This window comes from Nycticebus coucang, chromosome 23 (assembly GCF_027406575.1).
Source record: "Nycticebus coucang isolate mNycCou1 chromosome 23, mNycCou1.pri, whole genome shotgun sequence".
Lineage (NCBI taxonomy): Eukaryota > Metazoa > Chordata > Mammalia > Primates > Lorisidae > Nycticebus > Nycticebus coucang.
Genome location: NC_069802.1, coordinates 33,270,180 through 33,414,358, shown reverse-complemented (window position 1 = coordinate 33,414,358; position 144,179 = coordinate 33,270,180). Strand labels below are relative to the sequence as shown.

General features: G+C 44.0%; 1 protein-coding gene and 1 long non-coding RNA gene across 6 annotated transcripts; one reads left to right on the top strand and one right to left on the bottom strand.

The window, feature by feature from the left end:
- The first annotated feature begins 37,900 nt into the window (after positions 1 to 37,900).
- C1QTNF7 (C1q and TNF related 7) lies at positions 37,901 to 136,259 on the top strand. 4 transcript variants are annotated; one of them, XM_053577837.1, is made up of 3 exons: positions 37,901 to 38,351; positions 126,629 to 126,874; positions 133,066 to 136,259. In XM_053577837.1, exons 1-3 carry the CDS (start codon positions 38,339 to 38,341, stop codon positions 133,695 to 133,697), a joined length of 891 nt encoding a protein of 296 aa, XP_053433812.1. In that variant the 5' UTR covers positions 37,901 to 38,338; the 3' UTR covers positions 133,698 to 136,259. The 4 variants fall into 4 exon arrangements, with proteins under 4 accessions (XP_053433812.1, XP_053433814.1, XP_053433813.1 ...); XM_053577839.1 differs by lacking the exon at positions 37,901 to 38,351 and adding an exon at positions 66,497 to 66,908; XM_053577838.1 differs by lacking the exon at positions 37,901 to 38,351 and adding an exon at positions 117,924 to 117,990.
- On the bottom strand, positions 100,847 to 117,885 carry LOC128575989 (uncharacterized). 2 transcript variants are annotated; one of them, XR_008377212.1, is made up of 6 exons: positions 117,714 to 117,885; positions 108,502 to 108,715; positions 108,175 to 108,293; positions 107,602 to 107,828; positions 106,632 to 106,871; positions 100,847 to 105,769 (listed from the first exon to the last, which is right to left on the bottom strand). It is a non-coding gene; the product is annotated as an uncharacterized LOC128575989 (long non-coding RNA). The 2 variants fall into 2 exon arrangements; XR_008377211.1 differs by lacking the exon at positions 108,175 to 108,293 and having other exon boundaries at positions 100,850 to 105,769; positions 117,714 to 117,825.
- Positions 136,260 to 144,179: the final 7,920 nt, after the last annotated feature.

Below are 144,179 nucleotides of genomic sequence, written 5' to 3'. Positions count from 1 at the left end.
GGGAGCATATGAGGCCATGTCACTTGCTTTGGTTGGGGGGCCAGTGCCTCTCCATGGAAAACAGACGCCTCTCGGCCAGATGCAGGGGTGATGCCATTCCCTGCCGGGTGCCCAGAGAATGCAGCATGTGGTTTGATGCCATCCATGAGTGAAGAGGCCGGAACCATGCCCGGGGCTTTACTGCGACTGGAAATATGTTTGAAAGTATATACAAGTTCCTGGCCACTCATTAGTACGGGACCTATGGATAGAACCAAGGAAATGTTCTTATCTATTCACATGACATGGAATGCTGCTTTCCTAGCAGGGCTTATTAAAAGTCAGCTTTTAGAAAGAAAGATGCCTGAAATCTATTCTTCCAGGAGGAATCTGGAGGCTTTGGTTTAGACCCAGGCTGTGCTCCAGTCCCTTCTGTGCATCTGCCCTGATGTGCTCCCCCATCTGAGGGCTGTGGCTTTGGTGATCCAACTATGGCCATGCTGGGGAGGCTGGAGGGGGGCTGGAGGAAAAGAAGAAGGTCTGCATCGTACCAAGGATGGCTCTGTTTGAAAACAAGTCATGAGGAGACTTAGATGAACACATGTAAACAGGAGAAAGCCCCAAACCAAAGCCAGAGCACAGGAGGGTGGAGATGGGGAAGGGCCCTGAAAGCCACTAGGCATTAGCGACTGAGCAGAGCCACGCCAACCAGGCAGTGACAGGTCTGCCAGGCACTGGCAACTGAGGCAGAGCCATGCCAACCAGACTGCGGCAGGTCCAGCATGTTTTCTTTTGAAAAACTGGCTCTTGTCAATTTCCTAATTGTCCCCACTTTTCCTCACCGAGTCATTAAACAGGGAGATGCCCTGTGGCCTTGGACACTAGCTTCTCTCCATCCAAGTGACAGAAGTCATCTCACAGTGGGAACTCCGGCTGCCCGGCCATTCCCTTCTGAATCCCGCTTTCCGAATGGGGTTTTGGGCACGCCAAGTCTCTGTCCCCCTTGTGCTTTCTATTCACACAGCTGGATGCTGCTTTTCTATTAAATTCAAAGAAGGGTTGTACTGTCTTCACCCACCCCCCTCAAAGCGGGAAAGGCTGAAATCTCACACCAGCATTTAGCAGAGAAGGGACGAGCCTTGTAAACAAGATGATCCAATCTTAAACCTCATTTCTGAATGCTGCTTCATCTGGAAAATAAGGATAATCCTCACCCTACAGTGCTGTTACGAAGGCGGTGACGCTTTCTGCATGGTGCCCTGTGTGCACCAGGGACTCATAAAGGGTGTCTGCATGTTCTACTCCTGTTTTACTGGGCCACAGTCTGTTTCCTCAATAGATTCTCTCCCTCTCCCATTCATATTCATTCTCTCTCTCTCTCTCCCCCCCCCCATCTCCCCTATCTCCCTCACACACACACATCTGCTAAATCTCCAGGCCACACTTGGTGGACAAGTTAAGGAAGGACTGTGTGCACATTAGCTATTAGGTCCCTTGAGTGGCTGCCTGGTTTTACACTACAGAGAATGACATTTAGTTGAAAATACAGCAATAACCTTACCGAAGACTGACCAACCTTGTCAGTCTATATATTCATTTGTTTCATCATGGAGGAAAGAATAATGGACTCAGGGTCTACAAACAGGGACATGGTCTTGCTTCCTCCAATGGAGGGTATTACTTTTCTACCAAGAACATGCAATGCACGGCTCAGCCAAGGACATCACCTGAGGCAACTCACTGAAAGATCCTTAGAGGGCAATGGTGCCATGTCCTTATCTGCTGGGAGGAAGAAAGAGAGACTTCACTAATGAACGCTGAGGAGAAAAAATATGTGGCAACAACTCCATGCACCCGCCCGTGTAAGTGACCATGGACCTCTGATCCCTGAGCTTACAGGGGAGCCCTTTCCACTTTTTGAAAGGTAAGCCGTTCTTAGGCTCCATCTGAGACCAGCAAAGGAAACTGACTTCAATGACAACATTTTAAAGATCTGAGGAGTTAAAGATTCGCATCACATTTCTTTGATTCAGCCTTATGGGTCATAAAACTGAAGTTTTGGTCCCCATCTGTGTTATCCCTATAGCTCTCTCTCAAAGGGCTCCAGATATATTGAGGATGGCTTGGTTCCCTCAAGCCCTAACAAGTATTTAATATATTAAGAATCTGAAGATGAGTGAGGCTGAGTAACTTGCCCATGGCTGTAGAGATACTAGATCAAAAATGTGGAATTGAATGAAGGGGCTTTGGCTCCAAAACCTTTGGCCTACCCTCCACGTTACATGGCCACTCCCAAAAAGCAAACATCCCATCCTCAAATTAACTGAAACCACAAATTTTCTTTTCACATCCCAGTTTGGGGAAATAATTTCTCTCTGCTGCCCTCAGTTTTCAAATCAGCAAAATTAAGCGTTTGGGATAAAGATCAAGAAAGTTCTTTCCAGGTCAAAAGTACTGTGATTCTGCGACACTTTTCTTTAATTCACACCAATTCTCCCTCTATATCTTTAATACTTTAAGTCCAAGGGTCTTAAATTCCAGAAGCAGAGGAAACTGTTTCCTAAACTGATTCATTATAAGGAAATGTATAAACCTGTAAATCTATAGATTAATAACATAAAAATAAATAAAAGCAGAGCTAGTCTGGTTTAGCTGTCACTGAGAACGTCCAGGCGAATATTTCCGATACAGCCACCATCTTGTCAGACTCTGAGATGTCTTAGCACAAATCAGGAGCATCCAGAAACCCAACTAGAAAATCCAGAGAGTATCAGAATAACATCAGCTTTGGAAACAGAAGGCCTGAGTTTGAGTCTCAGCCACAATATTTATGTGCTGTGCTCAGTAGGCAAGGCATTTCTGAGCCTTGGGTTGTCATCGATAAATACCAGGAGTCATACTATCCCCATGGTAGCTATGACATAAATTGTTTTGGAAAGTGTAAAACTGTACAAATGTTAATAATTAATATTAATGAAAGTGTTCTTTTACCACTGATAAGACTATAGCTCCCTATGAAATCTAGGTGAAAATTACCAGGGAATGCTATCTTAGAGATGGTATCTCCGTGACTCAGAGAAACTTTGTGGAGACTCAGCAATTCAGATCAAACAGGGTTAAAGGCAGGTGGAGTTGGAGGGATTGAGGCCTGGGGTCAGGCTGGGTTTCCCCTGGGGGCTGAGCTGTCAGCAGGGCAAGACTAGACTTGCCAAGCCCCCAGCTTCTCAACGGTTCCCTCAAGTGCTAATGTTCTCCATACACTTGGGTAACACATGTTTTCAATATCATGCAACTTTGTGCCATGATTTGAAAATTTTGTGTGACAAAGAGCTACATTTACAGTTGGAATATTGAAATATTAGTCAGTTCTCTTCCTTCCCCTGCCTTTACCAGATTGGATGACATTTTCCTAATAAACTTTTCATATGTCTTAGAAAATGTACCTCCTTTATGACACTTAACTTTCCCAAAGAAGATCAATCGCTTTCTCTTTCTCTGTATTTCTGTCGTAACTTTGTATTCTGTTATTTAGAGTTGACTGTCGTCTGAGTAGTTATATTCTATGAAGTCATTGTGAATGCTCACTTAGGGAATTAGCCACTGCTCTTAGGGGAAAGGTAGGGTTATGTTCCTGCAGGCCTCTGGTTACATTTCTATGAACTGATTAGTATATAACCTTGTTATAGCCGTGTTTCTGCTTAAAGATATCTTATCTAATACATTTTCTTGATTCATTGACACTGAGCTCACAGCCAGCAGCACTGTACCTCATGCTTGAATGAAGGTTGTGCAACACACACATTTTCTTCCTAAGACGCATCACAGCTTTTTGTTCTTAGAACACTGGACAGCACTTCAACACTGTTCTCAAGGGTCATTTAAACAGAGAAATTATAAGAGTATGAAAATGCAAAAGAAAAAGTACCTCAAAAAGAACACTCATTTATAGTACAGAGTTGAAATAAGAAGGCAGGTGACAATTTGTTCTACCTCACCTGGGAACAAGCATGTTGGGTTGAGCAACTCAATTTTTTTCACTGTTTCATGCATATCCATGAATAATTTTGAACGTGCGATGAGTATGGATTTTGGAGTTACGAATCCATCTTAGAAGGTAAACGAAGTCAGGAACATGAAATCCACAATGTTGAGGAATGAGCGTACATCTCTGCTGTACAGCTTTTACTAAACTGCATTGTACTGTTGGTTTACCTGTCTGTGTCCCATCGTAAGCCAAACTCCCAGGGCGGAGGTAAGTGCTCTCATTGCTTTTCCATTTTTTTGTACTTAGAACATCTCCTCATCTCTTGCAGACTGATTCTATCCCTAAAGCTATAGTGACCTGGTTCCTGGATCTAGGGGTAACAATCATCTGCAAGGTACGTTTAGAGGTGAAACCTCAAAAGAAAATGGCCTAGCCAAATTTAGTGAGAACATCAGTGTGCCACAATGTGTTTTCCTTATCTATGGCTGATGTTTCACTTCCTCATCCCCTTTTGGGGGATTTTCCAGGTACTTATTAGGAGCTAATGCAGCTGGTGACTTGAAGTGGAAGCCAATACTCATTAACCATTCTAAAAATCCTAGGGCTCTTAAGAATTATGCTAAATCTACTCTGTCTGCACTCTGTAACTGGAACAGTATAGACTGGATGACAGACTATCTGTTTATAGCATGGTTTACTGAATATTTTAAGCCCTCTGTTGAGACCTACTGCTCAGGAAAAAGGAAGATTCTCTTCTAAATAGTACTGACAATGCATCCTCGTCCACCAAGAGTTCTGATGGAGAGGTACAAGAAGATTAATTTTTTTTCATGCCTGATAACACTACATCCGACCTTCAGCCAAAGAGTAATTTCAAATTTCAAGTTTTATTATTTAAGAAATGCATTTTTACGACCCTAGCAACCATACATAGTGATTCTTCTGATGGATCTATGCAAAGGAAATTGAAAACTTTCTGGGAAAGATTCAGCATTTGAGATACCACTAAAACATGTGTGATTTATGTGAGGAACCCAAAATACTAACATTAACAGAATTTTAAAATAAGTTGATTCTGTCCCTCATAGATGACTTTTGGGGGTTCAATGCTTTAATTGCAAATTTATCAGAAAGAGCAGGAAACTGGAATTCGAAGTGGAGCCTGAAGATGTGACTGAATTGCTGCAATCTCATGATAAACCTTGAATCCATAAGGAATTGCTTCTTACGGATGAGCAAAAAATCCTGGTTTCTTGAGAGGCAATCCACTTCTGCTGAAAAGGCTGTGTGCAAAAGACAATGAAGAATTTAAAATATTACATTAACTTAGTTGGTAAAGTAGTAGTAGGGTTTGGGAAGACTGACTCCAGTTTTGAAAGAAGTTCTATTATCATTACATACTATCAAACGATAGAATATTCTATAGAGAAATCTTTCACAAAAGCAGTCAATTGATGCAGCAAATATCATCATCGTCATATATTCAGAAATTGTCAAAGCCACCTCGTCCTTCAGCAACCACCACTCTGATCAGTCAGCAGCCATCAACATTGAGGCAAGATCCTCCAGCAGCAAAAACATTCTGTCTCACTGAAGGTTCAGATGATTATTGGCGTTATTAAGCAATGAAGTATTTTTAACTAAGGTATACACATTTATTTTTAGACATAATGTTATTGCACACTTAAAATATCACATCAAAGTGTAAATATAACTTTTATATGCACTTGGAAACCAAAAATCATAGTCTAACAGGTAGTAGAGCCTCAATTATTTTTTATTAAAGGACAGATGGGAAGAAAAACAAAGAAAGAAATGGAAAAAGGAAGGAAGAAAAGAAAGAAGAAGGAAGGGAGGGAGGGAGGTGTAAGAGCTGTGCACACGAGTGTCTTTATTCTGGAAGGTGAAGAAGAGGTTAGATAGTCAAACATCAAAAAGAAACATCTAGGCACCAATTGCAAAAAAAGAAAAAAAGAAAGAAACATCTAAATTACACTTTCTTCACTATGGTTTTCTCTCCTTAGTAATAGAAATCATCTATCTTTTGGGGGGAAAAATACCCCAAATTAATTGTTTATGAATAACTAGTATATGATCATATGGTATAAAGTGAGTTTTGCAAAACCAATATGGGGTGAGCAAGCATGTTAAAAAATTTTACTTACGGGAGTAAGAAAGAATTTTGAATCGAAGCCAAGTGCTTAAAAAGGCATTAGGTGACCGTGAACAAGGCAGTTTATGTCTTTTACCGTGACACAGCCCTGTTGTTAGGGTCCTGGAGCAGGATGACTGCACTTAGTGACACTCTCTGTCTCCCCAGGCTTTGCCCTACATGTCTGCTTCTCCATCCCTTCCAAGCCCCAGACCATCATCTGTGTGCGAGGACAGCTGACTCACTCTGAAGGATCTTGCTCAAGCGTGCTTGCGTGGTTTTGGAAGCTTGTACCCTTTATTTCATTGTTTAAAAAAACATGGGTCTTAGCACACAAACAAGAGCATAAAGCAGCCAAATTTTACATTTTTGGCTCTGTGACTCGAGCCCAATCATACCTTTGTTTATGCAAAGTTCAAAAAGCCTCCTCACATTACTCTGTTGATTTAACTAAAATCATAAATTATGTTCCTTTTGTTTTAACAACACTGAAATCAGGAAAACACTGTCCAGGGGGCAGAACTGTATTCACTGTTTGGCTAGATGATCTCTAGCAGGCTAAAATTATCTTAATGTTTCAGTGTCTAACTCCTGGGGAAGAAAAAACAAGTCAGAATTATTGTTCATAGCTTTGTAAGAGCCGGTGTGTCAGGCCAGATACCTGTCAGGAAACCGATCTCATGAAGTTCTCAAGATACATCTGGTCATTTGTCAATTGCCTGGGGAAAATACAACACAAATTTTCTATGCAGTTGTTTTTGCCTTAACCAGCTGACAGCCTGTGGCACATGCAGATAGGAGGTGCTCACCTCGGTAAGTGAATTAAAAAAAGAACCCACCAGCTCATCTTCATCTGAACTTCCTGCCTCTGACAGCCTCACACTCTGATTCTCTAACTGTTCCTCATCCTGGTCCTTTACCCCTCACATCTTCTCTTATTTTCAGACTTTTGAACCCCTTCAGATGTAATACTGAAAACCTCTTCTTCACCCCTGACCTTCATTTTTTCTATTCAATGAGGAACATATAGGATTCTTGGTTCCATCAACTTCTGGGCACTCTGGGACAATGTCAGAGCCCACCATCCCTTCCCTGGAAAACCACTTCCTCTCCACACCATGCATCTGGATCTTTCCAAACCTAGAAACCACACAAGAGAAAGAGCCATGGCTCCCAGAAGATTTGCAATAGGTATGACCTCAGAACCCACCTGCGCAGCCCCATCTTCTGCAGTTGAGCAAAATGAGTCCAGCAAGGGGGGGAAGAGAGGGACATTGCCTGAAGCTGGCATCACCCCCTGAGGATGCTCCTGGGTGTCTTGGGGGCTCATGGAAAGGGTCATCATTACATCATGAAATTGGTTCTCTTTTTTGTTTTTGAGACAGAGTCTCACTTTGTCACCTGTACCTAGGGTGACCATGGTACAGTGCCATGGTGTCCTAGGTTACAGCAACCTCAAACTCTTGGGCTTAAGAGATCTTCTTGCCTCAGCCTCCCAAGTAGTTGGGACTATAGGCATCTGCCACAATGCCTGGCTATTTTTAGAAATGGTGTCTCACTCTTGCTTACACTGGTCTCCAACTCATGAGTTCAAGCAATCTGTCCACCTCAGCTTCCTGAGTAGCTGGGATTCCCCACTGCACCCCCACCACACCCAGCCATGAAATTGGTTTTGTTGATACATGGAGCTGCACTTTGCAAAGGGGCACAGTAAGCCTCCTCCTTGATTTGTGTGCCAACATCACTCAGAGAAAGAAGGCCTGCCTCTCGCCCCACCACAGCTGAGGACATGACACCACACTGTACTCAGCACATTTCTCTGCGGCCCCCTCAGTTCTAGGTTGATTTGATTCACACGGTGGCAGAGAGGTTCTGGATGGAGCAGGCCTTCCACGGGCTAAATGACTCTTCCCACTGGCCTTTCTGAAAACCCTGTCAACTGTTTGCCCATTCCTTGTGTAGTAAAGATGATTAAATGAATGTATAAGTTCAAGTCAAAAGTTGTTAGCTATGAGGTTCTTACATGCAATATAAAAAACACAATTCAAATTTTTAGTAATAATAAGAATGGTAGCTCACATACTCAATGTGTCGTGGGCACTCTACAGGAATTGTAGGGCCCCCATCCACCCAAAATTCCTTGCAGATGTCAAGATGGTTGATGCCATACACATACCGAAAGGGTATAAAGCTGATTACTTATATTATGAGGTTTCTGGGGAGAGCAGAGTAAGCTTCCCAGACTGTTCTGAAAATGGTTGGAGACTGCAAGGGAAGGAGACTGGCTTGAAGCTTTCATTGTATGGGGTGGGGCCAATAAGGGGTCAGGAGCTCATGTAGTTTGAATCTCCCACTAGCTCTAAATCGGGGACCACCTTGGCTTTCTTATCAGCTTGCTCGGGTGTAGTGGGGCAAGGGGAAGGGAGAGAGATAAAGCTTACAGGCTGTCAGCAGTCAAATGCTAAAAGTGGTTTCAGACTCCGATACAGTGTGCTGAGTCCTGCATTAAGGACTAGTGTCATCTCATTGGCGTCTCCCCAACCCTGTGAAGCAGCTGACTGAGGAAGCAGATGCCCAGAGAGGGACACAGACTCTCAAGGTCAAACAACTAGTTAACGCAGAAAGACAAAGCCCATGCTTTGATTTTGGCTTTGACCAGACAGCCAGGACCCTCTAATCCAGCCTGACATCCAGGGGGCTGATAAAATCCACAAGGAGGCCCTCTGGTCAGACAATCAATTGTTGTCCTGCTTAGCATACAGACTGAGTGTAGCAATCGTGTTTTTAGTAATGAGCTTGGCAGGGTAAGGTCTAGAGCTTGGAAAGAGAGGTCACTCTGCAAGGTAGAAAGACATCAGATATTGGAATCAGAGAGATCTTGGGTTGAACCCTGCCTCCCTTCCATTTCTGAGGGTTTCAGGAAAGTTATTTCCCCTCTCTGATTCTTCATGTTCTAATAAGGTTTACATTGACAGCACTTTTTAGATTTTAGGAAAATTAATGGCAAGTTCCTAGAACATAAAAGATGTTTATAGAAATAACCTTCGTCATTCTTACTTTTCTGTGCCTAAAATGGGTTACTTTCCATGAGCTTTCTGTGTTGAAGATGCATACAGAGCAATTTCAGAATCTGGGAGCTCCTACCGCCCTTTCCTTCTAGCCTTGGTTGAATGTGAGAGTTGAGAGCAGCCTGGACACTTGTGTTTCTACACAGTCATTTTAATAGTTCCCTTTTCCAAATTAACATCTCCTGGGCAAATGCCAGAGAATTGACAATGGATAGGCATAAAAAGCCATAGATAATCTCTGCAAGAGATTTAAGTGAGCAGTGATTTATGCTCCTGGAAAGGGTACCCTGAAAACTGTCTTTCCTAATTGAATTTAATCCTCATCTTTCCTAATCCAGTAGTGACCTCTACCTGCAAATGATTTCCTCACCTTCTCACGCGACAATTCCTTGGGGCATTTGTAAGGCTGCCCCAATCAGATTTAAAAAGAGAATGGACGCATGATCCAAGAGATGGACACATTAATTTTTATGTAAAACGCAGTATGATAGAAGTTCCAGGGAGAAAGTCGCTGTTGATTCGTGAACAGCTGGAGGGGGAAGCTGGTTTCTCTTCCGTGTCCTCTCTGGCAGCCTCGCTTCCACTTCCTTGCAGCCTTCCTGTGCTGACAACATGCACCGCTTAGCTGAATTTTCTGAGATGAAACTGGAAGATAGCGAGGACCCAGAGAGCCCCTGTGATGGGGAAGAGAGAACTCAGACAGCCTGGGTGAAGCCAGATCTGATACCTGCAAGCCACAGGGACTGGGTGAGTGTTCGCTCCTCTCCCAACCTCCGTGTCCACAGCCATAAAATGGGAATGATGTTGTCCTGTGCTCATGGATCTGTGAGGGTTGAAAGGGGTACTAAGAAGAGGGTGTCCAGCCAACTGCCTGGCATATAACAGATGTTTTCAGATCTCTTTCAATTACAAGTGATAGGAATCTGACTTGTCACAGAGGTCCTCAAACTTTTTAAACAGGGGGCCAGTTCACTGTCCCTCAGACAGTTGGAGGGCCAGACTGTAGTTTAAAAGAAACTATGAACAAATTCCTATGCACACTGCACATATCTTATTTTGAAGTAAAAAAACAAAATGGGAACAAATATAATCACACCTCCTAATGTGGAGTTTGAGGACCCCTGAGTCCTGGGCTAATAAAAGGTCAGGTTGGTTGTGTTTGGATTTCATCATCAAGTGTCAGTCCAAGAATGGGCTCTCTGAATGATTTTAATCTGGGCTTGGCTGATGCAATCAGGGCCCACGGGAGGTGCCCATGGCTGTGTCTTCCCTCCATCCCTCAGCTCCACTTGCCTCTTCTTGGCTTCATTCCCAGATAAATTCTCTTTACGTGGTAATAACAGACAAATCCTTGGACTCACAGCATCCCAGTTTGCTAACGCTGGTGGACAAAGAACTTCTGTTTCCTCAGTGCATGTGTGAATCACAGTGAAGACCATGATTGGCCCTTCTTGGATCATGTGTCCATCGCTGACCCAATCATTGTGGCCAGGGGAAGCTAGTGCTCTGATTGGTCAGTATGAAACAGATCAGCATCTCTGAGCAGAGGGCAGGATACCCAGAACATGAAGTGGGGAAGAATAACTTCCAAAAAGAAAGAACACTAATATCGGAAAGAGGGATGGGTACATAGCAAACAGAACTTCAGGACTTACTTTGTGCAAGATTTCTTCCCTGAAGCAGTGAACGAAGCCGCTAGTTAAGACTGTTACCTTCCAGGCTTCTTACTTCCTAGACTTTAAACTCCTTCTGCAGACTGAGTTGTAGCAGAATGAATGGAACAAGAAACACAAGGTCATGGACTAAACATTATTGCTGTGCAGTATTTGCAGTTTTACAGTTTTCTAAGCAACTAAATACAATTTCTTCAGGGAATTGGATAAATAGCAGAGCAGATTACATTTACACAGAGAAATGATAGTGTTGGAGGTTTTTTCCCTCAATATGTGAAAAGTGGTGACATGTAATAGTCTCGGCCTGCAATCTTATGGAAATTCACGTAACAACTCTCTTCCTCTCATGAGCTGTTTCCTCTCTGACAGGCTGAAGGGGACAAGTAATTGCAGCCCTGCTGTCTTCTTAAGGGTCTGAGTGAGAAGTGTCTTGGAACCAATGCCACCGTCTCAGGATGCTGTCTGCTTAGATCAATTGTGAAGACAGAAATGCAGTCTCTGATGCAAACCTTTACCAAAAAAAGAAAGAAAGAAAGAAACAAGACTCTTTAATCTATTCAGACCACAGGTGAAAACATCATAGCAGCTGGGAGACAAGGGAGTTACCAAATTTATTACAACTTTCAAGATGTTATGTAACCCATCAGGAAAGCAACGTGACTCAGAGCCACAGGACAAGTGGCTGGGTCTTCCCTGGCAAATAATGGCTTGCGATGCTAATGGAAAAATGGATCTGTGGCAATGACAAACGGTGTTCCAGAGAACTTGGTCAGCACCCAGCTTTGTACAGCAGGTCTGGCATGAACTCGGAGATTGCACCACATCCTCTGAGCCCCTGGAGCATTGCTGCCCAGGGGCATGTGTGCATGCTCACGAGAACACATGAACACGTGTGCACACAGGCGTGCACACACACGTTACATCAGGGAGACACCACATCTGTACCTGGGATGCATATGCAGAAGGAGCCCTGAAGACGAGTTGCCCAGAATTAAAGATGACAACTGGGAAAGGGGCATATGTGTGTGGTGTCATCTGCAGTCTTGTCACTGATGACCAGTCACAGGTTTGCTTTCTCTTGGTGTCTGTGTGCCCTGCCAGCTCTTTGCCATGATCCTGACTTCACTGAAATGGAATATGGGACTCAGGAAATGAGTCCAGGCTGTCATCTCTGACTTATGGCTTAGAAGGGATTTTGTATTATGCAGGTTGCCGCTGTAATTGAATAAAAGCAAGAAGTGCTTTTGGAGATGGCATCATTCGGGGCCCCGAATTCCCTTCGGCGAGTGAGTGCTAAACAACAGATCGAGCCAGACATATTTAAAGATCTCAAGATAGTTGAAATACATAAACTAGCATGATAGCAGTGATTCAGTGCCCAGAACAAGGTCTCACGTCCGCGGGTACCTCATGGATGCTCGTTTTGTAAATTAAGGAGCTTTGCTCGTCCTTCTTTTGTATCGCACAGGTCCCAAGATCACAGAATGTTTTCAGGTTTACACTAATGGGTTGTCAGCAACATCCTGCAGGGTGCTGAAAAGGGCCGATGAAATCCTTTCCTCTTGATAGCTGAGGAATCTGAGCTATGAAGAAGTTAAGTGATTTGGAAAGATAACATTCAATAAATCGTGGGCGAGGCCAAGGGAAAACATATCTCAAACTTCCTGCTTCTCCTCCAGAGAGTATTCAAGTTCTCTCACTGTTTCCATCAGCTCGCTGCCTGGAGACGCTCTGGGGTGTAGCAAAGCCAGTGAGAACCTTGACGTTTAAATAGTGATCAGAGAAGACCTGTCCCTTGCCCATTTATTAGGGATGGTCCCCATGATGTTTCTTTGCTCATAAGGCTAAATCCCCACCCCTACCCCATGCCTTCCTCACAAACAGTTGTCCTCCTAATAAGAGATTTTACTAAATCAGCAAATTATAATGGATTCGTTTCCGTCAAATGGCAAAGCTTCTCAGCCCAGCCAGAAATAGCAACCTCTCCTTCCACAGTAAAGGAGGACGAAGCCAAATTGAAACAGGCCAATAGAAAGAGCCATGGGCTCCAGAAGGATGGCAATAGATATGACGCGCACCTGACTGTTCAGCCTCGCCTTCTGCAAGTGAACAAAAGAAGTCTGCCAAGAGTGGAAGATCCAAGTTCACACCATGGCTGGAATCACTCAAGACCCTGAGCGTCTCCAGATTCCCAGAGAGAACACTTCTAGGAGGGGCTGCTCACTACATCATAGAATTAGTTCCCCAGGCCACATGCTGTCTGATGTTAACCAAGTCACTCCCTCTCATCTGTATCGGAGCGGACTCAACATCCAGATTAAGTGAAGAATGACAGTCTGTGACTTTGAAGCAGCCAACACATTTAGCTCTTGAAAATAACACACGTGGAAAGGAAAAAAGACGTCAAGAGGTGAAAAAGTTTTTTTTATTGTTATCACAGCACTAACTTCAGTGAATTTTGAGTCATTTTTTGAATTATGGCTAAGGCAATGGTCAAGAAGTTAGTCTAGGTCTAAATAATTATTCCACCTTGGAAATTGAAGAAACTCCACACACAATAGACACTTTCAAAATCTCTTGGTTCAAATACATAGCAACTGCATGAGTGTGGGCAAATGAATCTCAGAGTCTGCCTTTCTTCATCTGAAACATGATCTTTGAGATGCTCCAGGCTTGGGGTTAAATGAAACAGGGCGGTATGGAGCCTCCCACCTGCCTGGTACCTTGGTACCAGCAAAGGTCACAGGAAAAGCCACTGCCATTTTGTCTTCTTCGAGCAGCTGAATTCTTTTTCCTCTAACTGCTCTGAGGAGGACTGTGCTTCTGAAAACACTTGTCAGTGTGTTTTGTGAGCTTCATTTCCCTTCCCCATAACGAGGTGATGGAGCTGGGCAATCTTCAAGATTCCTGTGGGATGCGGTGTGTTGTGATTCTTCCTCCCAGGCAGGATTTGCCCCACAGTGCAGTCCTGAGCAGTTTCTGTTCCTTCCCTTTCCTCTTCTTGTCTCTCCACACGCGAGGGAGGGCAGTGGTTTTCCACTTCTGTGGCCCTGATGTTGCCTCTTTTATTGGTAGAATAAGAAGGACCCATGCTTTTTCTTCATCACACCTCAGCAGGAACTCAAGCTGAAACTATGGGGAAGGGGCCTTGGACTCCAGCTTCCACATCAGTCAATTTTTTGTCCCAACACGCTCCAGGGGATGAGGAAGCTCTATTGCTAGAAACCAACTGCAGAATGCCACACACCCAATATTACATTTGCTATGACAACCATGCACTATCTACAGACTGTGGGACCATAGACCAGACCTGCAACGTTCTAGCTTTGCACCCTTGACCAAATTACTAACCTCTCTGTGCCTCAGTGCCCTTGTCAGCACAATAGGCATCATAACAGAACTTGCCTGTTACAAATATTAAAAACTAATAGATACAAAGTGCCTCCAATAGCATCTGGCATGTTGTAAACAAGCTCATTGTTATGTTAATGATTCTTCTGTTGTTTTTAAACTGTTCTGTGCCAGGGACTTTTCTGTAGACTTGGCATCAACTTAGAAACTATAGCCCGTTCTTGGGAACTATAGCCCGTGTTCCCAAAGAATTTGCTGCCTTAAAAGAGATAGACCTATGTGTGGCTTGCTTTAGTCTGTGGTCAGTCTCCCATTCAGTTCTAGAGTTCTTATCATGTGCCAAGTATGTCACAGGGTGGTCAAGGATGCACACATCATAGTCCCTGACTATAAGGAGTCAGGGACTTGGGGATCGGGGACAACCACCTGGAGTTAGGCCACCTTGATTACATCTGAAGTGTCAGTTGCTAACCGTATGACTTGAGCAAGTTACTTAGTCTTTGTAGCCTTCCCATTTCCTCCTCTGTAAATGCCATTCACCTTAGAACAATGGCACTCACCATCCTGGGTTGTGATCTTTGGATTAGATCTTACGCATGAAGTCCCAGCACAGGGCACAGCACAAGGTGAGAGGCTTGCAGCCCTATATATCCCAGGGCAGCAAATATCACGAAAACGTAGACCCCAGGTGTCCTAGAAGCATAGGAGGAGCACCCAACTCAGACAGGAAGGAGAAGAGGCATCAAGGATGCTTTCTAGAAGAGGGGACCCGTGGAGTGACTATTAAAGAACAAGCAAGGGCTGACCAGGTACAGCAACAGAGAACTTTCCAAATAGAGAAAAACATGAGAGAAAGTGGAGTGAAGATGGAGTTCTCTGTAGAGTTTCTCAACACAGGTGGGTCCTCAGGATAAAACAGCACTCCTGTCTTGTTCAGGTCAAGGGAAAATGAATCTTGAAGTTTAAAAACTGGATCTTGAGTTAATTTCCCATAAGAGAGCAGTCTAGCTCCAGAGCCAAACCCCCAAATTTGTTTATGACAGTGGAACATAGAGGCGAGGATGGAAGGTTCCTCCCAGGAGTGTCATCATTCCTTGCCACCTGCATTTGATGTGAAATTTGACATGAAATAGAGACCTACCTTGGCAGAGCTAGTCTTGAGTGGTTCAAAGTTGAACTAGACCGTGCCTTCCATGCTGCTTCTTAGAAGAACAAAATCAGCACAGCTGGGACACACAGCATGAGGAGGTCAGCACATCCTCCACTCAAGAAATCGCAGAGTTTCACATTCTGGCAGCCTCTTCCCAAACCCAGGAGAATCATAAGGACAGATTGCAAAGCTGAAAGCAATTACGATTTGCAGACATCCAATGTGGAGGTAAAGTGTATTGTTCAACAATTCTTAGGATACCTTTGAAGAATGAAAGCAAGAGTTTTCTACAGCAAATGACCCTAGGAAACAAAGTCAACTCCCAGACTCCTAATCTCTTGAGCTTTATAGTATAAGTCATGGATGTCTGAAAATATTTTACATTTCCCTGCTTTGGGGAAGGTAGTCAAAAATGCCAACAGGGTTGCTAGCCTGTGTGCTCTGGAGGCTTGCTGGACAAACTCAGGAGAGGAAGATGAAAAGAAAAATAATAAGGAACGTTCTTCCACTGATCCTTTTCTCAGCTTTAAAGGTGCCCCTTTTACATAAAAAAGATGTTGTGACATTGCATCCATCAGAACTTTGTTTAGTTTTTTTGACCACTGATCTGTATATCTCCTCCCTGACTCCCTGGTAAATTCAGACACAGTGACTGAGATCCAGGAAAACTCAAAGATGGCAGCTGCCTCCCTTGGAGGTAGGTCTGTGCAGATGGAAACCATCAGTCCCTGTTGCACATGAATTCATAGACAAAACTTTAGGACCTGTGCAGTGTTCATCTGACAGAATTGAACTAGCTTCTCATGACATGACATGAGACAGAATGTGTCATGACAGAATTTGCTAGCTTCTCATCCACTATCCAATTTGTAAATGTTGAGATTACACTAGATGTGGTTCTGGGCATACTTCTCCACTTTACTTACCTTTTCAAGTAAAATCATCCAGGTCCATGTGTTCAACATGTCTAGGCTTTTCACTTCCATACTAGTCACTGAGGGTTGGGATATGCTGCAATAACAAACAACAGAGGCATATTTCCCCTTCACACCAAGTGTGCTGGGCGTCTGGGTGACTCTTGGGTCAACCATCCTCCATGTAAGGGTTCAGTGTGCCTCCTCGTTGGATGAACCTCTGTGATTGCTGCGGTAGCACAAAGGTGGGTGATTTAATCTCACCAGCCAATTGGCTCATTTGCCTGCAAGTGACATGCATCACTTCTGCTCACATTGGACTGGCCATGTAAAATCGCATGACTGCATCATGCCTGCTTTCCCATCTTCATGCTACTCTCCACTCTCCGGGTCCAATCATGCCTTACTCTGACCATCTCCAGAAAGGGTTGAAAGATGGGTTGACTGTCACTTCAACTTACCCCAGTATCTGTACCTCTCTGTTCTCACTCTCTCCATCCCTTGTTAAACTGACTTTGAGTTTCACCACATGATTTGCTTTGGCCACAGAAAAGTAGAAAATGTGCTCCAGGCAGATACTCACCCACCGATGCTTGCTTGCTCCTGTTGCTCTTTGGAACATTGAAACAACCACATGAACAAGCTGAACAAACCAACCAGAAGATGAGACACCACTGAGGCAGAGATGAGGCACCCCATTTGAGGTTCTTTTATACCAAACTTCTTGTCAACCACTAGACATGTGAATGGAGCTGCCTTACACCATCGGCCTAATCAAGATGCCAGCTCTCCATAGTTATCAGCTAAGCCATCCCTGAGCACAAAACTACATAGAAGAAACTGTAGAACCCTGAGAAATAATACGTATTTGTTGTTTATGGGCAGTTTGCTACACAGCAAAAGCTAACCAATACGTAAGAATCTTTCTGTTGAGAACTTCTTTTCATAGCTCTTTACCTCACCAGCTTCCTTCTTAGCCTTCAGGTTTTGAATGAAATGTCAACATTTTCAGACCCCAATCATAGTGACAGCTTGATTTACATAAAACCATCAATAATTCTACTTGACTTATAGCTTCTTATAGTAGGGCCACCACTTATTTTTATCGTATAATAGATACTATTGCATTGGTCTATGCAACAATATCTACTACACCCCTTGCACTGTTTGTTCACCTCCATTCTCCTTATGTAGTAAAGTCACTGTCATTCCTAGAATTTTGCCTGAAAGCTTTACATTTTTTCATGTCAACAAATTTTCCTAAGATATTCAGTTTGGTTCAATAAATATTACCAAGGCATCTCTCTCTCTTCCATGGAAAACTAAGTACTGAGACTTTACAGATGAGTAAACCATAGTCACCATACTTGCTACAGTGATGGAGCAAATAATAAGGGAATATGTGGAAAGCAGGAATCAGGATGCTTGTGACAGCTGAAGCATGAGGAAGGGCAGGCCTAGCACTGAGATGGGAGAAACTGGAGTAAAGGGAAGGGTGGTGGCAAAGCAGCCCTTTTGAATAAGGCTCTTGGAGGAAGCATCAAGGCTGCAGTTTTAAAGGGAAAGAAATGGACAAAGCAAGGAAACACTCCAGGCTGAAGGAAAGAACATGAGTTAGCCAGAAGCAAAGAGCACAGTGCTAGGAAGACAGCCAGTGGGCAAAGCCCAGTGGGCATTGATGTGGAGTGAGCAGCAGGGTTCAGCTATCTCAGGGAATCTGGATAGGTCTGCAGTCCTCTCCAGCATCCCCTTACTGGCCTTGAAATGGTGAGTCATCCATGCCTTGCCCATCTCCACCCAACCTGTACTAACTTCTGACATGAGGGCCTTCTAGGCTGTCTCTGGGATACCAGTTTCCTGCTTCCTGAACCTGCTTTCTCTTTCTTCTGTGCTCCACTACCTGCCCTACTCCATCTCCCCACCAGCACATCTCCCAATATAGACATGCTGTTCCACTGGTGACATCATTGCCGACTTTCCCTTTCCTCCTCTCTACTCAGATCAGTCCACATCACAAACGGAATGGATTTTAGAGAAGACAGACATTCCAGGCAGAGGCCAACACATGACTGAAGGTGAGAAACACTTAACCTATGGGCAAGAAAAAAGTTGGAGCCAGAGGTGACCCCAACATGGATTATTTGTTGGGCTTGAGTCAAAGGTTGATGTCTGGGGAGTAATAGGTATTTGGTATGTAGTGAGTATGGAAAGGCGGCTGCAGTCAAACATAGGGGACCTGGAATCATAGGCTGAGAAGTTCAGATTGCTAACCTGAAGGCAAGAGGAAGCCTCTAAGGACTTTTTGCCAGATGATTCTTCATTCTCTGGGCCAGAGAGGGGTCATACAGGACAGGAAGAGTGACTGCACTGTAGGGACGAGCACTCACTCTGACTGTGTGCCAACCATCCTATGCCACACGTCCAGTAACATGATAAGCTCTTTACCTGTGTTTCTCATTTCACCTCTTTAATCCTCACAATAGCCATGTGAATTAGAACTTATCACCCCCACTTTTCAGTCAAGTACTGAGTCTCTGACAGATTCGATACCTCGAGGAAGTTCTCATGGCTGATGAATACTAACACTGAAGTCCACACCCATTCTACCACACATGGCTGCAATTGGAGAACGTTATGGTCACTTTAAGAGACACCCCATGGCCCTAATTCAGACAGGCTCTTCCTCTTCCATCCATCCATGCAGAAATCTGTGCTTGGTTAGACCCCCATCTGCAATTTCATATAAAAATGAATTTTATTTCTGCATGCTCTTCTTTTGAATTCCAATCTCTATTTCTGTCATTCCTTTTCAGTTTCAAAGGAACTGCAGAGATCTCCTCTGCCAAGGCATCCTCTCCCGTCTTGCACTTTGGCTATTATGATTTACTGGTTGGGGCCTCCCTGCTCACGGTGAGAGGAGAGGTGTCTTTTTTTCTTGGAAGAGCTCATTAAAACCCACTTGTTGTACCAAATGCATTTATGTTCCTCCCATAAATTTATGCATTTATGTTGTACCAAATGCATTTATAAACCACTTTCTCATTCTGTCTGATGTGGTTTGCCCTTCAGGTGCCCTCCATCCTCCCCTCCACCTCTCTCCTGCCCTCCAGCATGGCTTTCCCACCCCACCTGGATAGCTCTCCAACTGTGCTCTGCTGACCCAGATCCTTCTATATCTTCTATATCTAGAAGGTGATAGTATTAATAGGCAGGGCCTTTGACTAAGTACACCCTCATGAATGGGATCAGTGCCCTTAGACAGAGATTGAAGACAGTGTGTTTGCCCCTTCCCCCACATGAAGACATAGTGCTCCTCCCTTGCACCACAGAAGAGTGCAGCAAAAGAGGCCACTTATGAAACAGAGTGAGATGTCACCAGACACAGAATCTATAAGCACCTTGCTCTTGGACTTCCCAGCCTCCAGAACCACTAGGAATAAAGTTTTATTATTCATATATTACCCAGTTTAAGGCATTTTGTTATAGCAGCCAAAAAAACCTAAGACACCAAATAAGTGAATAATATTAGTAATAACCAATGTTTATTGCATCTCTGCTATATTCTCAGCACTGTACATTTCAGTTTTCTTGGTCTCAGTCTCTTGCTTTATAAAATAATTGATAGATGAGTAGAGAGGAGCAATGGAGAAATGGATAGATGGATGAATGGATGGAAAGATGTTTGAAGGGATGGTTGAATGATCAGACAGGAAAGAATACATCTTAATGTATGGAAGATTTTTCACCAAAATATTGAATTTTATTGAAGTTCTCCTCCTTTGTGTAATTGCAATCATCATCAGCAGACCTTAGAAACTGGAAATGCTCTCTGGAAAGTCTTCCTCCAAGAATTCTGAGAAGTAATGACCTATTGCCTAGAAAATACTTTTAAAATGCAGTGTTAGAAGGAAGTTTTGTGAAGAAATAACTGAATTCTTGGAATCTGTCATGGTTCATACAAATGTCTTTTAGGACTTTTTAAAGTTATTAAGTTCAATTTTTCAGGGAGTTTTTAAGTTTATTCTTTGGCTAACTGTTCTCTCACAATACATCTAATCAAGTAGATTGCAAGGTTAATATTTTATTCATCTTTTCACTTCTACCCAGAGGCATAGAATATGAAGTTCATAGTGTTTCAAGAAATGCCAAGCAAATGAAAAAAATGAACTCAATTATTATCAGGACACATTTTAGTACTGAGACATTTTTAACTTGTCACTCTTTCAGCAAATGATAATTAAATTCCTACTGCCCCCAAGGCCCTGTCCTGGTCACCATAGGTATATGCAAGGAGTATAAAATGCTTTCAAGGCAGACATAACATTGGCCACATGTGGGAATACTAAGAAATTGGTTAATAAAATAGATCTGTTTACTCAACAAATATCTGTTGACCACCACCAACATGCCAGTGAGTTGTGGCTACTTTATGAAGAGCCTTGAACACATGGTAAGGACTTTAGACACATACCAGGGGTCACATGCATTCACGAAAGGGCTTTCACAGGTGCTGAAATAGAAGTTGTAAAATGAGGAATAGTTGCAAAAAGAAAGAGAAGGAGCTGCTATCACATTAAAAAGTAGCTAAGTATTCTCTCCCATAAATGAGTAGCTATGTTAGTCTCTGTTCAGTTCTGTTTTAATTTAAAATCTCAAATTTAGGGGGAGGTGGAGCAAAATGGCGGCCAAATAACAGCTTCCCTGCAACAGGGCACAGTGAGTCTGGGGAGATAAGACTCCAGGCATCTCTGGCTGGTGGGATCTGACTATAATCATCCCTTTGAGGATACAGGGAGTCAGCAAGGGACTTCTGGTCCCCAAGACGAGGACAAAAACAGCGGAAAACTGGCAAGTGGTTGTGTGTGTTTGATCAAACTAATCCCGCTGACAGCCGTAAGTACAAGCAGCAGTGAGACTGCAAACTGGAAAGGCCTTACCTGTGAACTGTTTCGGTGTTTCTGGAATTGGCACTCAGTTGAACTGCCTTGGGAAGAGCTTGATCAGGAGTGAGGAGAACTTTGGGCATTGTCTAGGGCCCCAGACTGAGCTCGCTGAGTCAGACGGAGCTAATAGTGTTCAGATGTGGGCTGCAGGGAGCCATTGTGAGAGAACTGCCCCAGCAAGCTCTGCCCTCAGGGTCGCAGAGCAAGGATTGGGTGGGAGCTAATAACCTAGTGCCTGAGCAGCCTAAAGGTGGGGACTGAGTTGCCTTACAGCCTTAACCCTCAGGGGCAGAGTGAGACCAGTTTTGGCACACTGGAGCCTCGGGCTGTTGCCCTGGGTAGAGTGCCGTGGTGGCACAGCTCATAGCAACCTCAAACTCCAGGGCTTGGCACCGCCCAGCCCTCCATAAGAGCTGCACTGCAACCCCTGACCTGTGACCCGCACCCACCAGGCCTCCGCATGCCCTGACCAGGAACTGCAGGAGCCAGGCAACCCCACGTCCTCCCTCCTGTACTCTCACTGCCTCCACACCTGCCCGCTCGTCTGTCCAGGGACTCTGGCATGCCTTCTGGAGCCCTCCCTGCCTCTACATAGAGCCCTTCCCCTGGCCAGAGACTGCTGGAGCCTTGGTCCCTCTGTGCCAAAGTCACTGGGCACCAGGCACTCCCAGAACAGTGTGCACCACCTCCTGCCCTATTGCAGAATCCAGGTGTGTCACACTCTGGAGCTGCTTCCACAACTAGAACTCCCTGGCTGGGGCAGCCCTAGAGGAACTACACAGGGTCACTCCCTACAAAGATCCAGCAACAATAGAGTGAACCCGCTGTGGTCTAATCTTGGAGAGACACCTCCCCAACTCTGAGGATGGCCAGAGGCAACAGTGAAAAACAATCATGAGGTGAAATCAACAGAAAAACTCTAGCAATATGAATAACCAGAGTAGATCAACTTCCCCAAGGATCAATGGGGCAAACACAGCACAAGATCCCATGCACAAACAAATAGCTGAGATGTCAGAAATCGAATTCAGAATCTGGATAGCAAATAAGATTGAATCAGAATTCCAAGCAATAACCCAAAAGATATCTCAAGAATTCAATGAATTCAAAGACCAAATGACCAAAGATTTTGACACATTGAGACAAGAAGTTGCAGCCCTCAAAGATCTGAGAAATACAGTAGAATCCCTCAGTAACAGAATGGAGCAAGCAGAAGAAAGGATTTCTGACAATGAAGACAAAGCTTTTGACCGCTCCCAAACTCTTAAAGAGGAAGAGAAATGGAGGGCAAAAACAGATCACTCTCTCAGAGAGCTCTGGGATAATTCGAAGAAAATCAATATTCGTCTTATAGGGATCCCCAAAAGCGACGAAGTGGCTTCACAAGGCACAGAGTCTCTTCTTCATGAGATTATGAAGGAAAACTTTCCAGACATGCCAAGAGATTCTGAAATTCAGATAGCAGACAGTTTCAGAACTCCAGCACAACTCAACCCAAATAAGACACCCCCAGACACAGCATAATCAATTTCACTAAAGTTAATATAAAGAAGAAAATTCTGAAAGCAGCCAGATGAAAGAAAACCATCACCTACAAGGGGAATATTAGAATATTAGAATAACTGCAGATCTCTCTGCTGAAACTTTTCAAGCTAGAAGAGAATGGCCATCAACTTTTAATCTCCTAAAACAAACTTTCAACCCAGGATCCTGTACCCAGCTAAACTGAGTTTCATTTATGATGGAGAAATTAAATACTTCAATGACATTCACATGTTGAAGAAATTTGCCATAACTAAAACCGCTCTCCAGTATATTCTCAGACCTATCCCCCATAAAGACCAGTGTAATCCTCCACCACAAAAGTAAACCCACCCAGAAAATTCATGTAATTCATAATTGCTAAGTCATGGAAGAAGCCCAAGTGCCCATTGACCCACGCATGGACTAGCAAATTGTGGTACATGTATACCATGGAATATTATGCAGCCTTAAAGAAATATGGAGACTTTACATCTTTCATGTTTACATGGATGGAGCTGGAACATATCCTTCTTAGCAAAGTATCTCAGAAATGGAAGAAAAAGTATCCAATGTACTCAGCCCTACTATGAAGCTAAATTGTGGCTTTCACATGAAGGCTATAGCCCAACTATGGCACAAGACTATGGGAAAAGGGCCAAGGAAGGGGAAGGGAGGGGGGAGGTTAGGGTGGAGCGAGGGTAATGGGTGGGGCCACATCTACAGTGGTTCTTGGAATGGGTACAGGCGAAACTTACTAAAGGCAGAATACAAATGTCTACATACAATAACTAGGAAAATATCATGAAGGCTACGTTGAACAGTTTGATGGGAATGTTTCAGATTGTATATGAAACCAGCACATTGTACCCCTTGATTGCACTAATGTACACAGCTATGATTTAACAATAAAAAAATAAAATAAATAAAATCTCAAATTTAAGAACTTTCCATAGCATTACTGCATGGTGATGAAGAACATGAGCTTTGATGTCAAACAGATCTGCTTTTTAGTCCTGACTGTAGCTGTTATTAAGAGTGTGGTCCTGGTGGGCAGCACCTGTGGCTCAGTGAGTAGGGCACCAGCCCCATATACCGAGGATGGCAGGTTCAAACCCAGCCTTGGCCAAACTGCAAAAAAAAAGTAGCCAGGGGTTGTGTGGGTGCCTGTAGTCTCAGCTACTCGGGAGGCTGAGGCAAAAGAATCGCCTAAGCCCAGGAATTGGAGGTTGCTGTGAGCTGTGTGATACCACAGCACTCTACCAAGGGCAATAAAGTGAGACTCTGTCTCTACAAAAAAAAAAAAAAAAAAAAGACTGTGGTCTTGGACAAGTAAGAATCTCTCTGGGCCTCAGTGTCCATATCCATGAAATGGGAAAAATGACAGTATGCTTGCATGTTATTAAAATGAGCATTAAATGAGTTAATAAGTGTAAAACACTTAGCCCTAGGCATACCCTGTTTCCCCGAAAATAAGACAGTGTCTTATTTTAAGGTGTGCTCCCAAAGATGCGCTAGGTCTTATTTTCAGGGGACATCTTATCTTTCCAGTAAGTAGGTCTTATTTTCGGAGGATGTCTTATTTTCGGGGAAACAGGGTAGTACATGGTAACCACTCCATAAATACCAGATAGCCAACATATAACAGATATTGGGGTGGAAGGGGCTGGCCAATTATTTGGCACCTAATTTGAGATGGGTATTCTACTACATGAGTAAAGCATCATTTATTCAATGAACACTATTAAGCCAGATACTCTTCTAGGGGTTAAGGCCACTGCAGTGAAGAAAATAGAACATGAGAAGCTCCTCAGGGAGCTTCCATTCCAGTGACGTTGCAGAATTCTCATAATGTACCTTATTTTCTCCACCAGGAAGATAGAAATAGGGGCTAAATTCTACTCACAGAGCTGTAAGGGGAATTTGATGATTAAACACAAAACACTTCAAACCGCACCTGGCACATAGTTGGGGCTGTATAAAGATTTGCTGTAAATACTAATTATTGTTATTATTATTATTATTATTGTAGGAAATATTGTCTACCTCATGTACTTCTGGCATCAGCTACAAAGCTAATAGTAAGGATTATCATCTATCTTTTACAAATAGGTCAAGTAGTTTTATTAAAATCACACACTCAGTAAAGCCAGAGCCAGAATTTAAGCAAAATCTGTGTCCAAAATTGATACTGACTGGCCACAAACATTCCCCAGGTCCTTCCCCACCTGCCCTTGAGAAAAATTTATTTTATATACACTGACTAGTGTAAACAATTATATCATAGGCTTCCTTTCCAAGAGTCATTTAACCTCTTAATAAATGAGGTCTCCTGGTTTTGCAGTGATGAATGAGAGAATTAGCAGTACCTTTGGAATTTTTACCCCCAGGCTGACCTCATTAGGCTTGTTTATAGACCTGGAAGGCCAGGCGATGTTGCATTGTGTTAAATAAGGAAAGTCTTATAGGACGGGCAGCTTGCATTGATTACTGGGTTTGGACCATAGAAGCCTTTACAGTAGTGACTTTTATTAAGTGTTTTAATACAAACCAGTGAGACAGCTTTGGAGTTCTAAAGCATAAGCAGAGATTGGTAGGTTTTTTTCTTTTTTTTTTTTTTGGTATGGAAAGTGTCTTGTGAAAGTCTACAAATTTGGTGTTCCTTCTTCCAGTAATGAATATTCTAGACCTTTCCTCTCAAGGCAATTTGAAATCCCCTTTTAATCTACAGATCAACTCCTAGTTGGAAATTACATTCCCTCTTTGATAAAAGGGACAAATAAGACAAAGATCGATACTGTGTGTGGTGGTATTTCTCAAAAAGCCAAGTTCAAAGTTAAAGCTGAAACGTTCAGGAGGAAAATATGCAAATTATATGAGAGGAAAATGGAAAGATGAAGAAGGAAACATAGATTAATAAAAACTATGCCCATGCAGGAAATCAGCCTAGACATATTTTATTTAAGCCCTTTGACTTTCAGTTTGGGTTGAATTTCAATGGCTTTGAACTTTTTTTATAACATCTAACGACACTTTTTGCAGAAGAAGGAAACTTGGAATTTAGTAAGATCCATTAATTATTTCAGCTCCTGTCTAGATTCTTCTGGTCAATGAGCCTCTCCTCTGCTTAGAATGCACCTGAGACTGAGATGCTTATTAAAACCATAGGCTCCCAGCCACATCTGGATGGCACAGAGTTAGAGACCTAGGTGCAGGTGTGGGTAGGGGAGCAGCTCATATTAGCAACAGGGACAAACATGGTCAAGTCAGAAGCAACTCTGATGCTTCATTCTCCTCAATGGGTGAGAAAACTGAGACTCAGAGAAGGAAAGTAATTTGCCACTGAATTCTGATTTTTTTATTCTGATAAAATACACATAACATAAATTTTATTCTGGGAAAATACACATAACATGAATTTTACTATTTTAACCATTTTTAAGGGTATAGTTCAGCAACATTAAGTATATTCACGCTGCTGCCCAGGACATGTTCATGCACCTCACCATCAAGAGAATTAAATTGTTCTGAAAATTCTTGTCTGGTCTATACACATTAAAAATTCGTAATCCCCCTCTTAACATAAGAATCCTCATTTTTTGAGCACCGATAACCTTAGCTTATCCCACACTTGCCAATCCCCTTCCTCCTTGCCAACTCCCAGGGCCCCCTTCCTTCCCTGTATCCCATGATGATGCCTCCCTCATCCAAGAGCCCCATTCCCTAAGAGTTTCTCCCTAGTCACTTGGTTTGTCCACTCACCCCAGGAGGAAAAATCAAAAAAGAGTTTTCCATTATCCCTGGATGTTGGGGGTTGGGGCAACCTCCTGGTATGTGTTCACAGCACGGCAAGATTTCTGTTGTGAGGCGAAGGGACTCAGGTGAAAGTCTGAGTCTGGAGTGCTGAGTAAACTTGTATAGAGGAACCCTGCGTCTTATTCACAAGCCTCTGTGAATAAATGGAGATAACAATACTCTCCTTGGGAAAGTTAGGTGGACAGCACAAGTGAAACTATTTCTTATGTGAAAAATAGATTGGTAGCTAATCCCTGCACTGCCGCTCTCCTCCTAAACCCAGTGAGCCTTCTGTCCATATCCAGAACTACCAGCCAACCCTAGGTTTCTTTGGTTTCAATGCCATGGACAACCCCCTGGAAGGCAGATGTGGATAATCAGGAATAACAACTTCCGGGGGACGCACCGCATCCTCTCCACTGTGATGCCGGACGCCTTTGTTATTTTGAGAGATGTTCTGCCTTCCTGCCCATCATGCTCCTGAAATTACTTTCAGATTCCCTTCATAGAATAATTATAACTCCATCCCCTAATTTGGCTATTTATGTCAAAGAGAATCATCTCATCATCTAATTACTGAAACCTGCTGAATCTCTGCCACCACCGCACCCAGAGAACTTCTTAGAAATGCAGAATCCCAGGCTCCACTGGACCTGCTGAGTTGGGACCATCATTATTTCAGCTAAGGTTCAGGTAGATTAGCCTGTGTCGCAAATCACTATAAGTCTAGTAACTGAAAACAACACCCACTTACTAGTTCAAGGTTCTGCAGGTCAGAAGTTGGGGGTGGCATAGGGTGAATGGTTGGCCGGATTCCATATTTGGGGTTTTTATAGGCCTAAAATCAGTGTGTTGGTGGGACTGGTTCTTTTCCAAAGACCCTGAGGGAGAATCTGCTTCAAGTTCATTGAGGTCAGGCCCCTCCAAATCTCATGTCAATGCCTGTTGGAGGTGGGGCCTGCTGGGAGGCAATGCAGGTGTATGTGGAGGTGGAAACATGGACTCTAGGCCATTGGCAGCTATCACTGGGGATATCTGGCACTAGCTCTGAGTTTCTGCTTTTGAAAAACTTCAGTTGAGGTAAAAGAACTTGATGATCCTTCTGTTCAAGGATGCCGCTCTAGAGACAGTAGTGAGGCATAAGAGGTAGCTCGTGGGATGAGGGGGCAAGAGACATGGAAACGATCACTTCAAAACCACCCCAGTCCTCATGGCCCCAGGATCTGCTGTCAGTCTCCACACCTGGTGGAGCTGGATCTAATGAATGAGCAAAACCCAGGAATGCTGGTGGCATCAGAGTGGGCCGAGAGGTGGCCTGGAGGACCTACAGTTGACAACTTCCTTCAGAGTCCCTCCCCATTCCTGGAGGGCAACTGGGTTCAGTAATATCATGGCCCTGCTAAAAACCCTATGCCACATCCCTCAATGTCCACCATCAGCCACTGTCTCTTTTGGCATTTTAACAGCACTAAAGAAAACTCATGGGGACCAAGTTCTGAAGCCTGGTGAGTCATATCATCAAGTTAAATGATAACCTTTGCATACTTTGCTTTATCTGGAAGTCTTCTAAAGTCTATTTTTAAAGAGTCCGAGCAGCAGGCCACCAGATGCCAGTCTCCACTTTTTGAGTTGTGTTTGTGGCTTATGAGTTGGGATAACTTAATGACCAATCCTCACTTAAATTGGTGCTTAATTACTCCTAGGCTGGACTTGTATCTTCATATGGCAATGAAATACAGGATCATGGGTGCTTACTGAAAAGAGGCTTAAAAATGAACCAGGAAAATTGTCCCAAGGGTAAGGTAACTAGAGCCAACAAAAGTTTTAGAATTTTGAGTTTAGAACCTTGTGCCTATGTAAGTAAGGAAAGTAAAATAAATATATATAAAACAAGACCAGCTTACCGGTAACAATTAAAAATGACTACTAAATCACAGTACATTTCAAGACATTCTAACATTTGTCTGACATCTGTGATATGAAGAAATAAGAACCCCCCAAGGCACATTTGAAGATCAGTAAATAGTCATGATTTTGCCAAATATGGTTGCACTCACTTCTCTGAAGAGGGCACAGAAGCTGAAGGGAAGTCCGACAGAATTCTCAAGACAGTTGCAGATTATTATCTTCAGGATTTTTTTCTTTCTAAATCAGTTTTATGTAGGTGTAATTCACATATAATGAAATTAAATCATTTTATATATACAGTTCAATGAGTTGTGACCACTGTCTAACACTGTAACCCACACCACAATCAAAATATACAAAGTTCCCAAAACTCCCAAAAGCTTTGCTAGAACCTTTGGCTTCAATTCTTACCTCGCCAGTCCAGGCAACCAGTGATCTGCTCTGTCACTGTGGATTGGCTTTGCCTGTTCTAGAATTCATATAATGAAATCATAATGTAAAACCTTTTTCGTGCCTGGTGATTTTGGCTCATCGTGGTGTATTTGAGATTTACCCATGTTACACATATCAGACATCAGCTATTCCTCCTTTTTTTATGTGCTGAACTATCCCATTGTATGGATTTAGCACAACTTTGTGTTCATCTACATATTGATGGACAGTTAGATTGTTTTCAGTTTTATTGCTGAGTCATATGCTATTATATAGATATGGCACAAATTGTTTATCTACTCATTTATAGATGTAGATTTGTTTATTTCCAATATTTTTCTATCAAAAATTAGGCTTCTATGAATAGTTTTATATTAACTTCTTATAGACATACTATTTTATTTACTTTTGGGCAAATAACCCAAGAATGGAACTGTTGGACTTCAGGATATGAGTGCATTCATCTTTATATACAAGAGCCAGTCAGGTTTTTGCAGGGTGGTGCCATTTTACACACTCAGCAACTCTGCAGAGGCGTTCCAGTGGCTCAGCATTTGCCAGGTCTTGGCACTATCACCCTTATATTTCAGCTATGGAAGAAATCATGTCATGTTGTTGCCACACTGTATGTTTAATCTACATTCCCTTAATGATTTAACATGGAAGACACTTTTTAAGGTAGAAAGAGAAAAGACCTGGACTCAGAAGCAAAGAGAGGACATTAATGGGTAGAGCTGCCATGTATTTCAGTGTGTAGGAGAGTTCTGGTTAGTACTTAGTGTCCTGGTTTAACTACCCTGTATTAGCCAGCTCAGGCTGCCATAACTAAATACCATAGTCTAAGTGGCCAACACAACAGGGAATCATTTCCTACAGTTCTGAATCTGTGAAGTCCAAGATCAAGGTGCTGACCATTTTAGTTGCCCAGTAAAGGCTCACTTCCTGGTTTGGAGACAGCTGCCTCATCTCTTACATATCAAAGAGAGAAGAAGTAAGTTCTCTTACATTTCTTCTTATGAGGGCACTAATCTCACTGTGAAGGCCCTACCCTCACGAACGCCTCTAAACCAAATTACCTCACAAAGGCTTCATCTCCAAACATTATCACATTGGACGCTAATTAGGGCTTCAACTCATGAATGTGGGGAAGGATAAAATTCATATGATAGCAGCCTCATAACAGCAAATTTGGGTTATATTTTGCTGTCTTGTATGTGATGTCGTCTTCTCCTCATCTCCTTATAAAGACTTCAGTAAATCTACATTTCTCGTCAATATATTTGAGGTCCAGTCTGTGCTTATATATCAGATCACAAGAACAGAACTTACCCAATAGGACTGTATCACATTTATGCTACAAATATTGTAAGCTCTGACAACATTGAAAGGTATATACCATTGTGTCTTTCATATTACTGAACTATTAACTTTCTTCCAAATATGGTCTAGTATTTTTGTTTGAAGAATGAAGCCTATAGCATAAAGTGTGATCAAATTTAAAGAACCATTATTATCAATAAAAAATGTTATTTCAAATTTTGGCTAATTCTAAAATAAATTTGAAGATTCACCTTCTCACACGTTTGTATGACATTTTATATTTTGTATAACATTTTTAAGTTTTGTGTATATTTTATTTTGACCATTTGTGAATTGAAGGAATCATAGTCCATAATCAGGTATGAGTTTATCCAAAAATAAAAGTTGGGCCAGGCACAGGCATTCTTCCTTTCTTTCATTGGGATGCCACACCATCCTCTCGCTTTTCCCCCATCTTGCCACTCTGCTCTCTCATCTCTTCTCCCTCTCTAATATGAAATAAATTTATGCTTTTATATCCTAAAAAAAAAGAAAACGTTGTCCTTCCCTGAAACCAAAACCAAGAAAAAATGTTTTCCTGACTTCCTTCCAATTGCCTCTTTAGTTCTGGCCATAACTACCATCAGAATATAATTGTTTCAATTTCACAGTCCACCTCTTTTCTTATTAGGGTCCAATCCCAAGCATTTTATCTGGTAGCACTTAACGACTGTTTGAACGCAGATGAAAGTATGCATACATCCCTGAAATTTGCTTCATGGATCTGAGGATATTTTCACAGCACAGCTTTTCAAATAGTATCACTTTTACATGACTTCCTTTGACAAAAGTTTTAGTATTACGTAAATACAAGCTATTGTGTGAAGCACCATGGATAATAGAAAGTTACAAGGAAGCTTGAGACATGACCCCAGCCCTTGAGAAACTTAGTCTTTAGTATTGAACAAAAATCACAAAAAGCCACTTGCGTGAAAACTACAACATAAAGGAGAAAGTGGTTAGAAACCTCTGTGCAGGATAAAAAACCGCAGCTTGAAAGCTCTGAGTGTCCTTGTAAGCAGGACTTTGCTCTGCCAAGAGACTGTGTATGCAGGAATGAGTAGCCAAGTGAGGAATAAAGTCATGCTTTCATTCACAGCTGGGCGGGTGCCCATTACTACCACCCTCTGGTTGGGGAGAAGTTCATCTCTGAGAACCGTCTTAAACCACAAGGCTTATCCTTCAAAGTTGAAGAAAGATGTGTTATTCCCAGCCTCCCACCCCCAAAACTGCAAAGCCAGGGCTGAGTGTAGTTTTTTGATCAACTGTATACACCAAAAATCTCAAAGCAAGTAAAAAAATGACATTTCCACATGTGGAGAGATGACTTGCTGTAACTACAGGCAGGAAAGAAGGAAATTGAAAATCATTCACATCACCTGGAAACAGAAAAAGACCTGCAGGCAAGAGGACTGCCCACCCTGGGAAGAAGACTATTTCCCTTTTCCAACAGAGACTAGGAAGAGAATTCAACAAGAGAAACCCTAAACTCTCAAGGTTGTGTCCCCACCCTTAGTGAACTTGGGTCAGTGAATTTCAGCACATCTTCAGGATTTTTAGTATATCTTCAAGAATATCTTCAGGACCAAGTATATTATAACTCCTTTTCTAATAGAGGGAAAGTAGACAAGGAAAAAAAGATTATGGAAAAGGGAGTCAGTGATAACATATCTTTCTCTTCTGTGAGCTGAAGATGAGCAATGAGCAAATGGATAGAACTATTCTCCCTTTTCTCACTTGTATCATTAACATAGGACAACCTCTATTTGAATGTGTTTTGCACACTATTTGTACCATAATGTTGATACATAATGCTCCCCAAAATAAGTATTCTCTGATTCAAGTGTGTTTGGGGTTTTTTTCTTTGTTTGTTTGCAAAACATGGAATATTTTACTCCTTAATAAAAGACTGAGTGCTCCTATGGTACGAATCTTTCATAGCTCTCCATGTCCCTCTCTTTTGGTGGACTCTTTACAATGACGTTAGGCTTAAGCATGAGACAAGCTTTGAAAAATGGGTCAGTAACAAACTTGATACAAGTAAACATTTGTAAAACGTTCTTAACTATTTCCAACTTTTCTTCTGGACTTTCAATTGCCTGAAGACATATCCAGACTATCCTGCTGGGGGAAAAGCCACAAGAGGAAGTGCCAGCTGCCCCAGCCAAGCCTACCCTAGATCAGCCAACAGCCAAAGACCCACTAGACATAGGAGCCTTAGCCAAGACCAGAAGAACCACCCAGCCTAGCACAGCCAAGATGAGAACTGCTCAGACAACCCCAGATTTGTTATATAAAGAATAGTAAATGGTTACTGTTTTAAGTCACTATGTTTCAGGGCTTTTTAAAATATAGAAATAATTTCTTGATACACCCTTCTTGGAGATTCCCGTACATAACTAGCATCATCCAAACTTATTTTACCATATGCCTCTTTCTATGGAACATTTCAGGGTATAATTCCACAGATAATAGTTAGTCCAGGGAAACACAGCGATTTAAAAAAAAATAGTAATAGAAATGACCCAGGATGCCAATTTTAGAGCTATAATAAAGAAAGGACAATGAGGATTTGATGACTGAATGCTTTGGGGAAGAAGAAGAGGAAAACCAATGACATATGTTTCAAATTCACAGCACTGGAGCAGACTGTGGTATTAATGACAGAATTAGGCAATTGAGGAGGAGTGGTTTGGGGGGCACATAGTTGTGATATAGTTAGGGATATTAAACATGAAAGAGGTCCACTATTTCCAGAAATTGAGACCCAGCAGGCATTAGAATAGCAAGAATAATGCCAGAGAGGTTAGATTGCTCAACAGATTCTAAATGCTGAATGCCTGACTTGTGACAGAAGGCTCTGCAGAGGGATGAGAGTTAAAGGACCATTAAGGCTCCTTAGAACAACTGATGTAGGTGCTACATAGGCAGAGACCAAGAGTGGCCAATAGCAGGGTCAGGCCTGTAGCTCAGATTGTTGAACTCTTGGTCACTTTGCTACACTGCTCATGAGTCTTTAGCCATTAATTGGAGATTGGTTCACTGGAGGGCAGCCAACCAAGATGGTAACCTAATTGAAGTCATATTGCATAAAGGAAGTTGAAACAGCCACATTGGTTGGACTTGAAGAAAGGAAGATGAAGTTGATGGGAGTGGGGAAAGGATGAGAGCAGCTTTTAGATATTTGAAAGGCTCCTATTTGTGGAAAACAAAGCAGGAACATGCACTGTTGTTCAAAGGATTATTTTAACCCACGTGTCCTTGTAATGTCCTTTCTCTGGGAGCACTGAGCAGAGATGGTGTGGTAAACAGCCAAATCTGTGCAGGTGGGTCAGAAATACAGGGAGAGAGCTAATTAAAACACTCTCACATCTTGTTCTAAATCTATGACCCTGTGGTCTACAAGCACACCTCTTCTCGTCTCCTTTTCTAGTTTCGATGCTCTACTGATCTACTGCCCTCAATCACCAGGAAGGTAAAAAGGGAATTCAGATTGGCTCTCCATGACCAAAAACCACAAAAGGGAGTGGGAGGCTGCAGACTCAAAGAAACGACCTCTTCCCCTGTTGTCACCCATGTGTAATGGTGACAAGCACACCGTGGGCCTCTGTGCCTCATCTGACCATGGTGAGGAGGGTCAGTGCCTCCTAAGCAGCTTCACCTTGAAGTTGGGTTGGATCATTTCCTGCCACTCTGAATAAAGAGCATTTCAGTTGATCTCCAATCTTCAAACCATTGTCTTCAAGAGCAGGACGGGTTTCCCAGCAAGGTTCATTTCTCTTGTGGCCTCTTCTTTGACATCTTCACATGGTTGATAGAACCTGGCCTTGGCTTCATTATAAATCCACATGAAGCTACCTGGGTTTCAGGATATAGTTTAAAGCTTAGCTGCTATATGCAAGCAAAAGAGAAGACATAAAGTTAACTATAAGAGCACAAAGCTAAGTATGTGAAGTGTTCAGGCTTTATAATTACATTCAGATAGGGAAGTGTGTCCTCCAGCAGTTTAGAAAATCTCTGATAAGTAATCTGTATTCATCTTATCTACCAATCTTAGTGATGGATGCTAACATGATTTAAGCATATTTTCTTCAACTGGCATAGGGAATGTGTTTCCACCAGCTCAGATTGCTAGAACCTGACAGCCTAGATTCAAATCCTGAATTTGCTTCATTCTGGCTGTGTGACCTTGAGCTGGCCACTTAACCTCTCTGTGCTTCAAATTTCTCTTCTGTACAATAAGAACTAAGTTAGTACCTGCTTCACTGGATTGCTGGGAAAATAAAATAAGTTAATATATTCATAGTGCATGTAAAGCTGTGCCCAGTGCATAGTTAATGCCCAATCAATTTTGGTAACAACTGCTGTTGTTGATTTAAAATGATAGAGGAGAAAAGGGTCTGAGTCATTTAAAAATATCTATGGTATGAAGGAAGCTGTAATGTAGTGGCAGTATGCTAAATATCTGAGGTAGAAACAAAATGTACGAACTGGGACCTTCTGTCCCTGTGTTGGAGGCAGTTCAAAGCAAGCAGGAAAAACACCCGACCCACTGAAGGGCAGTTTTTGAAAACTTAGCTCTCAGCAACAATGAAACGTTTCCCTTATTTCCACTGAGAAACAGCCTGAAATAGTCAACGTCAGGACACACAGTAAAACAGATCCTCAGGGAAGTGGAGTTTATACTAGTTAAGTGCTAAGGAGAATACTTAGCTTGTAACTTGGAGTTTATAACTTCCTTTATTCTCTGCTTTGAAGGTGGCTCATGAAATTTAACGGTAACCCATTGCACAATTTTCTTAATAAATGCATATATTTTCAAAAGATGTAGAATAAATTTTGTTTTCAACACCTTTCTCTCACTCATCTTCCCATGGTTTTCAATTTACTTAGCCCATTAGCACCCAATTTATAAGCTTTAAATTTGTACAAGTACTCACATCTGGCACTTAGCTGGATTATCTTTGTAAGAACAAGAAAGTAGGGATTAATGGTTAATATAAAATAGGTATCAAAGGGTAAAAAGTTTCAGTTGTATAAGATGAATAAGTCCTGGAGATCTACCCCATGGCACAGCGCCAATGGTTCACAATACCGTATTTACATGTGTAAGTTTGCTAAGAGGAACACCAAGTGTTCTTAACACAAAATAATGATAATAACAAGTAAAGGGAGGGGATAATCTTTTGGAGGAGACGGATAGGTCTTTGGCATTGACTATGGTTTCATCCGTGTATACTTAGCTTCTAAGTCATCAAGTTGTATACATTAAATAAGGTGTTTTGAAAAACAGGTATCATTGGGTGGCACCTGTGGCTCAAAGGAGTAGGGCGCCGGCCCCACATACCAGAGGTGGTGGGTTCAAACCCGGCCCCAGCCAAAAATAATAATAATAATAATGGTATCATTTATTGAACACTTATTACTATGTTGTACCCTGTTATGTATTCTTTCAATAGATTATTTCAACTCCTGTAATCCTAGCATTCTGGGAGTTTGAGGCAGGTGGATTACTTGAGCACAGGAGTTCAAGACCAGGCTAAGCAAAAGCGATACCCCATCTCTACTAAAAAATAGAAAGACTAGCTGGGCATTGTGGCGGATACCTCAAACTCGGGTGCCCCAGAGTTTGAGGTGCTCTGAGCTATGATGATGCCATGGCTCTCTACCCAGGGCGACAATGCAGGACTCTCTGTCTCAAAGATGGAGAGAAAGAGAGAGAGAAAGAGAGAGACGGATAGATTCGTTTAATCTCCCCATGAATCTTCAGGTACCTATTTTAGAACAACCGACAGTAGCTAACTCTAAAAAATACACCCCAAACCTCAAAGGCAGAACCCAGGGAAAGTGCGCGCGCTACTCAGCAGCGCCTCCTGCAGGTGAAGCCGCCCCGGGCAGCAAGCAGAGGAAGTGGGCAGCGCGGAGGGTGCGGGGCTCCTTCTCCTGCGGGACCCACCTTCTCTGAGTCTCGCTTCTCACCGTGTGCGGGAAGAGAGACGGAATGTGGAGCGGCTGGGGTACCCCTCCGACTCTCTAGGCCCAGGGACGCCCCACCCCCACCCCCCGCTCACGTCCCATTGGCCGGAAACGGTCAGGACCGCACTGTCAGGACCGGGCAGCGAGCGAGGTTGGGAAAGGCGGAGGACAGGGGGACGCCAGTCAGCACCCACAGAGTCGCCATCGTTTACCTTCGGTTACCAAGGATCAGTTTCCAAACACAGTACACGCCTCTCCCTCCCCCGAAGGCAACAGCCCTGAACTCTATCTGGTCACTGCGTGCAGCTCCGAGGCCAGGACTTCTGGATTACCGGAAGTTCTTTACATAACGCTGGACTGTCTCTTGTTTCAATGACCTATGAACTACAAGGACTGTGATCTATGAACAAACTTACAAGTCTTCTCTCTCTCTCTCTCTCACACACACACACACACACACACACACACACACCCCAAATGATCTTTACATAACGCTGGACTGTCTCTTGTTTCAATGACCTATGAACTACAAGGACTGTGATCTATGAACAAACTTACAAGTCTTCTCTCTCTCTCTCTCTCTCTCTCTCTCTCTCTCTCTCTCTCACACACACACACACACACACACACACCCCAAATGATCTTTACATAACGCTGGACTGTCTCTTGTTTCAATGACCTATGAACTACAAAGACTGTGATCTATGAACAAACTTACAAGTCTTCTCTCTCTCTCTCTCTCTCTCTCTCACACACACACACACACACACCCCAAATGATATAACAGAGACAGGACCACCACAATAACAACTCCCCTTCAGAAAAGGGAAGAAACGCCGCTGATGCTCAGGCTGACCCAGCAGCCACGGTAAAGAGCCCCCCGCCCTGGAAAGTAGAAACGACTCTGGTGGTAGCCCCAGTTCTGCTCTGCAGGGAGCACCCCCGTCCAAGCTTCTCACTGGACACTTCAGAGGTGAGTGTTGGGGAGCTTTTCTCCCTGCAGACCAACAGCTGGCCGCCTGCTAGTGGAAAGAAGTTGTTTTCGGTCTTGAAAGACATTTTTAGACATGTTTATAGGCTGTTTTAGTAATATAAGCCCCCCACCAACACTAAATTGCTAGACTTCTGCAAGCCATCAAATGTAGGTACTCTCTCCATACCTCCTTTTAATTCTGTTTATAATTTAGCCATGGGGGGGTTTGGGGGTTTTTCCCCATCCTTTCCCCCTCTAGTCACAAGTTGCCTTCCAAGTTGTCATAGGGCTCGGTTTCACCAAATCTGTTGTCACTGCATAACAGGGAACTTCTTCTTTCTAGCCTCTGGTGTCAGTTCTCTTGTCACCCCCCTATTAGGCCAATGCCACCAAGTTTCAGTTTTTGCCGAGCAGCATCCCATATCCGTTACCAGTTTTGGCACTAGTCAGGAAAGGTAATGCCAGCTGCTGTGATGAACATCCCTAAATCTCAGTGACTCCTAAATATGGAAATGATTCTGCTAGCAAACATGATGGTTAAATACAATTCCACTATTATCACTAGCCGTAAGTTGAGGCATAAACTTTCTTGTGTTTTTTCTGGGTTTTTTTTTTGTTTTTGTTTTTGTTTTGCTTCCAGTGAAATAATGCTGCCATTTGTTCCTTCGGCATCCCTTTAAAAGGCAAAAGCAACTGGAAATAACATGGAGAGAAGAGCGACCGGTAAAGGAAAGAAAAAAGAATTGTTTGGATACCTGACACTCTTCTTTCATCTAGTTCAGTCTGAGATGGCGGAAGAACACGACCCTCTCCCGCTCCTTGCTAACTAGTGTATATATTAAGTTCTTTGAAATGTGAGCATTATGGGAAGGATCGCAGTTGCTTTAAATTATAGAAGTTGGCAAGTGCCTGGGAGAAGGAGTGGGAGGTTGTTTAAACCGAGAAAGACAGTTGCAAAACTTCGGACGACAGCATGAGCTCCAAGCTTCAAACACATTCTTATGCTCACACGAGCACTTTATTTTTCACCAAGTTATTTTTTGCATTTTGTTTTGGAGCAGTTTTAAGTAATAAACACTTAATTCTGCTTGAAAATTTTTAATGGTTTCTAAATTCATGGGACGACCAAAGCAAGAGAGCCTCCCGTTTGATATCAGCAATGCCCAGAAAAGGTAAGCTACCATTTTCACTGCAGTTTTTCTTCTTTTCCCTCCGTTTGGCCTTCCTCAGAATATTTACTGGGAGAGCGTAAGATGGCTGATTGTACAGAAATGAAAGAACTTGTGGAAATATGTCAGCAAATAATAAATCAGAGGTTAGGAGACCTCCATGTAAGGCGTCCTGCCTTCTATTCTGTTTGATGTACAAACCTCTGTGAAACATCTTTCATTATATAAAAATGTCATTTCTCTTAGAAAATGTGAGGGGAGGGGGTCTTTAACATCTCCACTCAGATGAGCCTAGCATTTGTGCCAGTGTGGCAACGGGCTGTGATCGCCAAAGTCAGAGTATACATGTTTTCTTATTCCATTATATGCAACTCAACTTCCGGAGCTGTGATCTTCTATGAACTCAGAAATCTTTCCCAAGGAAGATTTTAATATCATTCCCCAAATTCTTGGTTACTGTGGCTTGGTTGGTCTCTGTGACTGCCTACAAATTTGTTTTGCAATATATGTTTTTAAAATGTAAATAAATCACTTGACTTTTCCTAAGGACATGGGAGGATGTTACAGATATTACGGTATCCTGAGGGGGGAAATGGTTCCACACAACATTCGTTTGAATTCAAGTCACAGTCGGCAGACAGTGTCGTTATCTGAATGAGGCTGACTTTTCCCTTTTGATAGTGCCTCCTAGGCAGGTAGAGAGCAGAGAGGCTAAGATATGTGCTTGTTTTTCTATGCATGCTCATATGACAAATATCTTGTGGTTTGAGGTGGACACGTAAGCATTTTTTCTACTTCCCTGAGAACATTTCTGCTATCAGCGCTCCCATCTTTCCGAGGCAGAATTCCAGGTGCAAAAAAAAAAAAAAACCAGACAAACGGAAATCTCAGATTTTTCCAGTAGGCTAAGAGTTAATTGCAGCCCACGTTCATTCCTTCACACACACACACATGCTCACAAGCAGAGGCTTAAATGTCCCTGTGGGTTTGACTGAGCTTGGGCAGTTGGGGACACCTAGGCGACCCCAGTCTGCAGAACCCATCAGTACAGAAACATTAGCAAAGCAGCCGTTGGGTCTGCTGAGAACGGGAGGGCTGCCCAGGACACAGCTCTTCGGGTAAAAGGGCTCCTCTTCCTTGCCACATTTTCTCTTTTTCTGTTTCTGGAATCTTTTTCCTTCTGTGTCAAATTAAAGTTACATACGGTGGATTAGTGTGGCTTCCTCTGCTGTATGGTCTCAGCGAAAGGAGAGGACGAAGGTCAGAGGCAGGACGTCGTGGTCAGAGGCAGGACGTCACAGACAGCGAGAAGGCAGCGGGTCACCCCAGCTCAGGGCGGTGGGGAGACGCCATTTGTCGCGAACGGCCCAGTGACCTCCTCTGCCAGCCATTGCCTCTCTTTCCCCTTCTGATACCTTCTGGGCCCCTTTTCTCCCTCCACTTCTGTCTGCACTGGTCCCGCAGGAGGCGTGGGAGCAGTGGGCTGGACCGAGGAGACGACTGTGGTCCTCTCCCTCCGGTCCCCTCGGCCCGTCCCAGGACCAGGCGGGGAAGCCCCCACCCCATGCGCAGCCGGGTCACCCGGGCCCCACCCATGACTTCATGGCAGGCAGCCAGGAGCTGGGACGGCCAGCGGTCCCCGGGGACGGATGCGGCCGGGACAGCGCGCTGTGGCGTGGTGACCGGGAGGCTCGAGGCTCCTCTGCAAGCTGGGCCCACCAGGCCTCCACCCCAGGACCAAGAAGGCTCCAAAGAGGACCAGGGTTGCTAACGCAGCCCCAGCCAGCTGACTCATCCGAGGCACGGTCACGGGGGGGGCTTTGTAATGAAACCTGGACGGAGCCCTGGAAAGGACAGGTCAGGGTTGTCCCAAAAAGGGCGCTGATGAGAGAGGTTCAGGGTGACCTAATCGCACTTCCTCATCTCAGAGAGGCAGGGAGAGAAAGGCAGCTTTGGGCAGGGAAGAGTGTTAACTACTGAGTTGCTGGGAGTGATTTTGGGTGAGAACCAGGCTTAGCCCACTTTTGGGGTGTGGTCTCAGGTCCCAAGTTTGTGAACCTGGATCTGAAAAAGCCCAAGCTCAGAGATCAGTGGCCCTGGGAGTTATCCAGGGGCTCAGTAAGCCTTAATTGAATGTCCCCAGATGTTTTACCAAGACTCTGAATGGGGCCTTTGAGGAAGACCAATCGGTGAAGAAAGTTCTGTGAGAGCATAAGGAGGCACTTTGTCCGTAGGCCTGCTGAAGTCAAGGAAAGCTTCCCACAGAGTTTCATTTGAACTAGACCTTAGAGAATGAATAAAATATCATGAGACATCCAGGAGGGACAAGGGTATTCATGCAGAGGTTGGTATGCCAAGGCACAGAGGTAGAAGGATCATGGCTGAGCCCGTGAACCAAGCGGCTTGGGGGTGGCAAGACTCTGTCTCCCCAGGTGTCTTCCTAGGAACATCAGTCTCACAGGTTATTACTAAGAGGAGAAGTGACAGTATTTCCTGGTCAGGCAAATTTGGAAATGTTGAAAGCACCACAGTAGACCAGAGCTCCAGCTTTGGGTTCACAAATGTATGACTTAAAATCCCAGCTCCACCCCTTAACTGTTGTGTGAACTTGGATCCATTTAAATATCAGTTTTCTCATCTATCAAATGAGGATAATATCCATATTCATCTTCTAAATTAGAGAACCCATATGAAGGCCTACTACCAAAGTCTCTGACATATGGTAAGAATGTGACAAATATTAGCTATTCTTATTAGCTATTGAACGCTGGTTTCTTTCCTGAAGGACTTCTCACATATTTTAGTGGGTTAGTTACAATCTAATGTTTTCCAAACACTTGACCCCGAAACCATTTTTCCCGGAAGGAGTATCACACAGACCATGGACTACACGCTGGAAAATGGTGAGATGGAGTTGGCCCGGTGAGTTAAGGACCTGTGTCCTTCACCCGTGCAAAATTTCCCAAGATGTAATTAAAATTTACAAATTCCCACCAGCCACTTCACAAACCATCCTCTATACTTCTATGAAATAGAAGCCTAACAACTGGGATGCATGTATCTAAGAAAACTGACTTAAAAAAAAAAGTAAAACTGGGCGGCGCCTGTGGCTCAGTCGGTAAGGCGCCGGCCCCATATACCGAGGGTGGCGGGTTCAAACCCGGCCCCGGCCAAAAACTGCAACCAAAAAATAGCTGGGCGTTGTGGCAGGCGCCTGTAGTCCCAGCTACTCGGGAGGCTGAGGCAAGAGAATCGCTTAAGCCCAGGAGTTGGAGGTTGCTGTGAGCTGTGTGAGGCCACGGCACTCTACCAAGGGCCATAAAGTGAGACTCGGTCTCTACCAAAAAAAAAAAAAGTAAAACTATTGCAAACTTTTAGAGAAAGAAAAAGTGGCAGCAAAGAAATTCTTGTTAGGATTTTTACACTTATAAAGTCAGCCTCAACCTAAGTTTGAAGACCTACTGTGTAGAGGAAAAGGCAATAGAGATAAGCTAGAAGAAAATATGATCTTACTGCAAGGGGGTTTTGATTGAATGGGAAAATATAACATGCAATAACTAAAATGCAAAATTAGATGTTGCAATCTAGAGTAGAACTGTCCAAGGAACTGCGTTGAGTGGCTTTATAAAATGATTAACATATCTTGCAGCAAGGCCACAGTGGTTATGGACATACCCATTTGACAGAAAACTAAGCCCCAGAGAAATTTGGTTACCATCTTAGAGTTTCTCAGACCTTAAGTGGCAGAGTAAGGTTTCAGACTCAGGTTCACCTGATTCTCTGTTTCCTTTACCCCAGTGAGACTCCTCAGATGGGGTAACAAGCTATCTGGCCTTGAAGGATGGATAAGGGTTGGTTGGAGGGGCATTCTAAGCAGAGAGAAGAATGTTCTCAAAGGCATGGGAGAGAACAGCAGGAGGACTAGCAGGAAAGCTGCCCTTCCCGGCCAAGCTCATGCACAGTGATCAGAAAGACATGCTCTCAGAAGACTGGGTTGGAATCAGATCACAGAGAGCCTTGAATGCCAAACTACAAAGCTTGGATTTTTTTTTTAATAGAGTAATCATTTAAAGTTTGTAAACAAAAGAGGAACATTATAAAAACAGTGATTTAGGACCATTAATCAGAGCTCAGTAGAGACAGAAATTAAACTTCCAGTTAGCAAGTAGATCTGTCCAGGCAAGAGACAGCAGTGGCAGCTACTCACACAACAGTTAAGAAATGGAGGTCTTCACATCCCTGGTCTGCTCCAAGACCTTGACCATCTCAAAATAACAACCTTGAGGCTTCATTAAACCCTGATTCTATGTGGGCCTCAGTCTAAACTCTGTAAAATGGGAGGAGGTGGAGAACTAGTTGACCTCAGAAGGCCCTCTCCATTCTCAAACTCCATGAAGATAACACTCTAAGTCCTTTTATGGAATTCATTAACTCTACAGCTCTGAATTCGATCACCAGGCTCCAAACCTCTCCTTCACATCAAGCAGGCGTATTTCCAAAAGAACATTCGGGTCTACAGAGTTTTAGGAGTTTACAGCTACAGCAATTACATAATAATTTTATTGGCATGCAGTGATTAAGGGAGGGTGCTTTGTAACATATCCCTCCAGGAGGAAATTTTGTCCACCCTACTGGCTGTTTGCCTTTTGCAAAACTCAACTGTCTATGTCTCGTGACTGAGAAGACTCACTGCAGCTATTACCATGTTGAGATCTTGTGCTGCTTTGAATGATAGTTATTCATGGAGGTGTCTTATGACCTTCTGCAGCTCCGAAAGAGGAGGTAAGAGCGGAGAGTCATTCACTGTTACATTCGTCAGTGCCTCACAATGATAGCAGGTCTGAATCTTCATATCTACAAGGAATGTCATATTTCTTTATTTTCTGGAATTCAACGTAAATCTAACTCCAGGAGTCCATGCCACGGGAGCTTTAGTTTCAGGTATTATCAAGGCTTTCACCTCCACCACCTCTAACACCAGAGTCCAGCAAATATTCTGAAGGGTCTTACATCAATTATGTCGACTTTTATAAATGTCCTGTCCTTTGGATGTCCACAAATTGTGCTTTCAAACCATGCTCCGGAGCCGGGTGTCTGAGCAGTACCAGGCAGCCCTCCCCTGTGAGGTCTGGCTGTGCAGAGGGAGCATTTTCACTGCTCACAGATGCACCAGCCCCCTGTCTTGACAGGGCTTAGAAAACTTCCCATCAAAAGCCCCTTATCCCCACCTCCCGCACATACACACCTCGGCTTGGTCTTTCTGAAAGGAAGTGTTGTTTTCCAGAAACAACTTCTTTTTGCTCTGCAAAATCCTTAAAACAAGGAAATACAAAAGGCCGGGCAACTCTTTTGAAATAATAAGTTAGGGGTGAGAAAAAAACACACAAATTACTATTTCAGTAAGTAATGCTCTCACTCACCCAATAGTTACTCAATAATCGTCAATGAAATAGGTACCCAATAGCTGATAAAGTGGCTTCTTCAAAGTTACTCATTTTTCCACTGAAGGAAGTATTTCTCAGGGTCAGACTAATAGTGTCTTTTTATTAGGCATCTACTGTGTGTCAGTATTTCATGTGTATTGACTCTTTGTCCCCATTTTCTAGGTGAGGAGAGGTACATCAGGAACCTAAAGTTTTACAATCTCTAAAAGATGGAGCAGGTATTTCAATTCATGTTGTACCTGTCTCCAAAACCTATTCCTTTTCATACTACCACAGGCAGTCTCAAAAGGATTTCTTATTTCCTATTTAGCAGTCTTGAGCTTTACTCTTGACTAATCCTTCAGTAACCATTGCCAATTAAAATTTTATTTTAAATGGAGATTTTGCCACAAACATAGTATGACTCTGCCTGGTCTAACACACCCAGAGAATGGTTCCTGATTGCATTTCACCCGTCATCTGCAGGGAGGCAGGGTGGGAGATTCAGCCCTCTTTGAGAGGCGAAGGGCTTTGTCTAAGGCCACAGGTGGGAAGAGAGCACAAATTTCCACCCATGTGTGACTGGCTTCTGCCTGCAAGTCAACAGGAGGAAGTTGGTTCTAATTCCAGAAAAGCTAATTATAGCATTGTATTAAATATGCTACCAATAATATAAAGCCATAGCTAATGTAGTTCTTATAAAGCACGTCCTCACTCCCAGATGTGCTCTGACAATATTTGGGAGCTGTCATTAAAACCTTAATTGGTGGCCTTGCCAGCAGCTAAGATCCCCAAAGCAGCTTACTCTCTTAAATTGGTAAATGATTTTTTCAGTTTCTTTCTTGAATCATTAATTTATTTACAAAAGGCTTTTTATGAAATAATTTGTATTCTATTTCACTCTGAAAATCTAATGTGACATGAGTGGAATCTTAGTGAAGGGAGTCTTTGAATGTATTAGCATTACAATCCCTTTAATCGCAGATGTCTTTATCAGTTTCCCACGTAGTCAGCATTTCCTCCTTCCGTCCTGGGCGGGACCCCAGGGGCGTCTGTGGATCTGCCTCTGGCCCATCCTTCTTGTCTACCTTCATCCCTCCCAGGCTCTTCCACACACCCAGTACCTGTGCACAGTGATCGCGTCGCCACTGTTTCTCAATCAGCCTGCTTCTCTGTGGGAGATGAAATATAACAAACATGTATCGATTGCCATCCCATTTGTTCTTGAGGCTGAGACAGGATGGCATCCAAATAGGCTTTTGAATTTATCAATCTGCAGACCTCACTCTCAGCTTTGATGCCCGCAGGAGCAACATACTAGTACCCAGGAAGGCTATCCCTCCCATTATAGCACCACTGGTCACCAGAAGGTCGTCTTTATATTATGCCAGAATCTGGCCCTCTTCAACAACTCTGTACTAGTCCTTGTTCTGATTTTAGAAGTAGCAAAAAAAAGTTGTCTTCCCTCTGGCATTTTAAATACTTGGCAACTGACATCTTCTATCTTCCCTAGCCTTTTGGGAGGTCTTCCTGCCCAAGTATGCAGGGAAGACTTCCCCCAGACACCCTGAGGTTCACCTAGCGTACACGTGCCCCTCTTGAAACAATGCCCAGACTCCATCACCAGGTTCCAGATGACTTTCATGACCTGCTCCAACTCTCTGGGAGTGTTTGAGATGGTAACGGCTGTCCACAGCCTGTGCTCAGATTCCGGAGTTAGCAAGAGATGTATGCAATGCAGTTAGCCATGTCTAAGGGAGAGGCAGATATTTGCAGGGCTGCTGTAACTGGTACTCCGGACACCATCTGACACCCCGGAGTACAGGGGAACTGTTACCATTTTGAATGTAAATACTGTTTTCCTTAATGCTAAATTTGCATCAGCTTTGCTAGTAAGCCCATCTCAAAAAAAAAAAAAAAGTCAACTAAAACGTTCAGATTATTTCTTAAACATAGTCAGAGCAAAGCTTGTTTTCACCCATGACGTGGTGCTGCCTTGCCCCCTAGTTAACTAAAAAGAACAAAAATTCTGGAATGATCATCTCTGTGCCACTTTCAGCCCTAACCCTTCCAGGCTATGTGATTGTCAGCAAAGTATCTGAACCGTTTGAGCCTCATCTCTGAAAATGAGACTGGAAGCATTAAACGAGTTATTATGTACGCACTTCAGAAGGCAAAATACAAATACAAGTTGCCTTAGGAGGCTGACGCTTTTGACCCGCCAGCTAAATTTCCCTTGGCCTCTCGTTACAGGAGATCTTGTGTCTCTGGACAAACTGACTCCTTGTGGGGAATTAAAAACAAAATTACAAGCAAAAGAAATGAAAACACTCTAGGTACTTGGGTGAACAGACTTGCACATGGGTGTGAGCTTTTCAAAGGAGAGAATTTTAGACAAGATGAAAGTATTTCCTAGGTGCTGTCAAAGCAGAATGACGAGCAGACGCAGCCGTGCCCTCCCGCTTGCTCTGGGTATTCAAGGCCTGGGTGGTTTGGCTGTAAATGCTTCTCCCTTGCCATTTGCTCGCACAATCCTACACCACAGCCCTAATGCCTTTGCTAACGCTCCTCAGGGAGATATTAGCAGAAAATGTTAGTGTAGCTCTCAGCAGTGTACTGAGTCAGAGGCTGCAGCCCTAAACCTTCCAGATCCCCCAGGAAACGCACATGAGGAAAGAGGAAATAGCATGGCGGAGACCCCAGGGGCCGAGGGGCTGCACACTTCACCTGAAGTCAGCATCACCACCCTCTCCCATGGATGGTGCATATGACCCATGGGACCAGATCTACAGATTTGTCAAGAAAACCCATATATAGTACATGGATATTTTTATGTGAATGTTCCTATTTTTAAGATACATGACATTCAATAGTTACATCGCAGATAAACATGCCCAGGTGTCCAGATTATGCTGCAGTCATACCAGACAGAGGGGCACACTCACCACGGCAGGTACAGGTGACCCCCCACACACCCCTCCCGACTTGGTGCTGTTTAGTTCCCAAAGAGTCCCCAAAACTTCACCATCAGCTAGAAGTTTACATACGTCAGAGAATATGTCATCTCCTTGCCGTTCAGGACTGGAGGGAGGAATACAAAATGTAAATGCTGCCCACTCCGCAGATTGGCAAGTGGGGATGAGTGATGATTTTTCTGGCCCCTCTTGACAACTTTAAATATTCCTTCCCCTTGCCCTTTCAGTGGAGAAAACTGAAGTCTTTTCCTCTCGCTTCTTTTTTTCATAACCTCGCCTCCCCCTCAAATCCAAATTCTTTCTTTGTTTCTTTTCATTTACACTTTATTTCCCAAAGCGCACATGTCCCCGGACAACACAAGTGCCCAGCACAGTGTCCAGGGTATCGTAGAAACTCCATAAAGGTTGGTTGGCTGTTTCTATACGTGACTTGAGACAAAATGAAAGAAATATGTAAAAATAAAACAGGTTAAATGGAAACAGAACATCAAAGCTGTGACATAAAGAGGAGGAGGAACGATGTATGTGAACCACAAGGGCCGGGCTGGTTACCGTGATTGAGTGTGAAATTGCACTTCCTGGCAGCCATGCTCGGAGCCTCTGTCGGCTTCAAGCGACCAAGTGTTCTCTGCTGTGCGGAGGGTGAAGGACCCGTGAAGGGGAAATGAATTCCTTGTCTTTCGCCCTGACCCAGTCCTGCCTTAGAACAAATGTTTTTCTTCACATCTGTTTTATTTTAGGAAATCCATTAATCTCTCACTGAACATCCACTGTAGTATTGTGTTAAAAATCCACTCAAGTCCTATTTGGGGTTCTGTTTTGTGTGGTGAAGAATACAAGTCTTATGGTGAAGGCAATTTATAGCCGAAGCTGTTGCTAAGGTGTTGCTAAAGGGAATCTGTAACCCTTGGTTCATCTGGAAGCTCACAGAATGTACACAGAGGCAAGCTACAGCTGGGTGTGAAAAGAAAAAAAATGTCTGATAAAGGATGGGGCAAGGGAGGGAGGGAGGGAGGGAAGGGAGGCGGGCGGGAGGGAGATGTGACTGCACCTTAATGATCTGCAAGGAAAAGTCAGGAAGCCCAGGTTGCCCCCAGGACCATTACATCAGAATCTCTAGGGGTGGATCTCAGGCATAAATAATTTTGTAAAGTTCCCCAGGTATCACACTGTGCATCCGAGGTTTGGGACTGTGGTTTTAGGGGACTCAGTGGCCTAGAGTGTGGGCACCTGCAGAGCTGATGTGGCTGTATGCTACAGGCACTACTTGAGGACATTGGCAACTTTCTGGACTCTGTAGATCCTTTTCAGGAGAGCTGAAGAAGCAGAAAAGTCAGGCTGCGAGAGGAAGGCAGGAGTGTCTGGGCAAGTCATGATTCTCGCTTAATCCTGCAACTAATGTTGTGGAATCTGGAAGGGAAGAGGGGGGAAGGTGGTTTGAGGCATTGGCAGAGACAAGGTGATGTGTTGTTTGTTTAGAACATGGGACATCCATGCAAATTTGAACAAAAGGTGAGTCTACCATATCTGGTGAGTGTGTAATTTAAATCTTGGAGAATGGTGAGAAAATGTTGCATCTATCCAGGGGATTTCATCCTGATGAACCGAGATTGATCAGAGGATCTTGACCAAACCCGCCCTCTGCTTTACACTCACAACTCATTAAATTTTAATTGTCGTATATTGCATTTCAAATGTGTCACTTGGTTACCTCTTTGGATTCTCACAAAAATCCTATAAAGTATAAAAATAAATCCTATTTTACAACAAGAAAACTCGTCCAGTGAGGACATGAGATTTGGTCTAGTAGTTTGCCCAACCAAAGTCATTAAGTGACAAGGTCAGAATTCAAGCCAGAACCTTTTAGAGTCCCCCAAACCCGCGGTCTTTTCACTCTGCCCCTGTGGATGCAAAGCACAAATCATTCCTTGGAGAGCTTCACACCTCCCTCCGAACCTATAAAATGACTGAAGCTACGCCCTGAAAGATAATATCCCAGCCTCACAGCTTCTGAATGAAATGAGTGGAAAGTGAGAACAGCGGACGGGGTCGCAGAAAGGCTGGAATGAGGCACACAGTTTCAGAGCAGGCTGGGTGGTGAGCACTCCTCGGTGTTGACACAGAAGCCCGGGAATCAGGACTGACCGGAATGGCACTCATCAGAAAATGCAGCCTCTGAAGCTGCGTGCAACTGGGGTTCCGATGGGGATGGCTGCTGTCAGCGCTGTCCCTCTGCACCATCTCCTTCTCCTACTTTCCCTGGACATATCATCCGTGGTGACTTCTGCCGACTAAATCCTCCCACACACGCCAGCTCATCTGGCCATTTTCTCCTGCTAAAATTAAATATCTGCATCCTTGATTACTCCTGAAAACTGGTTACTGTCCGTTCGCAAGCAACGTTTTCCTCTTAATACATCCAGGTATGAATGATCCAGAGGTTGCTTTGATTTCTGGAATATTAACTTAATGGAGAAGGAAATCTAATAAAAACATAATAGTAGCTTCAAACAGCCACCTCATCTGTGTCAGTGAGATGACTTTCATTTGGTCCACAGGCTGCAGACATTAGGATTCGTTATCCTTTGAACTGAGGTGGGGCAGCCAGCAGCATGCTGCTTTCCCTTCCAATGAGGAGGAACTTGGAAATAGCTGATGCAATGTCCACTTGAAAAAGTCAGCCACATTTTATGTTGCATTTTTATGAACTATCTTAATATTATATTTTAAAAGAAACTGGCCTATAATTTCATTCCAGGACAAGTTTTAGACTCTTAGAGAATAAAATCGGGTAAGACCACAACAAAAACTGTTTAGTTTGGACAAATTGCCAAAAGGCTTATAAAAAGGAGGACTAGCTGAGCATTTTTCTTTCAGCTCATGTTTTCAGATTTTCTTCAAAAGTTAGTTTAACAAAGATTTGAGAGGAGCCATGTGACACACTTATAAAATACAAATACCTCAGACAGAGCTTGTGTCTCAGACCAAATCAGTCCAGGGAGCTTGTGGTGCAGTTCAGCCAAGGTTGCTGTCTCTGATGTCCCTAATTTATTATGAGTCATCAGAAGAAGGGGGAAAGGGGCATCTGTGCCCCAGGTCCTAACTAGACGCTGGACATACCATCTCACTGAGTCCTTCTCAATGTCCCCAACCTCTGCTACCCTGAGGTTGGTATTATTCTAATTTTATCAACAAAGAAAAAGAAGCTGAGGAAGATGGAAGAGCTGGACAGCCTGGCAAGTGCCTGGGGCAAGACACAAGCTGGGAAATGAGACTGAAATGCTTATTTGTCCCAAATGTGGTAGAATCAATCAATGAATGAAACTTAGAAGGTAGAAAAAAAAGAAATGTATCCCCCAGTGATTCTGTAAGTCCTGGTCCCTTCTGGCCCTGAGTCAGGCCTTCGTCGGGTCTGAAAATTGGCAGCTTCAGTCCCTGGGGAGATGTCACGCCCTCCCCTGCTGCTGCCTGTGGGGATGCTGGCTGTGCACCCAAGCCTCACCCCGACCCGCTTTCTAACCAAGGGAGGTGAGGCTCAGAGGCCTCTAACCTGCAGGAGAGGAGGACAGATGGCGTCTTTAAGGAATGAGAGGGCCAGCAGATACAGTAGAGCAAAGAGGGAAAGACTTGCACACAGAGCCCTTGGTGAAGGCCAGGGCAGAATGTTCTGGAAGGATAATATTTACATTAGTACTAGATAAGGGCTCAAACTTAGAAGAACTGTGAATTTCAGAGAGGTAATTTTGACTCTATTCTGAAGGAAATGGGAAACCATGGAGGTTTCTGAGTGAGAGAGACACGTGTGAAGCAGTTTTAGGACAAGGACAGATGCTGGCTTGGTGTGGGGGAGTCTGATGGGGGCGTCTCCTTAGACTAATCCCCAGCCCCCAGGCTGCTGGCCGCTGGGAGGCTCTGGATGCTGTCTGCATCCGGCTGCGCCTGGCCCTGGGTGCTGGGCCTGGCCCTGGGTGCTGGGCAGCCATAGCCGCAGCAGCTCGTGGAGGCCACCTGGCGCGGTTCACACTGAACAGTCTATATCCCTGCGGCCTTTGATGTGGAAATGTCGTCAGAATATTGAGCGAATTCCAGGAAATCTTCCAGGGCAGAATAGGTGATAAAGGAGGCCCCACACAGCCCACATGTCAACCTGAGCAGGGAACCACAGCAGGGAAAGAAAATATGGAGACTTTCCCCTGGTGCTGTGAGACACGACAGTCTAAAGGGTGAGCCCCAGAGCAGCAGTAACAGAGTGTGAAGGGCTCACAGGAACTTTGCCAATATTTCACAATGATTTTCGGTAGACACATTGCCTCACCTCTTTCCAGCTATACCACTCACTGAGTGTCTTGCTTTCATCAGAGCAATCTGCAGTGATCAACGCAGTGGAAATAGCCTTGCCAGGGCTTGCTTTCGGGGCTTAGAGGGACCATGCTAATTACGGGTCATAAAAATCCCAGAAGGCTATGTCAGGAGGAGCACACATACCAGCCACGTGACCCTGGGTGAGTGCTCTGAGTGCAGAGTAGTGATGGAAACATGAGGATCCACAAAAATAATACATGTGACACCCCTTAGTCCAGTAGGAGGTGGACACAGCAGAGAGCAGGGTCCAGGTCAGTGCCCACAGAGCCAGGCAGGAGGGGCCGATGTAGGCCACAGGCTGGGTGAAGACCTGGGAAACTGGAGTTCACATCACTCACCCAAAGAAGGCACCAGCTACTCCTCCTCCTCCATCTGCTGCCACAGAGAAGTCAGAAGTAGACGTCACTTTGTAAAATCTCCCAAGCCTGAAATAGTGACATCTAATTCAGATCATTTGGTAAACTGTGAACTAAGCAGTGGATCAAATTTGGCTGCAGGTTTGCAGACCAGGACTCAGAGTTTGCAAGTTGTCGTAGACGTTGAAACCACGCACGGTGGCCTGAGCCAGATACTCAGCTCAGGTCCCCACCTGCTACTTTCTGGTTGCACACGTTTGGAGGAGTTCTCCTGAGAAACTCAGAATCAAAGAAACGTGGATCATGAAGACAGCCTGCAAAGGAGTGGGGAGGATTAGCTGAGATCAAGGGGCCCAGCAGTCAGGAGGCTGGAACAGGTGACAGAGGCCCCCCCACGTCAGGCATTCATCCCTTGGTTGCTGGTCTTTGGGGAGGCCTGGTGAGCTACGTGGAGGTGGAAAGTTGGAGGAATAACTTTTACCAAAGCCCTTCCCCTAGTTCCCAGCCCCCTGTAATGTCGATAAATAGCAGCGGTTCTCCTAAGACTCAACTCTGGGCCCACTTGTCACCATCCAGAGTGGTTCTTACACTGCTAACAACTGTGTCTTATGTGACAGGAGTTAAAATTTTTGAGATGGAGCCAGGCCCTGACTGTTAGAGGACATATGACATTTCAGTGACTCATCATAGCACAGGGCAACGCATGAGTGTGTCCTGCGAGGGGCAGAGGAAAGGAGGGGACAGCTGGAGCTGAAGGACTTAGACCAGCCCAGATGCCAGAGCTAGGAGGGGCAGGCGGCCTCAGGGGCTCCCAGCCTGTCCAGTCTTAGCACACTCACAGGTGGCCTTGGGCCTAGGGTTTCATGCTCTGTGGTGGCCGTCTTGAAAGTCCCAATAGTTTTATTTTTCATTTGTGTTTTGCAAGTAAAGTGTGAGGGTACAGTGGAGCATGCACTTGGGGCATGGACTCTTCTGGTCTCTTCCTAATAGGTTTTCGGCCGCCAGCTGAAAGGGAGGGTAAATGGCGGGATCTCACCTAATGTGTACACTGTAAGGGTACTCGGCACGCGCCCTGGGTGAAGGGCTCAACTACACCTTGAACTTTCCCTTAGAATTGAAAACAATGTAAGCCAAGCATTTGTACCCTTACATTAATCTGGAATTTTTAAAAATAATTAATTAATTTTTAAAAAAGAAATTAGGGCATATCTATCTAGACATTAAAGTTTATGTAGCCATTAAAATAACAAAAGGAGTGAATCTATATTGACTGACATAGATATTCATGTAAGCACAGTAAAAAAGATTATGAAAGAATGGGTAGGATGTTTACATTTTTATTAAAACGTATACTATACACATATATAGAGAAAAACATTCCCAGGAATGTAACAGTAAGTAGCTCTCTAAGGCTGATTCGATTTAAAGTGTTTCCCTTCTTAATCAATTGTTTTTTACAATATGCTACCACTTTTATAATAATGAAAAGAAATTCTATCTGGTGTTCTTAAATTAAAACAATTTTTGGCAGTTTCTTGTTGCTTTCAGGGTAAAGTCCAAACACCCTGGCTTGAGACACAAGACTTGTCACAATCTGCCTTCCGTTCTCATCTCCTAATAAATAATCTTTGCAAACACTTTCCAGGAGCCACCTAAAATTTCCCAAATTTCTACCTATACCTTTGCTTGAACATCCCATAGGTTAAAAAACCAGTATGAGGGAGATTATCCAAAATTATACAACTAACAAAATGATAAAAACAAGCTCAAAGTCCTGTTGTCTCAGAAGCCCCTGCTCCCTTCCTGGGATCAGAATGAAAGACTGGAAGTGTGAGGGTGGGATTTTTCAATTATCTTTGTGCCATAATCTCAGTGTAGGCAAAGTAATCACTTACCATGTTCATAACATTATCTGAAAGAAGAAAATCCCTGAAATATGGTCTCTTCCACTGCCGTACTTACAAAGGGTCACAGTGATTCCAGAAATGTGATTTTTCCTTTTGAGAGGAAGGATCCAGGGCATTCAGTGCAATATTTTCAGCAGAAATTAAAGGCCAGTTTGCAAACATATGCCCTGTGTAGTTACATTTTACTAATATGGCTTACTCTGATTTCTGTCCTTCATTCTAAAAATTTAATATTGAGTTTCAAAACCCAAGTGGTATAAATAAATTCCAAATGTTTTCCCAAATCCTTAAATCTCACATTAGGCTAAGGAGAGACATTGATGTATATGAGTAGATGGTTACATTTCATTCACTGAAAAGCCGAAAGGATTGTTGGGAAGTTCTTCACCAAGAAAACACATTAACTCGTTTTGAGTTTCTTAAGAAGCTGAGTTCTCAGGATTCACAGCCCAGCAGTCTTCCACATGGTCTTCATTATTACTCGCCTCAAAGGGCAAAATAACATCATGGTCAAGTGCAGGGCACAGAAGCCCAGCTTCCTGGATTGCTATCCAACTGGCTGACCTTGTGCAAGTCCATTAACCTCTCTATTCCTCAGTTTTCTCATCTGTAAAATGGGACTAAGTATGGCAGCAACATTTCACAGGGTTGTTAGGAAAATTAAGGAATAAATAAGATAAAGTGCTTAGCACAGTGTCAACCACATAGCAAAATGTTTACCCTCATTCTTTCCTTAGAGTTGTCTGTATTAGGAGCTGACATAAGAAGTCCCCAATGGCTGGGATATTCCCTTCTTTCCCTCTAGATATAAACTTTTGATTTAAAAGACTCTCATCTCTTGAGACTAAACAGCCGACTGCAGATCACAGACTCCTCCCGTAGCCCGGCCTGGCCCCTGCTTCTCCTACCCAAGTCAGCATTCTCAATCCTTGTGCCAAAGTCACACCATTGCACCAACCTGGCCAGCAGCATAACTCCATTTACAAGAACAAAAAGTTCTGACTTCAGAGGATTTGTGAATGTCATCTTTTACAAATATATAAAGATCATATATGTAAAACACCAAAGTGCTCAAAATGAGTAATCCACTAACGACAATTTTCTTCCCTCTTCCTCTAACCCTCATTAATGATTGGCATCTGTGTTTGCAAGAAATCCTTAGCTTTGACCATGGAAGACCTTCACTGCTGACCTTTGACAGGGCAGTTACAGCCCATACATCCTTCAGCATCTCAGCTTCAGAGTTCTAAGCCACGCACCAGTGCCAGATGGCAACTGGATGAGCTTGGTGCTATTTCACACTTGACTTACGATTTCACTTCTCAGTAGTAACAACAGCTTGCACAATAGTCTATTGTTTACAAAGCACTTTCACATCTATCCCTCGCTCATTCTTCACACCAACTTCTAAATAGGTCATTATCATCATCCTGAGTTTGTAGTGTGGAAAAGTAAAATCTGGAAAGATGAAAAGGCTTGCCCCAAATCTCTCAGCCGATAAGAGATTCAGTGACAATTTGAATTTGAACCTGGATTCCCTGCCTTGAAATTCTGTGCTTTTTCTTTTCCTACCAAATTTCACAGCTAAAGTTACAGAATTAAAGAATGCAAGGCTTAAAAGAGGCCTCATTAATTTTTTGGACACTCCCTAACTTTGATGTTTCTTTTTTGATTTAAAAAGCTTTCATTTCCCTGCTTTGTCTGACGCTACCATGGTTGGCAAGATCCAGCTCAGCTCAGCCATTCAGCCAGGTGGAGCTGTTTCCGTAGGTTATAATGATTGTGTGTGGATGGTTGGCTTTAAAAAATAGACACATTGAATTGCTATTTCTGTTCAAGCAGAATTCTGTTATACTGTAGCCAAATGATGTGTCAGCTAAATAGAAAAATGAACTATCCCAGAAAATTTGTTCAAAAAGAAGCCAAATCTTGTAACAATGTAGTATTGTACACAAAATATTCCATGTGGAGGCGAGGATGAAAATGGGAGAGACCTGTGTCTTTCAGGGGATGTGTTTGACTTTATGCAACAGAAACCCAATTTGAGTGGGCTAGGCAAATAGTGGTACATTTTTCTCACCTAAAAGAAAGTCTGGAGATGGGAAGGTAAAGGTTGGTGTGATGCCTTCATCAGTTGAGAGTACTGTAACAAGATGCCATAGAAGGGATGACTTAAACAGCATTTATTTCTCACAGTTCTTGAAAGTTTGAGCAGTCCAAGATCGAAAGGTCACAGTCTGGGAAGCCAGCAGATCTGGGGTCTGGTTAGAATTCTGTTCCTGGTTTGCAGACATCAGTCTTCTTTTGTTTCATGTGACTAAGAACAGAGAAAGAGGAAGCAAGTCTCTCCCATTTCTTCTCATGAAGGCACTAATCCCATCATGGAGGTCCCACCCTCATGACCTCCCATAGGCCCTCCTCTCTTAATACCATCACATTGGGGATTAGGACTTTAAGACACAAATATTCCGTCTATAGCAGCTGCACACAGTCATCAGAGACCCAGGTCCCTTCTACCTTCCACTCTACCATCTTGGTAGGCAGCACTCTCCACTGTGATCACAGACTCTAGCTCAGGGTCATGACTGCATTCTGGATCAGGGGCAAGCTGCAAAGAATGAAATCTGAACTGGTAACACCAGCCAAGTCTTCTTTCTTTAGGAAGCTTTCCCAGCAACCGCTTCCATCAACTGCTGCTTGTTTATTGTCCCAGTGGGTGGGTCTCCACTGGCCACAGGGAGTCAGGAAGGTGGTTACTTACCTGGGCACCTTGTCTCCCCAGAACAGCAAGGCCCTGCTAGTAAAGGAAAAAAGGCAACACGGACATTGGGAAGCAACCAACAGAATCTTCTGAGAATTTTGCTATTCATCGAAGGCCTGCGATGGGTTAAGCACAAACTAAGATAATACTAAGAAAGAAATATCTTTGCACTGGTCATGTGGAAAGTGACATCTAGAAAAAGGTAAAATAGGAAAAGAGGTGCACACTCCTCAGAGGATTGCCACGTGGCTTTTTCTTATGTGACAATACCTGGTTCAGAGTAGACATTCAAAAACTGGTTTCAAGGGTTGGTTTTCCTTTCTCCTCTCTCACAAATGAAATTAGAGATGTAATCCCAGCTCTCACTTGGAATGTCTTGATATTTTCATCATCTATTCTTGTTATGATCCTGCTAAGGCTATGATGCCAGCCAGTGTTACCTGTATCCTCTACCCCTGGCTAATACTGTACCCCTGACTTATCGGATGCTATCACATCTTTCCTGGGTCACATGTCGGGGGGCTAAAAAATGTATACACATAATAAGGGAAGTAGTCTATGTATTACATATGTATCTACATTGAGCAGCTTTTGTAATTGCACAAGTCAGGTGTGGCTTGCATTTATCTCTTGTTACTGGTATATGTTAAGCATTATTGCAATTTTCCCTTCTTAGAGTATACGTACTTTTTTAGCACCCTCTGCATTCTCTCTTTTTGGTTGGCTCTCCAGAGCTGTAATGATATTGTTTCCACTTTTAACATCATCAGCTAAGACACAAATAGCTTGGTTTATGGTTTATCCGCCTCTTCATCCTGTTTGGCACATAGGAGCAGCTCAGTGATATCTGTCGGATGGATGAGTCTCAGCTTCATCATTTACCAGCTGGGTGATCTTAGGAAAGCTTCATACTTTTAATGAGTGAGGAAGAAAGCAAATGTTTATTGTTATAAGGCAGTGAGATTTGGGAGCTGTTTATTACACGGCAGCATTCATAGCAGCAGCAGCTGATGACTGGAGCCTGCCACCACGGAAAAAGGGGAAGGAAATTTACGGAAAAGACACGTTCAGTAGAAAAAGCCACATTTACTAGAGAACATCATCCACGCTCTAGCAGGACACGCTGTTTCTCTAGCATTAGTTAACATTAACAGACAATTCCAAATTGTAATAATTTCATGGGTAATAAATACTAAAGAAATGACACTTAAACATCTCAAAATCATACGCTGAGACTTTTAGAGCACATACAGAACTCCACCATGGAAAACCACGTCCTGAACAAGGAACATTCTGTTGCATCCATAGTGAGGAAATGCCCAGAGTGATTCCCTCACAGATGCATAGTTATGACCTTAGAAATAGGCTGGATCTGAGGTGTGGGGAACAATTAAAAGTCCTCTCCATACAGAGAGTAGAATGGGAGCAGAATCTCTCCTTTGTGAAGCAAGAGGAGCTTCTCTTAATTGTGAGTGAAAACTGAAGCTGAAGTGAATTTGGAAATCCTCACCCTCACCTGGAGCTTCTCCCCCACTGAAATTAAATAGACTCCAGGCAGCATACGGTTTCCCATCAGGCCTCACACACTCACTGCATGACGTCTCTTCACAAAACATCCAGTGACATGGGAGCTTGGGAAGCAAGCAAGCAGGTGTTTGGTACTGTATGTAAGTTCACATGTGGGGTATGAATGAAAATCCAGTGTCTTTTCAAGACAAAAGCATCCTTTGTCAAATAGCAAAGGATGGCTCTTAAGAGATTTCCTTGTGCAGGCAGCATGAGCAACTGGAAATATACTTGTGTCTATACAGAGCTGGATGCAATTCCCAGATCTGCCATCTACCTAATAAATGTGAAACTTTTGTCATTGATTCATGCTCTCACTCTCTCTCTCCTGGCCCACTTCCTTCTGTGTCTTTTGAGTTTGTCATAGGTGGTGGAAAAGACCAATAATAGTCCTTACTAGAAGCAAAAGGGGCTTCTCTCTCCCAAAGGCTGTCTTTCTTGGGCTCCATACTCACCCCTCAACTCATCGCTCTTGCCAGGCACATCCGCTGGCTGGTCCTGCTCACCCCAGCCTGGCTGGCGCTCCCCTCAGGCAGGCAGCAGAAGTGAAAGGTACTCTACGTGATGGGCCAACTAGAGCCACATACGATAGCAAAGGAGTTATCCAAAGAATATCAAGGTGTTGAGAAGACCAAAAAGAAGAGAGAGAGAACAGGAGCGGGAGACATCCATTGCATTGCACAAAACAAGGCATAGATCCTGACGTTGAAAGATGAGCTGACACAAACCCAAGAGTCTCGGGCGGCACCTGTGGCTCAAGGAGTAAGGCGCCAGCCCCATATACCGGAGATGGTGGGTTCAAGCAAGGCCCTGGCCAAAAACTGCAACATCAACAACAACAAAAAAAGTCTCCTGCACTGACGGCAGAGGACATGGGATATGATTTACCCTTTCATAGATAAGGTGACCAACTTTTCCTAATTTGCTTAGGACTTTCCTGGTTTTAGCACTGAAAGTCCCATGCCATGGAAAGTGCCTGTTTTTAAACTGAAAGTCCCATGTCTTGGGAACTCCCTTGATACCAGACAAACCAGGGCAGCTTATTACCCTACCCTCCAAAATGGCACTAACAAGTGTAAATCTTAGCTCCAGGGGAGGTCTTGTTAAGTCAGTTTTTTAGTTGCTGTATGGTGGAAGAACAGCTTGGCATGGCACATCCAATGTGGTAGATGGTCTTGTGGAAAAATGCATAGCCTGTGTCCTTTGAGGGGTGGAGAGGAGATCTGTCCCTTTGCTTTGCCCCCCCTCCCTGCTTTTATTCCTTTTTCTTTCACTATTTCTTTCTCTTTCTCCCTTTTTTTCCTTTCTCTCCTTCCAATCTTCCTTCCTTCTCTCTCGTTTTCTTCTCTTTTTTTCTTTTCTTAGCTATATACTTACCTATCGAATATTATACAACTAAGATTTGTTTGCAATATCCACAGGAGCTGTTGTGTGCTGTTTGACTAACACAAGCTGGCCTCAGCGAATACACTTATTCTGAATGATCTACCCACTGTGTGGAAGCTTCCTTGTTGATTAATACAAGAAGCACATGTGCAGTTACTGGGCTTGACTGAGAGGGCATGGTCATGGTGCTGAAAGTGAGCAATGGAAAACTTGGGTGTAGAAAAGGCAAAAACGACGGTTGTTAAACGAGAAAATAGGAAATTCAAAGGGCTTGAAACGGGGTTCCTTTGGAGGGACGTCTTAGGTTTAATGGTTTACATGGGGATGCATCTATTAATAATGGAAATTGCTGAGATTTGGGGTTTCCTTCTTCTTTTGAACCAATATTATCATTAATGAAGCAATATAAACCAGGAAATGCTTCTTGGTTACAAACTATGCTTTGAAGCAAGGCTTGCACTTGAATGTTTTCGATCAAACTCTTAAAACTAAACAGAGACCATTTCCAGTCTTCAATGGAGAGCTATTCTTGGAGAAAACAGGGTCCTCTAAATTATACTTTTGTGAGTGATATGGATTTTGTTGCCTGTATTAAAGTGCTAAAAGTTATAAAGAATTAACTCCGTTTTGGAGGCAAACCCAAATGCTCCCTCATAACAAGGTGTCCATGAATAAAGAAGGTCAGGGTCTTACACTTGGACTTTCCACTACATTTGGGTTTCCAAAATATCAGCATTCCTGCATCTCTTTCCCAATTTTTGTCATTACATATTGCTGCCAGAGCCATTTATTTACCTGGTATTTTTCTACAAATTAACTCTTGTAATTAGACAGACTGAGATGACAGCTTATTGAGGCTAATCCATATCAGCATCTAGGGGACCCACGTGAACTCTTGGATCCTAATGTTTTTGAAACCTTGTTGGAAAGAAAATTACCGTCATCCACACTGAAAGCAGCATTCTGAGGCTGTATAGAGAAAGGACTCAGAGCCTCATTACCTGGTGCTTATCTTGGTTCTGCGTTTGGAGGAACATTTTGTGGAAATGACATTTCATAGACATGACTTAAATATTCTACCTAAATAAATGTAAATGCCAATGAGGCTTAATTAAGACATCTATAATACTCAGAAGAATCAGGGAGCTGTGAAAGCACCTGACAAATCTTGGTTGTTTCTATTCTTAGTACCACTGGTAAGAGGGAAGACTGGCAGAGTTCATTAGGGGAGGGAGTTCATTTATTCCAGGAAAGTCAATGAAATGGTGAACGCCAAGCAAAGACCATCTTCTAAAATATGTGATTTCAAGTTGCTCCACTGCCTTGAGGGAAATGATTCTGAGTTAGAGCCAGGGGCATCCCTGCAGGCTGGGGTATTTTGAGATGAAATGTGTCTTAATTAGGAGGAGATGAAGGACATGGCCTTGTGTTCATTTCCCGTGGCTTCTCCAGGCCGGATTTTGCTCACTTGCACTTAGTGACTCAGAGGTAAGAGTAACAAGGGAGGAAAAATCTAGTCTACCAGGATTGTGAGCATCTCTGCACACAAGTTGGGCTGATTAAGGGCTTAAGTGAGAAAACAGCCCAGGGTCAGGAAGAGGCCAGTCTCTCCTTCCTCTGCAAGGAATCCAGCATCATTTTAGATTTTGAAGGATTTTGAAACACTTTGTTCTCTAATTCTTCTGGTGTATAGAAAAGCTATATTATATATTTATTTTTTGACTGTCAACCCTATTTCACATACATTATTTCTAATGGCCCTGTTAAAATCTGCTTGCTTTGTTTAGGTGTATAATTTTATTATCCATCCGTAATGATAACTTTGCCTTCTCCAATAGCTATTCCTGTTATTTTCTGTCTCTTTCCTTCTCACATATAAATTATTTTATGATCATTTAGGAATAAGTGAAGTAGCATTGAATTTTAATCTAATATGGGAAAGATGAATTTGAGGATGGAGCAAGGACAATCCCAACAAATAGCTCAAAGTCTTCTATGGTAATTTATATATAATAGGATGATGATCTGTAATATGGTGATGCCCTTGTCATCCTGTAACAAAGAAAATAGGGGGAGGGAGGGATGTGAAGAAATATCAAAGGGATATTTTAGTTGAACAAATAAATAAATGGAATGGAATATGAGCAACAAAATTTGACTGCAAGCCTTCAAATGTGAGATAACAGCAAGAAATCATTAATCATATCAGTCAGCACTGAGTTAGGAGAATAAGCTTCCCTGCAGGTAGGGGCTTAAGATAAGGAGTCAAAGCCTTAAGGAGCCATTGAAAGAACTGTGGGGATCCATCCATGAGACCAGATTGTGTTGAACTATACAACACACAAATGAGCCTACTAAAAACTGGAAACAACTGATGGGGTCTACAGTCTGGTTAATACTATCGTACTGACATCTGTTTCTAGTTTGTATATCATATCACAGACAACGTAAGATGTCACCATTGAAGGAAAACAGTTGTTTCTGTTTTTATAATTTCATGAATCTATAATTATTCTAAATTTAAAAAAAAAAATTAAGAAAACTGTGGAACCAACAATTGGAGAAAAACCAGCAGCTTTGTTGGAAACCCAGAAGGATATGTTATCTGGGAAGCCACAGCAAAGGATCTCCCCTGGCGGTTCCTGCAGACCTCAGCTCAGTTGACTGTCTTCATTCTGTAACTGCCCCCAAGGAATAAAGTCCTCTCATTCTACCTGATCTTTCACATCCCCGTGCAAGCCCTCGCTGGCTGACTGTGCCTGCAAGGGATTCTAGGAAATGTAGTTTCAGGAGCCCAGTCCCGGTCCTATCAGGAAGAGCAGCAGTGTGCTGAGTTGAAAACATATTTCCCAGCTCGCTCATATTTAACACACACTATAAACTTATAATCTAGTCTTTGAAAGGAAATTGGAAGAGGGAAATTAATCACATTCTTCAGTTTATAAATAAAGTAAATTTATAAATAATTCAATTTCCCAGCATGGTTTCCTTGTTTAACATTCTAGTTATCTCCATCCAAAAGAATTTGTAATAAAAATGTTTTCATAGGACTTTTTCCAGATTCTAAAGCAATTCCACATGCATTCTCTCACTTGCCCTCCAAACAATGTTAAGAAAGAGATAATAGTGAACACACTTAATGCTGTTCTGGAACATTCATTTGTATTATCACATCTCCCTGCAACCCACCAACAAAACTGTGTCCCTTGGAGTTGTCTAAACGCAGCTTGCTGCCATTCTGTCTTTGCACAAACGGTTCTTTTGACTGAAAATGTCCTTCTCTGGTAGGAATTCTCCCTGACAGGCTCCTGTACCTCTTCACAACCTGTTCCATCAGGGTCCTGCTTCATCTCTTTTTAGAAAAAAGACTGAGGTTGATAGGATATGAATAGGAGCCCCATCGTGCAGAGAGCCTGCCTGTGCTGGCCCAGATTTTCCCCAAGACTTACCTATTCCTCAGCTGCCTCTTCTTACTCCAAAACCCTCAACCTTGATTATCCAAACCTGGTAAACCCTCCCCCCACCATTTAAAGTAGAAACGAGAAGAATGCATTTCTTAGTACACAGAGGACTTGATAAAGACACCCCATAAGACTATGTTCTCAGGTGTATGTTTATAACCACGCCGCAGGTGAATTGTGTAGGGTCTGACTTCTACTATTTCTTTGCCCTGGTTTGGGCTTACTCAATCCTCCCTCCCCTCCCTGTGGGGTCCTGTGTTCATGTGCTAATGGCTGGAGATACTTCGTGAGCAAAACACCCCTGCCTTTAGTGAGCTTACAGATCAGTGAGGGAGACAGACATTGTGCAAATGTGAATGTTACTTTCTTTGCATTATTATTATTATTATTGCTTAATATTTCGATGCAGCAATTCTCTGATTTCTTTTCTGAATGTATTTATGTTCGTTCATTCTTTACCAGGTTTTTGTTTCTAGTCGTTATCTTAAACATTGTCATTGTTATTAAATGTTAAGCCTCTTTAATTTTGTGAAGGCAAAAAAATGGAAACCTAATAAACACACGTATGTGTAAAAATAAAAATAAAACAACATAAAAGAACAAATTCTCTTAAATATGTAAATACAGTTGTAGCTACTGCAGTGATGAAGCAACACTTATGAAGTTTTGTGAAAGGAGAAAAAAATGTGAAGAGAATATAGCAAGAAAGAGCAAGGGTGGGTGAGAGGCAGATCAAAGAGAGCAGCTAAGAAGAAAGTACGTTGAATTTGAACTGGTGAGGAGGGTTTATTCACATAAAGAAGGCTGAGAGGGAAGCTGGGAGAGAACATTCCAGGCAAACTCCCCACAGGGTAGTCTAAACTCAGTGACAACCCTGAGGGAAGCCATGGGGCTTTCCTCGTCTGTCTTTTTCTTCTCACAGTGCTTCAGGCCATGACATCCTGCTCCAGCCCACTGAGTTGAGAATGAGAAGAAAGGAAAAGTACCGGGTCTCAGTTCAGAATCTAGGAGAGAGGAGGAAGTGTTGGCAGGACATGTCATAGAAAAAGCTAGGCTCTGGTCGTCACCATTTACACTTGAACAGTGCCTCTTACTAGCTTTGTACCCTGGGAAAAGTCACTTCCAACCTCTCAAAGTTGTTATGAGGATTCAATGAGAAAGAAAAAAAAAAAAAAAAAAAGAAAGCTCAATGTAGGTTAGCTCTCTTTTCTCACTTTCTCCAGGCTTGCTATGGACTTACTTGTGTACTCCCAAAATTCATGTGTTGAAGTTCTAACCTCCAAGATGACTTTACCTGGGGGAAAAGTCTTTCAGGGGTAATCAAGGTTAAATGAGGTCATACAGGTGGGTTCATTATCCAATAGGACCATGGTTTTTTAAGACAAGAAAGAGAAAGACCCACCTTTCTTTCTCTACGACATGAGGGCACAGCAAGAAAGCTGCTGTCTGCAAGTCTGGAAGAGAGCCCTCACCAGAAGCCAGCATGTTGGCACCCTCATCTCAGACTTGCAGCTTCAGAACTGGGAGAAAATAATTTCTATTTTTTCTGCCATGCAATGTATGGTATTATGTTATGAACATCCAAGCTGACTGATACAAAGTTCAGTTGGAAAAATCATGCTTACAGATGATAGAGTGCAACTCTTAACTGAAATGACATTTAAAGAACACATTTGTGAAACAGCAAAGGAAGCAAATGGAATCATTAAATATGAGTTGTACTTGGGGCTTGAACATTCACAACAGTAGGAGATGCTGATCTTGGATCATTTGTGTTTGTTTGTGGCTGCTCCAAGGACAGAGACAGTGTCCTCTGGGTCAAGATTCAGTGAGTTCTTTTCTGTTTTATTGAGCAAAAGATTTTTTCTTTGTTTTCCATTTTTACTTGTACATGAGAAATGGAAGGACAATTTGAACTCTAAGAAAGAAAACCCTCTAAGAAAGAAAAACAACAGTGTACACCATGGAATATTATGCAGCCTTAAATCAAGATGGAGACTTTACCTCTTTCTTGTTTACATGGATGGAGCTGGAACATATTCTTCTTGGTAAATTATCTCAAGAATGGAAGAAAAAGTATCCAATGTACTCAGCCCTACTATGAAACTAATTTATGGCTTTCATATGAAAGCTATAACCCAGTTATAACCTAAGAATATGGGGAATGGGGAGAGGGAGGGGAGAGAGGGAGGAGAATGGGCGGAGGGAGGGTGATTGGTAGGATCACACCTGCGGTGCATCTTACAAGGGTACGAGATTTGGCTCTTGACCTTTAGTAAGAAACTTATTAATGTAGAATATAAATGTCTTAACACAATAACTAAGAAAATGCCAGGAAGGCTATGTTAACCAGTGTGATGAAAATGTGTCAAACGGTCTATAAAACCAGTGTATGGTGCCCCATGATCGCATTAATGTACACAGCTATGATTTAATAATTAAAAAAAAAAAAACAGTGGCAAACACAGGGAGACAAGAGGAGGAAGACAGGAAGAAAGATGAAATATGCTCCTTAAAAGGAGGAGAAAAAAAATCCAAGGCAGAACCCACGGGCCACAGAACCAAGTGGTATGAGCCATGGATGCAGTGGACAGTGGTGTGAGCTGATGCCAGGGCTGCAGTGGACAGTGATGTGACACCATCCTACCCACAATATTGGGTGAGAGACATGGTGCTAGGTGCTAGAAAACACTCGGTCTGTTAGTCCCAGTCTGTTAATACCACTGTAACAAAATGCCACAAACTGGGTAATTTATAAACAACAGAAATTTGTTTCTTACAGTTCTAGGGGCTGGAAAGTCCAAGATCAAGTTGAAAGCAGGTTCAGTGCCTGGTGAGGGCCCTGACTCTGTTCCCAGGACAGCACCTGATGCTGCATCCTCCAGAGGGGACAAACTGGGTCTTCACATGGCAGAAGGTCAGAAAGGCAGAAAGGGCCACACTAGCTCCCTCCAGCCCCTTCACAAGTTTGCTAATCCCATTCATGAGGGCCAGGCCCCCATAACCTAATCACCTCCCAGAGGCCTTACCTCTCCCTGCTATCCCACTGGATCTAAGATTCCCACATGTGAATGTGGGAGAAACACACATTCAAGCCATAACAACCACTTTGCCATTTCAAAGCCTATAATGTTGCAGAGCACTGTCTTGCCAAAGACCTCCCGTGACCCTCACCATGACAAAATGAGGTAAGCAAAGTGGACAGGTCTTACACACCCAGGGAGGCAACCATGTTCTGAACTGTTTAAACAATTCTGTAGAGCTCCCTTGGCAGATAAGCATTCAAGGCAGTGGCCAAACCTTGACTTTCTGTTTCCGGAAGACATGTTAGATACTTTTTCACCTGACCTTGGCCTGAATTTCCAAGGTCAAAATTTTCCTCCATGTTGTATCTCATGACCTCACCAGCATTCCCCTTCTTCATCCAAAAGTCACTCAGTGGTTTCTTCCAGTGCAGAAAATAGCATTGAATAGAATATGAGAATGGAAAGGAGAAAAGCATATAAATTGGGCCATGATAGTAAAATTGCATCATCTCCTACAATTGCTTTAATCCTCAGTAAAGCTCTTTCACAATGATGGCCATGCTCTGTGGCCAAGCAAAGGGTAACTGAATAATGATTCCCATTTTGCATTTCTGAGAACCAAGACTCAGAAACATGAAGGGCCTTGTCCAGGGACGTGTGTCTTAAAGGTCAAGAGCCAAATCTCATACCTCTGTGCCCACCTCCACCTGCCGGTAGTGGTCAGAGCACTGGCTTTTACAGTCAGGAGGCTCTTTGGTTCCCATTGACCGGCTGTGCAGTCCTGGTTGAATCTCAAAAGCCTGGGCTGGACTGCATGGTGTCTAAGAACGTCCTCCAACACGCCTGGTAAGAAAGTCATCACAACAACGGCCTTTGAAGACCAATCAGAGGTGCCCTGGTTTCTCCCAGCACGGAAGACAAGAAGGCGTTCAACTCCAACACTACGCTTTTAGGACAAATATCGGGCAGACTTATTGTGCTGTATCCCAAATATGATTTGGGGAGCGAGCCAAGAGATAAAGGAGGATATTTATTTTTGTTTGTGAAGTCGACAAATCTTTCTTTCGGGCTCAATCAAACAATCCGGAGGTCTGTGTAGGCCACAGCGTCATTGCCCGCCGGGGACCTGGCCTGCTTCTCTCGCCCTCTCTCTGCTGCTGCTGAAAGCCTGGGAGAACGCTTTTGAGAGCGAATCAGGAAATTACTTATCAATCTGAAGCCCCAAAGAGTTATGAGTACTCCTTGCTGCCAAAGGAAAGGGGATTTTGAGCAAAAGCTTCACATCTGCGCACACCAGAGTTCAAAGACTCCAGCTGTCGGAAGGTCTTTGGAGCAATGTAAGTAATCAGCCCTCTCTCTCCATTGAAGCAAACATCTTCAGGCTTTTTTCTGCCTAGAAAGGCATCCTTTGGCTTAAGTGTGTGTTACTCTCTCCCTCTGTTCTTCTATGATGTTTGGGGGTGTTTGCTGGCCAGGGCTTAGTCAAGAGCACGTCTCCCCTGGGAGATGCTTCTGTGGAAGAGTGAAAGTGAAAGTTGTCAGGATCGGCCTGGCGTGGGAAGGGTCAGTTCTGAAAAGCCCTGACTTGCCAGCTATGTCCGTTTGTAACTACAGATCTGGACTCAGCAGGCACATGAGGCCAACACAGACACTGGCAAGAGTGAACAGGAGTTGCCCCGTACCCTCGCCCTTGGGTACGGAGCAACTCTATAGAATATTAGAACGGCTAATATTGTTCTGTGGAGATTTCACTTTCATCATATAAACCTTATGCCTAACTTAGTTTGGGTTAAGAGTGCTGATTTATTTGCTATTTTATTATGAAAAAAATGCATTCACCACTGCACTTGGCCGCAGGGGTGCAATGGTGTCTTGCAAGATAGAAGTACAAAAATCTAAACTCTGTTGGTTGAACTATGGGTCTGTGTTAATATATCAATGGATTGCATAATTTCATAAATGATGCATTATTCTAGAGCACATGGCTTTGACAAGTATATTAAATCAAATTATGCTTAATGATGTGGGAAATAATAAGGAAACGTAACAAACTTAAAGGGAACAGTTATGCCACGATCAGCCTTTATTTCATGAGACCTACTGCTTCTCCCAGGGAATTCGAATGTCCTGTTCAGGGTTGCTTGTCATGAGCTCAGAGTCTGCAGGAAACATGGGTCCCAAGATCTCTGTATTATTATTATTATCATTATTATTAAGATCTCACTCGTCCCGATCTCAGACTCCAAGATCTCACACTCGTTCCAACCTCAGCCTACGTACCCCGCCATGTTCTGAGTCGTGACATGAATAATAAAGGCCCACATGCTTGCCTAGGTTGTATTCCCCAACTCCCCGGAAAACTCCCAAAAATACCAAGAATAATTACCCTTAGCTCTAGCTGCCACCTGACTACCTCTCTTCTCTTTGGGTAATTTTGACACTTCGACTTCCTGCGATGCTAAGACTGGTTTGGTTGCTAATACGTCAGTCACTGTCAGCACATGCGGAAGGCACTCCCAAGCATTGAAGGGCTCTGGGTAGACAGGGATCCAACTGCTGGGACTTTACGAGCACCGCCTCTTTACCTCTTCAACAAGTGACCCACGTGCACACTTAGTCTGAGCTGACAGCTAACCTGTCACCTTTTCCTAATAAATAAACTCTTATGTCCCCAACATGCTGAAAGTGATGAAGACTAAGTGTGACTCTAGTACGAACATGTTTGCAGCTTTACAAAGCCCAAGCGTGCTGTCATTTTCACGGGTAATCGCTGTTTAAGACAGGGTGTTGACATGGGTGATATATGGTACGCTGCATCGTGAGTAGAAGGACACAGGCTTGGAATGTGAGAGGAAATTATTCAGGCTACTGGGCATCTGCCTGGAGCTGGCCCTTCCCAGCCATGTCTCCATGCTCATTTTGGGAGCACGATGCTCCCTGGGGAAACCAAAGTACCCAGGGACACAGACCAGCTTGGCTGCTGTGTGACCCTGGGCTAGTTATTAACTCCTTTGCGCCTCTGTTCCCTTACAATAAAATAGAGCTCATCACAGCAGAGTTCATGGAAAGATTGAGAGTTAACGTAGATAAGGTGTTGTTTTTGACTCTTTCCTATTTGAAAGCCAAGGCTAGCGAGGTCACCTTGCCCACAGCCACACAGGTGATGATGATACCAGGGCTGGGCTTTGGAAGTAAATGACCCGTTTTTATCATGAAGGAGAAATTCCACGTTTTAAACCACTGCCTCCTTCCCTTTTGTGATTGGATCCTTTCACATCCAGGGCCTTTTGGATAAACGTTAAAAATATGATGAGGAAACTGACGCTGGAGGGAGAGAAGTAATGTGCCCAAAGCCACATACCTAGGGCTGCGGTCGGAAGACAGGCTTTCGATTCCCAAGTCCTGTGCCCTTTCCACAACCCCAGGTTCCTTCCTTCTCTTGACAATCTCCTAAGGACAAGAGACCTGCCACTCTCCTCTGCTCTCATCTGTGGGTTACTCTGTGATCAAAAGCAGCATCGGTTTGGGGTTGTTCCGTGGCTTCTTGACAGCCTGGTGCATTTTTCCTCCTTCGGCACCTGCATCCATCTAAGCCGTGTCACCGTGGGAACTTTCTTGTCATCAATTTCTTTGATTGCTTCAGGTGTCAAAGACCAGCAGATGGATAGATTCCTTTTTCTTGTAGTCTTTTCATTGCAAATTTGTGCAACTCAGTGGAATTCATCAACCAGTTAGAATACAGTAACTATAAAATTAATAACATGAGAAATTTATTCTATAAACTCTGTGCAGAGAAGCAGCAACAGAGAGTCCTTACTGTGCTGAATATAATATATTCGGTTACAATATATTCAGGTTATTCAGGTCCAAATGTATAGAGGCCAGTGGGGACAGCCAGACACCTACTTGGAGTCCTGGGAACTTGGGCTGCTGGGAGAGTACTCAAGGACAGTGTGGGGCAGGAGCCATAGAACACTGGGAATCATTTCCTGCTGAAGCAAAACATCCTGGGCTTTAAGTTCTGGCTCTACCACTTTCTAACTGGAGACTCTGAGAATAGCACTTACCTTTTAAGCGAACAGAACAAGCATAAGTAATTTAGCAGAGTGGCCAGGGTGATAGATGCCTATAAACGGGGGTTCCTTCTTCTTTAGCTCTGGTTCATTCAATCCACAAATATGTATTGTGGACCTACTGTGTGCCAAGCACTACTTTAGATATAACAGTGAGCAAGAGACAAAGACCACAAGCTTCGTTGGAGCTTGCACTTTGAACCGGATGAACAACAGAAACACAAGTCAGAACGTAGCTTCAGGAACAAGGGGTGCTGTGATGAAAATAAAACAGGGCAAAGGGACATGGTGACCAGCAGGCACTGGAAAGGGATACTTGTTTAGCTAAGCTGGTCGGGGTCCACCTCACTGAGGAAGCACCAGTCAGCACAGGTCTGAATCATAAGAAAAACACAATGGCACAAAGCCACGGTCAAGGTGCTCACACGTGAGGCTCCACGGCCACCAACACTTCTTTCTGGGCCTGTTTCCTCGCCAGTAAACGGCACAGCTGGAGTGAATCCATGAGGCTCCTCTCAGGCCTGGAGCTCTGCTCTGGAATTTTCTTTCTCTTTCTTGGTATCATATGCCATGAGTAATGATATAAAAAGAAGAAAGAAAAAAAAATTCTGAACCAAACTATACTGCAACAGTTATTTCATTCTTCCATCCCGTTTTCTGGGATTTATGAGAAAAAAATGTTCTTCCTCATCAAAGATAAATTAGGGGGTCTTAAATGGATGAAAATTAATGAATGATTTTTTTAAAAAATGAAAAGCTCAAGATCATCACAATTCCTAGGGATTGCACTGCTGGAGAAGACAAGAACCGCAAATTGTTAGGGATAAACTGTGTGATTCCATAATGACTTCATGTGTGGTTCAAGTCTGAAATTGTACATATGTGAGAGGAGCCAACCCACAGCTGCCAGAAATTAGTCGATCCAGCGCCCTATTAGCCAAGAGTCTTTTGTACGGCTTTTAAAAATAATTCATGGTCTGAAATGTCTCCGTTCTTAAAATGGTGCAGCAGACCGCACTTGGGTCTGAGACGGTGGTCTATCCAGAGAGAGGGCTGTAGTGCAGGAAATTTGTACCAGAGAAGTCTTCGTGGTTCACCAAATAATTGCAGCCACATCACCCCAGTTTGAATCTGTCACCCTGGTGCAAATCTTAATTGTGGATCCACTATCCTAGAACAAGAATGTTGTGTGGATGGCCTCCTAAAGTGTGCAGGTCAACATTTGTGATTTTTCCAGTACCGACATTTATTTTTTGCTTACTTTATAAAAATGCAATCTCTCCATATTGCAAGGCATATGTTTAAAAATTGTTTTGGAAACAAGTTTCTAAGGTAAGATTCAAGGACCGAAAAGACAGAGCAATGAGAATGAGATGAGGAAACTGGAGTTCATGAGGCGGCGGTAGAGAGAGGCCTAGAGCGATTCCGTGATGCTCCCTAGAGCTCTAACAAGAGTTCAGGGAGAGGAAGGTGGGAGCTGCTCGTCCAGTGGGGAGAGAAGGGGGATCTTGCTTGTATGGCAAATAGTTGAGTAAGTTGAATAATATCCCCAGAATTTTATGCCCATCAGCGCCTCACGACAGCCCTAGGGAGTGCAGCGAAGCTGTCACTCTGCTGATGCACGAGCAAGGATCTGAGGCTCAGGGAAGTTAACAGACGGGGATGCCCACCGGTCAGTGTCAGGCTTACAACATAACCCAAGACTGCCAACTCCACAACCCAAGGACCCTCCTCTCTGCCATCCTGCCTTAATAAAATAAAGGGCTTTTATATTTCCCACATCCATACACATTCTATTTAAGTAGAAGAAAACTTTACTGTGAGTTTTTAAACACTGAAATGGCCTCCTTAGGGAAGAGGCTGAGGAACTATCTTCTTTGGAAGTCTATTACATACAGATCGGTTATCATGTATGTCTGCTATGACTTCAGTGTGGTCCTCCCCCAAAGTGAAAAGATAGACAAAGTGATTCCTCTAGTTCCAAGGCCAAATCCACACCCATGCAAGACAAAATGATAGGGGCATGTGGAGTCCAGCAATCCCATTCCCCTTCCCCTACTCCAGGCCAATTGCTTTGACTGAAGTGATGTCCAGATTGTCTGGAAGGGCCACATTCTCTTGGATCACAGCTGTGCTCTGTCCCAGTGTGTGCCCCCATGAAATCAACACCAATGACTGTGTCATCTAATTTGATGGCTGTACATTCAGTATTTGGGAACTACAAATTGGGACAAAAATTGGCATGGAAATGGAACCATGTTAGAAAATAGGACTCTTGGCTAGGCGCAGTGGCTCCCACCTATAATCCTAGCACTCTGGGAAGCTCAGGCAGGCGGACTACTTGAGCTCATGAGTTCGAGACAAGCCTGAGCAAAAGCGAGACCTCATCTCTACTAAAAATAGAAAAACTGAGGCAAACAGATCACTTGAGCCCAAGAGTTTGAGGTTGCCATGAGCTGTGACACTATAGCTGTCTACAGAGGGTGACAGCTTGAGACTCTGTCTTAAAAAAAAAAAAAGAAAAGAAAATAGGAATCCTTTTAAAATTCTGGCTACTGTGTGTATCTGTTGGGATTGTGTCTGTGAGTATCAGAAAACCTCATTCCTTTAACATGCAAGGGATTTATTTTTTTCACATAACAAAAAGCCTAGAGGTAGGTGGTTTAGGGATGGGGTAGCTATTCAGGGGTGAAGCAGTGGAAGCAGTGTCCTTCCGTATCCCACTAATGTGAGCATGTGGCTTTCATTCTTAGGGTAGCAACATGTCTGCTGTACCTCCAGATGCTCCGTCCATAATTCATGCAGGAAAGAAAAAGCACTGGCCTTGCAAGCTTGGCCTTTTGTTTCATAATAGAAGCCCCCCTTCTAGGACTTACTATATGCATCTTATTGGCTGTGCTGTGCTTGTACTTGGCTACCCCAAGCTGCAAGGGAGTCTAGAATTCTGTGGATTCTGCTTTCCAATCTTTAATGCAAAAAAAAAGCAAGAGGGCAGTGAAGGCAACTGACGATACTGCTCAAGATAGGCCAGAAGTTCCTATTTCTGAAAACAATAAATGTGGGCTTTGATACGTAACTAAGACTGTGTTACATAAACATTTACTACCTGCACCCATTCTAATACTTGACACTTATTGAGAACATGAGAACTTTTTGAATTCAGATTGATATGAGGGTGCATACAGTTAGGCTGCATTGTCAGCATTTGTAAGGCAAAGTCGAGTTGTGGGCTGAGACCCTCACCCGGGGGGTGTGCCATATATGCCTACATTGTACCGTTAGGTGAGAACTCACTGACCCCACTTCTTGAATGTAATTGTGTTTTTCTCTCCTGTGGGCCTGTAGTTGTTGATCCATTAGTTTCAAAATAGCATTGAGTACATGGGATGCTTGAATTTCCATTTTTAAAAGGTGAGTAGCGATGGAATTCCACCTGAAGTAGATGAAACAGGAGGACATGGATTTTGGTGTCAGATCAAGGTCTGAATGCAGTCTAGACGTACGGGATATCTCAAGACTTCAATCTCTTTATATTTAAGATGCGGGCAATAATGGCTACTAATAGAATTTCTTTATAATGAAATGAGATATATAAATTTTTTATAGACCATAAAAAGTGTCTAGTTCATAACAGATGTTCAGGAAGTGGATTTCTCTTCTGACTTATCTCATACCTTATTATAGTCAGCAAGTGCATAAACCTTCATGAAACCCAACTCAGTCAGAGTTGACAATTGAAGAATCAACTCTTTGATTGCGAGAAATTAGAAGACGTCTACTGAATGGTGTGTAGCCTTTCTCTATCAGTACACGCCAAGATTCTCTCATTTGGGGCCTCATCCCATTATCTTAGCAAACCAGACAAAAATGTCTAAGCGGTTTTGTTTTCCAAGCTTCGTCGTGTGCTTCAAAGTGCCATCTGTTTATAAGTTGTTACAAAACAGAGTCAACAGAGCCATTTGGTGACATTTTAAAAAGTGACTTCAATGCTTGTAACCAAGGGATATAGTTCCTAGAATTTGTGCAATTCGTTCTGAGTTGCCGAAATGAGAAATAAAACCTTCACGGCGTCTCTCCGCTGTTTCAATGCATTACCCTTGTCTTCACCCGGGAAGCCAGGTTTCAGATTTGGTTTCTTTCCATTGTAATGATCTCCCCATGTCACTGCGACCTTTCCAGTCAAAGATGGATGTTTAAAACATATCACCTCATAGTCACCACTGCAAAATTGAAAAGAGAAAAGCAAACAAAAAAGAGCCCACAGATTTGCATAATCAGAACATTCCTGTTATCTAAAAAATCTCATTTCTAATGTGGTAAAGTGAAAAAAAAATTGTAGAACACAATTTAAAGCCATGGGTTCTTGCTCACATTGTGAACTCTGTGAACTTCAGCAAGCTACCATTTAACCTTCTTCCCTCTGTTCTTACCTAGAAGAGGGAATGGATGTGCTGGTCCTCTCCATCCCACCTGGTTGATGCAATGACGGTTGAGATGATGCACTGGAAACCCCATTCAAAACAATGTGTGATACACTCAAGCCTTGGTTTGATATTTCACACCTAAGGTGGTGCAGTTTGTATCACACTGATTGTCACACGTAATGAACTCTGTACACCTCTCTCAAATGGCCATCTAAATTTTCTCCTTACTTTTACAGCCATGCTTTCCTGCAAGAGCCCATTGCTCTGGCTTCACTGTCTCTCTTCCATACCCTCAGTCCAGCCTTAGGCAATTCTCCCTGGGTCTGTCTAACGTATTCAGGCTAGCCTTCTGTAGGCCAACCACCCTTTTATGTTCCTGAAGCAGCCAGATTCATCATAAGTTCATTGAACAAATACCTACTGATGGTGTGATCAAAACAGAAATCCCCACCTTCTTGGAGCAAACTTTGTATTCATCCACCCTCACCAGCCTGGGCATAATGACAGATACGCCCAACACCAACAATCAGTCCCATGCTATGCTCTCTCCTCTCCCTGAGCAACATCCCCAGTGTTTCTTGGTGTCTCTCTATGCTCATGAGCCCCACGGCAACCGTCTGTATATGCAGATTATGGTCCCGATTGTGCCCAGTGCACAATCATGGACCTGACAATGATGACACTTATGTGAAGGACGCTGTCTTCGTGCAACCAGAGTGTTCTAAGTTCTGAGCACTAGGAGAGCCACCTGCCCGTGTTGAGTCACCTGTCCCCCAAAGTAGTTGTGCCTCTACCTGGAGACTGAATTTTTCCTGGCAATGTTTTTCTGAAAAGTTTTCCTGGAAATATTCTTTTCAGGACCTGGTATTAACACTTCTTTCCACAAAGTGCAAAACCAGTCTCTGGGCAGAGAATGGAGACACTGTGTGTTGTCCTCCCCCCCCCCCAGTCCTCTCAGGGCCTATGCATCCCTCCCCACTCCACTCAAGGCCTATGCATCCTCAGACCCCACGCCTCTCCCTCTCAGTGGTCAATCTCCAACTTCTGGTCTGACTTACCTAGAACACTCCAGAAACCAGTGAAATCTGGGATATTTATGCAAAGCTCTATGCTTTCAGTAGATGTCATTTAAAATAGTCATTACTAACTACACCTAATTATAGAATACCAGGCTCTCCTGAATGCAGTGCCCTTGGAAAGAGCTAGTTTCCTCTCTTACCCCATCACTCATCCTGCACAATACTTTACGTAGCCTGCCTGGTCCACGTCCTGTGGAAGGACAGAGATGTACGGTGTTTAGAGGTGGGTACTGGAGCCCAGTCAAGGTTACTTCAGGGTGGGAAAGACTTTAACATTTGTAAAGGCTGAGAGCAAACAGCCAGTGGTAGATGAAAGTCTCAGAGAATGAAAGAAGGTGGTCAGGCCAGGTAATCTCAGAGAGGTAACAACCAGGTCAAGGTTGATCTTGAACAAGCATGGGTCCAACGTCAACAACTGAGATGGGTGAGAAGCAGATCAAGATCAACAGGAAGGTGAATAAATTAGGGTCAGTAGGGAAATTGAGTGGACTGTGACAATGCTGTCTTCCTCTAGGAGGTGGGGACTAGAATCTCTGCTTACCATAAGGACAGCAAGCTGATTCAGTGTGCACTGATCAGGCAGAATGAACGATATCTGATAGCACAACCAAGTGTCTATAATCATCAATGAGTTACAATATACTTTACAATAACTCAAAGGGTGGAGCTGGAATAATGATACACAAAACAACGTCAAAGGCCTGATTAAACATTGATCCTGATTTGATTAATTCACCTTATATACCTGTATCAAAACATAACATGTACCCTATAAAGATGGACAACTATTATGTACCCATAATAATTAAAAATAACTTTAAAAAGTGAAATACAGCATAGGATCTGTAAGTTGACCACCCAGGGGACTGTAACAAACTGGTTGGTATATAGAGGTGGTTAGCCTAAGGAACTTCCATGGAGTACATGTGGTGCATGTCTGGTCTATGAAAATTAGGTCAACTTAAGGAGGTGGTCAATGTAGGGAGGTGGTCAGCTATGGAGGTTCTACTGTACTTGGGAATAAATCTAACAAACTATGTGTAAAAAAAAGAAAAAGTGTGTGCTGAGAAAAGCTGGCCCAGAGTGACTGCCTGGGTGTAAGCACTAGAAAAAAAATCATATTCACTTCTCTCCCCTTGACAGATTGAAATTCATAGCAAATGTGTATTTACAAGCAACCTCATGTAAAAATAGCCCATGACACCATCCATATATGTATTTTGTCTTTTTAGTGAAACACATGAGCTTTCTTGAAACCTTTATTTTAAACTCTAAATTGTAATGACCTCTATAAACTCATGTGTTTTGAAAATAACTTGGCCAAGTGTGCACTGTTCAGGAAGCCCTCTGACCGCACAGACTCTCTGATCATGACCCCTGAGCCTGGAGAATGCTCTGAAACCTGCCAGTAAGGAGGTGCATGCAGGAAGAAAACTGAATTCCGCAGCTTTTGTGTTCAGAGTTATAAAAACGTTTCCAGACATGACAAATGAGAGGTAATCTAAAACATAGACCATTTGTACGTTTGGCCCTTTGAAATTTTTCATAAGCATGGACTTTTCTGGGCCAGATCAGGTTTTTGGCTTCCAAATGTTTCTGATTTTGACTGTCTTCCCTTGATTATTGGAAACCTTAAGGGTTGGTTTGGGGAGGTTTCAGACTCAGGTTTGAGGGCGGCTGGCAGAAAGACCACAGCAGGTAGTGGTGGTGGCCTGTGGGAGGGGGCTCCAAATTCTCTTTCCCCTTGCTGCCCCCACCATGCCTCAGTGTGGGGGGGCTGGTGGGGGTAGAACCCAGAGGGACAGGCCCAGATTTATCCAGTTTCGGGGGCATGTAGGAAGAGAGTTACCTTGTCAGAACAAGAGCTAAGATCTCTTGAACACTGATGTCTCTCTCTTCTCGTGTAATACTGGTCCCTTTCACTTGTTTTTCAGGGATTCTAGTCACCCCACAGGACCAACACAGAGTAGAGAGCCAGGACTAGGTACTTACACAGTCTCCAGCACCTCTGCGGGCACTTGGAACACAGATGTGCTCGAAACAAACAAGCTCCCTCCCTCCAGGCCTTGGAGCCCATGTGAGGGGCAGACAGACAAAGAAAACACAAAGGCCTACGGGTCAGGAGGACCAGGACGAAGGAAATGGCGTAAGGGAGAGAAAAGCCTGGTGTGCTGCTTCAGACTGGCAGGTCAGAGAGGACCCAGAGCAGGGAAGGCTGCAGTGTCAGCAGAGAAGGGAAGAGCCTTCTCTCACAGGAGTCACAGACAGCAGAGCCGCCACCAGGCAGACTGGGTTGCTCGTTCCAGGCACAACAAGGACACCAGGGTGGCTGGAATGGGCGGCATGGGGCAGGCGGGTGGGGCAGAGGGGAGAGGTCGGGAGGAAGCAGGACGGTGACCCCCACGGAGGGAGCTATCTCAGGGTTTTTAAACAGGGATGAGGGACAGGTCTGACAGGAGTTGAAGGTCACTCCGTCTGCTGCTTGGAGAAGACACACAGGGGCCAGTGGTGGGAGTGGGGGTGGGCTGCACCATCCCTGCTCCAGCTCCTGGTCAGCCGGCCAGGTGACCCAGCAACAATCGCAGGTCCCCCCCCCCCAAAGAATCCCCAGACCAGAATAAAGCAGACACACACGCACAAAAAGTTTGACAGCCACCTTCCTTAAGGCTTATCGCACTGTTTGAGGACAGATAAATCACATCATAGCATGGCAATAAAATAAAATTAATTTGACTAAGCACAGTTCTATTTGCAGCATTTGATTTCACCAGCCAGAAAATCTCAAATACCAGACGGTAGAGTTCAAAACGGACCTGCAAGCCAAAGAAAGGTCCCTGCTTGGTTTCCTGTGCTGGGACCTGTGTCCCCAGCACGCAGAGTGTGACCCACTGAGGGCAGGGGGCTCCCCACCCAGCCCAGCTCCCGACCTGGGAGTCTGTGACATAGGACGGTCCTTTGCCTGGTCCTTTGCCTCTTGTGCCTGGGGCTGGAGGGTGGGGAGACCACGTGGTATGAGAATAATACAGAAACTGGCTAAGTGAAGGCTCAGGTGTGGAGGCCGTGGGTCCAAATCCAATACTATTTATCAGCATTTGGGGCCTTTCTTTAATGATTTCATCCCACAAACGCATGTCCTGAATGCTCACCAGGCACTGTTCTAGACGCTCAGGACTCAGAACACAAGGCGGAGACGAACGTCCCCGCCCCCGCCAAGCTTGCGTTAGACAGGGAGGACGGAGTACACGAAAGTAAGTAAAATGTGCAACAGTGACACGTGCACGGGGAAAATAAAGGCAGGAAGGGTGGGGGGTCACGCTTCCTATTTTAAGAACAGTGGCTGGGGGGGGCTTTTCTGGGGAAGCAAAAGTGAACCTAGAAGAGGCAGCAGGACAGGACGGTGACACAGGTGGGTGTGGATGCAGACACACACATCTAAGGGAGATGCCATCTTGGCAGGACCAGCAGGAACGTTCCTGGCAGGACTGGGGCAGCGTGGCTGGAGCCACATGAGCCAAGGAGAGGAAGGAGCCTGTGAGGTGGCCGGTGGCCAGGGCGGCCACAGAGGCCCCTGGGCTCGCTCCACGCCCTTAGCGTTTACTCAGAGGGGTAGGGGAGGCCCCAAGGCACCTAGCAGTGCTCTGCTGAGATGCGGCTTCTCCGAGGGTGGGGGCAAGGAGGCTGGATGGAGACTGCTGGAAGACACAGGAGGGGACCTTGCTGGAAGGGCAGAGACAGCAGCGGTGGAGACGGTGAGAAATGGCCAGAGGCTGGAAACGGTGTTTAAGGAGAAGCAAGAGGATTTGCTCATGCAGGATTTGCAGGAAAAAGGAGGATCAAGGGGGCTACCATCTTGGCATCTGCCCCTGAGACACTTGGTCACAGATTATCAGGATGAACAGCGTGCGGCGGGCTGAGTACGGGGCACGCTGGGCTCATGGTGCCTTCCTTGCTAAACCCTGAGAGGCCCAGGTGCACGGGCAGTGCAGACTATGATCTGCAAGATGGTGGGGGAGGCAGGACGCCAGGCTGAGGAGGTCAGCAGGGGCAGGTTTGGGAGAACCGTGACTCCTGTTAGAGACATCTCCCTAATCCCACACGCGGGAGGTATTAGTCTCTGTGACATGGCAGAGGGCCTTTGGAACTGTGAGGAAGGTGGATCTCTCCCCCTCACACACAAACCTGCATGTCCTTTCTGCCTGTGATTTCAGGGAGGCCAGGGGGTTGTCAGTCGTCTATGGCACTATTCATCCAGAGGAACAAAACCAGGAGGGGATGGATTTTTTTTTCTTTTTTAACAGATGATTAGTTACACTGTTTGCGTTTGTTAGGTAACGTCCAAGTTGTAGTTGAGCCCTTCACCCAGGGAATGGGCCTATACCCTTACATTATACCCATTAGGTGAGAGCTTACTGGTCCCCCTGTCCTCCCTCCTCTCTCCTCCTCCCTCCTGCCTTCGCTTGAATTTAATTGTGTTTTTCTCTCCTTTGGGCATGTAGTCATTTGTCTATTGGTTTTATATTAGTATTAAGTACATTAGATACTTGTTTTTCCATTCTTGTGATATTTTACTGAAAATATTCTTCAACTCCATCCAGGTTAATAGAAAAGATGTAAAGTCTCCATCCTTTTTATGGCTGAACAGTATTCCATGGTATACATATACCACATTTGTTAATCCATTCATGTGTTGATGGGCATTTCAGTTGATTCACATCTTGGCAATTGCAAATTGAGGTACAATAAACATTCTAGTGCAACTGTCCTCATGGTAAAATGATTTTGTTTTTATTTTGGGGGTAGATGCCTAGTAATGGGATTGCAGGATCAAATGGAAGTCAACTGTTAGGCCTCTGAGAATTCTCCGTACTGCTTTCCAAAGAGGCAGTCCCACCAACGGTGTGGAAGTATTCCCATCTCTCCACATCTACAGCTTTGGGACTTTGTGATGTGGGCCAGTCTTGCTGGGATGTACATTAAGTGACACACACATATTGTCAGGATACAGACTGTGCCAATCCAAGGCCTGGTTAGAAGTCTGAGATCTGTGGGGGAGGCCTCCTTCCTGGGCAGGCTGGGACTCTCTGAGGCAGAAATTGGCATTGCCATCCCAGGAAAGCCTGGGCTCTGCTCCTAAATCCTTAGGGCTGATTGAATTGAGCCACCCAGATTATCTAGGAAAACTTTACTTAAAGTTAACAGATGACGTAACTTACTCACATCTGCAAAATAACATCACAGCAAAACCTAGATGAGTGTTTGATGAATAACTAGGGACTGAAAACCAGTCATGAAACTGACTGTGACATCAGCGTACTTCCCCAACCCCACAGCTCTGTGGCTGTGAGCTCTTTTTGTGAGCAGGGAGGAGCCCATGGAGGCTTGTAGGGACACACATGGGGCAGTCCACCCTGCATTCTGAAAGATCAGATTTTCATGGTTAAGTGGTAAGAATTCTTAGTCAATAATTAGAACAAACAGTATTAAAAATAAAATATGACTTTCTCCAGGGCAAATCCATGTGGTTTACTGTTGGCCTCAGAGGAAAATAAAGCCAGGTGGGAAGAATCCCAAAGAAAAGTTATTGCAAACTTCCCTGAACACTCAAAAAAAGAATTATTTTCCCAGTATGCAAGGATTTTTCAGTAACAGATCAAAATTCCCAATAACTTTCCAATCTTCTGTTGAATTCATGATTAATGAATTGATAAGCATTGATGAGCACCTCATCAGCGCCCCCCAGTGCTCTCATGAAAATAGGAAAAAACAATTAGCCACAGCTCCTGCCACCTCCCCTAAGAGACAGTGTCTGGGGACTCCATCAGCGTTCTTTCCATTGAAAGTGACAGAACATCCATTCAAATACCCTGCAGCAAGGAAGTATGGAAGGCTGCTCCTCCTGATATGACTGAAGTCGAGGGGCAGCGGAATCCACATGCCATGAGCCTGAGACCTAAGCTCCACCTCTCCACATCTCTTAGCTCTGCTTATCTCTGGGGTGACTTCACTGGGAGTCCGTCTCTCCTTGTAATGAGAGAGAATGTTGCCAGCAACTCCAGGTCTGCATCCTTCTAGCTCAGCAATCCCTATAGAAAAGTCTCCTGGACTCCCAGGGTCCAGCCTCAGGGCCTCACTTACATCACTCGCCCTACAATGAATTAATCGTTGTACCCAGAGCAGTGGGGTACACTGGAGCAGCTGGAGAGTGGATAGGGAGATGAAAAGGTCCCAAAAAAGGAAAATCAAGAGGTCATTTCCAAAGAGGAAACGTGGTGCTGGATAAGCACATCACAACTCAAGTCCCAATGGCTTCTGGGTCATCTCAACTCAAGCCCCAAAGGCTTCCAGGTCATCTCAACTCAAGCCCCAAAGACCAGAGAAAGTGAGAATGGAGCTGAGAGTCCATCAGATGTCCTGCCCTCTGTGGGAGACTGAGATTCCTCTGCCCTTAAGGGCAGAAGTACACATGGCAGCGTTTGTCAGCACTGTGTAGTTGTGTCTCTTAGCCACATGTATTATTAGAAAATCAAACAAGATGACATGCAAGTATGCCTATAAGTCACAAACGCTATATACAAACAGGATATGATGGAAGCTTTATCACTGAGGTGGGACTTCAGTTTGTGCAGAAAGGGGGAAGCAGGAAGACAGAGAAAGGGCAGGGCAGTGAAGGCTGCAGGGAAGGAGGGAAAGCACCGTCACTGTGGGGGAGCCTTTGTGATGACAGTGCCTGTCTTCAAGAATTAAAATAACACTTATGAGAGTCATAGATATGTTTCCCCCAGCTGTTTCACTCAGCTCCGGGTGAGTTGTGTCAGTTTTCTCATCTGCAAGGTGAGATAATAATCAGACCCGCTGTATGTAGGATTATTCTGAGAATTGAATGTGTTTAGACAGGTTGAACATCCCTAATCTGAAAATCCAAAATCTAAAATGGTCCAAAATCCAAATCCGTTTGAGTGCCAACATGGGAAATATCACACCTGGTCTCGTGGATGGGTCAGAGTTAAAACTTTGTTTCATGCACAAAATTACTGAAAATATTACATAAAAATGATCCATATCTTCAGGCTCTGTGTATAAGGTGTGTATGAAACTTAAATAAATGTTGTGTTTAGACTTGGTCCCATCCCCCAGAAATCTCATTATGCACAGGCAAATATTCCAAAGTCATAAAAACCTAATACTTGGGGTTCCAAACATTTTGGATAAGAGATATTCAATCTATACAGGAAGGCACTGGCTGTGTTCTAAGAGTTCTGTAAGTATTAACTATTGTTGCTGGTCTTCAAAACTATTTAGGGTGGTTAGGTACTCTTATTCCCATTTTCTAGATTTAAAAATTGATGCATAAAAGAATTAAGTAGACAAGGTGAGGTCTGAACCCAGGTCTAAAACTCATGTTCTTTTCATCACCATTGTAGGCGGGAGGGACAGGAAAGGAGAGAAGGCCGAGGTGTCTTGAGTTTCCGGATCCTTAACCTGCATTTGTTTTCAGCAGTTTCCTGGGTGCTCTAGAACATTCCTTTAGCCATGAATTGAATGGCAGTAATTTGAAAGATTTATTAGAGAGTATTTCCTAACAATGTTAGGAAAGTGCCATGGAAGCCAGGCGGAACTCAAATCCTTTTCCATCTGAATCCCTAAGCCCTCTGCACTCCCAGATGATGAGAAAGGAGACTGTTGCCAGAAGCTTGAGAGCCGCATTCCTCAGACCTGGGTTCGTACCTGGGCACATCCGAGGCGCTTACTTACAGTGCCTCCTTTGTGCCCACCCGAGAGCAGATGCTCCCCAGACAGACACAGGGAGGTGAACCACCTCAGTGTGTGAATCAAGCCTCTTGCCTCCAGCCCAGGCCCCTTGAGCCCATCACAGGCAGGCACCTTTGCAGGCCGGAGCCTGGTGCTACCCTGCACGGTCTGTGAGCCCTGAGTCCATTATGGTGCCCGGCTCAGCCTCTCCCACCAGCCTCCAGGTGCCCCAGTGTGGAGCAGCCCAGCTGTCCTCTGGCTCCTGCAGGGAGCCCTGGGGTGTTGGTCAGGAATTCCTGGCCAGCTGGCTTTGCCTCTCCCTGGGCCTATCTCCTTTCTCCCTCTCCTAGCAATAAACACCAGTAAATGACATAAAAAGAAACAACAGGAAATTTTCAAGAGAAAATTGAGCTAAATGAAAATGTAGAGGTGAGAGTGACCAGGAAAGCAGGTGAATGGGAAAGCCTGGGAGTTGCTATCCTCCAAGGAAGGAGCCTTAACAAGCCCAAGGAACGCACAGAAACAGGGACCCTGAGCTGGTCTGGAAAACACAATTCCCTCCAATTAGACACAGTGGGGGGGTCCCACCATCCCCCGCTAAAGGTCATCCTGCAGGATCCCCCCAATCCTGGGCAGCCCCCCATCCCGGGCAGCCCCACGGGCCCTGGGCTGCTCAGGCTTAGAGCAGTGTTTTTCAACCTTTTTATCTCAGGGCACACTTGAAACTATAGTTAAACTTCTGCAACACACCTAAATTATGTTGATCAAAAAAAAAGTAAAAAGATTACTGTGCTTTGAACTGCTTTTAAAAATAACTAATGTTCTTTCACATTAATTAGACCGCAACACCCTGGTTGAAAATCGCTGGTTTGAGGGAGGAAGCAAACAGACCCTGCAGGAAAGTGAACTCACATTCCAGGCTAGAGGGCCCCAGCCCTGGCTTCCTCAGCAGCACTTGGGCATGTGTTCAAATGCAGACTCTCGGGCCCCACCCCCAAAGATCTTGATTCTGTACACGTGCAGTGGGGCCTGGGCATCTTTGGCTTTGACAGTCCCTCCTTAGAAATTCTGGGGATCACATGGGTCTAAGAACCATGACTCCAATGAGCCTGCTCACTGTGTGGCCTGCAGGGTGGTTGTCACAAGCAGAGGATGTGGGAGCACTAGCACCCAGGCAGGGCTATGCACTTGTTCACATATGTTTGGTGAGGGCATGTCCCCTCTCTGGGCACCAGGGACACAGCAGTAAGCCAGAGAGGAACTGTGCCCACACAGACCTTCCTTTCTAGTGAGGGAAGATAGAGAATAAACTAGTGACCACTGCCCACATCGGAAAGTGACTGCAGTAAGGGAGAGAGCAAGGCGTGAGGGGCTGGGCAGGGCCAAGGTGGGACAGCTCTATTTTACAGACAAGGAAGGGGAAAGGCTTGTGGTTAAGTGATGTTTGAGCAGGGCCCAGGAGAAGGTGAGTGAGCTAGTGAGCCTATGAGGGTCTGGAGGGTAAGCACTCCAGGCAGAGGGAAGCCTGTGCAAAGGCCCTGGAGTCGGGGTATGTTGGTAATATTTGCAGAAAGTAAGGTAATGCAGCTGGGGCAGAGAAGTTCAAGGGATAATGACAGGAGCTGAGGTCAGAGAGAAAACCAAGGGTGGATCTTGTAGGGACTTGCAGCTATGTACCTGTAATGTGGGCTTTCCAGAAATGGTAGCCGACTTGAAGACAATCCACATTACCTACGTGGGAGGTCTAAATAAGCCACAGAACCCTGGGCAAAGAGGTTCATCATACACCATGGAGTGAAAAGGGTATGTTGCAAAATATAGGTATGTTTGGATTCCACTTAAAAATTATCTGAATATGTATACATGTTTGTGCTGAGTAAAAATAATCTGTTCATGAATGTGCACAGGAAACTGGACAGTAGAAATCTTGTAGGAATCGGGTTCAAAGGACGAGACTTGTGCTTAGGAACTCTCGTACTTTACTCCATATAATCCTCCAGCATTTTAATCTTTTATGACAAAAAATATTTCTCCTATACTTTGCAAAAAATATATGCAAATATGTGTTGAATACAGATTGCACTGGACTCCATTCTTCACGTTTTAAGGACCATGGGACAGATGGTGACTCCCAGAGGGTCTTGAACTACAAGGCCTGGCTTTGGACCTTATTCACCCACAGGGATTCTAATTATGAATAATAATTTGGACACCTCACCTATTTCCCAAAAGGATTGGAGTAGGACTGTTTCAAAATTTACTGTGGGATTTTACTTTATGGAGGTGACTGGTCACACAAACAGGCTAAGACTGTGGAGAGGAAATTTTTATACCTCATACTTCCTGAAAGAAGGGGGCATGCTGTGCCACACGGGGCCACAGAGGACATTGCTGACTTTGTCAGGGAGCAGGAGAGGGAGAAGGGAGAGCCTGGGCCAGAGAATGTATTGCATTTTTCATGGGAAAATCAAAACAGGACAAAATAATTCTGGCAGCTTGGAGGCATGGGAACTGTCCCTAGTTGTCTGGCACCTGGCCATGGGGTGCCTAAACTAGGGCAGAGGAGGGTGGGCTTGGGATTGATGGCTTTACACTTTTTTTTAAGTGGCCCTGGACAAGGCCTTTGCTTCCTCTAAGAATTGGCTAGTTCTGAAAGGGGCAGTCTTCCCCCAGTCAGAGGCCAGAGCACCAAGAATAAAGAAAATATAGTTAATGCAATTGCCCTGTGGTGAATGAACGCCACATTGGCAAACATAGAGCCTCAGAAAAAAGTTACAACCACCACCCAATGAAGGAGGAGCCTGCATCATAAGTAAAACGTTCTCTTCCAGGAGATGTGATGGACTGGGGGGTGGAGAAGGAGAGAAAATAGAGGAGGCAGGGCCCATAGTCCAAACGACACTGTAAAAAAAAAAAATGGCAGATAATTATGTGACTTACTATGTGCTGAGCAGATACAGGGGACCCTAAATATATTATCTCTAACAACCAAACCCTTTGAAACATGCATTCCTATCACCATTTTACTGAAGACAAAAATTAGGCTTACAGGGGATATGGATCTTGCCCAAGGTCATACAGCCAGTAAATCTAGGATTTAAACCCCGGTTTATTGGACTCCAAAGACACTGCTTTTATTTTAAGACATGATTTCCGAGAGTTTGAACTTGACAGAGAAAAGCTGAAAACATTCTCTCTAAGAACTGAAACAAGACAAGGAGGCCCACTCTCAACATAGTGCTGAAAGTCTGAGGCAGAGCAGTCACACAAAAGAAAAAAATGAAAGGCATCCAAATTAGAAAAGAAAAGGTCAAATTATCCCTGTTTGCTGATGATCTCATCATATACCTAAAAAACCCTAAAGGCTCCGCTAAAAGCTCTTAGATTTGATAAATGAATTTAGTAAAGTTTCAGGGTACAAAACCAATATGCAAAAATAACTAGCTTTTTTATATACTAATAATAATCAAGCTCAGAACCAAATCAAGAAGACAATCCCATTGACTGTGCTACAAAAACAATAACAAAATGTCTAGGAATATATTTAACCAGGAAGGTGAAAGTTCTCTACAAGAAAAACTTCAAAACACTGATGAGAGAAGTTGCAGATGACATAAATGAAAGAACAACCCGTATTCACGGATCAAAAGAATTAATGTTGTCAAAATGGCCATACTGCCCAAAGCAATGTACAGATTCAGTGCAACCCTTTCAAAATATCCACATTTTTCACAGAATTACAAAAAAAAAAACCTCCTACAATTCATGTGGAACCCCAAAAAGGTACTGAATAGCCAAAGCAATCCTAAGCAAAAAGAACAAAGCTAGAGGCATCACATTATCTGACTTCAAAGTGTACTGTGAAGCAAAAATAACCAAAGCACTGTAACAGCATAAAAACAGACACATAAATCAATCTAACAGAATGGAAAACCCAGAAATAAAGCCACATATCTACAATCAACTGATCATTCAAAAAAACACAATGAGAGAAGGACATGATTTTCAATAAATGGTGCAGGGAAAATTGAATTGCCATACACAGAAGAAAGAGATGGGACCCCTCTCTCACCATACACAAAAATCAACTCAAGAAACACAGAGGAATGAGACGGGACCCCCCCCCATATACAAAAATCAACTCAAGATGGATGAAAGAAGTTAAATGTAAGTCCCTAAACTATACTACAAAAAAAAAAAAAAAAACAGGGAAAACTCTTCTGGACCAAGCAACGAAAACAAAAGTAGAAAAATTGGACTTAATTAAACTAAAAAGCTTCTGTTCAGTAAAAGAAATAATCACAATGTGAGCAGACAACCTGAAGATTGAGAGAAGACATTTGCAAAGTATCTGGACTAATAGCCAGAATTTACAAAGAACTTAAGCAACTCAACAAGCAAACAAAAAAACAAATAATCCCATTAAAAAATGGGCAAAGGACATGATCAGACATTTTTCAAAAGAAAACACACAAAAAGCTAGCCAGTATATAAACAAGCATCACTAAGCAAAGGTATTATCATATGCTAGTCAAAATGACTATTATTAAAAAGACAAAAAGTAGGGTGGCGCTTGTAGCTCAAAGGAGTAGGGTGCTGGCCCCGTATGCTGGAGGTGGCGGGTTCAAACCCAGCCCCGGCAAAAAACTGCAAAAAAAAAAAAAAAAGACAAAAAGTAACAGATGTTGGTCAGATGCAGAGAAAAGAGGACTCATAAACTGTTGATGGGAATGTAAATTAGTACAACCTTTATGGAAAACATTATGTATATTTCTCAAAAAACTAAAAATAAAACTACCATTTGATCCACTAATCCCATTCTTAGTATCTACCCAAAGGGGGAAAAAATTATTGTATTAAAAAGATACCCACAGTCATATGTTTATCACATGGGTCAAATACCTCATGTTCTGGCTTCTAAGAGGAAGCTAAATAATGTGTACACATGGTACAAAGTGTGGAATAACAGAGAGACGGGAAACTTGGAGGGTGGGGTGGTAAGTGCGAGGCGGAAGACATGATATCACTTAATGAGTAGAATGTACCTTCTGGGGAGATGAGTGCACGAAAAGCCCAGACTTTGCCACTACATAATGTATCTGTGCAACAAAATTGCACTTGTATCCTTAAAATTTATACAAATTTTTAAAAATACATAAATTAAAGAAATTTGGCCTTTATCCTGGGCAGATGCTCATCTCTAAGGAAACTACTTTTGGTGAGTGAGGGGCCATGAAGAGGGCTTTAAGCAATGGCAGTTCCTGGTCAAAGCGTGGCTGCATAACAATCCCAAGTACAGGCACCAAACAAGTAATTTATTCTGGCTGAGACCTTCACAAGGACCTCAGGGCAGATGTCGTCCCTCCAGGTTGGCCCAGGCAGCAGGGTGGACACAGCCCCAGGGCACCCAGATGTGATGACACAGCCATTTGTCTGGGTTCTGGGCCCAACGGGTCCAGATCCCCCACATGATAGGCCTGAACCAGCCTCTGTGGGAGCAGAGACGCAGATGGAGAGGGGCTGGCTGGGGGCAGGAGCAGAGCCGTGAGAGCCCCACCTGGAGGTCAGGTGAGGTAGCGCAGTTGTGTGATACCTTTTCTTAGAGCTTTCAGCGTTGGTCCTGATCTGGGGGAGCTGAGCAGATCTCACATGCTCAGCCAGTACTTACTGAGCACGAACCAGAATGTCATGTTTTAGTTTACCTGAAAGCAAACCCTAAGACAAAGAGCTGTGCTGATAACTATGAACAGTTCCTTACATAAAGCAGGGAGAAGAGAAAGTGAGACAAAAACAGGATAATAAAGACAAAAGGGCATGTCATGAGGGCTTAACACTGTGGGCAGGTCCCTCTGGGGCCCCCTGCGGAGCTAAGCCTGGTGAGGGGGTTGTCTTTCCTTGGCTGACAGTTGCCTGGGGGCATTTCCCGGCAGCCCACACTCTGGCTGAACAGGTCCAAATTCCTCCAGAGAAACTTCCCAAGCAGGGAAGCAAAGGGGCATGGGAAATGCGGGGGCAGCTGTCAGTGTGCATGAGAAATGTCCACTGAGGCTGCAGGTGGGCGCCGAGGGCAGTCTGTGACAAGGGTTTCTGATCCACCGAGAGCCATGGAAGACTCCATTCTTCCCCAGTGAATTATTTACAGTTGCTCTCCCACTCTGCGTCCACCTGGGACTGGGGTGTCTGAGTTGGCTGAGTCCCTCCCCACTCAAATTCAGAGCTGAGCTCAAGCAACCCTTCCTCCAAAATGCCCTTGTACTCACCCAGCCTGAGGCTGTAGGCTGCCTCCAGTACCTCTGGCTGTGTCTAAAGGTGCCATTGATAAGAGTTGAAGACAAGAAGTCACAGCCCTTATCTTCAAGGGACTTCCAGTCTCAAGAGGCAGAAGACTGTGCCAAGACTGTGCAACCCAGCAGGCTGTGACCACTCCCAGGAGTTCTTAGGGCTTCACTTAGAAACATGTTGTCTAAGAAATGAACACAGCAGTAGTCTATAGACTCAGCGTCACTTAGATCTTGAACTTGTCCTGAGACACCTAACATAACAGCCTATCTACAAATGCCCCACCCAAAGAGTTTCATCAACACATCACATGAAAATCTCTCCATAGATGCTGGAATCTACATACCTGTACTTCAAGAATGCCCAAATCCTCCAAACCACCTTTGAAGTCGCATGACCACACAGGGAGCTGGAGTCCCACCTCCCTGGTCTCTCTGCAGCTGGACCAACAGAGAAGCACTCCCAGAATTCCAGTCTTTCTTGTATCTTCCCCCCACCTTTGGCTACTAGCATTGATCTGGTTTTCCATTCATTTACTCATTCACTTAGCCAGCAATTCCCTCTGTGCTAGCTGTGGGCCAGACGCTGTGTTTGGTTTCAGCAATGCAGTCGTGTGTGAGACATGGCCCTAAGAAAAAGATTTTACAGGCCTCGGAGATTTTATCACACCCAATTAGGAATTTTAAAAGCACCTGGGTTCCCAAAGGTGCTAATGAACTCCAGGTAGAAGCCATTTCCCAAATACCATGGGCAAAGCTAGTCACATTAGACTCATGGGGAACCTCTGTCATTAGCCTCCCACTGGTGTCCTAGCCCCTTTACTGACATTTAAGTATCTTGATCAGACTCCTGCCTTGTCCTCTGACATTGACCTTCACAGATGCTCTGCTTCCCCAGTGAACTGTTCATAGTTATCAGCACAGCTCTCCTCTGCCTACCTGGGCCCAGCCTCAGGCCTCCTTTGCCTAAGTGGACATCCCCTGCCCAACGTGGAGGCTGTTCCCAGGTATCCCTTTGTCTGAAGTGCCTTTTCTGGCCATCCATCCCAAGGCAGCTGCCTGCTTCCAGCAGCTATGAATACCTCTGGACACATCATAGACTGTAGTTTAGCAAAGAGTGTCCATTCTAACTCTGTTGCTCTGGGAATAGGCTAGTTCCTTATGTGTCCAGGCCTTCACATCCTCTCCTTCACACTGGGGATTATAACAGTGATGCAGACAGAGTTGTGTGGAATAAACGAGATGACCCAGGCAAAGACAGCCCAGTGCCGGAGCACATAGTCAGTTGTTCACTGTTAGCTATTGTGATCCCAGGATATATACAACAGCACTTCATTTTATTGATAATTGTTAGCTTAATTTTACCATCACCTTCTGACCTGCATTTTACATAACTATAAATCCAGGTATCTCCCAGAGTGCCTGATATATAGGTTTTAAGTACTTGGATGAATGAACTGAGATGCCAACTGCAGAATTAGCAAGGTGTTCTCAAGCAGAACCTGCCGAGAGCCCACCTGGGGCTAGGCGCTGCTGCAGGACCTTTCCCACAGATGAGCTCAGCTGCTCTTCCCAGCATTCTTATGGGATAAAAAGTCTGCTGTCATTATCACATTTTTGTGGGTGAGAAAATAAGCTCAGAAAGTTTATGTGATTTTTTTTTTGAGGCTCAGCCATGAGTGAAGATTTAAGCCTGACTTCTCTGGTTCCAGGGAAGGGAGGTCACTGTGGTTCTAACATACAGGCTGGATTTTTGGGAAATGAGATTAAAACTAAGACACATCCCATTACCGCCACACCCAAGAGTTCAGAGATAGGAGGTCTTACTCTTCAAACATGTCTTAGATTATGTTCACATTTTTTGTAATTGTAGAGAGAAGAAATAATTTGACTGACCAAAATAAAGGTGGGGGGCAGATAACATTGACAGACAAAATTGCAACAAGATCTGAAGGCAGCAACTCCCATGGCTCTTCGGGGGATATAGTGATCAGTGTAATCTATCATAAATCTGCCAAGTTTGTGCAGAGATAGTAAATAATCCTGTCGACAGCATCAAATTTGGTGCATAAGAAGCTAACTTTGTTTGAAAGGAAGTGGAGAGGAACAGAAAAGGATTAGGTTCCTTTGTTTTGTTTTCTCATGAACGCAAGAAATCTGAAACCTTCTGCAACAAGAACCCTCAAGTTTGAGATTCTACAACATTTCTCTTTCCAATATTTGAGGAAACCGTTGATGCTGCTCAGTGTCCTGGATGGGTGATGAATGGTCTGCCCTGATCCATGTCTTCCCTCTTAACTGCCTCAATTCCCAGGCTTCCTAATGTTTGCTACAGAAATCCTTCCCTGCATGGATCGAAAAGGCTAGGTCAGGCGTGGGAAACCTGCAGTCTTCTAGGCCCATAAGTGCAGCCTTTGAGTGAATCCAAATTTAATTTTATGAACACATCATTTTATTTTTATTAATTCATTTCTGTTCATCATTTATATTTTACTTTATTTTTAAAATAAATGTTATTTAAAATACTAAAGAATAAAATAAGTTTTAATGAAATTATCCTCCCAGATTGATCAGCATAATTAGAACATTACCAGCCATAGGACTAAACTGACAGCTGCTACCTTCATGGTTTAGTTCTACCTTCCCCCGCCTGATGGTGCCACTATTGCATGAGGCTGGTTGGTGAGAGGTTATGGGGATCTTGTAGGCCAGTCTGTTGTAAGCTTTTGACAGTGGGGCACTGTTTGAAGTGGAATTTGTGAATACTTGCACAGCTCGACAGTATTTTTTAATTCTGTCTGCTTAACAGTCCATCATGTCAAGGAAGACCAAGAAAATACTAAAAAACAGATTTTTTAATAAGGATTAATAATTGCAATATTATCTTGTTTCTGCTAAAGATAAGATGATTTGCTTGCTTTATGATAGTGCAATATCAATGTTAAAGAAATTCAGTGCTGGGTGGCACCTGTGGCTCAGTCAGTAAGGCGCCGGCCCCATATACCAAGGGTGGTGGGTTCAAACCCGGCCCCAGCAGAACTGCAACAAAAAAATAGCTGGGTGTTGTGGTGGGCACCTGTAGTCCCAGCTACTCAAGAGGCTGAGGCAAGAGAATCGCTTAAGCCCAGGAGTTGGAGGTTGCTGTGAGCTGTGTGAGGCCATGGCACTCTACTGAGGGCCATAAAGTGAAACTCTGTCTCTACAAAAAGAAAAAAGAAAAAAGAAATTCAGTGCTCATCAGCATCATAAACACTCAAGGACCACATATATTTTAAACTAGAGGGAGAGGCATGAAAGGTTGTATTGCAGAAATTAAAAGATGGAAAACAAAAGCAATGACAATTCATTCAGGCAGCAATAAGACTTGGAAATAATGCCACTAAGCAACTTATATAGTAGCTTATATGCACTGGGGGAAAAAGGGAAGCCATTCAGTGAAGCAGAAATTGTGAAAGAAAGCATTGTCAAATTGTAAGATCCTTAGACCCAATAATGTTTCGAAGAACAAACAACTGCCTCTTTCAGGGAGAACCATAACTGATGGACAGCATCAATTAGCCTTCAGCTTAACAGAACAACTTCATGCAACCCTTCAAAATGAAAACACGTATTATTCAATCACTTTAGATGGATCAACTGATACTATTGACTTGCTGCAGGTTTTTTATTTCATCCTGGTCATATCAGAAGATTTTCTTTACTACCCAGTATTACTTGTTTGGGGCACTCTTTCAAACAGAACACAGGGAATAGATATCTCCAACAACTTTCAAGATAAACGTCTTAAAGTTGAACTGAATTTAGTGAATTTAGTGAGTATAGGTAAAGACGGTGCACCTTCCATGACAGGAAAACATGAAAGGTTTATTGCAGATTTCTTTTTTTAAGTCATTCCTTTCATTGCATTTTGCATCTCTGTGCTAAACCCACCACTTCAAGTGACACTTTGCAACAAGTCGTAAGTATATTCCTGCAAATGCAGTTTTGGTTTTTTGAAATTGCTAAGTACCTAATAGTTAAATCTTCACAAAGTAGCATACTTTTTTAGGTATGTCTAGTTGAGGTTTCTTGAATGTGGCCTTGTTTGATTACAGCTAAGTTGATCTTGGCTTTGTACATAAGGTCCCCCAGCCTCGGCCTAGGTTGTACAGCTCTAACCAAATCTAATCCCAATTCTCAGTGGCATCGAACAGCAAAGGTTACATATTAATTGTGCAGCCTGCTCACGGAGGAGCATCTGGGGCCTCTGCTCATTGTGGGCACAGGGCCCAGCCAGCTCTACCATCACCCCACGCCCTCATCACAGCATGAGCCTTTAGATTTCTCCGTGGATGGAGAAGGGAGCACGTAGGTGACTCATGCTTCTCCCGTTCACATTCTGCTGCCCACACAGTTCATCTGGCCAGGCCTGACTTCAAGGGGTAAGAAGAATGACCCTGCAAAGTGTCTCAACAGAGGACTAACATGGCAGTATTCACTCGTGGGCCCCTCCCAGTGCTGCACACCACACACAGGGGAAGCCAGAATCATCCTCCAAAGTCTGTGCCCACCCTGCAGATGACCCAGGGGAAGGGAGTGCCAAGCAAATGAGGAGAAACCTGGAAAACACACTATTTTTGTTGCTTAGGAGTGGCCTCTGTTTGGGACAGCATGACTGGGCTGGAAAGGGATGGCAGTGACCCTGGAGTTACAACAAAATCTGCATCTGGAAATATCTCCTAGGAGCCGCACTGGCTTCCTGGAAACCAAAACCTGAGGGACACATTTCACCAAGAGTGGTTGAGCAGGAGGGGCAGAGAGTTCAAGTCTCCACTGGAGCCCAGCTGCCTGCGCCCTGCCAGCTCCCTCTGCACCACCACGGATCTAACAGCTGCGTGCTCCTGTCACACATGAGGGACACCTAGACGGAGCCCCGGTGGGCATCCCCACTCAGGGAACACAAGATGGAGAAACAAACAGGGAAGTCAGGTAAAAAAATGATACATATCGTAAATGATCTGCCACCTGATTAGCTTGCTTCAGTCTGAAATGAACTGACATCATGGCTTCTCAGGAAAGAAAGTTCAAAGGAGAAATAGACGTGATCAAAAAAGAAGGAAGGTGAGGAGCAGCTGGAAAGTGGCAGAGTGCAGGAAATCAATGGAAGATAAACATAAACAATCATGGGCATGAAAGTCACTTAGAGGCAACAGAAAATAGATAAATGGCTTGAAAAGCATAAGACAAGCTTCAGAAATCACATGAAATGAGAAAGAGAGGGACAAAGATGAGAGTGATTACAGACAAGACGACAAGCTGAAAGGGAAGGGAGGCTGATGTGCACAAATCAGGATTCACAACAGAAAAAAGGGGCCAGGAAAACATTGCGAGTCAATTCAAGTTTTTTGAGGTAAAGAAAGCTAGATATCTCCAAGTTTAAAGAACATGCTAAGTCATGAAAGAAGCTCAAGTGCCCATCGACCCACAAATAGATTAATAAATTGTGGTATATGTACACCATGGAATATTATGCAGCCTTAAAGAAAGATGGAGACTTCATCTCTTTCATGTTTACATAGATGGAGCTGGAACATATTCTTCTTAGCAAAGTGTCTCAAGAATGAAAGAAAAAGTATCCAATGTACTCAGCCCTACTATGAAACCAATTTATAGCTTTCATATGAAAGCTATAACCCAGTTATAGCCCAAGAATATGGGGAAGGGGGAGAGGGAGGGGAGGGGAGGGGGGAGGATAGGTGGAGGGAGGGAAGTGGTGGGACTACACCTACAGTGCATCTTACAAGGGTACATGTGAAGCTTAGTAAATGTGGAATATAAATGTCTTAACACAAGAACTAAGAAAATGCCAGGAAGGCTATGTTAACCAGTGTGATGAAAATATGTCAAATTGTATATAAAACCAGCGCATTGTACCCCATGATTGCGTTAAGGTACACAGCTATGATTTAATTAAAAAAATAAAAATGCTGTGTCCCAGGAAAAATAAACAAAATTGGCAACATCAAGATGTGTCCTGTGAAAATTCTGATGGTCATGGGAAAACGTCCCGTATGCGTTGTTCAGAGATCACAAGTCCTCAGGGCAGGTTGGCAGGTCCCTCAATCTCCAGTATAACCCTCAATGCTGGAAAACACCAGAACGACATCTGTCTACCCCATTCTAAGGGGAAAAGATAACACATGAGTTTTTTACTCAGCCAAGCAGTGCATGCTTAAACATACAAGAAGCCAAGGACTATATTAACAAAACCCATCAAAAATATTTAATGATGAAATCTAGCATAGCAAGACGTGAATCAAAATTAAACACACAGCCGTGGGGAAGCCCCCAGTAGGCGCTGGACCCTTTTACGTAGACCAAACAACAGTGCGAATTCGTTAACAGAACAGAGAACAAATGGTACGATTCCAGGCAATTCAAAAATAATACTGCAATAATGAAAATTTCAATGTGGGGGTAGAAGGGAAAATTAAGTATGTAAAATCCTCCTCTTTCATGGCGGAGAGTAAGAATTATACTATAAAGTTGAAACATATAAAGTGTTTAAAAAGTAAAATGATGGCAAACTCAAGTGCTTTTTTCATAATTGTCTTTTAACTTTAAAAACATCTGAAGTTCAGCGTTTCCTTTGTTCAATTTTCGTTTATTTTCACTTTGGCAAATTCAAGTAGACTTATGTTCCCTAGTTTTCATTCAAATAACATGCATGCTATGAACCCATTTTTGTAAAATTACATCCACCAAGGCCTCCGGCTTAACGTCACCCCAGAGAAGATCTGGAATGACGTTCATCAAATGTTAGCAAAATGATTTCTAAGAAGTGCAAGTTTGTTTTGCTTTGCTTTTTTCTTTTTCTTTCTTTATTTAAATTTCAGATTAATATGAGGGTACGGGGATTAGGTTACATTGTTTTCATTTCTAAGGTGAAATCCAAGGTGCAGCTGAGTCCTTCCCCTGGGGGAGTTGAACACCTTCACCCACCCTGTGCACATTAGGTGAGAATCTGCCAATCCTGCTTTGCCTGCTTCTTCGCACTTTTCTAAACTTCTTTGAAGTTTTTATAGCAAGCAGCTACATTTCCACTAAATTACCACTGTCTCGCCTAAGTAATCCCTCTTGTAGGAGTATTATCAACTGCTTGGGACACAGAAAGTCTGCCTGCTCCTGAGCTCCATGCCTCCCCAGACACGGCCAGGCCCTGCAGGCTGCTGGGCTCGGGGAGAGGGTGCCTGGCCAGGAAGCAACCCAGTCAGCTCTGTGCCTCCCATTTCAAGACAAGTAATGTATTCCTGTCCTCGGGCTGGGTCAGGAACTACAGGGAACAGGGTGGGTTACGGCAGAAATTGATTCTCTCCCAGCTTTCAAAGCCAGAAGTCCAGAGTTGAGCTGTGAGAAGGGTGGTTCCTCCGGAGGCCGCAAGGGAGAATCCGCCTCTGCATTTCTCCCAACCTCAGGAGGCCGTTGGCAGGTCTCGGGGCTCCCTGGATTGTGGACACATCACTCCAGTCTCGGCCTCTGCTGTCACACGACCTTCTTTGCTGTATCCTTCTCCCCGTCTTTCTAAACTCAGACTGGGTTGAGGGAGCGTCCTGATTCAGGAAGATTTCATCTCAAGAGCCTTCATTACAGCTCCATAAACCCAATTCCCGAGTAAGGTCACATTCAAGTGTTGGGGGTGAACGTGTCTTTGTGGGGACAGCCATTCAGCCCACCACAAATGCTTCCCTAACGGCACTGAGCAACCCTAGTAAAATAGTTGTATTCTTCATGTTTTACAGGGAGTTGTTTATTCGTCCTATATTACAAAACTTTTAATGAAATAATATAAAATACATTTTAAAAGTGAAAATGGCCTCTATTTCTAACATTTCTAAAAAATACTACTAGCAATATATGGGTTCAAAGTCCCTCTATAGTATTTTTCTATGTATATACAAACATACCATTTGTTTTACAATAATGTACTAATAATGTCCATATCATTCACAGCTCTTCACAATGAATATATTCTGGGCAGTTCATTCAATGGGTTCACCCTGGTTTGTTTGAACAGTTTCTTTAGCTTGTTATTTACATTGTTGTTAATTTTTTGTTATAGCTCAAGCTGGCTATAATCACTATTCACATAGATATGTGGACATAGTTTTTAAACAGACCAAATCTGTGAGCTCCTCTATGTAGTTCGTGGTAGCCGAGATGAACCAGCTAGGTGAGAGTTTCTCAAAACGCACAAGGCTATATGACTTGCTATATGACTTTGTGAAGATCATTGAACTTCTCTAAGTCTTGATTTTCACTTGGAAAATAATCTACAGTCCGTAAATCATGGTAACGATTAAGTGAAGATTAGACATAATGCTTATAAAGTCTTTCCAAAAAGTACCCAGAATATAGTAGGTGTTTATTACACTACTGTTATAATTTATACTTCTGAGAGGTTCTGCCAGGGAGACTCATCTTGGTAATTTCACACAGGAAGAAAGAAACCGTGAAAGCCAAAGCTATTTTCAAGTCAGTGACCAGGATCACTTAAAATGTGCTCTCTGATCTTGAGCATGCACTTGAGACTTTCAAGCAACATAGACAGAGCAGAGTGACTGGGATATCACTTTATTCTTCATCGGAACCAAGCAGTGTGAGAGAAGAAGCAGGCTCAGCCCCCTCTCGGGCAAAGGGAGTCTGCACCTCACTGTGCAAATCATTCTCATGTGGCAATTAAAGAGCACATCTTGTAGCATCTGTGACCGTGAGCCCTAATTCCACAACACAAAGACTTCATAATTGGGGTCCAGCAGTGGTTACAGTTTTAACACACAGTGGGATAGTCAGAACTTCAATGATTTTGCATCATCTTCCATGGAATTACTAACGAGTCTGTTCCTACTGTTCCACAACGATAGGTGTTTTAGTTAGGAAGGTGTCGGCTGCAAGTAGCCGCAAATCTGAGCAACTGTGCCTTAAACTAGCGGGGATTTTTATTTTTTCCCATAGCAAGAAGGAATTGCTGGCATTTGCCCATCTTCTCATCAAAGCCGTTGGGGACCAAGGCTGGTGTTGTTTTCCAGAACGTTCTGTCTCATGTTGCCCTTCATCCTCATGCCTGTCATGGAATGGTAGTGAGAGGCTCTGCCCTCCAGCCGTCACGTCTGGGTGAGAAGCAGGCAGGGGAGGAGACGGGATGTGACAACTGGGTCTATGTCCTGTCATCAAGAAAGCAAAAGCCTTCCCAGAGTTCTCCACAAGAAGCCGCTCGTGGCTCATTGGCAAGACTCGTGAGCGATGGCTCCCAAGCCACCCACAGAGGAGGCCGGGAAGTGAGGATGTAGAAACGGGTCTACTGCCGTTCCGCAGGATGAAGCAGCAAAGGTAGAGAGGAAATAGACGGGGATTTAATCACAGCATCTGCCACCAAAAGAGACCCAGAAGGCTCACGAAACACAAAACCAGAAATTGCTGTTGCTTACTTCTGGTCAATGTCTGTTGAAGAGTTATTCTCCCTCGTGAGTATAATCTAGGTAATTTGGTTGAAAATCAAATTTAAGCCAAGTTGATTTCTAGAAAAGAAAACCAGGTCCTCCCTTGTCAGGTCTTTCCTGTTGACCTTCAAATAAAATTTAAGCTCCTCCCCAGGGCCTTGAAGACCCTGCACAGCCTGGCCCACGCCCAGCCCCTCTCATGCCCTCACTTCCCCATCTGCCGTCTCTCTCCTCCTGCTGTGATCGTTGCTGCTGTGGTGTCCCTATCGTCAGCCTCTGTAGGGCCCTCTTGTCCCCATGGTCACTGTCACTTACCTCCAAGATTCACCATCCTCTTAATTGCGTTTTGGTCTTTGCAGCCCTTTGAAGTTACTATGGCATTTGCTGGCTCTTTGATGCCTGCCAACCCTTCCACAAGGCGACTCCCTGAAGCCAGGAGTATCTTCTGTCTCACATGCTGCATTTCCCCAGTGCCCAGACCTGTGCATTGCACAGAACAGGTGCTCAGCAACTTTCTGTTGAATACATGAGGATGCAGACCAGAGCTAGGAAACCAGACACCAAATATGCAGGGAGAACCAGCGGTGGGCATGCAAATTTAGGCAACAGGCTGAGGGTAGAAACATGCTGAGGAACTCCACGGGGCTTAAATTTAGAGAGGATAAAACAAAGATGAGCTGCTTGGGCCCTCTGGCCTCTGAGGAGCGTCCTATCCACCAGGAGGACGAGCTCACGAACCTCGCAAGGGAAGCAGGGGGACAGGAGGGTGGAGGCTGAATGTGCTGCCAGCTTCGAATCGCCTAATTGGAAAATGATGCTCACAAACTTCACTAGAGGGATGTCTATTGGAATGTTACTGGCAAAAACAAAAATTAAAAACAATCATACTATCCAACACTACAGAATTTGTGAAGACAATTTCCAGTCCACATAATGTAAAAATTACTGAGCAGAATTATATTTTGCTATGGACAAATTGATCATATATGGTAAGGGATGATACGACACACAGAAAGCGATGGATAGAATGGTGTCATTTTACAAGAGGAGAGAGAGGGAGAGGGAGAGAATTTGTATCTTTCCACTGTGGATCCCAGAATGATAGCAGGGTAACTGCTGGGTGGTCTGATTACAGATGATTTCTATTTGCTTCCTTTTGTTTACTCATACTCTCTAATTTTTCTATGATTAATATGTAGTAATGATGTAATCTTTTTCCAACTTGGAACAGCTGAATTAGGATGCATGTTTTAAATTCCATCTCAACAGTATGATCGAAACACTGGATATCAAAGGGTCTCTCCCTGAAGCAGGAGGGAAGGCTGCTGTTAAATATTATCCCAGGAGCTTGGAGGTGTTGGAAGGCACAGCAGGAAAGGGGACAAGTGTCCCAGGAGGTAGTGCCAATGGCTCAGCCACAGGAAGGCCAGGCAGACTCCTAACTTGAGGGACATTGTCCACACATGGAGCTGGGAAGAGGCCGGCATAGCCAAAATGCCCCCTTGGAGTCACACCCTGTGCCAAACTCACCCACAGAACTCGCAAGTTCATTACTGTTCTCCCATTCAGGTGAGAATCCTAGAAGGGGCTCATCCAATATCCTCTAGAAAGTGAAAATTAGCCCAGCTCTGCTTAACTCCAAAGACCCCATCTGTCTGCCCTGCCGTTCCTCCGTCATGGAATGTCAGCCATGGAGCCTGGAAGACACCAAGCCATGCTCCAGAATCATCAGTTGACTAAAATCTTAATCAGAGGAAAAATCAAGAAAGACATTAACTGTAATGTTGTATACTGGATTAGATCTTGGAAAGGCCGAGCATTAGTAGAAAAACTGGGAAAATCTGGACAATGTGGAGCTTAATAATACACACATGCACACACACGTGTGCACTCATGCACACACACACACACAGGTAAGGACCTGCTTTTGTAGGAGGATGAGGGCAGGAAGAGGGCTGGACCTGTCTGCTTGTTCATCGAACCCGGCTCCATCTTAGCCCAAAAGCAGGCTCCAGGCTCCCCTGGAGAGCACTTTGGATGCCCGGAGTTGGTCCAATCAGTTGACTTCATAGTCTGAAAAGGGGAGTAACTCAGCCAGGAACACGGAGACCTCCAGGCCTGCCAACCCCAGTGCTCCTGCCTGTACACCAACTGGGGCCCCAGGACAGAGGGAATTTTCAGATCAATTTTTAATTCCATTTCTGCTCAGAAACATCTCCAACCAAAATGTATCACTCTCTAAAACTGTTAGATCTTGCAAAACCAATAAAAGTTTAACTCAGTCTATTGAACATCTATATTCCGGAAAGCTTCATACGACGAATATTGCTGACATAAAGGGGATACGTTTGCTGTGTTTTCATTCAACTGGGTATTGCTGGAGCAGCAGCCCCCAGACCCAGGCCCAGGCCCTGCATCCAAGATGCACGTTCCAAGGAAGTTTGTTTAAAAATCTAAATTCCCCCACAGGCCGGGGAGATTATAAGTGATTGCAGTGGGGACACTTCCCTGCATTGATCTGTATTTATTTAGTGTTCCTCGTTTACAGCAGCTTTCTCAGGAAACACAAACTGAGAATGCGGGATGTAAGTGGAGGGAAAATTTGTTTCTCAAACATGCTTTTTATTGTGTGGAATTTCGGAAAACCATTGCACTCGTGCGTACCCCTGTGGGGAATTACAAATCTAGTGAGATGCTGTTGGGTCTCCTAGAAATAGACTGTGTTGCAGAATCACCTGGAGATCTCAGCAGCCCAGGCAGCTGGCATCCCACCACGCGGGGCCTCCCCTACCTCGCCCCCTACCCCATGTGAGATCCTGGCCTCATTCTGCTCACCTGCCCGTCTGTCTAACAGAGAGGACCTACCTGGAGGAGCACATGGGGGGCCTTTCCTGCATCCTAGATGCAATCATTCTTTCTTTTTTTTTTTTTGATATAGTTTTATTGTATGCATTTCAAGTTCGTAAACAGCCTTCCTCCCAGACATGAGTATTTATTTGTCTTGTACCTTCGCATGATGTTTAGATTGGAAATTGTGTGAATAATATTTTAAAAAGCAATACTAAAAACACACTAGTGCCATTCAGATGGTCTGAATCTACATATACCTACAGAACAAGGGATCTCATCGCAGGCCAGGCCAGGGACCTGAAGAGAAACTTCTCTGAAGAAGACAGGCGCATGGCCTACAGAAAAAATGCTCATCATCCTCAATCAGCAGAGAAATGCAAATCAAAACTACTTTGAGAGATCATCTAACTCCAGTAAGATTAGCCCACAGAATCCCAAGCCCAGAGATGTTGGCGTGGATGTGGAGACAAGGGAACACTTCTACACTGCTGGTGGGAACGCAAATTAATACGTTCCTTTTGGAAGGATGTCTGGAGAACACTTAGAGATCTGAAAAGCAATCATTCTTTCCGTCCTTAGTCCCTGCACTGGAATGGAGATCACTGAAATAATCAGAACTGAATTATTTGGGGAAGCAAACCTCTCCTTTGTCTCTTAAAACCAAATCAGTTGACTGAAGCCAGAATGTGTATGTGCTAAGACATTTTCCACACACCCTGCTAAGTGCTAATGGCCAAAATTTCTCACCCTGGCTTTCCTGCCATCGGCACTGATGGAGGGTGTTAGAGCTCTGCAGGCATTTAAACTTAAAGTTATAAATGTGTGTATTTGTAATTGTTTGGACATCTTCCATGCTATTTTGAACCTTTCGCTTATTACTTTGTTTTCTTCTATTTCCCCCTTAGAGATGTAAATAATTATATTACTAAATATTTGGGAAATAGAAGAAAGAAACAATTCCTAATTTTGCCACTTTAACAAAGTGGGTGTCAATGTTTTGGTAGGTTTTCTGCTAGGTTATTAATGCATGAGCTATAATCATTATATGCATTATAATCATACTAAATACAATTTTTTCTCTTAGCAGTATCTTGAAAATATTTTCCTTATTACAGCAGAGTTATTAGAACCACACTTTCGACCAACTGCATAATATTCCACAGAGTGACTAGACCACAACATATTTAGCAATTCCTGTATCGCCTAGCACAGCTGTTCTCAACCTGTGGTTCGCAACCCCCTGGACCTGTATTAAAGGTTCCCAGCATTAGGAAGGTTGAGAACCACTGGTCTAGCATTTTAGTTTATTCCAGGTTTTTCTGTTTTAAAATAATATTTCCATAAACATCTTTGCATGCTGATATTTTTATTGAATTAAGAATCATTGCTTTAGGCTAGATTCATAGAAGTAGTAAGTCTTCTGTTTTTAGAAATCGGAAATTACATTGGATAACAGTATTACCCTAACTAGGTAAACTTAGAAAAATCAACAGGATTTCATGTGACTATGCTTCCTCCCTGGTTTTCAGGGGAACAACTTTTTGCAAAGCAACAACCAGGCAGCCTGTGATCTACCAGAGATGATCAGAATTGCAGAAAGATCAGAGGGAGCCGCTTTATTTGGCTCTGACAGCAATTTTTGAATACAACCCAGAACCTAAACAGTGTTTTGAGAAGCGGCAATGCCTGTCATCCAAATTGTAACTCTTAATCCACAGGGGAACAGCAGGGAACAGAAACTGTCATTAGTCCCTATGGGGAAAGTGAACACATATAGGAACAGAAATAATTTTTTGTTACCATTTAACAGCTGTCTGGTCCACTTCTCCTGGCAACAATTCATTCCTCTTCCATTATTCCAGGGAGACAGTATTAAATAGGTTAAATTATGTTAATAATCGTTTCTATTTAATCGTTTCTATCTTAAATGTATCCTTTAGACAATTGTCGAGGGAACATGGGCTGAAGGATACATTTAGGGTACATGTGTATAAGCACAGTGGATACACAGTGTGGCACAGAGAAAATGTCACTTTCTATCTATCACACACATAGCAGGTGGTACAGCTGGGCTTCCAACCCCTCAGCTACCACTATCTTGGTCAGCCCAGAGGCCCTACTCTTTTTTATCTCTGCAGCATAGACAGAGCCTTCTAGTTTCACCTGGTATATTACTTTTGTAAAGCTGTTGTAATAAATTACCACACACTTAGTGGATTAAAGCAACACAGTTATTACTTTATGGTTCCAGAGGTCAGAAGCCTCAGACGAGTTCCAGGCTGTGTTCCTCTTGGTGGCTCCTCAGGTGGCCCTGCCTCTTCTGTCTTCTAACGGCTGCCCCCATGTTTTGGCTCAGAGTCCCTCCTTCCATCTTCAAAGCCACCAGTGTAGCATTTTTCCTCATCAATCCCCTCTGCTTCCATCCTCACATCATCTGCTCTTTATAGCTCTGACCTTCTGCCTCCCTCTTAAAAGGACCCCTGTGACGATCTCACTGAGTCCGTTTAGACATCCAGGACTACCTGCACATCTTGAGGGCCTTAACGTAATCAGATCGGCAAAGCCGTGTGAAGGAACATATTCACAGGCCTGGGGATTAGAACGTGGATGCCTCCGGGAGACCATTATTCAGCCTACCACACGCGGGAAGTAAATAAATCCAAAGACAACTTGAAAAGGCATGAGCACACCTGCATAACCGCCTTTCTGAGATTTTGCTGGAAGGAAGAACTATTAGATTTGACATTGTAGCGACTCAACAGAGCCTGCAATAGGAGACAAAGATGGCTCTAAAAGAACACGTATCGAGCCTTCTCAGTTCATGAGCCCCTGGTATGTTCCATATACTTCACTTACCTCAAGTCATTTTATTGTCACAGCGCCGACAGGGAGCAGCCTTGTCCTCAAACCAGAGATGAGAGGAGTCAGGTTCAGGTCAGTCCTGGGCCTCTGCAGAGGTCCCACCGACCCTGCAATCACCCACATAGGTGGCTCTGATCCAAAGCCCAGATCTTCTCTCTCCCAGCAAGAAAACTGACACCAAATTTAATCAAAATAAACAGCATCCTTCCAGGACATCAAGCAGTGGGATCTGCAGTGGCAGGAGGTGGCCATCTGCTCACACCCACCAGCCCCAGCCCCGTCACCTGCTTCCATATTCACTTGTCTGTCCGTGTGATAAATATCATCCCTCCGGGAAGATGAAGATCTCTTCCGTTGCTGGCTGCTGTTGCCTTTGCGTGCAGGCCAGGCACAAAGTAGGCACTACGTCCATATTTGTGTAACAAATAAATCATCCTCCTTTGACCTGGAGATAATGGATCTGAGGAAACCCTACCATTTGCAACATGGATGCTAGCACTCCAGAAAGATTCTCCACGGCCAGAAAAAACAGCCGTGAGTCCAAATCAATGCATGATCTCTTTGGAAAACTCTTTGAGATCTGATTCAGAGCCTGTGTTCTTGTTAAAAACTGATTTCTAACCCATTTGTTGAGCTCTTTACCATATTTCCTACTAAGAGGGATATGCTTCAGTTCCAGTTAGAATTAGAAAGAAAGATTATCTACCTAAAACACATGAGCCAGGGAGAAAGGTAATTGTACATCAATATAATAAAATTCAAGAAATTCATTTGTTAGTAAAGTCCCTCTTATAGGGGAAGGGCGTGGGGGAAGGGGAGAACTGAGAGAGGGGAGGAGGGCGGGTCACGGTGTATGACACATCTTTTCGAGGCAGGGAGGGACTTTACCTAACAAATGCAATCAATGTAACCCAGTTCTTTGTACCTTCCATGAATCCCCAACAATTAAAAAAAAAGAAAGACAGACATAAATGCATCAGCAAAGTTACAGCTGCATTAATGGGGACAAGGACACAGAGAGTCCAGTTCATTGCCTTTCTCAAACTGGCAGGTTGCAAAGCCACATCCATAACACCACACGCTCCTCACTCAGCCCGCAGGAAGGGAGTCGTCTCAGGCTTTAGACCTCACCATCTGGAGGATGTTGTGACCAGAGGGAAGGAGAAGGGGCCAGAATAAGAGACAATCGGGATCCTTCGTGTACATGGGACATTGTCATAGTAACGTGCGTTTAAATGGTTTTTAATTTCACTCTCTGCACACAGGTGCAATGGCCATTGCCTTCCATCTCCCTCTGGCAGATGTTCACTTCTTGTATAGTTCTCTTCCTCCTGGAGTGCTGTCTGCTTCCTCAGGGCAGATACGTCATTTAATCATCTTCGATTCACTAGACTTGGTGATTGGCACCTATGTGTTAGACAAATGAACGAAGTGTTCGTTATAAAAATAATGCGTGAGCATTACAAATTTCAGACAATGGAGACAGAGAGAGACCAGGAAACACAGTTCCGGGCTCAGAGCAAAAAACAAGCAACATTTCATTACATTTCACCCTGATCTTTTTACTTTTTTTTTTTTTTTAGTGTAGAATTTTTTTTCTTTTCTATTTATCTTCTTACAAAATCATAAACAGGACTTTTGCACTAATCATTATAACCTAAGCATTGCCCCACAACATCTCATAGTTCTGAAGCTTGCTGAAAGCTAAAGAATGCTCTAAATATATGTGGCTTTGGGGATACAAACACATTTCCTGCCATTGAGTGCATTATAAACTTCAGCTCTGATGTGATCGAGAGAGAATTCTGCCCATATCCCAGCTGTGATAAATCAGGCACCAGTTCTCCAACTTGACTAGAATCTGCCTTTGTTTCGCCTCCTTTATAATTTAGAATCTGTGACCTAAATTTAGAATCTCTCATTTCTCCTCAGTGTGATAAGCAGGAACAGCCCTCTATCAGTAGAACCTCCACCAAAAGTCTTTTGGCAAAATACAGTGTCAGTCATTCTGATTTTACTGTTGTTCTGTTTTTTTTTTTTTTTCTTTTCTATTAAAGTGTTTTCATGAACTCACAAAATGTCTCACTCATGACCATCACAGAGTTCCAATTGATGATTAAAAAAACAAGCCAGGTTTGGGATAAAACTCAAGATGCTTTCCGTTCTCCAAATTCGTTCCTAGTCAACACAGAATGGGGGCCAATGCCTTGAAACCAAACATATTTTTATAAAATCAAACATCATTAAACATGAGTGAGCAGACCCTTACATCACTGGGGCCGCTGAGATTAACGGACATGCTGAAAGCATTTGCTTCACACTTGCTCAACTGAACAAATACATCTTTTCACAAAACGAGTCCAAAATCTTGGCCATTCCCAGATGTCTCAAATTCAAGGCTCTCTGCTTTCAAACTCCTCAATGAGCAAGAACAGGAGAAGAGGAGCATTCAGGACTTGAACCAGAAGTGTCAGTCTGGCACCAAGAAGAGGCGAAGCTAGAAGTGTACCTTGAAGAACCAAAACAAAAAAGGAAACAGAAGAAGAGGAGAAAGAGGAGAAAATGAGCTAAGAGAATTCGCCAAAATAGTATTTAATAGTATCAATTGCTTATCTCCCTAAGAAAGAGACTATTTCTGTCCACCTACATAGGATGCCCTTTGTTGGGCGAATACAGCGCATTGTGTTTTGTTTTCAGGTAGCGTTTCTTGACTTGTTTCTAAGACCAGAGGAACATGCTGATTGCCCCTTTGCAAAGAAAGTTGGAAAACACAACCTTTTTTTCTTGGAGGAACTGAAGCTAGTGTATTTCATTCCTTCTTACATTTTATTACGAAGTGAAACTCCCTGAATGTAACATGAACCATCTTGAAGGGTACAGTTCACTAGCATCTGGGACATCAACAATGAAATGCAGCCACCACTCCTATCATGTCCTGAAAGACTTTCATCATCCAGCAGGAAACCCCCGCCCCAGCAACGAGCAGCTCCCCGTGCCTTCCCCTTGTGAGCCCTGGCACCTGCCAATCCCCTCCTGTCTCCACAGAGTCACCTCTTCTGGGCATTGCATTGAAAGGACTAGAACAACATGTGATTTTTGGGTGTCTGTCACTCAGCAGCATGTTTTTGAGATGCATCCATGTGGTAGGAGGCTCCCGTAGTCCACTCCTTTCTATGGCTGAATGACGTGCCATCGTCCATACACACTGGCAAGCTTGCTCGGGCTTTGTGCTCACCTACCTGCTGGCTGCTGCTTCGGGGCTGGGCTCCTAGCTCGGTGCGGATACAGCAAGGAGCCTGCTCCCCTGATGCCCCAGCCTGGTGGAAGGTGCCGGCACCAGGTAGCACAACGGAGAGCTGACACGCAGGGTCACCAGCAGACCTGGAGTCCAGCCATGGCTCAAGGGTGTCCCAGTTACATGAATGTGTCAAAGACAACCGGGCTCATTATGCCTTGGCTTCCTCATCTGCAAAATGGGATGAAGTAGTAACGACCTTGTGTGGGGCCGAGCACGGTGCGCAGGGCGATGTACGTAGAACAACTTCGCGGCTTGCAGGAAGTTGTCAATTCAACACATTTTACCAACAAAATAGCGAGGAGTCCGGAGAGAAAGCAGGTGAAACAATAACAGCGGTGGAAAACCATGGGTGGCGCCCTGGCCCCAAACACGCTTCCTACAGAGGCCACATCTAACTGATTAGCACTTAAACAAATATTTGTTTAAAATCTCTCCATTTCTCTCTTTACCTGTCAGCACCACACTGTGGTGAGGCCCCTCACTGTGTCAGCCTCCCAGCCGAGGCCCCACTCACCTCCCCACACTCCTCTAGTGCATTCTCCATGGAGCAGCCGGACCCTAAGATCACGGTCCTGTTTGAAACCTCTCCTGGGTCCTCATTGCTCTCAAGACAAAAGCTCGACTCTTCAAGCCCTGGAAGATGTGACACCCCATTTCTCTGACCTCCTCTTTTACAGGCTACTTTGTCCTATAAGCTCTGCCCCCGGCCCACCCCGTGCTGTCCTTTCAGTTCCCAGAATTCCCAAAGTCCTCTCCTGCCCCAGGGCCTTTTCCCCTGCTACTCCTAGGAAGGCTCCTCGCCCTTCCTTATTTGGCTGTGACATCCCCCACGCCCCCTTACCTGTCCCTTCTTCAGAGTGGTCTTCCCTGGTCATGCAAACCAAAGTCGTCACCAAACCTCCATTATCAGCCCTTCTTCTTTTCCACTGTAGCCCTGGCCTCTCCTTGATTTATGTGGATACTGAGTAAATGGAGGTTCTAAAATAAAGCGATTACGAGTCCCAATGCCACATGGCCTCAGGCGCGGAAGTTGCTGACCTCTTGTGCTTTTTCATCTAAAAAATGAGCATACGGATGACAGCAACTGCCTCTGCTTGGGAGGACCTAGCTGATGGAAGGAAGGTGCAGCCCAGAGCCTCCTGCAAAGCGGAAACTGGGGGCAGGGGTTGGTACTGCTGCCCAGGCCTCACCTCTACAGACATGGAGCCTCATGGGTCTGTGCAACAGCCGTGACCACTGCCTTGCCACATAGCTTACGTGAGTGTAGAATGTGGGGTTGACCAGGAGATGACCTTGTGGTTGAAAGGAAGCACCACTGGCAGAGCACAGTGCTCTGAGAGCACAAGGCGTGCGAAGGGGCTGGAATCCGACGTCTAACTCTCGCCCTCCATGGGGGCCGGTGGAGATGACACTGGGCAAATCTCATTGGAATAACTACACCGCCTGGCGTGGGCAAAGCCAGTCTCTGGATAGGTCTAGAAATGTAGTAGGGTCTAGACAGCCCGAGGGGCAAGGGATGGCCAGGTGACAGCAAAGGGCCAACAGGAAGGTCACAGGTAGGGCGGTTCAGTGTAGACCCCAGTAGAGGCCAGGAAGGCTGAAAGTCTTGACAACGAAAAGTCAGAAAGGGGGCGGCGCCTGTGGCTCAGTGAGTAGGGCGCCAGCCCCATATGCCGAGGGTGGCGGGTTCAAACCCAGCCCTGGCCAAACTGCAACAACAGCAAAAAAATAGCCGGGCGTTGTGGCGGGCGCCTGTAGTCCCAGCTGCTCGGGAGGCTGAGGCAAGAGAATCGTGTAAGCCCAAGAGTTAGAGGTTGCTGTGAGCCGTGTGACGCCACGGCACTCTACCCGAGGGCGGTACAGTGAGACTCTGTCTCTACAAAAAAAAAAAAAAAAAAAGAAAAGTCAGAAAGGGACACTACTCCCTGGTTATGTGACTTCTCCCCGGTCACATGACCCCTTGACCCAGCAAAAGGTCCTGGAAGCTTTTTCGGAGTGACCCACCCTTTGAAAACTCTGGCCATACCAAAGGGCAACTGTTTTGTCCCAGTTGCCTCTGGTGTCCTAGCAGAGCTGTCTACCCAGGGAAAATGAAATGACAACTTAAACCGTGTCTCCAGGCGTCTTGTCACCTGCACCCATTTCTGCCCGTGCACACTGAGTATCTGCCACATGGCACAGGTCAGGTCCCTGGGATTACACAGGAGCAGGGCTCAGCTCCTGGGTAAGGTCCTGTGGGAAACTTGGTGCGTGTGTACAGAGTGACCTCTGAGATGCCACCAACCCAGAGAAGGTGCAGTTCCCAGGACCCCTGTGAAGATGCAGTTCCCAGGACCCCTGTGAGGGTGCAGTTCCCAGGGCCCCTGTGAGGGTGCAGTTTCTAGTACCACCGTGGAGCGAGCTTTCATGTTCTCTCCGCAGCGAAGGAAACCTTCGCTGACTTTTGCAGTTACCTCCAGATCTGAGACTCTGTGACTCTGTCTGTGTTCCAGGGACAAAGGGTGCCTGGCTGTGGTGGAACTCAAATTCCCTTGGACTGTGTCTTTACACAGGGACGGGACAGTGTAAATTCACAGAGCCTTTGGAAAGCAGCCTGGCAGCCCAGAAACATGCTCATACAAACCTTTTGACCCAATAATTCCATTTCTGGGAATCTATCCTAAGAAAATAATCCTAAATAGGGGAAAAGTCTTATGCACAAAAACTTTCAATGTAATCTCATTTATAATAAGGGGGAAAGGAAACAGTTTAATTGTCCCATAATAGGAGAGAAGGGGATGAAATAAATCATCCTGTAACTACTTGGAGGATACTGTCTGGCCAGTAATGGTTCCAAAGAATAACAGGGGGAAGATACTGATGATATAGTATCAGGATAAAGAAAAACAACAGCAGAAACAGAGTATAGGTAACATCATAAATCTTTAAATAAACACTCTTTCTGCGTGCACACACACAGAGGAAAAAAATACAGAAAGAAATACACGGTTGTTGAGCAGTGGTCATCAAACTATAAATAATTTTTCATTCCTATTTTTCTACCTTTTCTTCTTTCTAGTTTCTTTAATGAGCAACATAAAATGAGTAAAATAAAAAGCAAATGATTTCATATCACAATTATACTGGGTATATAGAGCAGGGTTGAGGTATGATAAAAAAACAGCAGATGCGTTTTGATAAAAATATTTGTAAACTCTGAAAAGGAAAAAACATAAGGAACAAATCACACACACCCCAACCTGAGCTTGATCTATTAGAATAATGCTATTTTAGGATCAAAAACCAATGGCTTTTTACCATTGCCCAAGGGATGCTTTCTACCATAGCCCCTTCATTCTTGCTTCCTCTGATCCCTTTGCCAGATAGCAGCTCAAGAGATCCTTCTAGAATGCATAGATAGCCATATCACTCCAAAACTTACCAGGAAGATAAAATCCAAGACCACCCCCCCCCACCTGTGAGAGTCTTCCAGCCCCTCCCAGAGCACCCCCCGCCCCCCTCTTCTCACTGTCACTAAGGTGACTTGTTGTCCGGCAACGCCAGGCTTTTCCTCAAGCTACAAGCTCTGCAGGAAGCCTGCCCTGTTCAACCCTGGATCTGTTTTCCTAAACAACTTACCCTTCAGGTCTCAAGAAATTGCTTACACATCATATCCTTGGGGAGAGTTTTTCTCATAGATGAGATTGCCCTGTAAACAGTTCTAGAGCAACCTCCAAGGATACGCATTTCCTAGCCCCCACAAGAATGTACATTCTAAACACTGTTGAAGGAATAGGAATGCCTCTGGCTTAAAGCTGTTCTTCCTCTCACCAAGAGAAATCAACCTTTCTCCACTGCACAACCACATCCATCAGTGAGATCTATTACCTCATCTCACTTTATAACAACCTTGGTTTGGGCATTTGTAACGTTTCAGGGTTTGCAAGATCACACTAAGGGTAAGCCTCACAGTCCCTTGCCCAAGGCAATTCATCCACGGTCACTATGCTGGACAATGATGACTCTGGCCTTCAAAGGCAGCAGTCTTACTCCACCAGCTGTCACAAAGAGATGTCAGTGGGAAAAGAGATATAAAGCGTCCCGCTAATTTAGGCTCGAGGATAACATTCCGCTGTTTGGGGGGCAGGGTTGCCAAACCACAACACTCAGATTTCCTCCCCAGCACACTGAGTCATTGCTGGATCTCCCAGCTCCCTCAGCTGCCACAGGTCTGCTGAGGACGTGGTTTGGGCTGGACGGAGATGTGTGGGCATTTAAAGGTACCTCCTGCTGCCAAGTCTTTGCCTTTGCCCAGTCTGTTGTAGCTGTTGACCCTGAATGTGCCTCATGTCCACAGGTCCCCTCCCCAGCATGCCTCGCATGTTGTTAGCAACAGGCAAGGCAGAGAACATGGGCCGCGCACTACCTGGGTAAACATTTAGAGACACCAAAACGCTGAGGTAGACTGAGATGCCTGGTAAGTTGGATGAGTTTAGGGTGTTTCCCTGGTAAATAATAATGTAAGCTATTACACAGCGTTACTGGCATCACTACTATGTTTTAATTTCAAAATATTAAGAAGGTGCAAGTGTTTTGTTACTTGGATACTTTGTATAATGCTTAAGTCAGGGCTATTAGTGTGCCGATCACCAGGATAGTGTTCACTGTACCCAATAGCTAAGTTTTCAGCCACTCATCCCTTACCACCTTCTTCCCTTCTTGGTTTCTGATGACCTTTACCTGGCTTTGTGCCCAGAGTGCCCATCCTGTAGCTCCCAGTTATTAGAAACCACATGTGGTGTTTGGTTGTCCATTCCTGAGATACTTGACTTCTGATAACGTCTGTCCTCTAGTTCCATCCAAGTTGATGCAAAGGACATTATTTTGTTCCTTTTCATGGCTAAGTAGTGTGTGTGTGTGTGTGTGTATGTGTCAGATTTTATTAATCCACTCATAGTTTGATGGGCACTTTGGTTGATTCCACATCTTTCCAGTTGTGAATTGTGCTGCAATAAACATTCAAGTACAGGTGTCTTTTTGATAAAATGACTTCTTTTGGGTAGACACTCAGTAGTGGGATTGCTGGATCAAATGGTTAAGTCTACATTTAGTCCTTCGAGGAAACTCTACACGGTTTTCCATAAAGATTGTGCTGATTTGCAGCCCCACCAAGAGTGAAAAATCATTCCTTTCTCTCTGCGTCCTCGCCAGCATTTGACTTTTTAAATGACCATCTGACAAGAGTAAGGTGGTATCTCATTGTGATTTTAATTTGCCTTTCACTGATGATCAGTAATGTTAGGAATATTTTTATATGTTTGTTGGCCATTTGTCCAGCTTCTTTAGAAAAACTTCTGTTCATGTCTTTTGCCCATTTTCAATGGGGTTTTTCATTTTTTTCTTGCTGATTCGTTCTTTGTAGTTTTCAGATATTAACCCTTTTTGGGATGTATAGTTTGTGGATATTTTCTCCTATTCTGTGGGCTGTTTGCTCTGTTGATTATTTGCTTTGCTATGCTAAAGCTTTTTAACTTAATGAAGTTCCTTTTATTTGTTTTTGTTTTTGCTATGTTTGCATTTGGAATCTTAGTCATAAATCTTCACCTATGTCTGAAAGACTTTTTTCCTACATTCTCTTCTAGAATTTGTAAGTTTTCATGGTTTACATCGAAAGTCTTTGGTCCATCTTGAATTGATTCCTGCATGTGGTGAGAAGTTGGGGTCCTGCTTCAGTCTCATGCATGTGACGACCCAACTTTCCCGGCACCGTTTATCGAATGGGACTTCCCTTCCCAGTTGTCTTCTTGTCTGCTTTGTCAAAGATCAGTTGATTATAGGTAGATGTTTTCTATCAGGCTTCTCTATTCTGTTCCATTGGTCTAGTCTCTACTTTTATACCAGTTCCAGGCTGTTTGTGTTACTATAGCCTTGTAGAATAATTTGAAGTCAGGAAATCTGATGCCTCTAGATAAATTCTTTTTACTTAAGATTGCTTTGGCTATTCAGGCTCCAGTTTGGTTCCAAATGAAGCACAGAATTATCTTTTTCTAGCTCTAGAAATACAACATCGATGGGGACTGCTATTTGTATGCTCCTCTGCTGGTTGCCATTGTCTGCTCTGTGTCCCGAGTGCCCCCGTGCTGGCTCTCAGAGGGTGAGCATATTCACAGGCTCTCTGGGAAACCTCCCTGGGGGGCCATGTGCTGCACAGTGTCCCAGCACGGGTGATACACACCATGGTCAACAACTTACATTGCTCCAACACCAGTCTCAGCTTCTAAATATACTCTACGGCATCTTAGTGGCTTCCTTCCCCGGGAGGTCTCTCTCTGGGCTCACAAGAACCCATCTGGTGGCCCAGTCCCAGCTGCATTCCTCAGGCCCATCAGCTGCTGAGACACTCCTGCCTTCTTTCCTCTCCATCAGCTGTGCCTACACTGCTCTTCCTGCTCCAGACGCCTCTGCTCAAGAATCCTCCGGTGTCTGTGATCACATAAGACCTCCCACGGTGGGGGGAGGCTGCCCCACCACTTCGTCATCACAGCTCTCTGACCCCGTGAGAACAGCGAGCCTCTCCAGCTCCCAGCTCAGCCGACGTCTAAGTGGAGATCAAGACAAATAGCTCCCTTCTTGAAGGCAGCCCTAATCTTCTCAGTGACTCCCGTGGGGTCCTTGTCACTTGGCTAGAGAGGGGGGCATGCTTTCCTGTCCTCCCTTGTAGGGAGGAAGGAGGGAAGCACTCCAGCACTCCCTTACCAGCTGCCACTCCCCACCTTGCTGGCTCCCTTCAGCCTCTAACACTTTCTGCATTCCTGGTCTGCTCCTATGTGGATGGAAAAGGGATGCCAGTCACTGTCAGGTCCAGCTGCCGTGTAACAAGTGCTAAATGGACGTATGAGCATTGAATGCCCATCATTCTCTGCTTCATGTCCTCAACTGAAATGCCATGTGAATGGGGATTAATTCCCAAAGAGCATCCCATTAACAAGTTCTGTGATTACTTGATGGCACCTATCTTTCGTCTCTCTCATGGGGTCCTGTCTGTACGAGAACTCGGCATTTGCTCTCCACTTGACACCGAGACCAAGTGCTGAGTACCTGACATAGAGCAGGAGCTAAACAATTATGTGATGAAGTAATAAATAAAAGGGCAGGATGATCCCAGCACTCTGGAGGCCGAGGCAGGTAGATTGCCTGAGCTCACAGGTTTGAGACCAGCCTGACCAAGTGCAAGACCCCATCTCTAAAAAAATATCCAGGCATTGTGGCGGGTGCCTGTAGTTGCAGCTGCTTGGGAGGCTGAGACAAGAGAATCACTTGAGCCCAAGAGTTTGAGATTGCTGTGAGCTGTGACACCACAGCGCTCTACTGAGGGCAACATAGTGAGACTCTGTGTCCAATTAAAAAAAATAATAATAAACAGGATGAGAACCAAAGGAAACCAGATTTGTGTCACCAAAACTCCCTGGTTTGGAAGGGTTAAAAGACGGAGCATCCTTCGAGCAAGAACAGAGCAAAGCAAAGATCCCCAGAGCCTGTCTGCACATCAGGGTCACCCATACAGATGTGTGAAATGTGAATGCCTTCCCGGTGTACTGACTGGGCAAATCTGGTTAAGGGCCAGTGAGTGAAGTTGCATAAGAGGGGTGTAAAGGATGGGCTGGGGAGTTCAGGGACAGGCAGGGTTGCACGTGCTTGAGAACACCAGGGAGGAAGTCATGCAAAAGGAAGATAGACGTGACCAGAGGTAGGAAGGGACACAGGGAGGACACGGTCAGGAGGGACACAAGAGACACAAAAGCCAGGCGCTAGGGCTAGAAGGAGGAGAGTCAACTCCTCACAGAGGAGGAGGAGGAGACACGGTCCCCCTGCCTGCTCGTGGTTAAGGTGCGAAGACCTGCCCTGTAAGGTGAGTGGCCCCGAGGGAGGCAGACTGTTCAAATTGCTCTTCTATAGAAGGAGAGCAACAAAATTATTCACCACAAGAGGCTTTAGTGAGAGCTAAAGGAGGTGATGTTTGTAAATGTGTTGGCACCTTGTACATGCCCATTAGGTACCCTTTTCTAGCACCTGGCAAAATGGGGTGCATGCATGAGTCTGAGAGAGAGGGAGAAGAGAGAGTGGTCAGAGTAGAGAGAGGACCAGCTCAGACCAGCCAGCAACAGCCATGGTGTCGTCTCTTCCCAACTTCATAACCAGTGAAGGTCAGGGTGGTAGTCTAAAACTGACCGTGACAGGAGTATTTACACCAAGAAAATTAACAAAAGCTACAAACTGAAGCTGTTTTCTTCTTCTGAGAGCTGGTTGACTAACATACTGTTAGATGCTGTGAGACCATCAGCTAGAACAGAATGGATTGAATGGAAATCAGTTGAAAAGTAAAGAGTATGGCTTGGGGGTCGGCACCAGCCAAGAGGTAAAATTTGCCTGCCTGGAAGAGAGAGAATAAGACCCTGCACTCGGGATGAGTGGCAGGTGAAATGGGATGTGAGTCTGGAGTCTGTGCCAATACTCCCGGCAACATATTGTTCAGCCCATCACTTACCACCACTGCTTCTAAAATAGGTGTGAAAATAACCTAATGAAATAGACACTGCCAAGCTTTATCCACATCTGAGGCCTGAATACTCTAGGAGACATTTCAAAAGTTCATTCTCTCCGGGAAGAAGAATAAGTCCAGAAAAATATAGATTATAATAAATCATCTGAGATGAAACATAATGTTTTGAAAAATCAAATCTGTATTAGAAAGCAGAAGAAACCCTGTGCTACTTTAATGATCTGAGAGACTTTACCATCAAAAGTGTGGTAGACAAGAAAGAAGGTAAATGAGAGAAGTTGCGAGTGACGCAAAAAGTGAATATAAATGTGCACACATTGTGTAAACACTTGGCCAAGTGAAGGCAGAAAAATAAGAACACATCTATTTTTTTTATCAGTCAACAAATTGATTTACTTTTAAGCTTCTGGGAAGAAACTGTGCTATTCCAGAGCGAATGAGAAACGACCATGTAAGAAGGCATTGCTTATAAACAAACAAGTATTAAATGGCAACATCTTAAATTAAACTTGCTAAATAGGTAACATCAGGCACCAGCACTTTGTTAGAGAATATTAAGAACTGTGACAAACTTAGAAATGATTGCGGACAATCATTTTATTTTGAAGGTGAGGAAATAAACCCAAGGGGCTCTATCTGAGTAAGATTCTACTCTAATTCAGCAAAAAATTATGACGAGCTTCCGTGCTCCAGACACTGTCTTGGCCACACCATGATGCCATTCAGATTCAGGACAGCCACGAAATTCCAAAGGCCATTTCCTCCCACCTGGAGGATGGACATGTAACACAAACCAAGCCCTTCCGAAGGGGAGCCCACCAATCTTCTTAACCAGATTTGTGGCCGGGGTTGCCTTCTCCAACTCCGGAAACACTCCTTCACATTACCAGTTTCATTGTTTGAGAAAAATGAGGTGAAAAGCAAGATGAAAACAAGATTTTTTTTCAGCCATTTGATTTCCATAAGTGACATCATAAATTATAGATTGCTGTTGCCAAGGAGATAAGAAATACACGGCAAAAGGAAACAAAGAAATTAATTGCTCCAAAGAAGAGTAGTCAGAGGCTTTGGAGAATCATTCTGCAATTTGAGTTGTTATGATCAGTCTCTACCGCACAAAGACATATTAGTTTCCAAAAAAAAAAAGACTCAATCATTTATCCATTCAGCAAAGAACAAAGAAAACATTGGAACAGCATTCATCACGCTCTTTCTTCTCAGAGTACGTAGAATGAGGGGTCATTTTCTCCCCATGTTTGCCAAGAGCAGGAACAATATTCCTTATTATTCCACAAGACACCATCTTCTGTCCAGAATCCTAAGATTCTATCTCAAAAACCTCTCAAATAGGAAATGGTTCTTCTAAGTTAACAACTAATTTCCAGTCAGTGAGTAATTTTTTTTTCCTGAAACATCCACTCAGTGGAAAACAAATGAAGAGGGGGAAAGGATGAAGTTAACAAATCTGAAAATGAGACCACAGCACCCTGAGATGGTGAAGCCTCGGTACTTACCGGTCAAGCGTCCCAGGCAATTCAAGTCCATCCCAAACAAAACTGCAATTTTTACCGGTCCCTGAGTCGAGCCTCACTGGATGAATGACTTTCAGGGCTCCTGGCTCTTTGGGGCTAAATGAGAAAATTATTTTTAGCACAGCTATTTGGAAATCTTTGAGAACTTGGATCTGTTACTCGGTCTGGTACCAGAGCGAGTTTTCACTGAGCTCTCATGAAAGGTCCCCAGTCTCCTGTGGATTTAGAATCTTGCAGCCACCTACCATCTAAGGGCAAGGTATGGTACTTACTCTATTTTCCCTCCCCCCAGAATTTTGGCAAATATAGATGCAATTCCGGTAGCTTTTTAGTTTATTAAACAGATGGTTTTGTAGGAAGAATCCCTGATAAACTGAAGACCTGGGTTCCAGTCTGTGCCCTGACTTTAGCTTTGTGACCACAGGCCAGTGACGGGACTTCCCTGATCCTTGGTCCTCTGTCGAGCTTTCACACTAAGGCAGTGATTTTCAACCTGTGTGTCACGGCACCCTGGTGTGCCGTGAGAGGATCTTAGGTGTGCCAAGAAAACTTTTAAAGATCATTAATCAAACTATTTTTAAAGAAGTTCAAAGAACAGTAAGTATATTCTTTTTTTTTTTTAAGTCTTTTTTTCATCAGCATAACTTAAGTGTGCCGTGGAGGTTTAACTATGGGTTCAAGTGTACCAGGAGATTTTTAAAAAGGTTGAAAAACACTGTAAAAAGGTCTTTGGAAGGATGGTATGGACTTAGCATTGATCTCTAGATGGCAAAATGTCTTGCAACTGGCAATTTGATTGTATTGTTGTGCCATCAAAGCACTTTACATAGAGCAGCCAGAACTGTGTAAATTGCGAGCAGCTGATATACAGGGACTGGTGTAACAGGTGCTCATGCAGCCTCTGCTGACCTCTGTGTAGGCGAGTCTGTTGTCTCAGAGTTTGCACTGGGGGCTGGCGGTGAAGCAGGCAGGTCCGTAGACACTGACAGCAGTGTGACTGCGGGGCCTTGGGGGACCCAGAGTGCCGAGGGAGAAGGAAGGTGACTTCTGGCAAACAGGGAACTCAGTTCTGCGGAGGACAGGGGGAGCCCCAAAGGCCAGCAACTCTGAGGGGACTGGGGCGTGAAAATCTCGGTGCCTGCCGCCCTCCCCTGCCTTTAGTTCTTTGACACTCCCAGGGCAGCAGGGTAGGACAGGGCCAGCTGTTGTGAAACCTCGGCCTCTGCGGGCCAAGGAAATGTCTCATTTTGGCTTTCTCTGGTCACCTCTTTCTAATGATTTCCAGGCAAAGCACATTTTCAACTTCAGTTAATAACCAAGTCCAGCCCTTTACCATGAAGTGACTTGCTACAGTGTCTCCCACGTGGCGTAGGGGAGACTCAGTTCCAACTCTGGCTGGGCCGTTTCAGGCCTGTGTGGACTGAGCCCCGAGGGCTTGATTTCCTTATTGGCAAAGCACAGACAGTAACACCTGCTCTGTAAACAGTGGGGCGAGGACGGAGGAAGAGGTGCCCTGACACCCCTCGGCACAGAAGTTAGAATACCAGTTTTTTTTGTGTTTTTTTTTATTTTATTTTTTTTATTAAATCATAGCTGTGTCCATTAATACGATCATGGGGCAGCATACCCTGGTTTTATAGACCGTTTGACACATTTTCATCACACTGGTTAACATAGGCTTCCTGACATTTTCTTAGTTATTATGTTAAGACATTTACATTCTACATTTACTAAGTTTCACACATACCCTTGTAAGATGCACCGCAGGTGATTCTGTCTGCATCCCAGGCCATCGTGTCTTCTTTTTTTTTCTTTACTTAGTATTTTTTCATAAATAAAACATGCTTAACATAAAATGTATCACTTTAGCGATTTTTATGTGTACAGTTCTGCAGCATTGAGTACATCACATTGTTATGCAAACATCATCGTATCTCTCCGGAAATTTTTCATTTTCTGAAACTGAAACCCCCATTCCTCCTTCCCCTCCCCCCAACAAGCACCATTCTGTCCCTGTGAATGGGACCTTCCCGGGAGCTAATCACACAGTATTTGCGCTTTTGCAACTGGCTTATTTCACATAACACCATGTCCTCAGGGTTCACCCATGTTGTATCTGGTGTCAAAATTTTCTTTCTTGTTAATGTCCACTACGTGTGGAGACCAGGCTATCTGTCCACTCAGCTGTTGATGGACGCCTCGCGACCATTGGGAATAATGCTGCTGTGAACTTTAGTGTGTGAACGTCTATATTAGTGTCTGCTTTTAGCTCTTTGGGACATATACCCAGGAGGGGACTCGCTAGAGCATATGACCTTTCTGTTTGTTTGTTTATTTGTTTTTCGAGGAATCACTATAATGTTTGACACGAAGGCTGCACAATTTTACTTTCCCACCAACAACATATTTTATTTAGAGTTTTTATCATTCTTTTCTTTCTTTTAAAAGAACTGTATGCTACTTACCCGGGGATTTCAATCTATGAACATATCTCCTAGGAGTTCGATCTTTGCGCTGATGTAATAGATATTTTTCCGTGTGTTTTCTGTGGCTAGTTTGACTAGGACAAAGGTTCTTTGTGCTCCTGAAAGACACTCAGTATGGTAAGTTCTGTCTTAGGGCCAGCGGTTCTCAACCTGTGGGTTGCGACCCCTTTGTAACAAATGAAAATACGCCCCGGCATTAGGAAGGTTGAGAACCGCTGCTTAGGGCCTTCCTGTGTCCCGTACCTCTGTCAAAAACCCCCTCACCAAAGTGTCCCGTATCTCACACTCTCTCCTCCTCCTTCACATCCTGGGCCCAGTTACAGGGCAGTTTCCTGGACTGAGGATGGTGCCCCTATACCTCCCCTGTGTCCCTGCGTCCCATGGGTTAAGGCGGGGCTGGCCAACCTGGCGCCTACAGGCCACATGCTGATTCTATGAGGACTTTTTACTTACGTGGAGTGTCAGATATCATAAAAGTATGCATGGACTCTTTTTTTTTTTTTTTCCTAATCAGCTTTTGTTAGTGTTTATGTATTCACTGTTTGGCCCCAAATAACTCTTCTTTTTTGTACATTTGTACATTTGGGAAAAAAAGGTTGGACGCCCCTTGAGTTAGGGTATGGACAGGTCTCCTGCCAAAGACCCCCAGATGGCCTGGAAGCTAATCGTCCATCTCAATCTCCCTTTTTCCAGCAGAGAAATAAGTCAGGAAATTTTCTGCAAGCTTGGTGCAGGGCAGACTGGGGGGATGGGTATTGTATATATGAAAATCTGGTTCTGTTAACATCTGCTTGAGGTTTGGGGCTTTTTTTCAGATTAATATTGGGGTACATACAAAGAAGTAACATAGCTTCCTTTTTAAAGTTAGAGTTTGGGTTGTGGGTGTGTCGTTCACCCAGGAAGTGTGCCAGGGACCCATGCAGTGTAACACTGGGTGGGAACTTACCCAACCCTTCCACCCCTCTCCACTTGAATTTAATGGAGTTTTCCTCTCATGAGAATGCATAGTTGTTAACCTGCTAATTTCCATTTAGTACTGAGCCCGTGTGATGCTTGTTTTTCCATTTTTGTGATAGTTTCCTTAGGAAAATGATCTCCAAATACATCCAGGTTGTTATAAAAGATGTGAAATCCCCATCTTTTTTGTGGATGAATAGTATGCTGGAGTTGTTTTACGTCTCTGTGGCCCCAGACTGATGGTCCTCGTTGTTGAATTATGGGACGTTGCTGTGATAGGTCAATACTGGGTCTGTGTCTACACTGCCATGTTGGAGCTGGAAGTCTGGCTTTCCATTGTAATCTACACGCCCTGTCCTCCAGTGAGGACTGAGTCCCAGTGCGTGGCTGACCAGCACTCTCGCCACCACCAACATGCATCTCACACCACGATACATCATGATGAGTGTTGCCAAGGAGTATTGTGAGTGCCTTTTTTAAAAAGCTGCAGCAGCACTTAGACTCCTGTACAGATAGTATTCCAGTGCATTTGTCAGTGAAGAGCTATCCATTAGTAATGAATGAACCTGTTTTAGTGGCTTCAATTTATTCCTTCTTTCAGTGCCTTTTTGCCCAGCTATTGGCAAAACTGAATATCCTTTCTTCCAAGTAATCTCTAACGTTTATGCCTCTTGCCCACCACCAGCTTCTGGTGTGACCCTTGCCACACTCTTCTTCCCAGATTGTTCCTATGACTATCGGCATAGTTGTATTTCTACACCCCTGTCACAGTGTCTGAGTGGCCACGGCCACCCTCTTCCCCCCAGTTTGAAGCCCCTCTTAGAACCGACTCTGGCCTCAGCCAGCAGCCTTGCCTCCTACATCTGTGAAAATCTCCTAAGGAGTGTCTCTCTGAGCACAGCCTTCCCTGTCACACACATTTCCCTTCTCAAAGCTTCCTCTGACCAGCCTTTTACAAGAAAGAGAAGCTTCTAATTTAATCGATTCCTCTACTTTTAACTGCATCAGGGAGTGAATGAATGCTCTTTCTTTTCTTTCCTTTTTCCATGGTAGGAAAGTGCATTCATCCCAATTCATCCCCGAGGAGCAACAGGCTCCGTGGTTTTGCGTCTGAGCTGTGTGACCAGGCTAGGGGATACAGCCGACAGCGCAGCCAAGATGGCTGCCTGGCTTTTCTTTCTTTTTCTTTTTCTTATTTTTTTTGAACTGGTAACATTGATATTGGGTGAGGGATACAGAACCTAAATTTGGATGAGTTGCCTAGATTTTTCCCTAAAAAAACTTCTAGGAATCAAGCTTATTTCAAAACTACATCTGCATCTGTGTTTGTCTCAGTTTGTCTTTCTGATGCTCTGGTACATTTCTGGGTCTGATTCCAAGATGTTGCGACTTCCCCGTGGGTACCACAAAAGTGGTACCGTGAGCCTGGCTGATTTTCTGATGTGGCTCTCAAAAAAACAAAGGAAACACCATCTGATTGCTTTCCCCACACTTTGTAATTATTCCCTTTGAGGGAATGCATGCCGGCTCCAGGACTGCATGGATGTCTGTTTACAACACAGGTCAGACCAGCCAAAACCACTCATTCCCACAACCCACAACCATCTGTCTATGTTCTTCCATTCAAGAAACTGCTAATCTCTGGGACCACTGAGCCTAGGAAATTAGGGATTCCCAGGCTGCATTGCTCCCCCCGCCCCCACCACTCCCAGTCTACAAGCCAAGATGTCCTGCTAATAAATGATCTATCATTCTCAGCTGCCAACCTTTGGAGATGGGGACCCAAGTCCTGTTAGATCAGAGTGGCTGTCTGTGTCACTCAGAGCACGTGGGACACACATGGGTTAATGTCACAGGGCTCTTTAATTGAGCACCCATGTTAAGTGCCTATGAGACACCATGGCATTAGAACCTGCAGATTTTAAATTAAAGTTCGAGACCCCTTCTCAGGACATGCAGCTAACACTAATTAGCATTGTATATGGTTATCAAGTGAAGAACATAGTTTTCCTGAAAAATGCTTTTTCTTATCTCCCAATAAATTCTAAGAAAATGATCATGGGTGCATGCCAAGATCGTGGTGTTTAGCGTGGTGGTTATTAGAGACAGACCCTGGAAAGAACCTAAAAGTCTATCATGGGGGTGTAGCTTGCATAAAAGATACTAGAGACAAAAGAAATAATGTTTTTTTCATATTCAAATTATTGTTTATTCTTTAAGCTCCACAACATACCAAGTCGATCTCACAGAAAATAAAAATGAATACTCTCCAAATGGTATAAAAGTTCAAAATACATACTGGAACAGAAATATAAACAAGAGTCTCCCCCCAAACAACATGACAATAGATTCTATATCTGACATATACATGTTTCCTACTTTATATAGTGAAACCGTGTTCATGAGTCATAACATGACCCTCCACTTTCTCTTGCTATATTGCTGCACTAAACAGAAGCATGTCTAGCTCTGGTTCTGGACACTCAGTACTTTCTACAGACATTTTGTGTTCATGGCTTCATTTGCCCTGCCTGGGATGAGGGCTGGTTCAACGCCTGGCTCCACTAAAGGACAGACTTCCAGGTAGCTTTGACCATCGTCAGCTACATTTGAAGGAGCAAAAAAAGGCCGCAGTGGTTCTGCAGCAGGAATGTTAGTGAACGTGAAGATATGGGACCCATTACCAACGTGGTAGAAGGAGATGGTGCCCGTGTCCATATCCAGGAGAATCCCCACCCTGTACAGCCGGGGATTCACCAACAGAGCGGTCAAGGGCGAGGTGCAGGCGGTGAGAATCAGCGATCTTCTCATACCCACCGTCCAGAAGCCGCATTCTGTAGACAGTGTGATCTCCCCCCGCCTAATGACTGATTCTTTGCAGACGCCCAGGTCCCATTTTTCGCTTCTGCCCACGTCCACTTCCCAGTAGTGACGGCCGGAAGTGAAACGAGGGGACCCCAGGACACACAAGGCGCTGAATCTCTCGGCTCGCCAGCTCTTGTTCTGGTTGAAACACCCACAGTGAACCTTCCTGCGGTCATCAGAAATGATGAGACTGTCGTTGGCTGTGTCCACATCCAAGGTCATATCCACTTGGAACTTCCTCATTCTTGGGTTCATCTGTAGGGCAGGTGTCACCTGGGGCTCCAATTCCTTGACCTTGGACACCAGCTTCCCTAGCTGGAAAGAGGGAATGATGTCACTCTCCTGAGAGACTGCAGGGCAGACGGGGCACAGCAAACTCTCCCTCTGGGGCTTCTTCTGCTCTGAGTTGATGCATTGCAGGCAGCACAGGTATCCACACTTCAAGTGCACAGGGTTTTCGAGATAAGTTAGGCAGGTAGTACATAAACTTGCTTCTTTAAAGTGCTCAGCCATGGCCGCTGTCTCTCCTGCACTATGTTCTCTCCTGGCTTCTAGCTGCTCCCAGGGATAGCTGAGAGCTGCAGTGAGACCTGCCTGCCAGGAGCTTTATAGGAGAGGGTCTCTCCACTCACCTGGTCCACACCCTGCCCCTCCTCTGTGACCCAATCAGATTTTGATTGAATTCTGGCAGAAGTGATTTTTCTCATACTTGGATAGGTTTTTTACTGCAAAGATAAGACATGACTGCATCCTAAGAGTGTTCTTTTTATTTTTTTATTTTTTATTAAATCATAGCTATATACATTAATGCAATCATGGGGTACAATGTACTGGTTTTATATACTATTTGAAATATTTTCATCAAACTGGTTAACATAGCCTTCGCACCATTTTCTTAGTTATTGTGTTAAAACATCTATATTCTACACTTAGTAAATTTCACATGTACCCTTGTAAGATGCACCTTAGGTGTGATCCCACCAATTACTCTCCCTTCACCCATCCTCCCCCCCTCCCTCCTCTCCGCCTTCCCCCTATTCTTAGGTTATAATTGGGTTATAGCTTTCATATGAAAGCCATAAATTAGTTTCATAGTAGGGCTGAGTACATTGGATACTTTTTCTTCCATTCTTGAGATACTTTACTAAGAAGAATATGTTCCAGCTTCATCCATGTAAACATGAAAGAGGTAAAGTCTCCATCTTTTTTAAGGCTGCATAATATTCCATGGTGTACATATCCCACAAGTTATTAATCCATTCATGGGTTGATGGGCACTTGGGCTTCTTCCATGACTTCACAATTATGACTTGGGCTGCAATAAACATTCTGGTACAAATATCTTTGTTATAATGTGATTTTGGTCTTCTGGATATATACCTAGTAGAGGAATTGTAGGACCAAATGGCAGGGCAGGTCTATTTTTAGGAATAATGTTTTAATGTTATGAATAAATTTAACATGGGCAAGTGTCCACAATACACTGTTAAGTGACAGAAGGTAATGAGTTGTAGGACTAGCATGATGTCACTTTTCTCTTTAGCTCAGGCAGAAGTAAACTAGAAGGAAATATGCATAAAAATGTCAAGTGCTGGGTGGAGAAAATATCTTTGATGTTTATCTCATTCATTTGCATCTCTTTCTATTTTTAAAAGATGTAAAGGAGAGGAGGGAGGAGTGGTGGGTTCTCCCCTGAAGGCCACGCTGTGAGGGTGCACAGCACACCCCCGGGTGAAGGGCTCAACTGCCTCAACTACAACTAGAAGTTAGAAACACAATGTAACCGAGTGAAGGGCTCAACTGCCTCAACTACAACTAGAAGTTAGAAACACAATGTAACCGGGTGAAGGGCTCAACTGCCTCAACTACAACTGGAACCTTAGAAACACAATGTAACCGAGTCATTTGTACCCTCATAGTAATCTGAATTTTTTTTAAAGATGCATCATTTTTGCGAAAAGAAAACATCATTTTTCAAAGTGTCTCATTGATTCCTGAAGAATAAAAGCAACATAGTGGTTTATTTTGAAAGTGTTCTGAATCAGTTCCTTATCTGCACCAACCCTTTCCTAAGGGCACTGAGAACACTGTATCAGTAACGTGTTTGTAGTTCTTTTTTTTTTTTTTACCACCCTCAGTAGAGTGTCACGGTGTCACACAGCTCATAGCAACCTCCAGCTCCTGGGATTAGGCGATTCTCTTGCCTCAGCCTCCCAAGTAGCTGGGACTACAGGCGCCCGCCACAACGCCCGGCTATTTGTTTGTTGCAGTTTGGCCGGGGCTGGGTTTGAACCCACCACCCTCGGTATAAGCAGCCAGCGCCCTACCCACTGAGCCACAGGTGCTGCCTGTTTTCGTAGTTCTTGATGGAATTAAGAGGGTAGGCAGAGTCTTGCATGTGAGGAAAGGTGAGCTCTGCTGCACCTGCCCATTCTCATGTTCAAACTGAGTCACCTGTCAACATTGCTGACCAGAGACACCAACTGCCGGATCATCAAATTGCTAACCAGAGACCCTGAGTCAGTGATGCCCAATTCCCTCTACCCTGACCCCAAAGGGTTCACTCCCATCTGTGTGTTTCTCTTCCAGAGCCAAAGATGTTTGTCTTGCTCTATGTCACAAGTTTTGCCATTTGTGCAAGTGGACAACCTCGGGGTCACCAGTTGAAAGGAGAGAGCTACTCCCCGAGGTATATCTGTAGCATTCCTGGCTTACCTGGACCCCCAGGGCCCCCTGGGGTGAATGGCTCCCCTGGGCCCCATGGTCGCATCGGCCTTCCGGGAAGAGATGGCAGAGACGGCCGGAAAGGAGAGAAAGGAGAAAAAGGAGCTGCAGGTAACGATGATGAGGTCGCCCCTCACCCGCCGCGCGACCGCCCCCTTTTGTTTGTTCTGAAGGGGCTTGCTCCCTTCAGCCCTTCTCCACTCTGCCTTTGTTAGTTACAGCCATTTTCTGAGCCCTGTCTAGGCTTCAGATGCTGCCCTCAACTCTTCACCTGCGTCCTTATCTTATGGTAATGGCAACTCTGTCAGGTAGATATTACACATTTTATAGATGAGAACATTAAGTGAATTGCTGACAATAGATGTGCCTGGATAATCACTGCCAGAGACCGCCAGGGCTGGACATAAACAGCTGATGCTGGCAATCAGCAGGCCGTCGCAATCGGCAGGCGACAGCTGGATGGACAGAAAGGAGGGTGGGAGGGGAGATGGACAGACCACACAGGGACAGAAATTAGGAGCTGGGTGCCATCCTGCTCAGCGCTACTGTCCTGAACAAAAATACATAATGGGCTTGTAGATTTTATTTTTCACAGATGAAAGGACAATAGCCCTATGAACCTACATCTCCTACCTCATCACTTTCCCACCTGTCCGGTGGCAGCTAAAAAGTAGATTTCTATAGCTCTTTACAGCAACACACGTGTCCCTTAGTCCTTTAGTAATTTTCACTTTTTCTTTCCCCAGAGGATAAGTTGGCCCGGGAAGCTTGCCAGATTCTGCAGTAAACCAAATTGAAATCCTAGTGAGTCTGTGTTAACTTTAAAAGGGGAAAGGAGGTGGAATCAATCTTTGAAAATAAGTTTCTGGACGTAAAAGTTGAGACAAAAGATAGGAAGAAAAAAATCAATAGATCTAAGAACTATCTCTCTAATCGTTGTACCTGATTTACTGGTTTTCTGTGAAACAAAATTATGATATGCATTTAGACTATCAGATATTAATTCGTATCTGAATTTGCCATGCAGAAAATATTTGGCACATCAGTAGCTACCAAATCTATGAACTTGGTGCAATAATGAAGAACCTTTAATGTGGAGCTTAAAAGTAAGTTTTCAATGGCATTTACAGGATAACACCTGTGAATACAAGTTATCATGATTCTGAAGATCCTTAAAATCCTATAACAACACCAGATTATAGTTATAAACTGCTGGCCCTTTAGTTTACTGTATCCAGCAGCTACACGTGAAAAAGCCCTCGAGTCAGAAAGACACAGGCTCAAGTCTTGGCTCCTCCAGCTACGAATCTAGTGTCCTCAAGCTAATATCCTCCCTGAGGCTCAATTCCCTCATTTGTAAACTGGAGGTAGTAAGGCCGATTGCAAAGTTTAAGGGCAATATGGTATATGGAACCACCCCCCAGAATAAGGGCCATGTGGTAAGTACTCACGGTAAGGCCATGTTAGCTGTTATTACGCACTACATTTTGATCTATACGTGTGATAACAGCTAAATTTGTGACTATCCAAAACCATTTAATACCCTAGAAATGAGTAGTTTGTTTCATGAGGTGGCCGTAATTTTCATTAAGATACACAGTGCAATTTGCACACGAACTTTATGTCTACCCTGTATATGTGAGTATGCATTCAGATTATAGTAAATGTTCAGGATTGCTGCAACTTTAACCATAGATGAGGCCAGTATTCATTAATCGTGCACCTTGCGTTATTCAACCGACAGCGTATTTGTGCATCCACTATCTCTATTGTTACAGACCCATGTTTCCCAACCTCCACTCCAGTAACGTTTTGCACAGAAATGTCCTTCCCTCTGGTGGCTGTCCTGTGGGCAGTAGGATGTTCGACCGTATCCCACTAGATGCCAGTGTCACATTCCCCCCAAACCGCGACAACCAAAAATTTCTTCAGCTGGTACCAACGGTCCCTTGGTTAGGAAAATGAAGAGTGCGTGACTGCACCCTGCTGAGAAGAACATTCTGGACTCCGGAAATACAAACATCAGTAGGACATTGTTGGTGCCTTGATAAGCAGACAGCTGTGTGGAGGAGACCAACATGAAAATACATAATTACCATATGTCATGACAATAACCATTTGTTAGGAACTCACTACTTATCAAGAACTTTACAGTGTGGCAGCGCCTATGGCTTAAGGAGTATGGCGCCGGTCCCATATGCCGGAGGTGGCGGTTCAAGCCCAGACCCGGCCAAAAAAAAAACAAAAAAAGAACTTTACCGTGAGTATCTAATGTTCGTGATACCCTATCGGCAATAATAACAATAATGTTACAAATGGAAAAAATAAAGGTCAGAACCAAAATGACTTTTGCAACCTGAGATTATTTCTACCCAATAGACACCCACAGGGACACATTGTAGCTCAGAAAGGACGGGTAAGAAGGACAGCCAGAGCCATGAAGACAGGCCCAGCTTGCTGGGAAACTCAACAACCAAGCCCTGGGGCTTTGGGGATCTGTTTTCAATGTGGCTGTAACTGGACACAATATGGCTGGGAGCATCTGTTCCCTCTGTCCCCTTTAATGATACCACAGGCATCTTCTAGTTTGTGGACCCTTGGTGACCACCCCTCACCACATCCACTCCAGGCAGAATCCAATGTATTTTTTGTCCAGCTTCTCAGCCCTCAATTAAAAATACAGACCTTAAAATACCTGTCTCCCTCATTGGTCTGTTGCCATGATCCTTGTAGCCTATTAACATTTCATCGAATCTGAATGCATAGCTATGTAAATGCCTTCAAATAACATTAGGACTCCTCATGAACCAGATTACTCATGGCAGCTTATCAGATGAATTTAAGTATTTGTGGACTTAGCAATGGCCCATATTTGCAGATCACAAGGTAATAACAGCTGACTTGATGATGACCAGTGTCCTTTGTCCCTTCGCCTGGTGACTAAGGGTGTAAATGAATGTGGGCATACAGAGTCACGGGTAGAAGGATGGACTAAAGGAAGGAAGGAAGAAACAGCACTGAAGAAGAAATCTTTCATGGAGAACTAAGAAGAAATCCTTTCCTTTTATTTATTTGTTTATTTGAGACAGAGTCTCACTTTGTCATCTTCGGTAGAGTGCCATGACACCATAGCTCACAGCAACCTCCAACTCTTGGCCTCAAGTGATTCTCTTGCCTCATCCTCCCAAGTACCTGGAACTATAGGTGCCCGTCACAACACCCAGCTATTTTTAGAGACAGGGTCTTGCTCTTGCCCAGGCTGGTCTCAAACTCCAGAGCTCAAGCAATCCACCTGCCTTGCTTCTCAGAATGCTGGGATTGTAGGTACGGCGCCCAGCCGAGGAAATCCTTTCTGACCTAACTTCAGTACCAAAGCATAGACCAACTCTTTCTCCATAATTCTCAGCTCTACCCAAATATGTGTCTGACTAAATTGTGAGAGAGGATGATTCATCCCTTCTTTCCACTCTGTGTAAGACCTTAGGACATGAACAAATTCTTCATGCAAACAGGAAGAATTGCTATGAATTATAGCTAGTGCATGATTACCTATCACCCAGCAATTTGTATATGGAATAGTTATTCCTATAGAAAATCAAACATTGAAGTGGTAAAGACCTTCTTGTGGATAGCATCACAAAATCGCCTCTAATGTGTATGATTTGGTCTCAAGGGCCTGTTAAGAGGGTGAAACCTCAGACAATCTAGTCTAACACATTTCAAGGACTGAGAAACCAAAGCCTGAGAGATCAAGCCCCTTCTTCAAGTTCACTCAAACTGGGGTGTTGTCCCAGCTCTGCCAAGCCACTGTCCACTGCTCTGCCCATTAAGTTTGGGGTGGACTTAGATCCCATTTCCCCTTATTACAAATGGGGCATTTAAAACCCGCAAAAGAAGTAACTGGACCCAAATCTTAAAGGCAGAAGGATCCAAGTACATTGGGAAATTTATGGTCAAAATTGTTACTAAGACCAAAATGGTTTTTATTAATACATCAACAGTCAATGATGAAAACAAAATGAGATAAGCTCCCATCGAAGATAAAATCACAGTTTAAGAAGTTGTAGTCTTTGATGCCAAAGTTAATTTAACAGCAAAGTAACATTCATATTTCATTTCTATCACAAAGAAGCAAATATTAAAAGATCTAACTATTACGACCTTATCTCAGGAAATAAATATCAGAGTGTGTCTGGCTGGGACCAGTATTTTCAGCCTAACAAGAGGAGCCATCTGTATCTGGTGGGCAGAGCTGTGATCTGTAAGATGCTGACCTGACTCTCTAAGGGTCACGTTCACTGTCAGTGTCTTCTGTGCATCATAAACTGTTGCACAGCAGATATTTTAAGGGCAAACCTTTAATTCTCTTCAAATTGACATTACCCAGAATACTTCCTTGTTAACTTTGCCAGTTATCAACTTATCAAACTCATACATTGGTGTATGTGTCATATTCAAATAAAATGATATCAAAGCACTATCAAGGGCTGGGCGCAGTGGCTCGCACCTGTAATCCCAGCACTCTGGGAGGCCAAGGCGGGAGGATTGCCTGAGCTTACAAGATCGAGACCGGTCTGAGCCAGTATGAGATCCTACATCTAAAAAACAATAGCTGGGCATTGTGGCAGGCACCTGTAGTCCCAGATACTCAGGAGGCTAAGGCAAGAGAATTGCTTGAGCCCAAGAGTTGGAGGTCGCTGTGAGCTACAACACAACGGCACTCTACCCAGGGCAACAAAGTGACTCTGTCTCAAAAAAAAAATAATAATAATAAAAAGGAAAATAAAAAGTACTGTCAAGATAAAAAGGCTTAGGTTAATAAAAGTTCTTAAGAACAAAAACATAGCTAAAAGTGAAATTACACAACATATCAACAATATGATTTCCCCACTGCAAAAGTACATCACAAGTTACCAATAATTTGGATACTTTTTGAGAGAGTATCATGATATAAGCACTACTTAAAGAATGGATTTGGCCATAAAATTAATGACATCTTTTTATGGCATTTTGATATAGATATGTGTGTGTATATATTTAACATTTTTATATATATGTGTGTATATATTTAAAACTTTTATGGCATTTTGATATAGATATATGTGTGTATATATTTAAAAATTAAATACATTTTGCTTACTGATTTCAACCAGGGTCACCATTTCTCTGCAATTAGCCGACAATTGATTTGCAGATGTAAATGCTTAGATGCAGAGAAAACATTCCTGTATGATGATTTTGAATTTGTTTTCATCCTTTCTCAGCTATTATGTCTTTTCTATACCTAAGGAGATCCAGAGAAATTAAGGGACTTGCCCAAAATGACACAACCATTTAGTGGCAAAGCCAAACAGAATTTAGGATTTTTGACTGCAGACCCAGAGGTCAGAGGCATTTGATGAGGGGGAAGCTATGAAGGCTTGGATTTTAATCCTAGCCTTGCTATAGACCTGAGTCCTTCTCCCCTGGAACTCAGTTTTCTAGCCCCGGAAAGGACTAGTGCATGGTGGAGCGGTGATTGTTTTATGGTTCCTGCAGCATATTGAGCCCTTGCTATGTGCACCAGTGCTGTTGGAGTTTGTCACTCCGGCCACTGCCCGTGGGGTGGACATTCAGGCTCCAGCATTAGGCAGATATGAATGCAGACTGCAGCTCCTTCACTCACTAGTTCTGTTCTCCTGAGCAAAATAACTTCTTCATGGCTGTTTCCTCATCTGCAATTGAATTAATAATAATCTCTAGTTCATAAAGTCACTATGAAGTTTACACAAGATAACACATGCAAATACAGTACATGGATGCAAATATGTCCCTTGTACATAGTAAATACTTGATAAGCATTTAAAAAATCTAGTTACTCCTTTTATTGTTAATACCAGTAGAAATAAAATAGGGCATGAGACTACACGGCCTCTAAGTATTCTTCTGGTTCTGCCGGCCCTCCTGAGACCACTTTGGGAAATCATAGCCTCATGTTCACTGAAGTCTTGCTCTGGTGACCAATATCTATATGCGAATAATTGAGTGGCAGGTGAGCCATCACCAAAATGATGGTTAATTAGTTTAAAGTAGTCACATTTAAATCATTTCTTACCTACTCAAAAAAAAAAAACGATTTAAATTCTGATGAAAAATTTCTATTCTCACTTTCAGTGCATCAATGATTTTTTTTTTAATGTTTACTATTTAAACATACACTGTTAAAGGTTGGTTTAAAAGACAAAGTTGGAGCCTGCTGGGACTGTATAGGTATGCTCTGTGTATTAGAAGACTATTAATGAAACTATATGCTCTTTTTGAAGGTTCGAGAGGTAAGACTGGACCAGTGGGGCTTGCTGGTGAGAAAGGGGACCAAGGGGAGACAGGAAAGAAAGGACCAATGGGACCAGAGGGAGAGAAAGGAGAAGTCGGTCCCGTTGGGCTTCCAGGACCGAAGGGAGACAGAGGAGAGCAAGGGGACCCAGGGCTGCCTGGAGTGTGCAGATGTGGGAGCATCGTGCTCAAATCCGCCTTTTCTGTTGGCATCACAACCAGCTACCCAGAAGAAAGACTTCCTATCCTATTTAACAAGGTCCTCTTCAACGAGGGAGAGCACTACAACCCTGCCACTGGGAAGTTCATCTGTGCTTTCCCAGGGATATATTACTTTTCTTATGATATCACATTGGCTAATAAGCACCTGGCAATCGGGCTGGTGCACAATGGGCAATACCGTATAAAGACCTTCGATGCCAACACAGGGAATCATGATGTAGCTTCGGGGTCCACAGTCATCTATCTGCAGCCGGAAGATGAGGTCTGGCTGGAGATATTCTTCACTGACCAGAATGGCCTCTTCTCAGACCCAGGCTGGGCAGACAGCTTGTTCTCCGGGTTTCTTCTATATGTTGACACGGATTACTTAGATTCCATATCAGAAGACGACGAACTGTGATCAGGACTACTGATCTGAAGGTTCCGAGATTCCCATGGCAGACTCTTTGATTTAATCTGGGGCTCTAGCAGGTGAGACAAGAAGAAATGGGATCCAAAGATCTGATTCCCACTCAGATTCCAAAGCATTGACAGGCAGTTTGAGCAGAATCTATCAAAACAAGATGAGCCACCACCAAACAGTTGAAAGCACACCAAAATGAATTATATAAAACAGTATCCCCAGATATGAATTCTCTGGAAAGCAATGTTTATAAAATATTTAAACAAATTAAAGACAATGTTAACAGATTTTATATTAAATGCTCTGAGTGATAAAACCATCTGGCAATGATAATGCCTCCTTAAATATTCAAAAAATTTCATTTTTGTCTGTTATTGAAGAGAATTATAACATCTCAAACACAGTCTTTGATAATTCTCAAAAAGCTATAGTAAGTCAAAAACCAAAGGTAAGAGATGCTGAGTATTTTCAAGCAAGCTAATGTAAAATGAGAAATCTCTTTTGTCTTATTTTTTATTCTGTCACGCTGTGTTCAACAACTCTTTAATGAGCCCATAAGGACCAGACACTGTGGTGCTGGGTTAGATGTAGTGATGAGTTAAGGCAAAATCTCTACTTCCATGCAGGTTACTGTGTGATAAGGACCCTACCACAATTTACTGAGATGAGCACCGTAGCAAACAGGTTGATCTGATGCTAAAAGCACACAGGACTCCTATATTGGGGTTGGAGGCCACACAAGGTTTTACACATGGAAAAAACACAAGTCATGCTCAGGTATGTGTGTTTAACTGGGTGGTATGGATGGAAAGAGAGCAAAAAAATCAGCCTCTGCATTCTCCCCTTTCTACTCTCAACACATTATTGATATGTCCAACTGGGAATGGGGCAAAAAAACTAGAGAGAGAGTAGACCTGAGAGAGTTACAGAAATAAGGACTGCAATGGAGAGAAACAGCCATCCTCCCAAATGCTGTAGCATGATGGTTTCCCAGACAAACATGCACCCTAGTAGTTTTCTCATAAATATGAGCACTACTTTACATGGTGGTAAGACATCGTTTCTCATGGATTTCCTGGGTCTTGTATTCAAATAAAGCAAACCATACGTCCACTGATTTATGAGAGTGCTGATGGGGGGAAAGAACAAGGGGAGGAGGAGAGAGACCAAATATCTGAGTAAATAGATGTCCTTTCTCAGTTACACACTTCCCTTAGCCCCACTCTCTCATCTTGTGCCTTGCTGAACTTCAGTTCCTCAGTTAATCTCATCCACAATTCTGCCTCATCTACCAATCCCTTGGCTTGTAATAATAGGATTCCCTTAGCCCTTCCCTTTGGTACCTTCCAAATTTTCTTCCTCTATTGGTTCATTTGTTTACTAAATCTCCTTAATGCCTCTTATGTTTGAATCACCATGCTGGAGTATATGAGGACAGAGGAATACCAAGAGGAATAGGGCGCTGCCCTCACCATCAAATTTCTAATGGTGAAAGAAAAGAAATGACACGCACACACACAAAAATATCTATACATCTGGGAAGATGACATGCTAAACGATGATATGTTGAACTTGACACAGAAGCAAAATTCTGTGCAAGAGGAAGAAATGTTTATTTCCAAATTGTGATGTTAGAAAAGAAAAGGAAAACCTCTGCCCACTCAGCCTTAAGTGATGGGTAGGACTTAAAGTGGTCCCAGTGGGATAAAGGGCTCTTAAGATGAGGGTAATTATGGGACAAAGTATGAAAGTGAGAATAGACACCCAGACAAAGGTGTCTCAGCCGCATTTTATTTTATACCTTCTTCTTTCCCTCTCCCTCCGTAGTTTCATTTTCAGTAAATGGCATCGTTACTCACCCTGCACCAGAAGAAGAATCAATGGGCCATGTTTGTAAGAGCCACAAAGGCCAGGTCGATAGGGGACTTCACTACGGAGGATGTGTGGAGCCCCTGTGTGTTTCAGAATTGGGTACTGCCATTAACAGCGGGTGTGTCAGAGGGGGGCAATCCTTGCTTCCCCTCTTTCAGCCCTGTCTTGCTCCAGTCGTCGTCCTCTGCCTGCCATACTTGGTCCGCCTGTTGCTCTCCTTCTGAGTCAGGATGTGGGTCCAAGAGACCAAGAGCAGTGAGCATTGGACCAGGATGAGATGCAAAGGTGGTTTGAGATACCCACCTGCCTACAGGTAACAGCCAAAGCTGGAATTCCAGGGTAGGGAGTATAAACAGCAACCAACACAAGCAGATAATGTAGGAAAAATAAAAATATGGGTCCTTTGAAAACTATAGGATTTGCTGGAGCTATTAAAAATGGAAAAGTTATTGTAAACTGTCATAGAGTCATAAACTACAGCTTACTCTGATTAAAATTTTCTTCTGATCATAATCCATGAATGCATTCTTTTTTTAATATTGTTTACTTATCTTTTAAATGTTTCTTTTATTACAAAGTCTATTTTGAGTAACTTTTAAAACTGAAGTTTGTTTCATTGGTTCTATGCCTAGAGATGAATTTTATTTTGAAATATCGGGCAGGGTGGTACTGGGGACAGGAGAGCTGACGTGGGAAAGAGAGAGCTGTTTTGGTATTAAAAGGATAAAATCTTAAGCAAATGCAAGTATCTTTTATTCCTAAAAAAAAAAAAAAGAAGTAGCAGATGCAATTTATCCACATTATGTTTATTTATATAAAGAAAAAAGAAGAGCAATTTTGGTTTAAAAACTTCCAAGTCTCATTTCAATCATTCTTTGTAGGGGCTGACTTGTAATGAATATGTAGTAAGCAATATTTATTGGCTGTACACCATCTTGTTCCAAAGGATTTAAAGCCACTTACAAAGATAGATAAAATACAAAAGGAAAACAGCAATAAAAAGCAGATGAGAAGAAAAGAAAAAGAGTGAGGCTGACACAAAACTGTGTGTTCGTGAGTGAGCATCTGCCTGTGCTGGGTGTTCACAGGGCACGTGTGTTTCCTTGCGCCTGTGTGTCCACAGAGCCTGTTCAGGTCACTTGTCACTGCCAATAATGATGCTCATCATTAAAAAAAAAAAAAAAATAGATTCCATAAACTCTGAATAAACTTTTCTCTACCAGTCTGTGTAAAACATCATCAACATAAATACATTTTATATATGGAGTGTTTTTTGTCATACATCTTCTTCTCTCCCTCTCCTTTTGGAGCTCCACTTTCAGTAAATGGCATTGCCAGCCACCCTGCACCAAAGCCAAAACTCTAAGATGCATTTTAGATGTCTTCCTTCCCTTCCACACTGGATCTTGCCCCGCATGAATTTCCTATGGTTCTGGCCACTTACTGCACATCTCTGATTCACTGCACCTGTCTATTCCTAATGCCAGGGTTTCATTCCTAACATTCAATATCACTTCCTCGAATCAGTACAAAACTTGATAACTGGTCCTTTGCCTCCAACCACAACCCTCCAATCCAACCTCCTCCATATCCTGGGCTGCACATGTCTTCCTAAAATGCAAATATGCTCAAAGCCATTTCCCAGCCCTAACACTGGCCATGGCCTTCCGAATCCCCACAACACAACAGGTGTCTTGAACATCTATGGGTCTTGCTATCAGGCGTGTATTTCATATCCTTTTACTGGTATCAGTACTTAACTTCCTTCTGAAGGCTCGTCTTGCTTAGAGTGCTGAGTACAGGAGCTTCTCAGTGGAATTGACTCTTCCAATGTGTACATCTCCAGCCTGATTCATCAAAGCATAGGATTCTACTTACCCAAATAATTGACTCAGGTGACTCCATCAGAGCCCATGAAATTTTTCTGTGACTTCTATGAAAGATAATCGTATTCTTTCACATTGGACATGAGCTGGGAGCCTCGATCAGCCATCTCACCATCACAGAGCAAAGATCCATTAAGAGTGGAGCCATCCATGGGGGAAGCAGGGAAACAAGGATAGAGAGAGGAAAATGGGTCTTGCAGTCATTATTTGAACCCTGATCTAGACACACCTCTAGCCAGTTCTTCCCTTGTTCTTTTCAGGTATAACAACCGTTAATGCACTTTTATTTGAACCCTTTGAGTATTTTGGTCACTTTGCAAAAGATGTTACCCTACCTAATCTGCTTATGTGCACAGTCACATCTTCAAAAGTCACCACCTCAAATTATAATTCCAGAGAATGCAGATGGCTGCAGTGCTGGGACGCACTCCTTTCACGCCTCTGCGCAGTGTACTTCATTTGCTCAGAATGCCTTCGCTGGCCTGTCTGCATGACTAACTCAACTATCAAGACTCAGCTTGAAAGTGACTTTCTTTCCTCTAATTCTCCTCTTCCCCTGTGCCGGAAGGGGATCACGATGACTTCATGCGTTTTCCTGGCTGCCTGGAAACTACAGCGTAGTCATGGTAGCAATAGCAAACATTTACGGAGCACTTTTTATATGGCTTACTCGTGTTCTCTCACTTGGTCCTTGCTAGGATCTGGTTTGTGTATCCTCAAGATTCCTATGTTGGAACCTAATCAGCAATGTAATGATATTGGGGGGAGGGGGGACTGGTGGAGGTAATTAAGTCATGAAGGCTCTGCCCTTACTTAAAAAAAAAAAGAGGCCCCAGAGAGTTCCTTCTACCATGAGAGGACACAGTGAGAAGATGGCCATTAATGAACCAGGAGCAGGCCCTCGCCAGACACCAGATACGCTGGCACCTTGATCTTGGACTTCCCAGGGTTCAGAGCTGTAAAAAATACGTGTCTCTTCACAATCTACCTAGTTTTTGATAATTTGTGCTATCAACCCAAATGAAATAAGACAGTCCTCATGACAATTATTCTACCCATTTTGTAGATGGGGAAACTGAGGGACAGAGAGGTTCAGAAATGTGTGGCATGGACAGCGAGTGGCTCGGCAGTCCCAGGCCACTGAGCTACAGAATCCAGGCTTTTAATTACCCCCTCGGGGCACTGCTCCTGTGTTTCCACCTCCCTGTCTCTGATGGAAATGTGTCCCATGCATCTTGATACCCCGTACTCTGCACCGTGCCTGCCATAGCACGTGCACAATTAAGATGTGACAAAGTGATCAGTGAGAAGTCAGTCACAATATGCCCATGTGGGAAACGCCGTAATCATCTCATACAGGACTTCAGTTTAGACTATAATTGTCAGAATCACACTTAACCTGGCGCAAGAAAAAGGGAGCTCAGTAATATAACAAAAATTCCAGGTCCAGACCTGGTTGCTCAGGGACGGTCACCAGGATTTTGCCCCTCTCTGTCCAACAGAATAGCTCCCCTCTATGCTGGCTTTACTTTCAAACAGCTTCTCACCTTTTTGCAAAGATGGTCATCAGCAGTTCCATCTGATGAAAGAAAAAAAATTCTTTTTCTCAATAGCTCCCGCAAGAGATCTGGGTGACAGCCATTTGGTCCTAATTGGTGTGACTGGTCCTGCCTACCCCTCCACCACACTCAGCCCAGACACACACTGTTCCCATTGGCCCACGTCATACCCCACCCCCAGCACTAGACGTAGAATCAATCCCTTCTCAGTTACAGGAGTTGAGGATGGGAAGAGATCATTCCCAAAGGAAAATAAAGGTGCCAGGGCAGGAAAATGAAGGTTGTTAATTGGCAGTCAAAACAAACAACATCTCTAGGCTGTTCTCGTATAAAATCAAAACCACATTTATTTTGTCTGTAGTATGCAAAATAAATGTGTTGCTAGAATGTTTTTTCTCTGAGATAATCTAATTGTTTATGCTATTGGGTCAGAACTGACTAAGTCTTTCTTTCTGTAAGTGCCTGGCATCTGTGATGACCTCATTCTATGGAGCCTGGTCTCTGACCAACGCTTCTAATGAGAAAATAAATTATTCTCAGCTGAATCCTTCTTCCACTCAAACCCTCTGATTCTTGACATGAGTACCTTGGGAAATATGCAACAATAAATGCCTTTATCTTTGATAATTATAAAAAGAAGGGAGAGAGCATCCTTGGAGATGAGTCTCTTTATGGAATTGAAAAGGACCAGTAAATCTAATTCTTTCCTTGGCCACAGTGACAGCCCGCTGGGGAGCTTACAAAGCCATCCTCAGCCATTGATGACATCACCCTTCTCATACTTCCCTTCTCACTTTCTTGAGAGGTTACCAATCAGGGCCTAACAATACCAGTGGGTACCATTTACTGTGCCTTGTTTGCAAACAGCACCACGCTGAGTGGTATTATATAGTCCCCGTTTTATCCTCAGGAAAAGGCCTATTAGTGGCACATTCTAACCACTCCCACCTCCTCCTCTGCTCAAAGGAGCATTTGTGCAGACTTCAGGGGCTGGAGGTTAGCTGTGATGAGAAGTTGCTTAAGCATGAGAATGGAGAAGGTCAAAGTCTTCTGAGGCTACATACTAAGGTCTGTGTGGCTTCCTCTTGCTTGAGAATATGCCAGGCTGAGTCCAGAAAGAAGCTGCAGGGCATGTTCAAAAGGATCTCACCATGGAAATTCAGATGAAAGGACCTGTGTACAGTTGCAGGCAGGGTTAAGAGAACTAAGCGAGGATGCTGAGGTGTCCAGGGACTAGCAAGAGCAGGAGCCCACTGCTGCCCCAGGAGGGAGGAGGGGCAGCGGCGGCTGCAGAGGGTGACAGAGAGCTGGAGACTGGGGAGAGAAGCAGCCTTCAGGGGCCTCCCCAGAACTGCCAGAACCACACAGAAGCAGGTGAGGAGCCAGGCCCACCATCCCCCACCCACCCTCACCTCTACGGTCCAGGCTCTGGTCAGCATGAGTCAAACCCAAGGACAAGGAAGTCTGGGGGATGGCAGTGCCCACAGATGGCTTCTCAGGGAAAGTCCAGGGCAAACAAGGACAGAAAGTGGATGAGAGCCAGGGGCAGAGCAATGGGATCAGGCATCCCGGTGCTCCTCTTTTAGAGCCCTTCCCTCTTTGGAGTCTCCCTAAAATCCAATCCAGCTGGTGCAATAAATCTAGTCCTCAGTCTTGAGGACAGCAGAGAGGATGCTTTCCAGAGCTATGTGCAATTTAGGCAAAAGGAGCCTCCAGTTGCGGAAGTGGTCCAGCTTCACTTACAAGAGAACTGCATGGGAGTCAGGGTCAAGGCCTGCAGTGATGAACAGAGGGTTTTACCAGTGTCCCCTCTGTAAGTCTCTCTCCTAAACTTGCAACAGCAACAAGCAGCTGGTGGAGCATTCAGGGGCTCAAGATCTGAACCAAATAGCTTTCCAGCTCATCATGAGTTAAACGCTTCTTTTCCCTTTAGGGAGGAAACACTGAGGCTCAGAGCAATTTGCTCATTGTCAAGCCTTAAAGAATATGGGGCTCTGGTGCATATATCTTTGTTGTAAAATGATTTTTTGTCATCTGGATATATATCTAGTAGAGGAAGTGCAGGATTGAACTGCAGGTCCTTTTAGTTCCCTAAATGTTCTCCAAACTTCTTTCCAAAAGGAACGTATTAGCTTGCATTCCTACCAGCAGTGCAGAAGTGTGCCCTTTTCTCCACATCCACGTCAACATCTGTAGTTTGGGGATTTTTTTCTTAACAATTAATTTTAAAAAGGCAGCACCTGTGGCTCAGTGAGTAGGGCACCGGCTCCATATACCAAGGGTTCAAACCCGACCCCGGCCGAACTGCAACAAAAAAATAGCCGGGAGTTGCTGCAGGTATCTGTAGTCCTAGCTACTTGGGAGGCTGAGGCAAGAGAATCACCTAAGCCCAAGAGCTGGAGGCTACTGTGAGCTGTGACACCACAGCACTCGACTGAGAGCAACAAAGTGAGACTCTGTCTTAAAAAAAAAATACAATTAATTTTAAAAAGGTTAAAAAAATTAATTAATTAAATTAAATTAAAAAAAAAAAGAATGTGGGGCTCTAAGTCCTGTCTGTCTGCCCGCAGCACCCAGGCCCTTTCCTGAGCACAAGTTCCTGTGCTCCCCTGCCTCTAAAGGCCTCTACTTTATGACCCAGTATCACGGCACTGTAGGGAAACACTCCACGCTCCATTCTTGTCCTTTGAAGCATTGTTTTTCTCCTGCCTCAGCTGGGAGCTAAGCCTGTCACAATCAGGACTGGCCTATGCCTGGTCAAAATATCCAGTGTGACCAGACCATGCAGCTCTGCCAACCCCCAAGAGCCCGAACTGTACCAGCCTCCCTTGCTCTGCATTAAAAGCAAAGACTGGCCGCCAAGGACCAGTGCTGACCCTGTGGGTCTGGGTTAGGCTTGCCAAGGAGAACTCAGGTAATCCTTTAACATCGCCATTTAGAAAAATCCGGCAGTGTGAATTCCCCTTAGTGTCTCCCACAAGACAGTGTGCTCTAGTCAACACACACACACACTCTCACACTCATACTTGTAGGGATCAAGCCTAACAGAAGCCAGGATTCAGCAGGGTCACACTTTCCACAGGTCTTGTGCATCCACCATTTTATAAATCAGTTTATAAATCAGCCCAAGACATGCTAAATATATTGGGTAACAGAAGAGTCTTTTGGAAAATAAACATTTTTTTGAAGTACAAAATTTTCAATCTTGTACCCATGGTTTTCTAGAGACCACTGACACTTCCTGTCTCTCAACCTCATCCTGATGTTGGGCCCAGATCAGATCCCTCTTTGTTGCAGGGACTGTCCTGTGCATCATACGACGTGTGGCAGCATCCCTGCCTTCCAGCCACTGGACTCCACTAGCGCCTCCTGCCAGTCAACACAATCAAGTGTCTCCAAACATTGCCGAACGTCTCCCAGGGGGACAAAATTGTTCCCAGTTGAGAACCACGTCTGTACGATCTTGTCAGGAGGGTGGAATCCACTCAATCCCCACAACCTACCCATTTACCAACAGCCATTTACTTTTATTCTTTTACAGAAATAACTCTGTGCTGGGTTTTCATTTCAGGTGAGATATTTATTTCCTCGTGAGATCCCCAAGGTGAAGTGTAGGGTTGTCCACAGACCCCAACCTGGGGCGGGAGTCAACAAGAGAAACAACACAGGGGAAAATTCACAAGACTCTCCACCAGCATCACACACAGAGTCTGAGAGTTCTGGGGAAAGGTGCACATGGCCAGCACCACGCGGGGGCAGACGGAATCTATGTAGAGACTCTGACTTCTCAGAAACCTTTTATGATCTCCAACACAAAGCGTATATGCAAAACACAAAGATGCCAAAAGATAGCGTTAAAAGAATCCCAAGTCCCCAGGAAGATTTTTTAGAGGGATAGGCTGGGTAAATGGGAACAATGGAGAAGGGGGTTGTTAACAAAGGGCCTATAGCTATTTAGAAAGTGGAAGGGGAGGGCGGCGCCTGTGGCTCAGAGAATAGGGCGCCGGCCCCATATACGGAGGGTGGCAGGTTCAAACCCAGCCCCGGCCAAACTGCAACCAAAAAATAGCTGGGCGTTGTGGCGGGCACCTGTAGTCCCAGCTGTTTGGGAGGCTGAGGCAAGAGAATCACGTAAGCCCAAGAGCTGGAGGTTGCTGTGAGCCGTGTGACGCCACGGCACTCTACCGAGGGCAGTAAGTGAGACTCTGCCTCTACAATAAATAAATAAATAAATAAAAAAGAAAGTGGAAGGGGAAAACCAGTGTCATCCCAGCAGGGGAAGCAAGCCAGGTTCTCTAATCTAACTCCAGATCAGAAGTTCAAAGGATTTAGCTCTGCTGAAGGGCTCGGTCCCACCCCACCTGTTGACTCTGGGAGTACAGAGATGGTCACAGTGACTTCATACAGGGCCCTGTGTGGGGCGCCTCAGGCTCTTTCATCTTAGTGGTCTTGATGAACCCCCAGGATGGCACATCTGCATGCTTTTCCCTGCAGAGCGCCCCACTGAGAGATCAACCTACCTACCCCCCACAGTAAAGAGTACCCCATCCTGGAAGACGGACAGTGTAAGGAGCGGCAAGGACCTATGCCTTCATCCCAGTTCTCTTCTACTATAACCAAGGTATTTCTTGTAAATTTTATCAAAGATACAAAAATTAAAAAGTCTCCAACTACTAAGAATTGACTCCAAAAAATGATAATGGGTGCAAATGTGTAATGAAAGAAAGAGTCTTGCAACAAAGCTTATAATATGGGAACCTGGGAAACAGCGTAAGTGTCTGAGGATGCAATGTGGGTAAAATGAGCTGCCATACACTTACCCAATAGAACAGCATCCTAAAAGTGATGAGGATGCATGGCTGGGCGTGGTGGTGGGCACCTGTAGTCCAGCTACTCAGAGGCTGAGTTAGGAGGATTGTTGGGCCCAGGAGTTTGAGGCCAGCCTGGAAAACATAGATAAGCCCCATCTTTAAAAAAAAAAAATGATGAGGATTAAAATGCATTGATACCATAAGATATTCACGAAATATTAACAGAACAAAGTAGATTTTACTAAAGAATATTTTTGGTAATTGCCTCACTTTATAGTAAATATGCTTTATTTATTGTACATAAAACTTTTTAAGTTAATCTCTTAGATAGCAGGGCTGGTTTTGTGCATT

Excerpts from the sequence above, each read along its gene's own strand:
- C1QTNF7 (XM_053577837.1), top strand. Across the intron at positions 126,875-133,065 it reads AGGAGAAAAAGGAGCTGCAG|GTTCGAGAGGTAAGACTGGA; the intron begins GTAACGATGATG and ends CTCTTTTTGAAG.